Source organism: Anolis sagrei, chromosome 2, assembly GCF_037176765.1.
Source record: "Anolis sagrei isolate rAnoSag1 chromosome 2, rAnoSag1.mat, whole genome shotgun sequence".
NCBI classification, from domain to species: domain Eukaryota; kingdom Metazoa; phylum Chordata; class Lepidosauria; order Squamata; family Dactyloidae; genus Anolis; species Anolis sagrei.
The window spans coordinates 116,478,168-116,622,346 of record NC_090022.1 but is presented as its reverse complement, the minus strand read 5'-3'; the positions used below and the strand labels follow the sequence as shown (position 1 = coordinate 116,622,346).

General features: G+C 41.9%; 1 protein-coding gene across 1 annotated transcript; it reads left to right on the top strand.

Annotated features, from left to right (window-relative positions):
- The first annotated feature begins 23,571 nt into the window (after nucleotides 1-23,571).
- On the top strand, nucleotides 23,572-121,122 carry GRIN2C (glutamate ionotropic receptor NMDA type subunit 2C). The gene is made up of 13 exons (XM_060764727.2): nucleotides 23,572-23,673; nucleotides 54,959-55,382; nucleotides 64,600-65,195; nucleotides 73,039-73,153; nucleotides 82,580-82,791; nucleotides 88,038-88,206; nucleotides 92,061-92,214; nucleotides 106,259-106,384; nucleotides 108,567-108,796; nucleotides 109,563-109,723; nucleotides 111,719-111,906; nucleotides 116,960-117,192; nucleotides 118,890-121,122. The coding sequence occupies exons 2-13, from the start codon at nucleotides 54,966-54,968 to the stop codon at nucleotides 120,450-120,452; spliced, it is 4,164 nt and encodes a 1,387-aa protein (XP_060620710.2). The 5' UTR covers nucleotides 23,572-23,673; nucleotides 54,959-54,965; the 3' UTR covers nucleotides 120,453-121,122.
- Nucleotides 121,123-144,179: the final 23,057 nt, after the last annotated feature.

Genomic DNA, 144,179 nt, shown 5'->3' with positions numbered 1-144,179 from the left:
CTGGTCATTCCACAGATATATAAACCCCTTTTTCCTGGTTCCAACAGACCTCACTACCTCTGAGGATGCTTGCCATAGATGTAGGCAAAACGTCAGGAGAAATGCCTCTAGATCATGGCTATACAGCCCGAAAAAACCTACAACAACCCAGTGATTCCGGCCATGAAAGCCTTCGACAATACATTCTCTAAAGGGTTTCTCATTGTTTTGTTGTTGTTTGCCTTTAAGTCCCAGCCCTTTTATAGCTGTTTGGCAGGCCTTTGAAAATAAATAGCCCCAGGTTCCACCCTGACCATCAGGCAGGACCCTGCTTGCACTTTACCCACTCCCCTGGCCTTAGTCTACTTCCTTGTACTAGCCCAACCCTCTCATAGTTGTTGAGGCCCACTCTGAAATGCTGGCCATTGGTAGTTCAAATTTTCCCTGATGGAAATTAATTCTGGGACTGTTTTTTAAAAATTTTAAATATGTAAGACTGTTTTATAGTGTCATGTCAATAGTGTTATGTCTATGCTGTATAATGGTTATTCTGTATGTCGGTAATTGAATGCTTGACCAATTCTGCAAACTGCCCCAAGTCCCCTCAGGGAGATAGAGCGGTATGCAAATAAAACATGATGATGATGATTAGTTGTTTTTGACTTATGCCAATCTTAAAGTGATCCCATCTTAGGGTTTTCTTGGCAAGATTTATTCAGAGGGGTTTTACCTTTGCTTCCTCTTGAGGCTGAGAAATTGTCACTTTCCTAAAGTTATTTAGTGGTTTACCATGTCTGAGACCCAAACTCTGGTCTCCAGAGTCATAGCCCAATGCTCAAACCACTGCATTGCCCTGTCTCTCTTCCCTATAACTGGGAAATCAGATTTCCTCCTTGTGTATTCTCTCTGTCCCAGCTCCTCCTCACTATGCGTATTACCTGGAACGATGGTTCTCTCAATCTTTCACTAGTGATGAGCAGCACAGTAATATAACTGACAGTTTGGGAGCACCACCGTTTTCAAGCACTTACTGCCTGACTGATGATAGCAGGTATCTACGTGAGGGCCTTTTTTTTGGTGGCAGTTAATTGCGGCTGTCCTCTTTTGGCCCCTTGATTCAAGTACCATTGCAGGCTTAGAAGATTCACTTTGCAGAGAACTGACTGAAAAGTTACCTGCATCCAGAAGCTTGGAAAAGCTGTTCTTTGGACGCCAACTCTCACCATGACACCACCTAACCCACCAGCATGGAGTTGTAGTATAACATATGTGTTTGGGATCATGCCTCTGTGTTAGCCTCATACACATATTTGTTCTGTAGTACTATAAAAACTTAACAAATTTGTTGTGGTAGTATAGGTATTACTGGATTTTGTAATAAACCAACTAATGCACAATTGATCCAATAATAATAATAATAATAATAATAATAATAATAATAATAACCTAAAGTCCTTGGCCTGCACTTAAATAAAATCGGCGCTGACAAAAATTACCATCAGCCAGCTGCAAAAGGCCACCTTACTGGGGTCTGCACGCATTATTCACCAATGCACCACACAGTTCTAGACACTTGGGAAGTGTCCGATGTGTGATCCAATACAGCAGCCAGCAGAATGATCTTGTTTTCTGTGGACTCATCTTGTTGTGTTTCTAATAATAATAATAATAATAATAATAATAATAATAATAATAATAATTTATACTTTACATTAATTTTCAAGCCACTTTTGTACTTGGCACATGAGCATCACTAAAGAGTGGATTCAATTGCTAGTGCAGGTTGCTACCTTGTATTTCTTATAGATGTTGAGACAATAAATTGGAAAAAAAGAGAGTTTCTTTTATACCACAGGGCAGTAGGTTGTAGCATTCAGCTTTTTAAAGGGATCTAAACTGATTTCAAAAAGAAAAATGAAAGCAGTTAATTACTTTTAAGCCTTAGAGTATAATTGTAGCAAACTATGTTTAAAGTAAATTCATAGCTTCATAGAAAATCTCTTCCAGTTCTGTGATTCGAGCTTGGAGCCTGGAAAGGTGCTATTTCTTAAAAGCTCAAATGTAGCAAAAATCAAGTTTTGGGTTATTTCAGTATGACTATGACAGTATGATTCCACTTCAACCACCATGACAACGTCCTATGAGATCTTTAAGTTTCTACTTTAGGGATCAGCATAGGGATCAGCATTTAGTACTCACAGATAAGATTACTCTTCTGGTGATGAGAACATATCTTTGCCATTATTTAGTGGAGTTAATATGCAATAGTTTACAAGGAAGCTACAAGTTTCAGTGTTTGAGGCGGACAAAATTGGAACTAGACCCAGACATGTCAAGAATGCAAGTGAGAGAGCTTAGTTGGAGCCCTAGAAGCATCTTTAGGGAGCAGACACCAAATGGATGTTGTAGATCAGCCAGAGGCTGATGGTTTAACCCAGCATTTCTCAACCTGAGGGTTGGGACCCCTGGAGGGGTCGTGAGGGGGTGTCAGAGGGGTCACCAAAAGGCCATCAGAAAACACAATATTTTCTGCTGGTCGTGGGAGTTCTGTGTACAAAGTTTGGCTCAATTCCATCATTAGTGGAGTTCAGAATGCTCTTTGATTGTAGGTGAACTATAAATTCCAGCAACTACAACTCCCAAATGACAAAATCAATCCCCCCCAACCCCACCAGTATTTGAGCGTATCAGGTATTTGTGCCAAATTTGGTCCAATGAATGAAAATACATCCTGCATGTCAGATATTTACATTGCAATTTATATCAATAGCAAAATTACAGTTATGAAGTAGCAACAAAAATAATTTTATGGTTGGGGGTCACCACAACATGAGGTACTTTATTAAGGGGTCATGGCATTAGGAAGGTTGAGAAACACTGGTTTAACTGATGATTTAGAGAGGATTGTGGGCTTTCCTGTGGCAAATTGATGGGTCCCCAAGTCTGGGGTATTCCGGTCTGGGAAATGATGGTTCTTTCTGTGAGGAAACTGGCTTGGAAAGTGCAGGGCCTTAAGGCCAGTCAGAGGAGCTAGAAGTAGCAACAGCACATAATGAATGGAGTGAAGAGCTGAGTGAGAAGGAGGGTTCCCAGGAGGAACTACTTGTAGCTACGGAGATCAACAAAAGTATTTGTTTACAAATCACAACTGAAAACAAACCACATTGGTTTGAGAGACTACATGGTAAAGTTGTGGAGAAAATTCACAGGGGACGTAGTGCTTTCATGGGTGTCTATTGAACAACAAGTTGTTTGCCTTAAGATCAGTTCAGGCAACACTGCATTAGAGTGAGAAGCTAAACCTGAGTTCTCTTGTTCCTGGTTCAAGTCAAGCCTTTGTTTTGGATTTTAATATCCTGGAAGTTTTCTATGTTCCTGTTCATGTACTCCTTCTCAAGTTTTTACTAGTTATACCTTCTTGCTGGTGGACTTATGCTGTACCTGTGATTTCTGGCTTTTCTTGGACTTTGCCACCACTGGAACGTTATGAGACATTTGGTTTATTGTTTGGTTATAACTTGTTGCTAAACCTTTTTGAATTGCATATCTTCCTTTCTCATTTCTGCTTTTCATATGCTTTTATATGTTTTACAATAAACTGCTTGCTTATATTCTTTGACTCTTGTGTGTTGCAGTGGTCATAGGTGTTTCCGGGCCTGGAGTGCAACAATGGAGAAGGTGTATCTCTTGGAATGTGAATGCAGTGAATCTCTATCTATGTTCGGCTTATATGTGTGTAAATAAATAGCGTCTCACAGAAATGCTCATAAGCTTCCAACAACTCATTCCAAGGGTACCAAATTCTTGAGTAAACATTTGCTCCTCTACGGTATTCATTGCCTAGAGGACAAAGTATTTCTGTCTTTGCTTTCTGGGTTTCCTTGAAGTAGTCCTGCAAGAGCCCAGCAGCAAGCAAAGCAAATGCTCTGCATCCTAATAACCCCATCTGCACTCAAAAGGTCCGGAAGCAGGTGATGCAGAAGTCATTTTTCAGTATGAAAGTGTAAAAACTGTTGACCGTTGGGACAGATTAAAACCTCCTGAGCCAGAAAGACTGGTAACACTATTTAACATGTTTTTTGTTCCTGGGTTATAAATGTCATTTCCTTATTGTTTCTATCATAAAAACATGGAAAAGTTTATTAAACTGCAAAAACACACAAAGGTTAAAAATGGCATATTATCATTAAGGAAAATTACAAAGTGCATAGACGGAAGGAAATAATAGTACTATCCTCAGCCACAAAAAGGAAGTTTCTGGAGTATAACAACTATAACAACAAAGTAAGTACTGCACAATTAAACAGAAAATAACTTTCAAACCAGGAAGTTTTTTTTTCAATTTTTGTTCCATAGTGTAATTTGATTTGAATGGAAAGTGGTTTCTCTTGCAGAGGTTGGACAAATTCCTTTTCGCAGAGGCTTGGATAACTTCCAGCACCCCTAGCAAGCATGGTCCATAGTGCACAAATTATGTCTTGGAGTTAAAACACAAAGAAATGAATTTGCTGGGCTCTTCTTGGAGTTATCACCTTTTCAGTGGTCTGGCCTCAGTGACTGGTTTGTAGATTAACATGCAATCAACTAAAGTAGACCAATTCAAATAATTGTTGAATGGTAAGTCAACATATGGAGAGCCAATATGGTGTGGTGGCTTGACTATTGGACTATGACCCGGGAGATCACGATTCAGATCCCCTGTTCATCCAAGCAAGCCCATTGGATGGGCAAGTCACACTTTTTCTGCCTTAGAGAAAAGGCAAGGCAACTCCTCTTGAACAGATCTTGCTAAGAAAACCATAACATGTTTGTTTTAGGGTCATCATAAACTGGAAATGACTTGAAGGCACACAAGTTTAATTGATTCCATGGGACTATCTTAGCCAAAACTAGTAACAGAATTCAGATAATTGTTTCCTATTGGGATATTTTTTTCATTTTTTTGCATTATTGCTAAGCAGGTAATAAGGTGAGATATGAAGACAACTTCCTGAACTTCATTTTACCTCTCTGTGACTTTTGGTTGATGTGTTTGTCTCCATATGAGATGAACATCTACTACTGAGGATATCACAAATTAATTCTTCATGTTCTTTTTCAATTGCCTTGTACCATTCATATGTGTTTAGCTCCTATGATCACCCTGCGTTTATTTCAGCTGTGTATACATATGCATTTATATATAAAGTACACATGAGGTTGAGAAAGTGAGGAGACAGATTGAGATATGTGGTTGCTCAAAATAGCAGTATTTCTGTTTTGGATTTGTTTGCTCTTAACAGGTTGCTAGACATCATCATAGCAAGGTCTGACAAAGCAGTCTGGAAATCAGTGGAAAGAAACTGAAAAACTGCTGGTGTAATCCTGTACTTAATGAGAATTACTGAGAATTAAATCCCATTGAATTGAGTAGGATTACTCAGAGGCATGGTTACAGGGCATGGTAATTATCAGTGCAGGGGAAAACCTTCAGATGATACAAAATTAACTGATACTAATGCTAAATTTAGGATGGGTTTTTTGATTATAAATGAGAGGCTGATATGCAACTGTTATAAATCACCCACAGCACCCTGAAAATCACTTAAGCCTGCAATCCTAAACACACAAACATTAATTTCAGGTTCAGTTCAGTGGAACATACTTTGGAGGGAACATAGACAATGTTGTAAGACACAGATATCATATCAAGTAAGGTAAAGGTAAAAGGTTTCCCCTGACATTAAGTCCAGTCCTGACTGACACTGGGGGTTGGTGCTCATCTCCATTTCTATGCTGAAGAGCCAGTGTTGTCCATAGACACCACCGAGATCATGTGGCCAGCCTGACTGCATGGAGTGCCGTTACCTTCCTGCTGCTATTGATATACTCACATTTGCATGTTTTCAAACTGCTAGGTTGGCAGAAGTTGGGGCTAACAGTGGGAGTGCACTGGATTCGAACCTGTGACCTTTTGGTAGCAAGTTCAGCATCTCAGTGGTTTAACCCACTGTGCCACCGGGGTCTCCTATCATATCAAGTACCATCTATTATTTTCTTTATATGCTGATTTTAGTTTTGCAGCACTAATGATATGAATGGCCTAATGGTTCCAGCAGAAAACCTGGCCACTATCTGGGAACAGTTCTTTTGCTAGTTGGAGTGACTTGAAAACAGTCTCACAACCTTTTACTCAAAACAACAGTTTCCATTCTGCATGTAATCATCCAAGAGTGACCTGTGCGTATAAACCTGAGTTCCCCTTGACTGCTCTACAGCTTAACCTAAATCACCAACTGCAACATGGAGATAATGGTGTGGAGAACTAAGTGCTCTACCTCGCAAGGGCGTTTTGGTGATAAATGGGATGTTGATATGAAATGATTAATGAAGGTCAGCCAGATAAACAGCTCAGGCAGGTCCTTTAACAGCTAAGCCATTTTCCTGCTTCTGTGTTATCTCATCTCTGCTGCAATAGGGCATTGCATCGTAAATATTTGCCTTTCTGTGTATCAGGGTCGGAAATCATGTGAACCTCTGTATGCAGTTGCATTGGAATTCCCAGTAGCCTGCATCATTGTCTCTACTGGATAAGACTGCTGGGATTTAGAGTCTAACATCTTTAAAGCTGCAGATTCCCTCCCCCTGCTGTATTTGGATATTTGCCTCAATGACAGTGCCTGCTCAAAGTGCTTGGCATGTATACTTGGTGAAACAGCTGGGAAGCTATTCTCTTTTGGTTCTTTCTTTTATCATCATTTACCTGAGCATTTGTTTCTGCCTTCCCATAACAATAATAAGAAATGGTGGGGAAAGAAGATGAAAAAAAGGAAGAGGAAGGAAACATCACATTGAAAATTAAGAAATCGAGGCTGATCTTACCATTAAATTAAACAAGGTAGTGCTGGGAATGGCAATATAGTCTTTTGAATGGCCACTCATCATTTTAATTACCCACAATACCCTTGATATAAAATGGACTCATTCAAGGTGTTGTGGGTAATTAGTCCTTCTGAACACATTCGATTCCTTTGTTGTTCATTTCAGCTTGGAAAGTGGAGTAAACGTGCCATACAGCCTATCATGCAGCTGGTAAACTATCCTATGGTCCTCAGATTCTCCTGTTGAACTAAAGGCAAGCTCCCAGTCCAGACAACTTCTGGACCAGTGGTTCTCAACCTGTGGCTCCCCAGGTGTTTAGGCCTACAACTCTCAGAAATCCCAGCCAGTTTATCAGCTGTTAGGGTTTCTGGGAGTTGAAGGCTGAAACGTCTGGGGACCACTGTTCTTGACAGTGGAATGGAGCTAAGATTCCAGTGCATGGCATACAAGTGAGTTTCAACTGCCCGACCAGAACATAGAAGAGAGGAAGGGAGCACCATTTTATTTTTTACTTCTGATAACAAATCAGCTTGTGCTAATCCATAGTTTTTCATGCATTATGGAAATATAAACTAGGCAGGACCAAGGCCTGTTTTCAGGGGAAACCTTAGTGTTCTCTGGTGGTCCTTCATATCAATCCAATCCAACCATCACCACTAAGTTTATTGTCTGGTTGTTGTTGATGCTGTAACCACAAAGCATTGTCTGTCTTTAGAAATACTTGAAATGTCCCTATTGTAACACTGCTACTGGGCACTTTGAGAAATCAAAATGGCAGGGCCCAGTGTGATCACCCACAATGCCTCAGATCCATGTTATATCAAGGGTATTGTGGGTAATTAAAATGGTGGGACACTTGTAATCATGGTTGCCTTAAATGTTAGTGGCTGTCCCTGCCAGGCTTGTGGGGGCACTGTTGATGGTTGCACTCTGCTTAAAATAACAACATGAAAATAAGTTCATGTGCAAGGTGCATAGATGATCTCTGGAACAATGCTACAGTATTGCACAACATTTTTCTCAGGCTACACAATACTGGACTGAAAATATGTGGCTGACTTTAAAAAAAAGGTGGCAAATAGGATACTCCAGATATTGCAAAACTGCAGTGCCCATTGTTCATCTCCCGTGAATATGCTGGGCTAGTTCTGATGAAAACGTATCTGGAGGATGAGGTGCATAAGTAAAAGGTCCAAAAGCCACAGTAAGCTCTCCACTTAGTGTATGGCTCTCTGGTCCCTTCTAAAACAGCAGTTCCTGATGGATGTGTGGTACCCATCATTAGTTTTCTAGAGTTGGCAAAATTCAGTGGCCAAAATCCAAAGGAACTGCATTGCTGAGCTAATGGGCCAAGGATTATATGTGTACCAGTAAAATTGAGGCCAGCGCTTTGGCCTTTGCTTGTTCAGCCACCTGCATTTTCTTGCCTTTATGAATTAGCAGGAGCTGAGCTTTATTGTCATTACCCTCCTGTGCATTCATAGCACAGAAGGAAAGGTTGATGAGGAGAAGTGACATGATCATGCTTTTACCTTTCTCACTTCAAGGTCCTGTGCCTCAGGTTGTTGTTTTTTCCCAGAAAGAGCAACAGAAGCGAGCCTGTCTCTATTTTCTCTTTGTTTGCATTTGCCTCACTTGCAGAGCAAGGTGCCTGCTCTCCTTTTTCCCATCAGCAATGGCGAGGATGGCAAATTAAAAGCTCTCATGAAGCTGATTCCCTCTTAAAAGTTTATATGGCCATTCCAACTCAAAAAAGGGTGGGTGGATATCTGTAAAGTTCACCAAAAGAGGAAGCAGACTGGATGCAATTGGAAATTTAATTTGCAATGTAGTAGTGAGCAGGAGGACAAGGGCAGGTCAGTGTTGGTAGTGCCAGGAAAGAGCTACTCTATTAATTCGGCAAAGGTAAACTGACAAAGCTTTTCCTTTGGGAGTCTACAGAAAAGCTTCTCCTGAATGCAGCCAGGGAGAAACTGTATGTTTGAATGTTCTTGATCTAAACAGCTTCCTCCACACCTATGTCTGGGCTGTTGGACATTATTTTCTGGACCCTGGTGGACTGAGAGATGAAAAAGAAAGGCTATATATAAATTTTATCTCCCCATCTGAGGCAGTTCAGGCTCTGAGATCCTCAGAAGAGGTCCTTCTCTTGGTCCCACCATAATCGCAAGCATGATTGGGGGAGACACAAGAAGGGCCTTCTCAGTGGCTGCCCCTCAACACTGGAATTCTCTGCCCACGTAGGCCAGAATAAGACCCTCCTTATTATCCTTCCTGTTGCTAGCTCAAGTCTTTTTATTCAAATGGAGTAGGACACTGCATTCAAATTGTTTTTAACAGCTTTTAAATTAGGAGCCCCCCGGTGATGCAGCAGATTAAACCACTGAGCTGCTAAACTTGTTGACTAAAAGGTCACAGCTTTGAATCCAGGGAGCAGGGTGAGCTTCTGCTTTCAGCTCCAGCTTCTGCCAACCCCCTAGCAGTTCAAAAACAAGCAAATGTGAGTAGATCAATAGGTACCGCTCCAGTGGGAAGGTAACGATACTCCATGCAGTCATGACAGCCACATGACCTTGGAGGTGTCTATGGACAACACTGGCTCTTCAGCTTAGAAATGGAGATGAGCACCAACCCCCAGAGTTGGATACTACTGGATTTAATGTCAGGGGAAAAGCTTTACCTTTACTTACCTTTACCTTTTATTTTATACATTTGTTTTAATTTATTTTAAACAATGGAATTAGTTTGATTATGCTTTAATATTTACCTTTTATATGTTTAAACTATATTTCTTTTAAAATTGTTATTCAAGAGTTTCTCCGCACCTGAAGCACAAATCAGTCAAAACCACTTAGGTCAGGAGTTAAGAGCAATTGGTTTTTTTTTATTGGTTGCAACAAAAGGTATTTGTTGCAACTTATGTTTGAACTTATGGCAAGTGCACCAGATGTACAGATATATAATAGTTCATTTTTCAGAGTGAAAGGAGCAGTATCATTAAACTGGTAAACAGAAAACAATGGTTTAGTTATATAGACTTCAGCTGCAATGAAGGGTGGTTTCTATTCTGTCCCTGAGAGATAACAGTGTATAAGTAGATGGATGAGAACGGCTTTTAGGCTATTTTGCACACTAGCATAGACCTAAACCTATTTCTTATTCTTCGTACATAGACCTAAGCTAAAGTCTGTGTTGCCTGGCTAAAGCAAAATTAGTTAAGCACTGGCTGCTATCCGTGGTGCTGAAAACAGTAATAAAACTGTTTAAAGATAAAGCACTCAATTTTTTGCAAGCTTTCCGGAGCATCCTCTGCCCCAGAGCTTTCCAGACATTTCATGTTGGTAACACACTTTTTAGACATGATTCATTTTGTGACACAATAATTCAGTTTTATTAGCAAACTGGAGGTTAAACCAACCACTTATAAGAGGTATGAGCACATATACATTGTAATAACAAAATGTATGTGGACACAACATATCCCATGAAAACCTTTTATTTATATTTTAAATATATGATTTATTGTTTATTTCTTGTAGCTCAAAGGTTTTTTGTTATGTTTGTGTGACACACCTACACACTGCAGCTGCTTTTGCACTAAAGTGTTGCAACTAACGTGTTGGAAAGCTCTGCTCTACACCTTATCACAGGACAGGAGAGGGAATAACCCAAATGTGGCAACATATCAACATGATTTCAAGGGTTCTCCATGGACTATTTCTGTGTCATCTTCCAACCCCTGATCCTGCAAAAGAATTGCAGTGGAATCATCATTTACTTCCATTTTACATAGTTGCATGCAGTAGCCTAACAAGGCTGAAATGAAAGTTTTCTCAGTCTTCTTGAAATATTGTCGAAGGCTTTCATGGCCAGAATCACTGGGTTGTTGTAGGTTTTTTAGGGCTATATGGCATTGCCTCTAGAACATGGCCATATAACCCGAAAAAACCTACAACAACCCTTCTTGAAGTATTTTTGTCTTGCCAGAGAAAGTCAAATTTCAAGAAGCATAGAAGAGTTCATACAGGATTCCCTGTCATTAGTGTTTTTAAAAGACATTTAGTTTTGATGTAGATGGGGGCTGTCAAGAAACAGAATCTATCACAGTTCAGTACATGTTTGTAAAACCTTTGTATTCTTGTTCCTGTGTATCTTCACATTGTTTCTGATTTATGGCAACTGTACATTCCTGGCAAGATTTGTTCGGAGGTGGGGGTGGCTTTACCTTCCTCAGAGACTGAGAGTGTCACTTGCCTGAGGCCACCCAATGGGTTTCCATGGCCAAGCAAGGATTCAAACCATGGTTCTACAGCAGTGGTTCTCAACCTGTGGATCCCCAAGTGTTTTAGCCTACAACTCCCAGAAATCCCAGCCAGTTTACCAGCTGTTAGGATTTCTGGGAATTGAAGACCAAAACATCTGGGGACACATAGGTTGACAACCACGGTTCTATAGAGTCCTAGTCCAATGCTCAAATCACTATATCACCTGGTACCATTACAGCATTATATTAACATTGTATAAAATATTATTGTGTCATATTAGTTGATATTTTGTGCCTAAGTACATGGTGTGTAATACAACATACAACTCTGTGACTCTCTATTCCCAGGTAACTGACAAGCTAAAAGTGGTTGTCATTGCATCTGGCAAAAAATAAAGATGGTCACCAGTACCCAATTATAGCTGAGGGGAAGAGGAATGGAGTCATTTTTTCTGGTTCTTCTGTTGGGTGACTCCCCACAAGACCAATAATGTCTTCCCATATAGTTAGCAAACAGCTGCAAAAGTGGTCCACAAAGGTTTGACTGGATGTTGCACAAGAAGCCAGTGTGTAACTTCTTATGCAACATCCAAAAAGTAGGCATACACGTAAGGTTAAGGTTTTCCCTGACATTAAGTCTAGTCATGTCCAACTCTGGGGGTGGTACTCATCTTCTTTTCTACGCTGAAGAGTTGGCATTGTCCATAGACATCTCCAAGGTCATGTGGCCAGCATGACTGCATGGAGCGCTGTTACTTTCTCGCCCAAGAGGTACCTATTGATCTAATCACATTAACATTTTTTTAACTGCTAGGTTGGCAGAAGCTGGGTCTAACAGCAGGAGCTCACCCCACTCCCCGGATTCAAACCACCAACCTTTCAGTCAGCAAGTTCAGCAGCTCAGTGGTTTAACCCACTGTGCCATTGGGAGCACCATATCCATAAACAACCCTAAATTAAGTGTGTGTGTGTCAGCAGGGAATTCCAGCCAATATATCATTTACATGATAATTGACCTTATATTAAAATATAATCACAAGGGAGCATTTGCCATTAACAAAATGATTAATAGTAATAGCTAGAAAGTTTGCTTTTTCAAACTTTAAAAAATCAGCCTCATAAAATATAGTTCCATATCCCAACAATGTACCTGAACATTACCAGTACAATAGTTCTATTCTCAAATAAAAGGCATAAAGTTTTTTAAAAGAAAGAAAGAAAGAAAGAAAAGCTTTCATGTCATGACCATTTTAGACATGCTATCTTAATCAGGAATGAACAGGAAGAGTTTCCTACCTCAATAAAATGGATTTATCTGTCTGTCCCTTCATCCATGGTAGTGCGTGCTGGTTTCCATGTAACCTAGACTTTAAAGATGCTACACAAGTGCTGAACGCTATCCACAAAATAGGCACCTTGGACATTTCCTTTAAAGTTGGATTAAAACCCAGAGTGGATTCATCACCCCACTGACATGAAAACTATCAGCTACTGGCATCTGTCTCTGGGTCCATCTTTTTTGCATTATTTTTCTGTTACGTGGCTGTTTAAGAACATGTAGCTGCAAAAATGGATTAACATAACATGTTTTTAAAAGAAATCAAAGGCACTAATGGACATGTGCTGAGTTGTGTGATTAATGAAGCTTTCTCAATTAGTAACTAATTTGGTGTTGGCCTCGGCCAGCAAATTGACATGGGCCAGCTCTGGGTAATGATCACAAGTGAGTCTAAATGCTGTGGAGAGTCTGGCTCTTGGAATAATAAGTTTTTTCCATCTTTTTTCCCACTAGTCCAGTAAACTTTCCCCTTGCAGCTGTTTATAAATTCCGTCACTTAGCTGGGGAGAATATCCCTTGGTAGGCACTGAATGAATTTCCTCCAAGAGCAACCAGCCGCTTCCCTGTGCGGCTGCTGTTGCAGGCAGCCGTGATCAGCACCATCATAAGACTGATGGATACGTAGTTCTACTAAGCTCTCTGGGGATGCAGGTGGGTAACGTCCTGAGTTTAATAAAACATAGTGTTTTCAAGGGGGAAAATGACAAAGTCATTTGCTATGTCTAATGCATCAGAGTGAGCACCTGGCCTGGCAGCAGGGCTGAAATGGAACTTGGACGAAATGGATACAGTCAGGCAGCCTTCTGTGCCTGGATAAATGAAAGTGCTATCTGGGGTCAGAGTAGCCCTCCCTCCCTCCATCCCCCCTGTCTGTGTGTATATTATCACAAACTCCAGACTAGGAGGGTGGGAGCAGTTCTAGACTTTATGAGATGTACTAGAGGCACTGCAACAACACAATTTCCTCAAAAGGATACAGGAAGGAGAGTGCTGTCACCAACATGTTCTGCTTGTACATTTCCTACTAAGGCAGTGTTCTCCAAACTCTGGCCTTCCAGATATTTTGGACTTTGCCTCCCATATTCTTTGAACATTGGCCATTGCAGCTAAGACTTCTGGGAGTTGAAGTCCAAAACACCTGGAGGACTATAATTAGGAATCACTGCATTAAATTGTCTTTGGCTGGCTACTGAAGGAATACCTGGCTGAACGTATCTCCTGCTAGGAGCCACCTAGGACTTTAAGATCATCCGGGAGGCCCTGCTCTCAGTCCCCCCACCATCGCAATCACACTTGGTGAGGACGAGAGACTGGGCCTTCTCTGTGGTGGCCCCTCGGCTATGGAATTCCCTCCCAAATGCCCCATCTCTCCTGGCCTAAAAAAAAGTGAAATCCTAACTGTGGGATCAGGCCTTTGAGAACTAGACTGACTTGCTGGCAAAGTTACACTTTTAATGGACTATAATGGACTGCTTTTAGGATGATGACTTAAGTTGGCGATGTGCTTCAATATTTTTATATTGTTTTTATTATAGTATGTATATTTATGCTTTTTCTTGTTGTGCACACTGTGCTGTGCTGGTTATTAGCCGTCCTGAGTCTTTTTGCGGCGTTCGAGATTGGACAGGATATAAATGCCTTAAATAAATAAAATTAATAAATACAGTGTTGGGCTAGAGAGGCCCCTATTGTTATCTTATTTTCTATTATTATTATTATTATTATTATTTAGAGTCACAGTGGCACAATGGGTTAAACCTTTGTGCTGGCTGAACTGCTGACCTGAAGATTGGTGGTTTGAATCCACGAGATGGGATGAGCTCCTGTCTGTCAGCTCCAGCTTCCCATGCAGGGACATGAAAGAAGTCTCCCACAGGATGGTAAAACACCCAAGTGTCCCCTGGGCAATGTCCCTGCTGATGGCCAATTCTCTCACACCAGAAGCAACTTGCAGTTTCTCAAGTCACTTCTGACACGATAAAAAAAATATTATTTATACCCTGCTTTATCTCTCCCAAAGGAGATCAAAAGCATCTCCAATGAGCAGCCACAGCAATAACTTCAAAAACTTGGCTTTTTTATTTGGCAAAAATAAGAGAAAACATAGAGATGACATGATAGTAATCTTTAAATATCTAAAGGAATGTCATGTAGAAGATGGAGTGAGCTTGTTTTTTTTTGCTGCTCCAGAGATTAGAACATGAACTAATGGATTCAGATTACAAGAGATTAGAAAGATCTTTACTGTAAGAACTGTTGAAAGGTAGAATAGATTGCTCTGGAGGGTGGTAAACTCTCATTTAGGGGTCTTTAAACAGAGTTCAAATGGAGTGCTGTAGTTATGTATTCTTTCAGGAGTTCTTTAGAGCTGCATCCCTGCACGGTAGTGAGTTAGATCAGAACAGTGGTTCTCAATCTGTGAGTCCCCAGATGTTTTGGCCTTCAACTCTCAGCAATCCTAACAGCTGGTAAACTGGCTGGGATTTCTGGGAGATGTAAGTTTCCATGCTTCTCTCTAGACATCACAAGAACTTTAGAAAATGTGCTATTCTAATAGCACAATGCAGTTACAATCTATCAGTTTTGCCTTTGCTATGTTCTTATTGGGTTTTTTTGTCATCATGTGACTTATCATAGTGCTACAACAAAAAGATGGTCAGGTAATAAAAAAGGGATGTAGCAGCTGTCTTAAAACTATATGTCAGCATGAGCTTTTGGGGATTTTTAAATCTATGAAACCTCCTGTTGAAAAAAATTGCTTAGACTACAAGCAGGTGCTATATTCAATTTCCCAAAGTTTACTTCTTATACTCAAAGATATTAATATGTTTATGACTTGGAAAACTTGAAAAGGAAAAAAACCTCTCAGAATCAGATGTTTTAGACAAGGCTGAAATTCTTACTATAGGTGAAAAAGAACCTTCCTATATTACAATATTTTCTTTGCTGGTGGAGATCATTTATAGTAGCCCAGGCATTTGTATTTACCCCTACATTGTGCTTGCACAGCAAAATCTAAATGATGGGTTAAACCCTTGTGCTGGCAGGAATGAAGACTGAAAGGTCACAGGTTCGAATCCAGGAAGAGCGTGGATGAGCTCCCTCTGTCAGCTCCAGCTCCCCATGTGGGACATGAGAGAAGCCTCCCACAAGAATGGTAAAATATCAGAACATCCGGGTGTCCCCTGGGCAATGTCCTTGCAGATGGCCAATTCTCTCACACCAGAAGTGACTTGCAGTTTCTCAAGTCGCTCCTGACATGCGGGGGGGGGGGGGGGGGGAACCTTCTCCTGAACACAAATATCGTGGAAGTGAGTGTGTCTCTGCCAATGTTCCTGTGCAATGGAGAATGCATATTATGTAACTGCAGCAAACAAAGTGATCCATCAAAGGCACTAGCAAATAATTGCTACATCTTCCAACAAAGTGCAAAGGTGTGGTTGGAGTCACAATGAGAGCAAGGCCATTGAATCAGTTGTTGAATGGTGAATTCAATGTTTAGATAAAGTAAATTCATTTGATTAAATAGCTGAACTGTAGTCGGCATTTGAACCTTCGTGAAGCGCTGACACTTGTGGAGCTCTGCTTATGCAATATTGAAATATTGAAATCCATACATTTGTGCTACAGCAGCCCAAAAAATAGAGCCCTATGTGTAAGAGAACTTTCACATGTCCCAGTAGGCTTCAGGTGATTAGATTTTTTTTATTATATTAGCTGCTGTTTTTAAAAAAAAAAAAAGTATTGAGATTTTGTATAGGGCATAACAATTTGCAATAAACTTGAATGTCCCATTCCTACTGTTAAGGCATTTCAAACCCACCCATGTTGCTGATAGTTTCAATTAATGTTTTACTTATCTGCCTTCTTGGTTCTTGATCCTCTCTTGCTCTAAATACTTTGTCTCCCTGTAGAGAAACTCTTATTACTGTTAGAATAATCTTCTATGATTGTATAGAGTGCAATCAGTAAGAAAATGCATCCAACAATATGGTGATGACATTTACTTATATCCAAATATTGCAATGTAGGGACATGTTAACTACCATGGCTCAGTGCTATGAATCCTGGGAAAGTATAGTTCGTGAGATATTTACTCTCCTCTGTCAGACAGCAAGCAACATAGTCTTGGATTCCATAGAATGGGGCCATCCCAGTTAAAGTGGTGTGAAATGGTCATAAGTTTGCAGTGTGGATGATCTCTTGGAAGCAAACCAATGCATTTGTCCTCATGGCCAGATCAGTCTGTTATTGTTTGAAGCATGTGGCTGCATTGTTTCTGTGACCTTCTTGTGCTTCCACTCTTGAGTCTGTGGTTCTGGCTGTATTGCTTCTGTATTTGGGATCTGGGTGGTGATACCAGTTGTGTTTTCTTTTCACTGGAACACAGCAAAATACAATGATAGAAACTAATTACTATCAATTAAGTTAGACATTTTCTGACAAAAAGGACCCAAACTGGGTAAAAACTAAAGAGTATTGACCAATTTGTAAAAAAATTATAGTGTAACTATTTTAATGTATATGGATGCATTTATTATGTGTTTTATATTATGTTTGGCATTGCATTGTTGCCTGTTTGGAAGCCATTCTTGGAGATCAAGAAGGACGGGGTATAAATGTTTGAAATAAATAAAATAAATAAACATTTGGAAGACTGCAGTTTGTTCTTTTAGTCAAGATAGTGGGTTTGGAATTTAGATACAAGGATTGTGGATATGTTGTCTGACTTTAAAATGTCCCTTATGGTTACCTTCAAATGACCATTGAATACATGGATGGAGAATCAGTGAATACAGAGGGTGAACTATATATTTTTTACATAGTGGTTGATACTCTTTAGTTTTTACCCAGTTTGAGTCCTCAGATGTTATTAAATAGCAGCTCCCGTCACTTCTGATTATCCATCATGTGGACTGGAAATAAGGGGAATTGTAACCCAATAGCACTTGTTGCTTTGAGTTTGGGGAAAGGTTAAGAGACATTATCTTAAATACAGTGGGTCTCTGAGGATAGCAGGGGTTAAGTCAATATGTGAAAGGAGGAAAGGAGGAGGATGGACTTCCACCAAAGGACTGATTTGCGTGTATGTAAAGGGTTGCATTTCATATACCGATACTTCCTCATCTTAATAACTGGGCATTGGACTTTCTGGGGGAGTTTTCCCACAATACAATTATAGAATTATAGAACTATAATTCCCTCTAACTATCATGGCCACATCCTGTGAAATACTGAACTTTGTAGTTTGGTCAGAGTGATCTGAGAAGCTTCCTGGGTGGAAATATATAGTACCTCTCCCTAAATAGCAAATCCCAGGATTCTATAGCTGTTGCCATGATAGTTAAGGTAGAATTTTGTAGAATTACAGTGCTATAACTGCATAGTATGAATAAGGCCCAATTTCTTTGTGTGAATAGATATCCATTATCATTCATTCTTGATTTGCCCAGGGGGGAGTTAAGAAGACTATTTTCCTTGGGAGCAATGTATATGTTTTGGCTTCTTTTGATTTTGTCTCCAGATTTGTTTTTCTCGCTTTATACTCATATCATTTCCTGCATGGAAAATGATAGACTTCTCTAACAAAAAAAAAAAATACAACTGAAATATCAAAACCTGCAATTTAGAAGAGAGTATAACATTGTTAGAAATCCAGCCCCATTGTATCCACATGGGTTTGTTTTTGCTAACCACCAGAATGCAGAGCTTTAATAGTAAAGCACAAAAAATACTAGCATCATCTGCAATATCTTACTTTTTCAGAGTAATGACTGGTAACATTATCACTTGAAGAAAAATAATATAATCACTCTCAACAACGTCTTCTTTCTTCTGAAAATGTAATTTTTTAGAATAATTAATTTGGTAATATGGTAATACAGATACGCTATTTATTTTAATGGTTTTTTTAAAAACATAAATAAAAAGTATGTGTTAGCAATAATCACTAACAAGCCTTAAAACAAGTTACTTCTGAGCAAAGAGCATTTGCTTTTTTTTGCCTATGCTGCAACAAGTAATGGCAAAGAATTGCCTTTAAAATGTAATATTCCTAGCTCTGCTAGAATACTTTACACTTTAATTTATACACTGATGAATGGAAAAATTCTCATATTAGATAGTTTGCATAAGTGGTATGCTTTTGATCCTGAGGTATCCAGGGCCTGAGCTGAGAGATGTATTCAAATTTCCTGAATTCTACAGCAGCGTTTCCCCAGAGGACCGATCAATTCCTTTCCATCTGAGCAAAGGTCAGAAATATGTGAATCTGTATACCTTGTGACCTGCCAGAACCTCACTGCAGATCCAGATCAGTTGCTGAGTGATCCCACTTCCTGTTGGCAACAATAGGACCCCTGTCACCATGCCAAAGTCTGAAGTTGTGGCCCACAGTGCTAAAGATAGGCACCTTTAAACGCCTGAGTTATATATAGCTGTTTAGTTGTTCTGCAAAACTCCTGGCTGAAGCACAAAGTGGAGTTCATAACACCCATCCAGGCCCTGGCAAACTCAATTCTCTTACCCACATATCCATAAAATAAATGAATGCTGTCCTGGAGAAAACTGCCTCCTTTTAGGGCTTTACTTCTGTTGTCTGCTAGCCCATGCTGCTGGCAGTTTCCCTGGGCCCATTGTTTGGATGCTTGGAGGTTATGTTGGTATCCAGCGGTGTAGTGGGGCCAGGAATCACAGTATCAAAGCAAGGAACTGCTTAGCTAGGACAGTGATGCAATCTGACATCTTCCCAGGTTTACTGTTTTTTCTTCTTAGCTTAGCTCAGAAGGAAGAACCTCAGAGCAGTTGGGATTAATGAAAAGGGGATTCCCCCTCAACAGTGCATTGCTGTGATCTGTTATAATGCAAACCCTTTTGGGATTGTTTGATCTTGAGCAAGTGAGGGAAACCCTCTAGCTGTAGAAAAGAGTTGTTTCTAGGAGAAATCAAAAACTCTGTTGATACAGGGCAACACAGTGGCCAAACCCTCTTTACCCGCAACAATTGTGCAAACTATTCTACGTGCCACCCTCCTGGTCCTTTTCAGATCACAGTTATCAGATTCCAGTACGTTGGTTGCTTTGTGAAACAGTGCCTTTAGCTTTGGCACCATTCCCAACCTCTGAAAGACATATTAGGAGTTGACAGATGCTGCAGCTCCTCCTGAGGAGCAATGAGAAGGAGATGATTGTGGTTTGATCTGATGTGCATCTCTCTTTCCTGTTGCCCCAAAGGGCAGCAGATGATGGGTCATTTTCCTGTTAACTATTTTCTTTAGATTTTAAAAAAACTACAGCCTTTTTGTTGCAACAATGGTTCCAGACTGGAATACACGTATCCATAAGTCTATCTCGATCTAGTTTAAAATGAAATGTGTCATAGTTGTTTGAGTATGGACTAGGTTGCCGAGAGGCCAAGATACAAACCTCCTGCTCAGCTATGGAAACCCAGGTGGCTAATCACACTCTCTCAGGGGAAACCAATGGAGCCCCCAGTGGCGCAATGGGTTAAACCCTTGTGCCGGCAGGACTGAAGATCAACGGTCAGAGGTTTGAATTCAAGGTGAGCATGGATGAGTTCCCTCTGCCAGCTCCAGATCCCCATGCAGGAACGTGAGAGAAGCCTCTCACAAGGATGATAAAAAAAAATCAAAACATCCGGATGTCCCCTGGACAACATCCTTGCAGACGGCCAATTCTCTCACACCAGGAGTGACTGAATAAATTTTCCCATTAGAGGGTTGGCCTTAGGGCTGTCATAGAGCAAAATGACTTGAAGAAACGTAATAACAACAAGAACAAGAAGGCACAGGACAAAAGGATAGGACGTTGGGAGCGGAAAGCAAACGTAAGCACCAGTTTTCAGTTATAAAGTTCTTTTCATGAACAGAAGGAACAGAAGCAGTTGCTTGCTTAGAAGAGTCAATGGAGTATTATTGCTCCCATCATCCCCTCTGTGGCAGCCTAGCAAAATGCAGAGGAAGAGGCATCTGTTGGAACCAACTTCTCAGGCAGAGTCAATGTTAACCTTGTTTTAACTGCTTACAATCCAAATAGAAACTGGACATGGTTTGAAATGGCTAAATTTTTCAAATTAAAAATCACTTTCACATTCCTCCAACACTGTTCACAACTTTGCCCAAATTAAAAAAAATCTATCTCTCTGTGTGTGTTGATAAGTGAGTTCAAAACTGTGATGTATGATGATAACTGATGGTGGCACAGTGGGTTAAACAGCTGAGCTGCTGAACTTGCTGACCGAAAGGTTGGTGGTTTGAATCTCATGAGTTGGGTAGGCTCCCACTGTTGGCCCCAGCTTCTGCCAATCTAGCAGATTGAAAACATGCAAATGTGAGATTAATAGGTACTACTTCAGTGGGAAGGTAACAGCACTCCATGCAGTCATGCTGGCCACATGACCTTGGAGGCATTTGTGGACAATTCCGGCTCTTTGGCTTAGAAATGGAGATGAGCACTACCCCTCAGAGTTAGACACGACTAGACTTAATGTCAAGGGAAACCTTTTAACTTTTACACCTGTTCTTATGGGCGGTTCTCCATTTTTATGGAATGACCAGCAAACTCCACAGCAATCTAGGTTTGCTCATGGCTCCTAGGACTGTTCCTAGCCTCTAAAAACAAGAACCGCGGAAGCTGGCAGGTAAGTTCTTATAAGCCCTGATGGGAACTGTGTTCACCACAGTATTTATGTGAATATGAAAGTGATACAATTTGTATTGTTTGGCTTCTCTCTCAGGGCTGGAAACGATGAGGTGATGCTTTTGGAGATCTGCAATTCTTCATGGGCTTCTGAGATACGTCTGGTATGACAGGACTTCTGGATTTGTTCCTAGGTATCCAAAGGACATAGGAGTAGGACCTTTTGGAGGCAGCAATATGCTGATATCATTATGATCAATTCAAATAAAGACATTCATCTTTTTATTCTTTCCTCTGACATTATAAAATCTTGAAATTCTGCTTTCAAAAGCTGAACAAGTTTTATGTCCCATTCTGGGAAGCTTTACAGTCTTTTAAAGGAGAAGGCAGTAGGAAAAGAGAAAGGCGGCATTACTGATGGAGAGACTCAATAAAAGAAGCCAGTTTGCGAGACCTGATGAGAGGGCAGTCTGGTGGCCTCTCATCCACTGGGTTGCCATAAGTCAAATATTAAGTGGCCTAACTGAAATCTATGAAGGGGACAATTAATGTCTTCACTGGATTTTGCTTTAGAGCAAAGTTGCTTGGCATTTGCTTGTCCATATAAGCAAACGATGACACTGGAGATCAGACAAGTCACACCCTCTCAAAGGAGGGCAATGGCAAACGAATCCTGCCAAGGAAACCCAGCGATCGGTTTAGGGCCGCTACAGTTGGGAAGCTATGAAGGCACACACAACAGACAATGTCAGCCTTCACGAAGTTTTTTGCCAGAGGAGCATGGATCCACTTTAAATCCGAGTTTTGCATCCTACAGAATTCTGGGTTTGTAGTCTAGTGAGGCCCAGGACCTCTTTGGCTGAGCAGTTTAAAGACCCCTCCCTAAACTACAAGCCCCAGACTTCTGCAGGAGGCAGAAACTGGATTTAAAGTGGATCCAAGCTCAGTGTGATGGGGTTCCAGAACTGATGAGTAGCATCTCAAGTAGTGAAACTAACTGTGGGCTAAAGACATGGGGAACAGCTTTGGAAGTTTAGGGCTCTGGAGAGGAAACCAGTCAAGCCTGGCTGCCTTCCCGAGTGACTGGTTGTAAGTCTGAGTGCTTGCGGGCTCATGGTGTGGGGTCTTTGCAGACAGCGAGGGACCCTTGACCGCCCACTTTCCTTAAGGTTTCCTGGCCCTCTCTTCCCTCCCTCCAATTGCCCCCATGAAGCTCCGTCTGCTCACGTGACCTCCCCCTCCCTCCAAGCCGGGGCCCGGGCGACAGCTGGAAGGCGAGGGCTCCGCTCTGCTCCCCTCCCTCTTTTCTCGTCGCTGCCTCCCCCTCCCCTCCCTAAGCCCCGCCCACTTCTCCCTCCCTCCCTCCTTCCCTCCCCCGATAAGGGCCCGGGTCCGAGCCGCCTTAAAGGGACAGGCGGCGGGAGAGGGACCTTGGTGGGACGCCAAGCCCTTGGAAGGGACGAGAGGCGCGGGGAAGGATGGCAGCGGGAAGCGGGGCGGAGGCGTGCGAGGGGCGGCCCAAGGGCAGCGCGGTGCTCCTTCGGGCCGGGGCTTGGGCGGACACGGGCGGCTGGGGGGTGGGTGGCCGTCCTGCGGAGCTCCGGCGGGTGCCCTCCCAGCGCCACCACCCCACCCGCCGCTACTAGAGCCTCCTCAGGGGGATCAGCCTGGCCAGCCCAGTCTTCCAGGGCAGAGAAGATCAGGGCAGCTTCCTTCAAGGAGGTGGGGCGGCCGGGGAGGGGAAGGGAGGGGAGGGGCCGCCGTCCCAACAAGCCCCAGCTCCCTCTCCTGCCTCGCTCGCCCGCCCGCCCGCCTCCTCCACCTCCTGCTGCTGCTGCTGCTCCTCCATCCGGGAGCGTTGCCCGCGCAGACGGCTTTGCTGGGAGCCACCTGTCCCCCGCTCGCTGGGACTGGCCCGGAGCCGAGGCGCCAAGCGGCGGGCGGGTTCAGACCGGGTTAGAGGGGAGGAGGGCATGGCAGCAGGAGGAGCCCCAGCCAGCGGACAGAGGCGCGGAGGCAGCAGCAGGAGGACCTCGCCCGGCCCTTCGGCCAGAGGCAACAACAACAGCAACAGCAGCACAACTGTCCTGGGCATCAAGAGCAGCAGCCCTCTTACTGTCTAAGATCCCTTCCTCCCGCTCTTGGGCCTGGGGCGGGCCATGAAGGCTCGGCGGCGGGAGACGGAGAGACCCTGGCCGCCCTCCGCCCGCCCTCTCGCCTTCTCCTCCTCCTCCTTCTCCACCAGGACGGGGGGCTGCTCTGCGCTGCCCGGCTCCGACCCCTCGAGGCTCTCCCCGGGCCCCTCGGGCGCTGCCCTTCGGCGAGGCATGGGCTGCTGAGCCTCGCGCCCCGTCCCCGCGCGCCCCTGCTCCGCCCGCCGGCCTCCGCGGTGGTGGCGCCTCCGTCAGAAGGAAGCGGAGGGAGGGAGGGAAGGAGGGGAGGAGGCAGGCCCGGAGGACCGGGAGGAGGACGAGGGCTGGCCGTCTTCGCAGGACCCTCCAGAGCCCAGCCTGCCTCGCAGCGCAGGGGATGCAGCCCGACGCGCCTGGGAGCCCCCGCTAGGAAGTCCGGCAGTAAGTCCGCGCCCGCCCCCCTCCCCCTCCCTCCCTCCCTCCCTCCCTCTTTCCTTTGCTTCAGCTTCAGGTCGCGCCTGGGCCACCTTGGCAATGTCACCTGCCTTCGCTCCGCCCGCCTCGCCCCTTCCTTCCTTCCTTGCAACGCCCGCCTCCCCCCAAGTTCTGGACCCCTTGGAGGGCGAACTTTCCCACCCGCTTGGAGAGGGTCGAGCCTTTCAGAGAGCAACAACAACAAACATCGGCAGAAGCCGCCCTTTCCCCCTTCCTTCCCCCTCCCCCCTCCCGGGGGTTTTCTCTTTCCCGCCGGCGGGTGGCCTTTGCGCGTGTTTGGCGCGCCTTGTCGTGCCTGCGCGCCCTTCTCCCCGCCGGGCTTTTAATCGCCGGGTGTCTGCCTTCGCCGTCCCCACCTCGCACCTTGCGTAACATGGCAGAAGGGCAGGACACTTTGGCATGCCTTTTGGTTAATCCACAAGCGACCTTTCTAAGCTGCCTTCCCCTCCCCGTCCCCTTCTCTCTCTCGCTCTCGGTTTGTGCGTGGCGTGTCTGGAGCTGGAGCCCTGCGAGCGGGGGGAGGGCGCCGCCTCGTCCCGGTGATGGATGCCCTTCCCTTCCCACCGCCCTCCCCCTCCCTCCTTCCCCCTTCCCCGGGCCTCGACTTGGGGTGGAGAAGGGCCCCTTCGCCCCTCATTTCCCCTTCCAGCCCGTTTGGCGGGCCCAACTGTTGCGCGAGGAGAGCGCTCCGGAGTGGAAGGGAGGGAATTACGTAACGATAATGCAATTAAGGGACGTTCTTTACTACTGAGGAGATGGGCGCGAGGCGCTCCCGCAGAGCTGGGCTCAGGAGGAGGAGGAGGAGGAGGAGGAAGGGCAGTTGGCGGGAAAATGGAGTTTCGGGGCAGAACTGCTCCTCCTCCTCCTCCTTTCCCGTCCACCACAAACTGGGAGGAAAGAGAAAAAGAGACTGGGAGTCAATGGGAGAAGGAGACACCGTGGGGAGGGAGGAAAAAGCCATTCCCTCTCTCTGCGGGCACACTCATCCCTGCCTTTCCCTCTCTCCGAAATGTCCCTCAAGCGAATGAGAAGCAGATTCCCCTGGGCCCCGCTTCTCCTGCTCTACACCTTGTTCTGCCTTTGCTCCTGCGTTTTTTGTGTCAGGAGCGACTTGAGAAACTACAAGTCGCTTCTGGTATGAGAGAATTGGCCGTCTGCAAGGACGTTGCCCAAGGGACGCCCGGATGTTTGAATGTTTTACCACCCTTGTGGCAGGCTTCTCTCATGTCCCTGCATGGGGAGCTGGAGCTGACTGAGGGAGCTCATCTGCGCTCTCCCTGCCCTCACAAGGGTTTAACTCTTTGAGCCACGGGGTGTTCCTACTAACTACACTTGATGCTCCCTCTTCTTTAGTTTGGTTCCTGGCTCCTTTTCCTGCCTTGGGTCCAGGTTATGTTCACAATAACAATCCCCTGGATGGGTTGTTGTAGGTTTTTCGGGCTGCATGGCCATGTTCTAGAAGCATTCTCTCCTGATGTTTTGCCTGCATCTGTGGCAAGCATCTTCGGAGGTTGCAAGGTTTGCCTGCATCTGTGGCAAGCATCCTCAGAGATTGTGAACCTCGCAACCTCTGAGGATACTTGCCACAGATGCAGGTGAAATGTCAGGAGAGAATGCTTCTAGAACATGTCCATAGAGCCCGAAAAATCTACAACAACCCAGTGATTCCAGTCATGAAAGCCTTCGACAATACAAATCCCCAGGAGGAGAATGTAGCCTCCTTGGACTCCTTACCCTGCTCCCTTCTCCCTCGGTATTGCCAGAAAGATGTCAGTCCAAAATTCAAGGGATTTGATGTATTTCTATTGAGACTTGTGTTCCTTACCAGGGGAATGATATTGGTGGAAACAAGGGGAGACTGACAAAAAGTTGAACTTGAAATATGTCCTGAGAAAGAGTCTTCTTGGGTTCACTGAGCCAGATAATGCCAACCCTACCAGACAGTGTGACTCCAAGGGTTTCCATGCAGGCATTTCCTCACCCTAACCTAGAGAGCCAGGATAGTGTCCTACTTTGAGTGTTACACTATAATTCTAGGAGATCGGGCTCCGCTATAGAAAGAAACCCCACCAGGTGACCTTGGGCAAGTCACACACTTCCAGTCTCAGAAGTAGCAATGGCACCCTCCCTTGAATTACAGGACTGTCACCATAAGTCAGAACCGAATTGAAGGCACACAATAACATCCCCATCTGGGGGTGCTATGAATGGAATCTGGAACCTTCTGCATGCAAAATGAGTATTTTCCCACTAGGGTTCTTCAAATCAGTTTTTTTTTTCCGGGTCAGGAGCGACTTGAGAAACTGCAAGTCACTTCTGGTGTGAGAAAATTGGCTGTCTGCAAGGACATTGCTCATGGGACACCCAGATGTTTTACCATCCTGTGGGGGGGGGGGCTTCTCTCATGTCCACACATGGGATGCTGGCAGATAGGAGCTCACCCCACTCCCTGGATCTGAACTGCTGACCTTTTGGTCAGCAGTCCTGCCGGCACAAGGGTGTAACTCATTGCACTACCGAGGGCTCCTTCTGATCATTTGAGTAAATGCCAACTGAACATGACTTCCAGAGATGATGTATATGTTCCCAATTTCCTGAAAGAGCCTTTCCTCAGAATTGTTCTACAGCAATGTTTATTTTATTTTTTTGCCTCCCTCTTGGTCTCACACATCTTTCTTTTGGCACTCCTTGACAGTCGGGCACAGCAGCAAATGTAAACCGACAGCACCAACAAAATTGCAACTGCTTACAGCTGTCCCGCAACAATAACAATAGCAACCACAATATAAAAACCCCAATGCATTCCTAAAGCATCCTCTACAGACAGAGGTTGGCATCTGAATATTAGGAGTGCTGACAAGGTAGCGATGCAAATACATAAATACTGCAAAACATGGCAGGCTGGAGTTTTGAGCTCCCAATAGATCCTCAGCTCTTTTCAAAGGAGATTGGTCTTGGGGTTTTTGATGGCAAGGAACATAGGGCAGGCATGGGCAAATTTTGGTCCTGCAGGTGTTTTGGACTTCAACTCCACAATTCCTGGCCTCAGGCCCTTTCCATTTCCCCCTCAGCCGCTTAAGCTTAAGCCGCTTAAGCGGCTGAGGGGGAAAAGGAAGGGGCCTGAGACCAGGAATTGTGGAGTTGAAGTCCAAAACACCAGAAGGGTCAAAGTTTGCCATACCCGGCATAGTGTGTCCTTGTGCTTCACTAATATGTTCCTTCTTCCACTACCAAAAGCAAACTTTACTCTTAATGCCTGTTGAGTTGAGATTGGACTGCTCATTTGTTTCGAGCAGAAGGGAGACCTTTGTAAACATTTACCTAAAAATTCCTTAGGACTCAAAGCACGACTGTGTTGAAGACTGAGCTGTGGATCTGAAATTACCTTTGAGACTCATCACCCTCAGCACAGCAGCAGTGACTGTTCCATCCATTCTACCCGTAATCTCCCTTTTAAATAATTTCCCTAAATAAGTACTTATGTGATGCTTATTTGGTGAGCTTTAGGAAATATGGATTACAGAGGCTGTATTTCCTCCCTCTTTTTAATACACTTTTAAAAAGTACCATCAGAGGGGGGAAAAAACCCTGCAGCATGCAGAAAAACTGCACAAGCCGGCAGGGAAACGATACTGACTAAGCCCATGCTCTGTATTTCCTGGGGAAAGAGGCGATCTGGCAGGATGGACCCATTGCTGTGCAGCCACCTGCCATGGCTTGAAACTATCAGGAGAGGAAAATGGACAACAGAGTTCTGGTCCTCAGTGATGGCATCCTGGCCCTGCTGAGAGCTCTTTTTTCTCTTTAGGTTTGTCATATTTCTTTTGAATTTGGTAACATTTCTGTCATGGAGCATACCCCTAAAATATCATTCAGTTCAGAATGGTCAGTTTAGAATTTGAATCCTTTGTGAAGAGAGCACACAAAATTATTGCTCCCACAATAATAATAATAATAATAATAATAATAATAATAATAATAATTTTTATTTATACCCAGCCACTATAAATGGGCAGGGGCGGCTTACATGAGACCAAGCCCGGTAATACATTACAACAAAATCCTGTCCACAAAATGTTTTTTTCCTCCAGCCCCCAAATTCTTAGTATTGCAGTAACTTAGCATTTCAGCTGAGCTTTTAGAAATTAAAAGTAGGCATCCAAAGAAAGACACGGGTAAAATGGTGATGGGAACACACACACACACACATACAAAATGCAAGAGTTCTAGGTGTGAATTACTCTCTGAAATGGTAGAGATGTGAGAAGGGAATGAAAATTTCATTTGGATGGCAGGATTTCTATTTGAGGGCAATTCCCTCAGTTTACCCAACCCGCCCCTCTACATTTCTGGTCCCTTACCTCTCCTCTTTTACTCTTCTGCACTCTAGTTTGAAATCTCATGTATTTGAGGTCCTATCATTATCTGGACAAAACTGGAATGGCTTGTTTTCATGAACAGTTTAAATGTTCATCAACTCCAGATATTGTACTGTGTCCATTTTCTGCTGTGGTTCACCTTCAAGCATTTTTGCCTGGTTTTCCCCCTTGGGCTACATTGGGATTTCCTTCCATTTGCAGTTCTTTGCCGTGGATTCTCTATATGTGCTCAGTTCCAGTATTGTATATACTTGAGTATATGTAAACTTTTTCTGCACCTTTTTAGGCTGAAAAAGACCTCCTCAGCTTATATTCGGGCGAGGGTCCTGGCAGGAAGGCTTGGGGCTGAAAGAAGGGCTTCTTTCAGCCCCATGCCTTCCTGCCAGGACCCTCACCTCTCTGCACAGCAACCTAGCTCTTCTTTCTCTCCTTCTCTCTCGTGCAGTGCGTACCTTCCTCTCATCTCTCGGTGCAGTCCGTGCCTTAGAATAATAGAATCACTGAGTTGGAAGAGACCTTGTGGGCCATCCAGTCCAACCCCTTGCTAAGAAGCAGGAAAATTGCATTGAAAGCACCCCTGACAGATGGCCATCCAGCCTCTGTTTAAAAGCCTCCAAAGAATCATAGAATCATAGAGTTGGAAGAGACCTTGTGTGCCATCCAGTCCAACCCCTTGCCAAGAAGTAGGAAAATCACATTCAAAGCACCCCCGACAGATCTAGCTTCTGCTTAAAAGCCACCACACTCTGGGGCAGAGAGTTCCACTGCTGAACTGCTCTCACAGTCAGGAGGTTCTTCCTAATATTCAGATGGAATCTCCTTTCTTGTAGTTTGAAACCATTGTTCCGTGTCCTAGTCTCCAGGGCAGCAGAAATCAAGTTTGCTCCCTCCTCCCTATGACTTCCTCTCACGTATTTATACATGGCTATCATGTCTCCTCTCAGCCTTCTCTTCTTCAGGCTAAACATGCCGAGCTCTTTAAGTCGCTCCTCAAAGGGCTTGTTCTCCAGACCCTTGATCATTTTAGTCGCCCTCCTTTGGACACATTCCAGCTTGTTGATTGTGGTGCCTAGAATTGGACACAGTATTCCAGAAGGAGCCTCTACCACGCTCTGGGGCCTTCCTCTCCTTCTCTCTCATCGTCAGTCTTTCCCACTTTTCCCACACAGCATTTTCCCCAAAACATATAGTTAAAATGAACTATGGTGATTATTGGAAGGATACATAAGCACATATGCATTGAAGAAGGTTGGAAGAATTATTTAATCAGAGTTGGACAGTCTTATCTTAAATTACAGTTTTATCTAAATATTCAAAAACATTTAACCTACTGATGCCTCAATTAATGTAATTTTATTGCTATCTATTTTTATTTTGAAATTTACCAGTATCTACTGCATTTCCCACCCTTGTCTTATACGCAAGTCAATACGTTTTCTCAGTTTTTTGTGGTAAAATTAGGTGCCTCGGCCTATATTCGGGTCAGCTTATACTTGAGTACATACAGTAAATTGGCCACACTCTTTCCACAGTGTTGGGACTTGGAATTCAGCAAAGTTCTTCAGACTCAACCCTTTTTAGCGAATTAAACCAAAATGGTGCTATTTACACTCATTGAATATCTCCTCTCTTGGTGCAGTGCGTGCCTTAGGATAACAGAATCATAGTGATTTCAATGATTACAGGGTATATCCAGAATTTGGTCTACTTCTTGGTATTCTTTGCAAAGGAAAGCCCTGGTTGGTCTTGGTCTCGCAGAATTAGCGAGCAGCAAATGTTTCAGAGAAGTCAATTGCTCATCTTTTGAAATCCTCATAGTCTAGTCAATGTCCGAGGAACATATTGCAAATTCAGAAGACAGACAAGTGGATAAAGAAGATGTAGAATGATGAAAAGCAAAATAGCAATATCTCAAAAGAAATCTATCTATTTATTCACAGCAGTGGAAACAGTTGTTCTGGTTCTGTTCTCTCTTGATGCCACACTGGTGCAATACCTAGAATTGACTTGTATGAGTATTTTTGTGTGAGTGATAAAGAAAAATATTATCTTTATTCTGTTACTCTCTTTTGTGTTCACCCAAATGAGCCCTGCATCTCTTTTGTTATTGCTCTTTCCCTCTCTCCTTCTCTCTCCTTCTCTTTTTGTGGCTTTACCCATTGTAAGAAGGCCAGCATAATCATTATAAATGAATAGAAATAGATGCTGGGTCTGTGTTTTTAGAAAAGATAAGGCATATGGTGAGTTTTTCTTTTCATAAAGTAATAGTCTATCTTTGCATAGTTTTCAGCTGTGAGCCTCAGATCTGCATCCAATGGAAGCTGGTGGCCATGATGCCAGAGAAGGGGCAGGGGTCACTCCACTCTGGTGTTAATCTGAACATCAAATGCAGTCTCCATGATTATGAATCTATTTTCAATAGCAACTGCAAAGTTTGGACAAAAGCCCAGAATAGATTCACCATCCCACTGGCCTGGGTTACATCTAGATAAAGGTTTCCCCTTGACATTAAGTCTAGTTGTGTCTGACTCGGGGGGGGGGGGGGGGGAGTGGGGTGCTCATCTCAATTTCTAAGCCAAAGAGCCAGCATTGTCCGTAGACACCTCCAAGGTCATGTGGCCAGCTTACTGTACCGTTAAAGATTCTCCGTAGTGATACTGCAAGAATGGCTGCTGCAGTCTTTCTATGGCTGGCATGACTTCATGGCATTCTATTACCTTCCCACCATAGCGGTACCTATTGATCTACTCACATTTGCATGTTTTCAAACTTCTAGGTTGGCAGAAGCTGGGGCTAACAGCAAGAGCTCATCCTGCTCCCCGGATTCAAACTGCTGACCTTTCAGTCAGCAAGTTCAGCAGCTCAGTGGTTTAACCCACAGTGCCCCGGGGGGCTCCTGGGGTACATCTATACTGTAGGAGAAATGTAGGTCATCACCACTTTAACTGCCATGACTCAATTCTGTGGGATCGCAGAGTTATAGTTTGGTGAGGCACCAGCACTTTTTGACAGAGAAGGTTAAAGACCTAGTTAAAACTACAACAGGTACGTAATTTGAACATGCCCTACATGCAAAAGCTAGCATCTGCCTTTGATGAATAGGTTGTTGTTATGTGACAGGGATGGTCCTCTCGTTGAACTGCAGTTTCTATCAGCCCTAGCTTGTGTAGCCAAAGGTGAAGGATGACAGGAAGAGAAGTCCCACAGCATTCTGAGATACCATCTCATCCTTAGTATCAGCTGTCTCAAATGGCTATCCCATATAGCTAAGAAAGGAATAACAAGGAGTTATCACTGTGAATGCGACACTGTTCCTCTGTAGTAATTGTTGCATTTAGCATTCTTTTTATGCTTGTAATCACACATTGTCATTCTGGGTTAGAGATCCTGCTCCCCTGCACTCCTGTATGCTGAGAGAAGACCGTGGTGCTTTGTGAAAGGAGGACATATGTTGCAGAGCAGTAACTCCTTTTTCAGCATGAAACTGAGGACAGAATTCAGCAGCTGCAACTGTCCTTGAGATTGATTTGGACAGGCCCAGTTTCTACTGAACCTCTGGAAAAGCTGCATTTGTAGGACTAGCATTGTTGATTACATACATCCAAAATACATGTTATGATAATAACCTTCCATAGAATTTTGAACCTTTTTGCTTGACTTAATAAAGGTAGCAGCACAATACAGGTTTTAAAACAACGTAGGAATGAAACTATCTCATTTTGCATTGGATATTTTCCCCCCTCCAAACATAGAACCCAAATTTATTACAAGTAATTTGTTGTTAACAGCTAGATCCAAACTCTGATGTCTGGGAACTGCACTTTGGAGCCGTTGGTTAAGTTATATTAGTGGAAACTGGGTAAATGTCTCCTTCAGATGCGAACATTTTTTTCCAAGCAAAGAGGGCTCCATGTATTTAGTGAATGCACTCCATATTTTGCTAGTTCTTTTACTATTTGATCAATGCTGGATGTGTGTGTGGGTTCCTATGTTTCATTGAACTGGAAATAATTGAAAAAGGTGATCCATTCATACCTATGACTATTACTTAAAATGATGGTATAATTGTTGTTTCCCCATATTATTTGATATACCTGCTTTTTTGTATCTGAGTGGCCCCATTAGAGCTACATAACTAGTAATACTTGACATTCAAGTCTGCTATTATAAGAAGTGATTAAAGCAAACGATGGTTCTGCTGCATAGCATCTTTGTTTTCAGATGTTCAAAAATGAACCCTTGATTGTCCAACAGAGAACTGCTCCATTGACATGCAGAAACTCCCTTATCTGAATAGCAGTAATCCCAATTTCCCTTGTTGTTGTTGCATGACTTCAAGTCATTTCCGATTTACGGTGACGCGAAGACAAACTCATATTACGGTTTTCTGAGTCTAAGCATGTGTGACCTGCCCAAGGTTAACCAGTGGATTTTCATGGCCAAGCAGGGCTTTGAATCCTGTTCTCTGAAGTCATAGTCCAACACTCAAACAACTACAGCATGCTGGCTCTGTAAATCTCCCATACTTACATTCCACATGCTCTTTTTTTCTTTTTTCGTGCACTTTATTATTTCAACCCACCACATGTCCTTATTTTACTTTCCATGTTCACACATTCTTGATACTGTGTTGTCGAAGACTTTCATGGGCAGAATCACTGGGTTGCTGTGAGTTTTTCAGACTGCACGGCTATGTTCCAATAGCATTAACTCCTGACATTTTGCCTTCCAGCCACAGATACAGGCAAAACATCAGGAGAGAATGCCGTTGGAACATGGCCAAACAGCCCAAAGAAAACCTCACAGCAGCACATTTTGGATGTTCTTCAGACTGAATGTCTGGATGTTCATTTTAGTGAGCTTTGCAAAACAGCTTGGAAATTAAAATAAATACATGCATGTAATCTATATCTTTCTCTCCACCCCCCCCCCCCCCCGCTGCCCAAACCAAATAGTGGTATTTGGAGGTTGCAGCAAATTCTTCATAATGACTGATGACTGGTATTTTTCATTTAAACTGGGTGTGAACCCAACTTAGTTTTTAGAATCAAAATTTGAAGGGAAGTATTTCTGAAACTGAAAAGGTGAAGTAAAATCAGCATTTGCAAAGTTTGCTAAACAACACCTGTTTTTCCTTTTTTTACAAAGCGCTGCTGAAGCATTTGCTGCATGTAATTGCTAACAGATTCATGTAAATGTGTACAACAGCACTACTAGGTGGCAAGCTAAACAATTTTTTCGCAATCCCCAAATTTCGTTAGGGAAGCCAACATGAGGTTTTGACTCACAGATTTAAAAGCTATGGTTTAAATAATGCACTGAGCATATAATCCACTGGTGGTGGTGGGAGTCCTACTTTCAGATTCTCTAAGGCTGATTGTGCTCTTATATGGGAAGCTGAGAGTGAATGCCAAAAGCCTTGTTGATCTTTTATGCACTTTTTGAGTGGCATTGGGTACTAAGTGCTCTTGACACTGAAAAGCTACCCAACAAGCCAAGGACTTCTAGCTAGACTCTAGCTAGCTGCTAGAGAAAGCACGGGCAACCTTCGGCCCTCCAGGTGTTTTGGACTTCAACTCCCACAATTCCTAACACCCAGATTGAGGGAGTTGAAGTTCAAAACATCTGGAGGTCCAAATTTACCCGTGCCCGTGAGCATCTTAATAGGCAGCTGTCCAGCCTCTTTTTGAATACACGAGGAGAAGGTAATTGCCCTCTAGGTAATTGGTTACATTGCTGAACTGTTCTCACTGTCAAGGAGTTACTTCTAATATTCAATCTAATATGTTCTCTTATAAACACTTCAACACCTCCCTTTTGGTAACATTAAATTACGGCTTTCATACTTAGCTGTATCATGAGATGACATGATTCAGTGGAAAAGATTATAATGATCAATAATGTTGCAGGATGTAGAAATAAAGAAAGGCCACATCACACATTGGTAAGATTCAATCAATCGGCACAGTGTGATTTCCAATAAATATCAGGTTGGTTGAAGTATTCCGTAGTAGTATTCATGTAAGCTTGGGAAAATAGTAGGTGAAATTCCATGGTCAGAAACATTAAAAGGGAAAAGGAATTCATAACATGTGGGAGGGGTTTTTTTAAGGTGAGATATTGAAGGCACAATTTCAATGAGGAGGAAAATTGGGAGATGTCTAAGGGAATCAGGGTAGATGTACAAAGAACATTCAGATGAACTGGGATTTAAAAGAGATATGAGTAAAATTGTGAAATGCTAACAGGGGACAGAGAGTAGACTGAAATGTTTAATATCTTCTCTGTATTAGTCTTCTCCCAAAAGGAAAACATTGTCATAACTGTTGAAAATGGAACAAAACATACAGTTAGGTGACTTTAGCCCAAAACAGGCAAAGGGATAATAAAGGAATAACTTGATAGAAATGAATTACGAGTCTCCAGGTTCAGAGCTACATCCAAGTGTCCTACAAGAACATGTAGATGTAATTTCAGAGCCTTTGTAAATAATCTTATAGAATTCTTGGAGAACAGAAGTCTCACCCAATTGGAGAAGCACATGTTTTGTCCCCGCCAGTGTCCAGTTGTAGGCACTGTAATTCAAGAAGATACTGACATAGTGGAAAATGTCCATAGAAGGACAATCAAGATGACCAAAGATCTGGAAATCAGTTCTTCTGCAATGCCCTTTATATTGGGCTACCTCTGTACCAAGTTCAGTTCGTTCAAAACGCAGTAGTTAGACTAGTTACAGGAACATTCAGGAGTGAGCATATTACACGTATACTGAAGTCACTCCACTGGTTGCCAATTAGTTTCCAGGCAAAGTATAAAATGTTGGTTTTTAATATTGTTTGTGTTTAATTCTGTTTTAATGTTTGCATATTCGTATAGTTTAAATTGGATACCAATGTTTTATGTCAAGCTACTTTGAGTCCCCTTTGAGAGATAAAGCAGGGTATAAATAAATATAATAATAAATAAATATAATAATATTTTTTTGACCTTTGAAGCCCTACTTGGTCTGGGTCCGGGTTACCTGTAGGATTGCCTTCTTCTACACAATCTGTCCCTCTTTAGGACATTGAGGTCCTCTGGTGGATACTTACTCTAGCCTGCCAGAACCGGATTGGTGATGATCACCCAGAGGGCCTTTTCATTAGCTGAACCACAACTGTGAAACGACCTACTGGAAGTGATCCAACAGCAATATCAGCTGTCAGAATTTAAGAGACAACTGAAGACCTATCCCTTCCAGCAGGTCTAGCCAGTCAATTTTTAACTATGAATTTTCTACTAATGTTTTGTATTTACAGTAATTTAATCTTTGTTCTGTTCATTTTATTTATTTATTTCATTTATATACCTCTTTTCTCATCCCTGGAGAGCACGGCCTCCAGAAGATCTTAGTGTTCTAGCTGGCTCATAGGGGGAGATGTGTTTGGACAGGTAAACTGAACCGGAACCATTTAGGGATTTATAGGCTAAAGCCAGCACTTGAATTCTGCTCAGTGACTGGCAGTAGTAGTAATAGAAATACATTTAATATATGTCATTTACTCAATGTTTTATTAAGTGTTTTTAATTTTTTCGTACCCCACCTTAAGCCTTGAGGAGAGGCAGGTAAGAAATAACAACAACAACAACAACAACAACGGTATTCCTGCATGACAGGAGTTTTCATTAGATGGTCCTAGTGAACCCTTTTTATTTGTCAACTTATGCCAACACCATGATGCCATACTTGGCTTGCTGTTTCCTTCCTTTGAAATATAACCTACAGTATCTGGTATTCACATCCAAGTGCTATCCAGACCTTATTCTTCTTAGCTTCCAAAAGGATCTGGTGCCTTCAAAGTATTTAGATTGTTGAGGACAAATAACAACAAAAGTTATTGCAAAGTTAGGCTGATTTAATAGTAAACCTGCGCCTTTTTGGGAGGAGAGAGAGTTGTGGTTTTTTAGGTGAGTGTTTGGGATCTTAAGTATAAATTCAACACACTATAATTCCAGTTTTTCTTTGAGAGGGCGGTGTTGTGGTTTAAAGGCAATTACCATGAATGTATATTCCCTAAGACTCCACCTCCAGCATCAAGTATTACTTCCTGGGGAAAGGTTTGTGAGGCTATGGCCAAAATCAGGGTTCTATATGTTGAAATAAGTTAAGGCAAGAGGTGCCACCGAGGTCCTCTACACTGCCATATAATGCAGTTTCAGAATGCAGATTAGCTGCATTGGACTGGATTATATGGCAGTGTAGACTCATTCCAGTTTAATCTGTACTATTATATGAATCTACACTAACCATTATAATACAGTTCAAATTGCATTATATGGCAGTGCAGATGGGGCCTCTGATTCAGAGGGAGCTGTGGCCTTGGGCTGTATGGGAAAGGAATTCCATTGGAAGTTAGTTGTGGATCTGGTCAGTGCTCCATAATCAGGAATGCTTTTCCCCGGAGCTTTGCTCTGATAGCTACTTGTTGTCAGGAAAGGTCATATGACACTCTACAGTGTGAGAAGAGTTGAAGGGTCCTGGCTGGATTTCAGCGGGAGTCACAACATTGTGTCAGTTTCACTTTTAATTCTGTATTTAAAAACAAGGGTGGCATTCTCATTCTCTTTTCTCTTTGTGTGTGTGTGTATGTTGCTACTTGGCAGTAAAAGAGATAATGCCTCCCAATTCCAATATGGTTATATTGTAGAGCAAGGTGAATGGATTCTGCTTAAGTAGATTCCTTGCAATCAAGTATGGAAACTGCTTTGAGATGTGGGGGGTGGGGGTGGGGGGTAAGGAGCAGTAAGCAAAGAGGTGAGCAATCTGGCCCCAGCCCAGCAAAGCACTCAAGTATGATTATTAACGTGATGCCTGTGAATAATCCCATTGAAGTCTATGCTTGGTATAAGCACATACGTAAGTGCTTTCCTGGATTGGAACCAGGGTGTACCAAACCGAAGATAAAGATTAAAAGAGTTAGAGTAAATCTGTCCAAGATGAGCTTTTGGGGGTCTTGTTCAAATTGGGAATACAAGGGCAACCGAAAGTGATTTCCGGTCGGAGTCCATTGGTCTGCCTATTTCTGTATTGCTTGTGCTGAATGGCTGTAGCTACTACGGCTTCAGCTCTCCTTGCAATGCTACTGAGATTGGAGATGCTGTTGACGACTGAACCTGGAACATTTTGCACACCAGCTATGGCTTTGTCCCAGCAGCACGTCTGCACATGAGCACTGAAATTGCAGTCATGTCTCATAATGGATACTTTGAAATATTTCTCTATCTGCATTACAAATCTGTATCAATTTCACTCCAGTTAACTGCTTTGGCTTCCCCCAAAGAATTCTGAAAATGATGAGATTTTCTAGCTCCTTTAAAATAAAACTATAGTTCTCAGAGTTCCTTGGGGAAAAGGAAGAATCTATTTTGATTGTCTTGTGAGTATCCCTGCTTTCCCCAAACTCAGCAATTCATTCCATATTTGATATGCTCAGGAACTCATGGCATTAACACATTGCATTCTGTTCTGATTTTGGAATATTCTGTATTCTCCTATATCTTTCATGCACATTAGCTTAAATGGTCAACTAAATACTGTGTGTTCTCCCATTCACATTTCTTCCTTGTTACATTGATGTGAGGTATCTAGGGCTCCTTCCACACTGCCCTATATCCTAGGATCTGATCCCAGATTATTTGCTTTAAACTCAATTATGAGTCCCCACTGCCAGACAGCAGGCAAATATCTACCTTTGATGTGCAATGTGTGGTTTATATACAGTAGACTTTCGGTAATGGTGTGTTTATGGCTCATAGGAATTGAATTTTCATACTTTAAAAAAAACTAGAAAGTTAAATTATGCATTTTATGTTATTTGGCTTATGGGTGTTGGGGATGTAGACTATTTTAATATGACAAATTGTAAAGTTCACATATGTCAGGCTTCATGGCTGTATTTTATGTTATATAATTTGTCTTTGTTATGTTGTACGCCGCTTTGAGTCCTACTCTGGGGGAAAAGTGGAATAGAAACAAACAAACAAACAAACAAATAACCTGGGATAAGCAGATAATCTGGGAACAGATCCTGGGAAATAGGGGCAGTGTGGAAGTGGCCTAAGTGTCTGAAATGGAGAATCTGGGAAGCATCTGCGGTGCTTGTGTGTATGTGCCAGACCTTCTCTCGTTTGCCCCTTTGTCCCCTTTCTTCAGGTGAACTTCAAAACTGGATGACCTTGGCTGAAAAACGGAAATAGTTTCATGGTGCTAATAATCCTGACACCCCTTTCTCTTGCTTGTTAGGACTAATTGCATCACATTCCCTTCTCCCCCTTCCTCAAATTTTAATCTGCTGTTTGTTGTTTGAACAGCTGTGTCAATATTTTCATAAAGGTAACATCTACTTTGGTTTTAAAACTGGTATGGAACCACATTGAAACTAATTTGAATCATTTCAGGTATATTCCATGCAAATGAATGTCATTATTCAAACAGTTAAACTTACAATATGCCTTCTTATATAGAAGGAACACCACATTGAATTGTGCAAAGGAAACTGCTTATTTCAAAACATATTGTCTGAGATTGAAAGAACTACACAGGGAGATTCTGGAACTGTATTTATCCTCCTGAATAACTTCTCTTCAGTCAACTCCCGATATAGGGTTGGCTGAAAGTATGCCTTGAATGTAATGGAATGTGTGTTACCTACTCAAATGTATTTGGATATATTGTAATCAGGGGACACCTTAGAGGTCATCTAGTCAAAGGTCATGACCAAAACATGATTTATAATGTAAGCTGTATCTACAGTATCCCTGCCATATATCCATCTAGCGAATGAATGCAGGAGTCATAGAGTAACAGAGTTGGAAAAGACCACATGGGCCATCTAGTCCAACCCCCTGGTATCCGGAAAAAGCTTAGTACCCCTAACAGAGGGCCATCCAGTTAAAAAGCCCCCAAAGAAGGAGCCACACTGAGGCAGAGAGTTCCACTCTGACAGTCAGGCAGTTCTTCTTAATGTTCAGGTGGAACCTCCTTTCCTGTAATTTGAACCCATTGCTCCAAGTCTAAGGCCCCTTCCAGACAAGCCCTATATCCCAGGATCTGATCCCATGTTTTCTGTTTATCCCAGATTATTTGGCAGTGGGGACTCATGTAATCCAGTATAATGCAGAAAACCTGGTGTCAAACTGCATTAATACTGCAGTGCAACGGCACCCATAGACTCATTGAGTTGGAAGGGTCCTCATGGGCCATTGAGTCCAACCCCTTGCTCAATGCAGCCTTGGTACTGACTGCCAGAACAGTGTGTGCAGCCTTAACTATTGTTTTTTGGTGGCCTGATTCTTTGTTGTGCCATACAAGTTGTAAGAAAACTATATACAATGTACTTTTTAACATAAAAATCATCCCCAAACAATTTTAAAACACACAAGATTGATTGTATTGTTGTGCCATTTGAATAATATAAATAAATCTAAGAGCAGCTCTGGAAGCAGGAGTGGGAATAATTTGGCCACAGTGATGTTGTTGGATTGCAATACCTAGTAGTGGAGGAATGCTGAGTATTACAATCCAAAAACACCTGAAGGGCTATACATTTCCAGCTGCTGCTTACAGGGTTCCTTTTGGACATATTTATGACTAAACTGTTAAAAAAAACACCACACACACACACACACACAAATAGGGCTATGTGTTTTAAGATGTGTTTGGGTTACCTCTTCACCTATAGTGAAATTTATGTCAGTATAAATTCTATTCATTGACTTTGGCAAAAGTACCCTTCAGCTTGAAGGAACTTGCATCTATCAGTGTGCATAGAGGGCACTGCAAAAAAGGTTTTGAAGAAGCTAGGATTGTTGTTATACAGGAATATTTGAGAATATTGGAGAATTATTAATTAAGGTAGAAGAAATACATATAATAAGTTGTTCAAAGCTGATTTTATTGGTTGGTAAGTTTGCAATAAAATCTTTAAAGATCAAACACCACCATATACTAAACACCACCACACTTGTACCCCTTCCCATTCCTCATATATTTGAAATAAAAATATATGGAAAAATTGTGAGGCCATGTATAGAACCGATGAGTTGGGTGGAAATATATATGATTGCTAGTAGCACTGCAAGTTTAATTGCCTAATATGACTTCCTTCTCCTACAACCAGATGTGTTGGACTATAACCTCCTTTATATCCGGTCTTACTGTAGGAGGGAGAGCGCCAGGTTTTCTGAAACTAATCTGGGACTTTATGTATCGGCTATTACGGATAGACTGACTTAAGATGAGAAAACTCTAAAGTCAGGTTGCAACACATTTATCATCTCTAGCAGAGTAATTTTTTTTCTAAAAACTATTTCTGGAGCGCCGTCCAAAATATGAAAAAAGTTATTACGAAGAGAGTTTGTCCATATTTTTAATTGTCACAAGCCATTCCTCATGGAAAGTACAATCACAATGTGAAAAATTAAATTTAGCATGAATAATGGGAGATGCCAGAGCATAGGAAAGGAAAGTCTGCTTGGCATGAAGAATGTTTATCTCTGGGCTGTCCGACTTCAAGGACGGAGAAGGGACCTCTGATGGCCTGAGACAACAAAGAATGGCTGTCAAGGAGAGTAGAAAATATGAGATATTACCCAACAGTATAGGGTAGCTAGCTTCCAAAGAGAAATCTTAACCTTACATGTTTCATGCTTGGGTTGAGGCAATAGTGATGCCATCTGCCAATTTATTGCTGCATTACTGATTGGTGTTTCAACTCCACACTTACACACATTACCATAGCATGGCAACAACCCCATAGTACTGCAATCACCACAAGCCTGCAATCTCAGCTCTGTGTTTTCTTTTGGCTCTTTTCAATGGAGATTGGGCTCTATGCAGATCCAACTCAGAGGTGCTTTCACACTACACAGTTACAGCACTATGACTCTGTGTCAGCTGCCATGGTTACATGGTTTGCAGTTTTGTCAGAGGCATTACAGCAGTGGTTCTCAACCTGTGTGTTCCCAGGTGTGTTGGCCTACAACTCCCAGAAATTCCAGTCAGTTTACCAGCTGTTAGGATTTCTGGAAGTTGAAGGCCAAAACATCTGGGAACCCACAAGTTGAGAACCACTGCTTGAGGATCCCAAAAGCCCTTTCATCAGTTCAGAATCTCTGGATTCCACTGGATACAGACATGGCAGATAACGTGGAATTATAGTACATCAGAGTACTATTACCAGATAATGTGAAAGGTCTCAGCTTGTATTTAACCCGAATGTTTGAATGCATAGAAATGCTTATGTGGCTAGATTGGGTTTGTGTATGCCGGCCTTAGCTACAATAGCTACACTAGCACAGTGAAGCAGTTCTGGATTTCAATCTAAACTATAAAGGATCTGTATAAAGTGATGGACCCAATGCTCCAAGTAGAGCCAGAATTCTGGATAGACCCTTTAAAGTTCAGACTGAAATCCAGAGCAGTTTCACTGTCCCGCTAATATGGCCTTTTGCTGCAACTTTCTCGTCTTATTGTCAAGGATGAGGAATCTTGAGATGTTTTACACTCCCTTACCATGCTGCTTAGAGCCATAAACAAAATGGCTGGGCCATCTAAACTATTCTAGGCTCAATCATTTCAATGCTATAATGGATTTGGTGGAGGCCCAAACTCACTTGATAGAAGATGGAGTGTTTCCAACCTTGTTCAGGGTCCCCTCTCAGATGCCTTATGAAGAGGCACTGACACCATCAGGTGGAGAGATAACTAGAACATGGGGAAGACCGGGTTGTTAAGGGAAGATACAAGGGAGAAGGAGAGAAAAAAGGCAGCATTTCTGCCTGTTGCCCTTGAACCGACTCCTTGCATCTGTTTGGATGAATCCCAGCAAGCAAGGGTCAATTCAGCAAGAGATGCCTCTTCTGCCACAGAGCAACAGCATATTTGCCACAGATCACCACCAGTTTTTAATTACAGCTGTTTTTTCCAAGTGTCATTTTGGCAGCTAACATTTTGAAATAAAAAAAGGGGGGGAAGGGGGAAGAGAGGTAACCAATGTTTGTGATTGCAACAGATTGGAAACCCAATGTTGTAGGGCAAAACTGCCCCCCATCTGGTCCAACCTCATCATCATATTTGCCATCATGAACAGAATTTTGCTTGCTAATATGTGCATTTTCTTTGCCACATGTTAGCATTCACGCTTGGATGCTGACATTTGTATTAAAACTGGAGAGGGAGCTCATTCAACAAAGCTTTTGGAGAACTGGGCTTGCCAACTTATTTTTATTTGTCTCCTCTGGTGCATTTTAAGAGCAGCCTGGTATGGAGAAGAACTTTTCCTGGCATGAAGATGAACAGATTGGGAAAATTTGGCTTGCTACTTTTCCTCATGCAAGACTGCTATTAACAAATGGGAAGAAACAGGGCCAGTGTTAGGAAAGGCTGAGGGGACATATCCAGTATTTATCTTGCAGAGTTCCTAGGTCTTGGACCAAGTAGGTCTACTATCCAACCTCTTTCCTCCTCCTCCTCCTGCTTGTCCCTAAGGGCTTTGTCCAGACCTGTGTGGTTGTTTGTCTCATCCTTATACAGGCATTGTGATAAAGTGTATTGACCTAAGATATGCACGTACACATACACACTCATATGTCAATCAGACTTCCAAGAATGCATCATCAGATGCATTTAAAAGATGCATGCCCATGCATATTTTACTTTCATGCACTATATATTGGAAATTTCCTAGCAGCAGTCACAAGTAAGAGCACCTTGCAATGAAATCTTGTATTGCCAAAGGCTTTCATGGCTTTAATCACTGGCTTGCTGTAAGTTTTTCAGGCTGTGTGGGCATGTTCCAGAAGCATTCTCTCCTGATGTTTTGCCTGCATCTATGGCAGGCATCCTCAGAGGTTGCGAGGTCTCCTAACCTCTGAAGATGCCTGCCATAGATGTAGGCAAAACATCAGGAGAGAATGCCTCTGGAGCATGGCCATACACCCCCAAAAAATTACAGCAACCTAGGAAATCTACTTGCCTCTTCTTTGGTTAGCATGAATGCCCCTTCCCAAACTTGCCTTGGCTCTGACTTCTCAAGACTGACAGCTTGAATGGCTGCCTTTCTCTCTCCAGAATAGTTAGAGCTAATTTCTTTCCCTTGAAGTGTCCTAAATTTTTTATTATTACCGCTGGTGCTTAATCTTTGAGTTGATGGAACTGAAGGTGCCTATCAGGCTGTGAAATATTTATTTTTTTATTTGAAATGGAAGGCAGGCTGTGCTGTGGCAGCTGACAGCACAGGGACAGCAGGAGTTGCAAAGGGAAGAAGCAATATTGCTCCGCAGCATCATTTAAGAATATAAAATTGTTCAAGGACAGCTGGTATGGAACAAAGGGCAGGAGGGATGTCAGGAGAGGGTTTTAACTAAACATACACAAAAGTAAAGGCGAAAGGTAGGAGATTAAAGAGTAAATAAGTATTTCTTTCCTTCAAAGCTGGATAAGAGCATTGTGTGTGTGTGTGTGTGTGTATGTGGTTTGGGGGAAGGGGGAGATTTATATATGCCATTTTTAAAAACAAAAACCTAAGGTTCTAGTTCAGTGGTTCTCAACCTTTGCTTTGAATTCCCAGAAGCTCCAATCCACTTGAGTAATGGTTAGGCATTCCGAGAGATGAATTCCAAAACATCTACCACCAGAGATGGGAAACCACCCCCCTAAACCTTATGATTGAGACACGTTTTTTTTTTTCATTTGCCTCATTTGCCTGTTTTGTGACATGGCTGTTGCTACATGTGGTAGAGAATATAGCAGAACATGTGCTGTTTTTGCCATTCCAAAACAAATTGGTTTTTTAAAAAACTACTTTAATTAACTTTTGCAGGTAAGAACAGCAAGGATTAATTTCATGGGAACCAAATGTACATTTATCATGCATTTTTTCTGTGAAATGTTAATATCATCACTCTTTGACACTTCTTTCTGTTGTGCACACATTATGCTGTGGCGTATTGTGCCTATAGTTCCAGCTGTCTGTCCTATGAAGACTCCACTGCACTTACCTTCACATGCCTTGTTCAGCTCACTCCCTTGGTATGTAAAATGCTCCTTCCAAAACCCTCATCACCCTTTCCTTCCACTGCTCTGTCAATGACACCCTCAGTCCCCAATTTTGGCATTTTATGGAAATGATTTGTTGTTGTTGTTGTTTAAACAATAACACAGCAACTATTATGCAGATTGCACCTGTTCTATTGTAAATATCATGGCATGTAGAGGTGTCTGAGTGGTTTTTTTTTAAAATTAAGAACTCCAGATTGATTACAAATATCATAGACTGTAGAGTCTGTTTAGATTTTTTTTTTCAAGTGCAGATCGCAGCACCACCTTTTCTGCCCTGCCTGAACAATTCTTTTCCTGCCATGTATCAGTTCAGCTGTCATTCCAAATTTCTTCATGACTTTTTGTCCCACTTTAATTCAGCTCATCTTGGGACTCCTTGGTGTTCTCACCCTATGTGACTTTGCTCTTTGCATCCCCTTATTTTTGGCACACAAGGAAGGCCTTTTTGTTCCCTGGGTGGACTCCCAACCTCCTCCCTCCCTCATCTGTCCTTTCCTGTGATTGGTGCGACAGTTAAGAGGAGCCTTCATCTCATTTCTTCCATTTTGTTCCTCGTCTCCCTTTATTAGCCCCAACATCCATCTCAACACTTTTCATTTCAGCAGCAGTCCGGCACTGTAATTTTCTCGACATTCACCTGGCAAGCCCCGTGTTCTATGCAATGGCACTGGATTACGCATTGTATTGGCTCAAGAGGAAAGAGAGAGAGCAAGATTTGAGATCAGGAGAGATGGAGTTCATTCCTGGTTCTTCCAATGACCTTGATTGGATTGCAGAAGAGCAGGGAGAAAGAAGGCCAGCTGGTCCAGCTTGTTTTACTGAGGTGGTGTCATCTGCAGTTGCCTATAGCACAGGTGGGCAGAAGGTGGTGCTGGATATACTGCTAGAGCTGTGGATAAATTAGGAGTATAGCTGTAGAAAGAATGAGGACATTGATGCCCTGTAAGAATTCTACCCATCTTGAATTTTTTTCTTCAGTTTTCAAATTTCCAGCATTGCAAGAGTGACACTCTGAAAATTGTTCACTTCTATAACTCTATGCTGTGCTGATAATCACTTGGGAACCTTGCCTCCCCCTTTTCTTTGGATGCCCAAACAATGGCTGGCTGTCTGTTCGACAGTTATTAGATTATCAACTGGACTTGCAAAATTCTAACAGCTAGGGATTTCTGTTTGTGATCCTGCATGACCAAATGTCACCCACAAAACTATTCTTTGCAGTATGACAGCATCTCAACCAAAGCATTTCCAAGGCACTGGACATTGAAATACTGGGAGATGATGTTTGTAATATGGTTCCATTAGTGATTGCGAGAGCCCTGTAGACATCTCCAGCACCTTGGCAATGCTGGGGGTTGGGGAGCTGCCAGGCTGCAAATGTGGCAATGGTGATGGCATCGTATTGTCGAAGATTTTCATGGCCGGAATCACTGGGTTGTTGTGTGCTTTCCGGGTTGTATGACCATGTTCCAGAAGCATTCTTTCCTGACGTTTCACCTGGATCTATGGCAGGTATCCTCAGATCCATAGATGCAGTCAAAATGTCAGGAGAGAATGATTCTGGAACATGGCCATACAATCTGGAAAACACACAACAAACCAGTGATTATATTATCAGAAGTATCTATAATGTCAGAGCTCTGATATCATAGTTACTTTGTTATTTTCAATATTCAACTGAATTTTCAATTTCAGTGCTAAAAAGTTCACGTCAATACCAGGCAAAATTCTGGAAAAGATTGTTAAGGAAGTGGTCTGCAAACACTTAGAAAAAAATGCGGTCATTGCTAATAGTCAACATGGATTTATCAAAAACAAGTCATGCCAGACTAATCTGATCTCTTTTTTCGATAGAGCTACAAGCTGGGTAGATGTGGGGAATGCCGTGGATGTAGCGTACCTGGATTTCAGTAAGGCCTTCAACAAGGTCCCCCATGACCTTCTGGCAAGGAAACTAGTCCAATGTGGGCTAGGCAAAATTACGGTGAGGTGGATCTGTAATTGGTTAAATGGACGAACCCAGAGGGTGCTGACCATTGCTTCCTCTTCATCCTGGAAAGAAGTGATGAGCGGAGTGCCGCAGGGTTCCGTCCTGGGCCCGGTCCTGTTCAACATCTTTATTAACGACTTAGATGAAGGGCTAGAAGGCAGGATCATCACGTTTGCAGACGACACCAAATTGGGAGGGATAGCCAATACTCCAGAGGGCAGGAGCAGGATTCAAAACGATCTTGACAGATTAGAGAGATGGGCCGAAACTAACAAAATGAAGTTCAACAGTGACAAATGCAAGATACTCCACTTTGGCAGGAAAAACGAAATGCAAAGATACAGAATGGGGGATGCCTGGCTCGAGAGCAGTACGTGTGAAAAAGATCTTGGAGTCCTCGTGGACAACAAGTTAAACATGAGCCAACAATGTGATGTGGCGGCAAAAAAAGCCAATGGGATTTTGGCCTGCACCAATAGGAGCATAGTGTCTAGATCTAGGGAAGTAATGCTACCCCTCTATTCTGTTTTGGTTAGACCACATCTGGAATATTGTGTCCAGTTCTGGGCACCACAATTCAAGAGAGATATTGACAAGCTGGAATGTGTCCAGAGGAGAGCGACTAAAATGTTAAAAGGTCTGGAGAACAAGCCCTATGAGGAGTGGCTTAAGGAGCTGGGCATGTTTAGCCTGAAGAAGAGAAGGCTGAGAGGGGATATGATAGCCATGTATAAATATGTGAGAGGAAGCCACAGGGAGGAGGGAGCAAGCTTGTTTTCTGCTTCCCTGGAGACTAGGACGCGGAACAATGACTTCAAACTACAAGAGAGGAGATTCCATCTGAACACGAGGAAGAACTTCCTGACTGTGAGAGCCGTTCAGCAGTGGAACTCTCTGCCCCGGAGTGTGGTGGAGGCTCCTTCTTTGGAAGCTTTTAAACAGAGGCTGGATGGCCATCTGTCGGGTGATTTGAATGCAATATTCCTGCTTCTTGGCAGGGGGTTGGACTGGATGGCCCATGAGGTCTCTTCCAACTCTTTGATTCTATGATTCTATGTAAGGAAAATTTCATTTGAAGGATATGGAATTCCTAGTAGGAGGAAAAAAATCTTATTTGGCCCCCTCCCTAAGCTAACCACTGGGCAGATTTGCAGTAGATCAGCAAGACTTTCGGACTCCAAATATAGCAGTATCAACAACAGCAGCAGGCGGAGAGAGTGTGACTTGCCCAAAGCCATCCAATGAGTTCCATGGCTGAGAGGGAGTTTGAACTCTGGTCTCCAGAATCATAATCCAACACTCAAACCATTCTTGCTTGAAATTCCTTTACTACTTGGGAAATCAATGAATCAACTGTGTTATCATGTTCAAGAGAAATGGCATGAGGGGACTTTCTCATATGCATTTGATCATCAAATTGCCTGGTGCATGTGTGTGAAGATTTGGCTTCACAGTTATTTTCTTAGCTTAGAGTTTGAAAATAGCTCTTGAAAGCATTCCTTTTGGGGCAGTTGCTTGCAAAAATTTGGAATTAGAAGGAAACAGTTCCTTTCCCAATAGCAAAAGGGTAACTGTACAATCGTCTTTATGATTATGTGTGATGAGGAAGATGTATCATCAGGTTGAATTGCCAGCTCATGCTGAGCTTCATGTTGCTGCTGCCACCTTATTCTTTGTTGTAGTTGCTGAAGTGACAATTAAGTGGTTGGGAGGAGAATATGTTTCGTATACGTGGCTTGTGACATTCAGAGATATATTTTAAAAGTAACTAAATTGCCACTTTTAAGAAGCAGGGAAGGAAAAATATACTTTAAAATATTGCATTTCATTGCAGGGGATCTTAGAACCCTAAATACAACTAATCTTTATATATAAAATCTCAGCCTGTGTATGTTTGTGCTCACAAAACTCAGAAAGTAGTCAGTCGATTGACTTGACATTTCAACACATTGTTGCATTCCAATAGACATGTGTTTTTATAGTAAAATGAAATTTCAACACAATGTTTCATTCGAATACACATGTATATTTAGCGTAAAACTAGCAGTCCAGGAATAAACAAAGTAGAATCTGTGATACCCAAAGCAACCACTCACAGCCTACCTTCCATTTTACCTCAGCAGTATAAGAAATGAAAAGTGAGCTCTAACAACCAATTGCTGCACAGCTTTCCTTTTACCACAGCAGTAAATGAAACAGCCTATCCCTGAACAGCTTTAATTTTACTTCAGCAGTTGAATAAATAACAACCAATCGCAGTGCAGCTTTCCTTTTACCTCAGCAGTATAGGAAAAAACAACCAACCACAGAGCAACTGCCAATTCACCACAGTATTAAAAGAAATGAAAGCTGAGCTGTGATTGGTTGCTATTGGCATAACACTCATTCCAACCGTCATGGTGTTTGAGTACTAACGACTTCAATTTCCAGTATGTCTTATGTTTGCTATGACTGTAAAGTGCAGGGGAAATCTTTGCAAGTGCACAGTTTGAAATTAAGAAAACAATTGCTGCTCTCATGGGAACTTACACGTTGCATGCTCCAGTTGGTAAACTGTCAGATCTTTATGTTTATGCAGAAAACAGACAAATAAGAAATGTAGTCAATTCACTAGCTTTACAATTAAAAATGATTTCTGTTAAAAACCTCTTATTCTTTCCTTTCCTTTCATTCCACATAGACACAGCACTGCAAGGCAGGGTATTGAATTGAATTATATGTTTTCTTGGTGAATCTATGTTCACAGCAATACTTTTATTTACTTTCACATTCATTTGATATCAGACTGAGCTATAGCAAAGTGTGGCTTGATTTAGCTAGTTGCTAATAAAAAAGTAAGTTTCTAAGCTCTGACTTTTACTCTCCAAAGAGCCTATTTGTGATTGTCCTTAATAATGCAATACATGCGCTGTATATTTAATAACTTGCAGTACAATACAATGTACTCATTTTGTTTCCAGGGACGTTTTAGAGAAGGGATGCTAGCATTTTTCTGGGCGTTTGTTTCCGATTGATTTTTCCTACTTATATTTGAGCCATTTTGCCTTTGTACTCTCAATCATTGCCTTAAATGTTGTGCTTCATTTGTCTCATCAGCAGCACAGACAGCTGTTGTATGGTGCCTTGGCCATACTGCCACGATTAAGGGTGTGGGAGTCCTGCAGAGAGGAAATTTCTGTTTTGTAAGGAGAAGACTCCTGGTGAAAAATGCTGATAGCACTCCTGGTTATACCACCATAGATGCTTTGGGAGTCCCTGTGTATGGAGTCACCTAATACTTCCTTTCGAAGTACCATTCTCCCTCAAATGTAGGAGCAGTACCATCCCTCTAGGGCTGTGGGATAGACCTAGAAGCATTTTGGCTGTCCTTAAGCAACTGGGAAAAGAATATCTTAATGCAGTACCAGAGGCTGCCATTTCTTTCTTGGGTACACCAGAGTAACTGGAAGGCACTCAGACACCTGTCACAGCCAGTCAAGAGCTGGTTTGTGAGTGTGAGTGTGTGTGCTGCCCTAGGTATTCTTCTTGTGGCTGTTGTGCTTCCTTCCATGGGTGACTCTGGTAGAAATGAACTCTGTACCAGTCTGCTAATTTATCCAAAACCAGAATAAAACTTTCAAATATACTTCCATTGCTTGATTGAAGTTCTACAGGTTGCCTTTGCATTATAATTTGAATCAGTGATTGGTGGGATGGCAGCTAATTTCATAAAGACTAAAGGGTTTTGTAGCTACATGGGGATTGAAACAGGACTGGAAGAGGGAGAAAGAAATGCTTCAGAAAGGGAATGGCCTCTTTTTTTCCACCATTGAGAGATAACCTCATTTTCTAAAGGTTTGAAATATAAGCATTTGTTAATGTCCAGTCTTCTTTAGCACAAGTGTGTACATGTTTGAGAGAGAGAGAGATTTCCACAGTTATAGGACTCAAATGCTGAGATGCATTTCCCTGCAGGAAGGAGATTTCAAGTTTATGCAAATTGTATGCAAACCAACCTCATTTGCAATAAATAACTAAGGTTACTTTTTTTTTCTTGAGATGGCTATGTGGGATCAAAGGAAAATGACAGGAAAATGAGACAAAATGACTGGTATAATGACCAGCAGGGCTTTGCTAGTTAAGATTGCTATTGGTAGCCAAGAAAGTGAGAAGTGAGCAGGTACAGAAATGTGGTCTTCTATTCTTTGCATCCTGGTGTCCCCAGATTGCTGTTACCATTGTGGCCTCCTAGCCAGGCATCTGCTTGAACACCATAGGCAAGAGTTTGCTGGGATAAACAGACTCTTGTTCTGATCCATCTGGTCTCTTCATATGTGCCTGTATTCTCACAAGGACTAAGCATGAGATTTTTTTTTTCAAAATTGAAATCTGGCATAACACAGAAGTCAGTCATGCATCGGAATCCAAATTCTTCACTGCACAATGTTAAGGTATGGAAAACTGTCCATATGCCAATACATAGTTCAGCACCCTGGACACCTCCATTACAACATAGAGCAATGTTTCCCAGACTCTCATCTTCCCACAATCCCTGATCGTGGGTGAAGGCTGCTGAGGTTTCTGGGAGCTGAAGTCCAAAATACGCGACAACTAGAGTATGGGAATTACTAACCTAGACTAATACTAGGGAGAGATTCATTGCATATCTGACATAGAATCCACAGGCTGTACAATTTCCTGGCTTTATCCTCACCCGGCTTTCAATGCTGAATTTAGACCTACTTTGTTTCTTTGGCTTGGCTGGCCTGTTGATTTTTATTCTCTTAGCTTTTTAAAGTTGGTTTCTAACAATCTCTTGCTTTTTCATGTATGCAGCTTTAATATTATGTGGTTGTTTTTAAAAATGATGCTGTTAGCTGTTGATCCTCTTAGAAGCAGAAATATGGAATATCACACACACACTAAATAAATAGTAAAACTGCAATGTTCTGACTATATTTTGTGATTAAAAAGAGAGAGAAGAATCCACATGGTAAGTTGTGACACAGTAAAGAGCTACTACCACCCCTCTGCTGGAAGGTGCAGGTGTCTACACAAGATGACTAATGTGTAGTCCATTGCATTAAGTAGATCTTGCTGAGAGGCCCCTTGAACCAGCTGTCCAGACCCACTTAAAGAAGTAGAAGGTCCTGCATTTGTGTGGAGAGGTTCCTCAGTTGCGATCAAATGCACAGATATTCCACTTCATGTAGTAAAAGTGTGAGGTGGGCAGTAAAAGCTTCAGGACTTTGTGTGATGGACTGGTAGCAAGACATCTTGCCAGCAATTATGTCAGGAAGTAATACACAGTTGAGATGATTTATGAAGCAGCTGAATGTTAGGATGAGAGTCTTTCCTCTTAAATATTTGATTGTCAGCTGCACAAAGCACCAGGCAATTTATCCTGACGGGAGTGGGGTAAGGCTTTAGAAGAATCCTTCCAAATAAAATCATAAAGAAAAATGAAAACAAAGAAGTGGCAGGTAACCTGGCTGTATTGAAATATCCAGGGCTAAAGAGAAGATAAAATTAATTCTAGGAAAAGGAAACTGGCCACAGGATGGCAGCAGAGGGAAATTGCAATGAGAGAAGTGAACAAGTTTTAACGCAGGACAGGAGAAGTGGGGAAAGATCTTGTCTATATACTGCAGAAATAGGGAAGTTCTGTGTTAAAGGCCCCCAATACGTCTTGGCGTGCTTTACCCAAACTTTGACTTTCTTGACTTTTATCATTCTGATTGCTGTGTCCTTTTTGCATTCTGGTTTCTGTGGCATTATTGTTTCCCCCCTTTGGTCATTTAGTTTGAAATTCTTCTAGAAGGAGTACATGGCCAAAAGGAGTACAGAAAACCTTCTCCAAACAATCATCCCCTCTATTTGTTTGTCACGCACTAGAGTTTTCACCTGTTAGTTCTGGCTAACACATAACTCTATTTCAGTATTCTAGTAGTCCTGCTTGGCTAATCTCTGAAAAAGCTGACAGTTCTCCTCCTTGATCCACCCAGCAACAAGTGGGGAGTTGACCAGTTAAGGAAACAAAAATGGCCCAAAGTCCTATTGGGTGGAAAAGGAGGTTCATCCAGAAAACAGATTCACTTGATTAGAAAAAAGAGAGAGGCGGGGAGTCAGGGGCAAAAAAAGAAGGTTTATGAAAAGAAGAAAGTGGAGAGGAAAGCAAAGCACACTCTTATTCACAATTGACTCTTTTAGATACATCCAATCTCTGACAAATTATAAGAGGGAACATGGAGCACAACGGAAAAACACATTCTCCACTTTTGATGCATGGAACTGTATGAAGAAAGGGTTAGAATTGAGAGGAAAGTTAATGGGATGGGGAAAAGTGGAGACATAATAGGGATTAGGGGATAGAGAATGGACAAGGAGAAATGGAGGAAGTTGGTCAAACTGGATTAGACATGTACCACCCTAAGTATTTCTTCAGACAGTATGCAAAGAGGTATCTAGTGCCTTGTGCAAAACCTTTTCCTAGGCTGAGAAAGAGCAGTGAGATGGTATCTGGGCACAGCTTACCCCTCTAACTGAAACAGCTAGTGGAAATGTTCTCTGACTTGAAGCCATTGGTGGAGCCTTGCATTCCATCAGCATCAAACAGGTCTTGGCTTAGATGTGTTGATGTGATATGAGGTTAAACTACCAGATGAACATGTCTAAAAGTAAGGGGAGAACCACACATAGAACTGTATTCATGTCTTTATAAGGACCATTTTGCACATTATACATTTTAGGTTTTGATCTAAAATACAATAAAATATACTTATGAATGGAGGAAATGGCTATTTAGAAATAGTATTATATACAGTTGTTCCACTAAGCTGGAACTGACATTCTGGTTTGAAACAAGCTGTGGTTAGACCACTCCTGAAAAAGGCCTCCCTTGACTCTACGGTCTTGAACAACTACAGATCAATCTCCAACCTCCCTTTTTTGGGCAAGGTGCTGGAGCGGATGGTCGCCTCTCAGCTCCAGGGATTCCTAGATGACATCGACTACCTGAACCAGTCACAGTCTGGCTTTAGGCCTGGTAATGGTACTGAGATGGCTTTGGTCGCCTTGGTGGATGACCTCCGCAGGGAGCTGGACAGGGGGAGTGTGACCCTGCTGGTTCTCTTGGACATCTCAGCAGCTTTCGATACCATCAACCATGGTATCCTTCTGGGATGGCTCTCTGGGATGGATCTCGGGGGCATGGCCCTGTCGTGGTTCCGGTCCTTCCTGGAGGGTCACTCCCAGATGGTGAAGCTGGGGGACACCTGCTCGGACCCCTGGCCTTTGACCTGTGGGGTCCTGCAAGGTTCCATTCTGTCCCCCATGCTTTTTAACATCTACATGAAACCGCTGGGAGAGATCATCCAGAGTTTTGGAGTTGGATGCCATCTCTATGCAGATGATACCCAACGCTGCTATTCTTTTCCACCTAATTCCAAAGAAGCTCTTCAGGTATTGGACAAGTGCCTGGCCACTGTGGCTGTCTGGATGAGGATGAATAAGTTGAGGATCAATCCCGACAAGACAGAGGTCCTCCTGGTCGATCTTAAGCTGGATCGAGGTATAGGGTGGCAATCTGTGCTTGATGGGGTTGCACTCCCCCTGAAGTCACAGGTCTGCAGCTTGGGTGTCCTCCTAGACTCATCGCTAATGCTTGAAGCCCAGGCATCGGCGGTGGCTGGGAGGGCCTTCGCACAATTAAAACTTGTGCGCCAGCTGCGACCGTACCTCACGAAGTCGGATCTGGCCATGGTGGTCCACACCTTACTCACCTCCAGATTGGATTACTGTAATGCACTCTACGTGGGGCCGCCCTTGAAGACGGCTCGGAAATTTCAGTTGGTACAACGGGTGGCAGCCAGGTTCCTAACTGGAGCGACTTATAGGGAGCAGTCAACTCCCCTGTTTAAGGAGTTACATTGGCTGCTGTTCATTTTCCGGTCCCAATTCAAGGTGCAGGTTCTTACCTACAAAGCCCTGAACGGTTTGGGACCCACCTACCTGCGTGACCTCATTTCTGTTTATGAACCCAAAGAGATGATCTCTTTGATCATCTGGAGAGGCCCTGCTCTCGCTCCCGCCCCCTTTACAGGTGTGATTGGTGAGGATGAGGAAGAGGGCCTTCTCTGTGGTGGCCCCCTGACTTTGGAACTCGCTCCCCAAGGATATCAGACAAGCCCCCACATTGGCAGTCTTTAGGAGGAGCCTGAAAATGTAGCTGTTCCAGTGTGCCTTCCCTGAATAAGGAAACAATGCCCTGCTCAGATTAATTCTCTGCAATTGTCCTTAGAAGCACTTTACTATCCGTTGGGTTGGTCTCCCTACATTATTTTTTAAAACCCTCCTGCTTAGATGCATCCTACCTCTGTTCACGCCCAGTGTTTATTTAAAAGAAATTAATTTATTACATCTGGCCTGACCATAAGGTTTTAAATTCTCTGTGTTATTGTTTGTATGTGGGTTATATTAATTGTACTGTTTTATTTGCTTTCTGTTTTGTTTTTACTGATGTGTTGTTGGGCCTGGCCTCATGTAAGCCGCCCTGAGTCCCCTTGGGGAGATGTTGGCAGGATATAAATAAAGATGATGATGATGATGATGATGATTATTATTATTATTGGCAAACTCAGACCTCCTGGTGCACAATGTGTAAAAAGGCCCTCTGATGTCTTACTGGTGAAGAGTAATGTTTGTATCTTTCTCCCATTCCCCGCATTTCAGGTTCTTTTCCTTTTGCTTTTTCCAACTGTGGTTTATTTTTGTTCTGGGCTGCAGGGACTCCATGTTGGACATGGGCAGAGCTTTGAGAAACACCCTGGTGCTGTCCATGGTGCTGGGCTGTTCGGCTGTCCTGATGGATACTTTCCTGCCAAGCTCCAGGGAGCCAGTGGTGAACGTGGCTGTGGTGTTTGGAGGCACCATATACCCTCTCCACCTCCGCAACCGTCTGTCGCACCAAAGCTTCCTGGACATGCCTCTGGAGATCCATCCAGTCACAGTGATAGTGAACGACACCAACCCCAGTACTCTCTTGACCCAAATCTGTGGTATACTATCCAGCACAAAGATCCATGGAATTGTCTTTGAGGACAACATCGGCACAGAAGCTGTGGCACAGATTCTTGACTTCATCTCATCCCAGACCCATGTACCTATCATTAGTATCAGTGGAGGATCTGCTGTAGTCCTGACACCTAAGGTGAAATCTCTTTGTTATTCTGGTTGACTAGGTTGGAAATGGGCATTCATAGACATCAATCTCTCCTTCTCTCCTTCCTTGTCTTGTATCTCAGTTACCTTGCCTGCTTCCTTAGTTTTTACCCTTACTTGCCCATCCTTTCCTTCCCCCATTTTACCTCTTCTTAAATATCTTATAGTTACATATATCTCAAGTATAGTCAGCTCTCTACATTTGTAGGTATGATTTTTACTGATTTGATTATTCCCAGATTTGACTAAAATGTTCTGTCTATGAGTCTTTAGATCCTCCAGTGTGACTCTATGGTCAATCTCTATGAGACGTTCACCACAGAGTCATGCTGGAGGATCTAGAAATACCCAGAGGTCTTCTCCCAAGTTAAAAAAATAGCATTCTTTTTTTTTTTTACATCATGGTTCTTTCATTTTTTCTCCTGTGCTCCTAAACCTAGTGAATGTGTAGGGCTCACTGCTATAGAGTCAGAGACAAAAATGATTTGCTTGTCCTAAACTTCTATCTTTTATTCATCAATAGTTGTATTAGCCTGGTGTCTGGTGTTGGTAGATCTGTTGGAAAGTTGGAGATACTTTATCCTTTTTTTTTAAAGCTTGATTTTTAACAATTCCATGTAATTTCCCAATAAGTATTTTAAAATGAAAACCAGTAAAAATGCATCCAGATAATAAAGCAATTAAAAACATTTCTAAACCCCTTTAGCAGCAGGCCAAAACACTCATTCATCAAATGCCTTAGTGTAGTGTCTCAGTGCAGAACACTAGAGAAATGAGTATCCTGAAGTTACCTGAGAATAGGCAGGGGCTGCCACCTGGCAACTCATCCCTCTTGTGACCAGGAGGCAGCCCTTTGGTGGTGATCTTAAGGAGTAGACTCCCATGGCAGAGAGTAGAGATTTATGATTACACTCTTCTGAAGAGGATGTCCAGGGCGTTGGCTTATTCTTGGGCAAGATTATTACAATAACATAAACATTATTGAGAACAGCAGAAAAAAGGCCCTTCCACACAGCCACATAACTGAAAATATCAAGGCAAATAATCCACAATATCTGCTTTGAACTGGGTTATCTGAGTCCACACTGCAATATAATCCAGTTCAATGTGAATTTTATACGGTTGTGTGGAAGGGCTGAAGTTAATTTGTCCTTTTTTTTGGCTAAGCAGTTCCTAGGTTGCAGGAGCCTCTGCTCTAGTTCTCTTTCTTTGCTCCCACTCTTCTTTTGTCATCTAAATAATTTGGATTCATTATTGAGGGAGAGTGCTGGTGATGGAGGATATAAATTTTGTTACGGTCTGTCATCTGATAGGAAGAGTCTAGAACTATAAGATTTGTGGACCTTATGACCTATATAAAGCTTATGCCTCAAACAAGTTTGTGGCGTTGTTTTAAGGATAAAGTGGGTAGATGGTGAACCAGCTGTACTGCCTTGAGCTCATTGGAAGACAGGCAGATATAGATGGAACTATTAAATAATAAGATTTTTTTCCCAATTTAAATGCTGCAGAAAGTCATATAAACCAAGGTAGATTTGTCATGCTATGCTATACTTGTTATAGTTCTCTCTGTCCAGCACATTCCTGTGTTGGGTATTGTCTAAAAATGCTCAGCATGTACACTTTGCTTGTACACATCTATAGGTTTGTCTTTTGTAGACTTGAATATTAATAGTTTAAAATGTAATCTCTAGGGGTCCTTCCAGACAGGCCCTATATCCCAGGAACAGATCCCAGGTTTTCTGCTTTAAACTGGATTATATGAGTCCACACTGCCAGATAATCTAGGATAAACAGAAAACCTGGGATCAGATCCTGGGATATAGGGCCTGTCTGGAAGGGCCCTAAGCCTCCAGTGTGAGTCTATGGTCTACTTCCAGCAGAACTTGACCGTAAGGTCATACTGAAGGATCTAGAGATTCCTAGAGAGGTGTTCTCCCAGGTTTGAAAAACTAGTGTTTGTTATTACTGGATTTTCTACTTTCATGGTGATCCTGTGCCCCTAACTCCAGTAAATGTGGAAAGCTGACTGTACATCAGCATCACTTCCCTCAGGTTGTGGATGTTTCTTGCAGTGTGTTTGAACTCTGTATTTTCATTCTGCAGTTTAGCCAACCATTTATCATTTATTGGCTGCTGAAAACTGCCTTGGCAAGGAAATTAAAATGGGATGAATCTCCTTTGATTATGTGAAGTCTAATGAGAGTCTTTTATATTCCTGAAAAGGGGAGGAAATGGGTTACGTTGTTTCATGTGCAGGAAGAGAAAGTCTGTGGTCAATTGCTTTGTCAATACATTGTGTTTATTTATTGATTTCTGAACTAGATATTCTGAATTAGTACCAACAAATGATTGTGTATTTTCTCTAATAGTGAATTATAAGGTTCAGAGCAATGTTATGAGAAAGAAAGACACAACCCATGATCCTTCAGAGCTATTGGGAGCCCCATATTTCATCCCAGCCATGGAGCAGTTGTGTCTTAAATCACCTGCAAGTGGCACATGGAAGTACGCTGCAGTGACTGCCGCAGGGTACTTTGATTCCTTACAGGTGGAGGGTGCATTGGGTAATTATTTTTAGCTTGCTTGCCTGCACAGCGTGTCAGTGGTAGTTACTGTCACCTGCTCACAGGAAAATGTGTAAACTTTAACAGTGCCTTGTTCATAATCAGCACAATTTGTTTTTATTTGCATAAAGACTAGACTGAGAATCTCATGGGTGCTACTTCTGGGAGGAAAACCTCTTCAAGGCACAATTACAAATCATACAGACCTCCTTGGGTCAGTCTCTTTGTCCTTGCCTGACCCCATAAGTGCTTATTCCCATGTCATCATGTGCTGCATAAAACGGACTGGCAACATCTGCCCTCCCTCCAGAGGTTGTTAGCTTTTATCATCCCTCTTGATTGACTCTGTTTGCTATGCAACTGTTGGGGGGAAACAGTCAATACGTGAAGGGCCACACGTGCCACAAAACAATATATGGAGATGACCATACATTGCTACCCCTCATGGTTGGAATCCTGTTACCACATGCATATACTTCACACATGCATATGTCCTTTTTATAATCATTGTGCAAGGAGTAGTTTTTGTAATGCTTTCTATACACCCTGAAAGATTTCTGTAAAGGGAAGGCATGCCCTCTCTTAGCCATTTGGTGGCTCAGTGAGGGTTCTGTGTCTATTTATTGTCCAGTGAAAGATATAAGATGCCAGGCAGAGTCCAGAAGAAAAGAACAGACATTTTCCTCTTGGATCTCCAGCAAACCTGCTGAGGGGGAGGCAGCTGCTGTTTGCTCATGACTGCAAAACAACAATCAGCTGGTTTATTGGTGTCCTCACACCTTCCAGCCTCTAAATGAGAAAGGGCCCACGTGGCTGCTTTCTCGTGCAGACTTGTATCTCTAGGAACCTGATGGCTGTATGGAATTGAATGTATGCAGCATGTTTTCATGTTCACTGAGGACAATAGTCCATGTTTTCAGAAAGAACTAATGAGCAGTGTACTCAAGCAGCACATCATGGTGATTACTTCCATGCACAGCAAGCAAATCATTCAGTTGCAAGCTGGGTTTGTGTCAGTGTTCATAACAGCATGCTGACAAGAATCTTCTAGATGAATAACTTGCTACATGAGAACAGACACTGCAGGAAGATACAAGTCCTTGGTTAGATGTGTATCAACCAAGAGCAATTTGGTTAGAAACAGCAACACAAGTATATGTTGGATTCTTCCTCTTCCAATTCCCCATAAAGTTCAGACATGACTTATTGCCTGATGGTGGATGGTAGGGAGTGAGTAAGAAAATCCACCGTGGGAGGGGGAATGTCATGCTGTATGTTTCCATGACTGTCCACTGGGGGAGAAAGGAATGGAAGAAGAGGTTGCCATTCTCTCAAGTAGCTTCATCTACTTGTTGTCACAGTCATTTGTCAAGTCATCTTCAATCTATGGCAACCCTATGAATGAGAGAGGTCCAAAGGCTCCAATGGCCTCACTGGAACTCACTGCCTGGTGAAATTAGGCAAGCTCTCACCCTAGCAGCCTTTAAGATGAATCTAAAAACTTGGCTCTTCCGGTGTGCTTTTGGAAAGTGACCACACATTTCTTTCCCGTTGTCTTCTCCCTCAAGTTGTCTTCATATTGCCCTTCCACTCACCTTTTTAAAGGCCTGACTCCACTGTTCCATCCTCTATGAGCTCATTCCTAACAAATTCATCTTTTTCATTGTTATCTCATCCAGGGTGTTATCATTTTATGTGTACATTTGATCCGCCCATTGTGTGTGTTTGTTACTGTATTTTGCACTGTCCTGTTTTGTCCTTATGCTCACTTATTTTATTGCCTTATTTTATTGTGTTGTTATTTTTGTTGCTTTGTATTCATTCTATTGTAATTGTTTTATCAGGATTGGCCTCGTGTAAGCCGCCCCGAATCCCCTTTGGGGAGATGGTGGCAAGTATAAATAAAGATTATTATTATTATTATTATTATTATTATTATTATTATTATTACTGTGTGAACTCAGGATTGGCTGTAATTCTGCTCTGCCTACACACAGAGTAGTAGATAAACATGACACAAGGAGCCATCATTCACATGCCCATTGCACTGATGTGTACAGCCGTTGGGCAGTCTTGGATCAGCGGGGAAATAACACACAAGGGAGAAGTCATGAACCTTTCCTGCTTCTGGTGAAATATTTGACTGCCATTAGCTGTTCCAGCCACATTTTCTTTTTCCTGGTTTTGGCACCAGAGCTAACTAAATCAGAAATGGATTAAAATGACGGTAGTAAGGTAAAGTACAGTGAAGGTAAAAAGGTTGTTAATTTCATCCTGCAGAAATCTGGTACATATAAAGGTTCCTTCACTTCCTCACCTGTATTATAGGCAGGCACATGCAGGGAAACATGTCTGGACTCTTCAATAGAAGGCAACTGAGAAAGCTTCCTAAGTTTAATCTTGATGGCACTCTCCATGGTGGTGTTACAGTGCACTCTTAGCAGGGCCTTTGGGAAACACCCTTTCCAGAAGGTACAGATGGGTAAGAATTTCGTTTGTCTGCTTTCAGTAAAAATCAGCAAACGTGGGAGCAAATCTTGCCAAGATCTTGTGATAGATTCACCTTAAGAGTTATCATAAGTTGGAAAGCACTTGATGGCACATAACAATTCATATTGAGGATGGATTCAAAATTTTAAAAATCCAGACAGGAGAGAAACCAAAAAAGATAAATCCCATTCATCCAGGTCCAAAGTTTACCTCTTAAAGTAATCTTAAAGGTCTGGTGTATTCAGCCTTTTTGGTGCTGAATTACATCTCCTACCTTTCTTTGCCTTGATAAATTTCTCACCTGTGACATCCAAATGACACACAGGTATGACATAGACCTCTTCATGCTGGGTATACTTCTGTCTGCTGACTCATTTCAGTGATGCAGGATATAGTCCCAGTTTCAGGGAAAAGATATGGAATTGACAGTGATGTCAATGACAATTATTGCCACCTATATTTTGAAATCTCTTCACATTCAGAATAAAAATAAATTTAATAAAATTCAAATGCAAGAGAAAACTAAAACAACAACAGTTCCTCGAGGCATACTGAGTAATTCTGCTTTGGGAGGCCTTGTTCCACCCCTGCAAGAGATCATGGGGTGGGAGCTGTCCTGAGCAGTGTAGCACAGCTAGGTCAACTCATGGGAGCTGAGATGAGGGAAACTTAAGGTGTGTGTATGTGTGTGGAACAAAGTGCACCACTATCTATCTTCACAAATTCATGTATTTTTCCCAGACAGGTAATCCAAATGGGACTTACTACTAGTGTGAGAAGACCTCAGGCTTATGATCTATTTTAAGATAGACTGTACCCCCCCCCCCACTCCCACAAGTTTGTTGGGGTTCACTGACTGACCCCAGTGTATCCATATAAGCTCAAAAACTAAAAATTAAATGAAGGCTACCTCTGAGCACATGTTCAGCCCTGGAATTTGTTTTCAGTGCTAGAACTGCGCTTGTAAAGAAACCAACTGTTTTGTATAAACTCCACTTCCAGATTCTTCCAAAACTGTCTTTAATTTGAGGAACCCGAGAGAATGCTAGCTGTATTATCAAAAAGTTAAAAATTACAACCCTTGACAATCTACTGCAAGTTATCCGAAAACTGACAAGTGGATCAAAATCTATATTTTGCTTATCACTGCCTTAATCTGATAGTTACAGCAATTTGGTACTACTTTATCTTTTGTGGCTCCAAACTATAATTTTGGGATTTGTAGGTTGGTGGGGGATTTAGGATTTCCTGCAAGAGAACTCTTTTGCTGAACTATTGAATTCTAAGTCCCTCACTAAACTACAAATGCCAGGATTCCATAGAGAACTGCTATGGCAGTGAAAGATATAATTGTACAGTGTGGACACAATCTGGCATTCACATGCATAAAAGAGAAGTCTATGCAATTGTAAGGGAAAGAGAGGCACCAGGAGAAGGAAAACTTCAAATTATTGCTGAATGAACAGAAGGTTGTTGTTATTCAGTTCTTGTGGGTTTTTTCGGGCTATATGGCCATGTTCTATATAGCCCGAAAAAACCCACAAGAACTGAGTGATTCCGGCCATGAAAGCCTTCGACAATACGTTGTTGTTATTGTCTAAAATCTTCACCACATAGAGCCTCCCTCAGTGGGCGAAGGCAATACCAGTGGAAGTTCACCCAAAGCATGCCTTTCAGAAACATGCAGAGATGGCCATATTGTGCTCCCTCCCTCTTTCCTCCCCGCTCCTTCCTCAGCACGACGTGCGTCAGCAGCAGGTCACAAATGCTGCATGGATTACACAGAGGGGCCTTTCTGAGTGTCCGGTGTTTACTGTTTCAAGGGGACAATTGGAAATACTTCTCTGCAGTCAGATACATACTCAGCTCCCCATCTAGAAACACTTCATCCAAAATGACACATTGGCACAATCAAGCTATGAAAAGAGCAGTCCAAACAATTTTAATCATTGATATCCTTTTAGGAAAAAGACAAGGCTTTATAGTTTCTGGTAATACAGTTTTCTGTTTGTTTGTTTTTTTTTAATGTTTTGCAAGTAGCTGAATATGATCAAAAGTTAGAATTTTGTTTGTATACAACCAAATTATTTTTATTTATGTATTTACCTATATCATTGTAAACGGAGTTCATGAGCTCGTTTTTAATTTTAATATACAGTTTAAGTTTAATAAGGTGCAATTGCAATAGTATAAAGCTATATTTTATGACATAACGGATGGATTTCCCTTGGAGATATTCTAAGTACTCTATTTTTAAGTTAATCCTGATGGGAGAATTCCAGCTGGAATCAGCTCAGCATTTGTAAAGTTTCTCAGAAAATGTCTGGCTTGTTTTTTTTTTTCAAATTTACTTTCAATTTTGTTACAAAAAAATACACCTTTCCTTTCAATTGTATATAATGCTAAATTATACATTACTTTAGTAAATACACTAAAGCAGTGATTCCCAACCTGTGTTCCGTGGACCACCAGTGGTCCCCAAGAACGAAAATATGGTTCGCAGCCTCACCATTACTACACTGTTGCCTCGAAACCACGCAGCAATGAGAGTGATTGGTCTTGTGAAACCCTTTTATAGTGCCAAGGCAACGGGGATGTTGGGAGGGGACTACCCATGAAAGATTCCTACTACTACATCAGCTCTAGATTATTGAAAATGGTTTTCTGTGGGTGAGCAGATGGCGACTACTGGATGGCACATGTTCTGTATCAGAAACTAGAGTGGTCTATCCAATGCAATTTTCTGAATCAGTACCCCAAATAACCAAACTGAATCTAAAGTTGACCAAAAACTGATTCATAACCCTTTTGGTGCTCATGTTGGAGAGTGATCCCTGGTCAAAGTGGTCACTGTTCAAGTGGTCCCTGATCAAAGTGATCCCTGGTCAAAAGAAGACTGGGAACCACTGCTCTAAAAGTACCAGATCCCATTTCATCTTAAGAGCTAAGCCAGGTCAGTCATGGTTAATCATTGGATGAGAGACTTCCAGTGAATACCAGGTGCAAAAGGCTATATTTCAGAGAAGCGAACTGGCAATCTCACCTCTGAGTATTCCTTGCCTAAGACATGCTTATTAAATTCCTGGGGTTGCCATAAGTCCACAGAGACATGGAGCCCCCAGTGGCACAATGGGTTAAACTCTTGTGCCACAGGACTGAAGACCGTCAAGTCAGAGATTCAAATCTGGGGAGAGCGCAGATGAGCTCCCTCTGTCAGTTCCAGCTCCCCATGCGGGGACATGAGAGGAGCCTTCCAGAAGGATGGTCAAACATCAAAGCATCCGGGCATCCCCTGGGCAACGTTCTTGCAGATGGCAAATTTTCTCACACCAGAAGTTACTAGCAGCTTCTCAAGTTGCTCCTGACATGAAACAAACAAACAAAAAACCAGACACATTATGCAAACAGATCAGCCTCACACATCCTTCTTTTCCCCAGGAGGCCATGAAGAGATCAGACACTTGTGCACCCATTTTATTTTTTTCCACTAAAAACAGATTAGCATTTCATCTTGAACCCTAAACTATGATTAATTGTAAATATGGTTTGTGTTAACTAAAGCCATGCACTTAAATCTGGCATGGACTCCTTTTTTCTCAATTGGGACATTATACTAACTACAATAAAAGAAATGATAACTCAAACATTTATACTTTTTCTAAGTCTCTTTCCAGTTCAGCTGCAATTGGTGTTGGTTTTCCCTTGGTGTCCACTGAGGTTTGATTCCAGGATCCTCTGTGGGTACCAAAATCTGTGAATGCTCAGGTCCTACTATATATGGTACAATGATGTCCTGCATATAAAATAGCAAAATCATTTGCTGATGGGATATTCTGAGGGGAATAGTTTTGTACCATGTGTGAATTCATGGCTGCAGATTGTGTACCCATGCACACACCATAGAACAAAGATTTGTGTAAAAGGCGAGGAAAATTAAAGAACGGTCATTAGAATCGGGACAGCTTTCCAGCAGCAGCACCCGAAAGAGATGGATCAGAGTTGGTAGAAAAAATCAGAAAGACAATCTTCAGTTGGTGGCATTTATAATTTTCTCCCTGAAGTCATTCTCATCTAGGAAGTTACAAAGTCAAGGTTTGTAGACTGTTCATTATCTAGGCAGTTTTCATTCAATCTCTCCCCCTTTTACAGGAGCCTGGCTCTGCCTTTCTGCAACTGGGGGTCTCAATTGAACAGCAGATACAGGTGATCTTCAAAGTCTTGGAGGAATATGACTGGAGTTCCTTTGCAGTCATCACCAGCCTATATCCAGGATACACAGTATTTTTGGACGTTATACGGTCCTTCACAGATGCCAGTTATTTTGGCTGGGAGATCCAGGATGTTTTGACTTTTGAGATGACCCAAGATGAAACAGACTCCAAAATCCAAAGGTTGCTGCGTCAGATCGATGCTCAGGTGATGATTGTGTATTGCTCACGAGAAGAAGCTGAATATCTCTTTCAAATGGCAGAGGAGGCTGGTTTGATTGGGCCTGGCTACATTTGGATTGTGCCTAGTCTGGCAGTAGGCAACATGGATGTCCCGCCTACCTCTTTCCCTATTGGCCTCATCAGTGTGGTCACGGAGAGCTGGAAAATGAGCCTGAGGCAAAAGGTCCGGGATGGTGTGGCTATTATAGCTCTCGGAGCAGAGAGCTATTTCAAGACCTATGGCAACCTCCCTATGGTGGGCAGTGATTGCTACAAGAGCCCTCCTAGTGTACCTGCAAACAACAGTTTCTACAGGTAAGCATGGGTAATAATAATAATAATAATAATAATAATAATAATAATATAGATCTTTATTTATATCCTGCCCTATCTCCCCGAGGGCACAGAAGCCTACAGTCTTTTTGGTACTGTCAGTAATTAGAAAGAGATAAGCAGCAATTGTTTGTAAAGAATCCTACAAAATATCTGTTGTTGAAGGGCCAGTTTAACAGATAGATGTGAAACTTGTAGACTTGAACATTCTCCATCTAGGAATTACCACATATCTGCAATCAGGGGTGAATCAACTCTGAAGAATTACTGTAGTTTCATAGCAATTTAACTGTTATGGCCCAATGTTATAGGATCAAGAGAGCTGTAGTTTTTACCAAACTACAAATCCCAGGATTCCATAATATGAACCAAGGCAGTTAAAGGGGCATCAAACTGCATTAATTCTACAGATTTTTTTTTTATAATGAACAGATTCCACAATAAATATATGGTGTTGATCAAAATGTCTAAAAACTAGTAGAGACAAACATTTTTAAAATAATTTTTATTGAATATTTCAGATAGCATCATAAAATATAATCACAGATAATACAAAAATAGAAAAATTAAAAATAATGATAATAATAAAAATAAATAAAATAATAAAAAAGAAAAGTCATTCATACTAATGGATAGTAAGATAATAACAGAAAGAGGTAAAGAAAAAAAAAGAAGAAAAATGAAAAAGAAAAAGAGAGAGAGGAAAGAAGGGAAAAAAGGAGTTTATATAGCACTTCCAAGCTCCTCCAAATTGGGTTCCACTATAATCTTCCAAAGTCTTTAATTTTGTCTTTCCCTCTTCAGCTTTGTAGCTTATCAGCATAGACTTCTGATTGTAAAACTGGCTATATAATTAACACTCTCTTTTCTCTTTTTCCATGTAAACTCTAAATAAATGCAAGTCTGTCTTTTTTGTTGGTTTTTCATGATGTCTATTTAAGAGTTGGGTCAATTCATCCACATTCATTACTTCCATAACTTTCATTATCCATTGCTCCTCTGTGGGAGTTTCCTTCTGTCTCCACAACTTAGCATAGGTTGTTCTTGCTGCCGTCGTTAAGGAATTAAGGAGGGCTTCTCTATTGGATTCCATCTTCTCATCTATAAATCCTAGTACGAAGTATTCAGGCTTCATTTGTAATTTAATATCTAAAATCATCTGTATTTCTTTGTGAATAATTTTCCAATTTTTATTTGCTTTGTTACAAGACCACCAAATATGGTAAAAGCTTCCTTCTTGGTTTTCACATTTCCAGCAATTATTATTGAAGTTTTTGTAATATTTACTTAATTTAGATGGGGTGATATACCAATGATACATCATTTTAAGCCAATTTTCTTTTAAATAATATGGATATATTTGTTTCAATGTATTATTCCAATTGTTTTCCCACACCTCCAGCCTAATTGATCTTCCAATATTAGTGGTTCATTTTATTATGCACTCTTTAATCTGCTCTCTCTCTCTGTTGACCATTCTAATAATTTCTTATAAATCTTAGTAATTATCTTCTTATCTGACTTCATTATTTTCTGCCAAAACGTTTCTCTTCCCAAAAAACCAATTAATTTAGCCTTATTATAGTATTCCTTTAACTGCCTGTATTGAAACCAGGAGTTGTTTCCAAATCTTTTTTTGATTTCTTCTTGTGATTTTAATTCAGAGGAGTTGGTCTTCTTCGTCAAAATATCTCGGTAAGTTGGCCATTCTTTCCATCCCAATAGTCTTCTTTGACCTTCTTCTAATGGTGATATCCAAGGGGGTGTTTTAGTATATAATCTCTTTTTATATTTATTCCAAATGTTTACTAATGCTGCTCTTAAAAATTATTTCCAAAATTCTTCTCTGTCTTAATTTGCTCATACCAAATATATCCATACCACACCACTCTTAAATCATGTCATTCGAGAGTCAGCAATTTTTCCTGATTTAGTGTCATCCAATCTTTTGTCCGCAAGAGGCCCGAAGCCTTATGATATAATTTCAGATCTGGGAGGCCAAATCCTCCTCTTTTCTTATCATCTGTTTAATTTAGGAATTTTATTCTTGCCTTTTCCCCCTGCGAGATGAATTTAGCCAAATCTTTGTTCCGATCTTTAAAAATTCTTTGGGTCCTAATTATCGGTATATTTTGAAATAAATATAACTTTTTGGTAATACATTCATTTTAATAATGGATATCCTCCCCAAGAGCGATAATTGTAGATTTTTCCAGTAGAGACAAATATTGAGAGTTAAATAGTTTTGGTGTAAAGGCAGCTGGGAATTCTTCAAATGTGACATATCTACGTAAGTTTATTTACAAGGAGCAGGCAGGGATAGAGGACAATAACATATGAGTGGAGCCACTGCTGAAAAATAATTTATGTAGCACATGATGGTATATGGTGGGAAAGACTATTTACAAAGTTTATATACACTCTAACCATGGAAAGGTCCATAATAACTCCTATAAGGCTCCTTTCACACTACACAATTGTCCTGTACTGTGCTTCCACTGACATAGTTGTATCCCATGGGATACTGGGATTGCCTGTGGAGGGAAGGGCATTTTTTGGCCTCATTTGAAGAACTCAAGTTCCTCTGACCAAATTACAGAACCTAAGAAGATTTTATAGCATGCTGCCATGGCAGTCAAAGTAGAATTACATTGATACAATAGGATAGTGTGAAAGGGTCCTTATAAGACATGGGAGGAGGAAGAGAATTGATACTTGTTGGACCAGACCACCTGATTTAATAACAAATGACTATGTTTGGCTTGTGTAGAGCCACCTTGAGTCCTATATCAGGAGAAAGATGGAACAAAAATAAAGTACAGTAGAGTCTCGCTTATCCAACTTTCACTCATCCAACGTTCTGTATTATCCAATGTACTCTGCCCCCCCCCCTCAGATCCACAGCTGTTTCAATACATTTTGATATTTTGGTACTAAATTTGTAAATACAGTAGTTACTACATAACTTTACCGTGTATTGAACTGCTTTTTCTGTTGATTTGTTGTAAAACATGATGTTTTGGTGCTTAATTTGTAAAATCATAATGTAATTTGATGATTGCTAGGGTTTTCCTTAATCCCACCTGATTATCCAACATTTTCACTTATCTAATGTTCGGCCAGCCCGTTTATGTTGGATAAGCAAGACTACTACATAAATAATAATATTTTGCCATTCTCTTGCCTCCTTGAAAGCATTCTTTTCATACCAAAACTATTTAGCTCTGAATATTTGTCTCTACTACTCGTTTTTATACATTTTAAGCAATACCATACATTTATTCTGGCATCTGCTCACTATAAAAAGGTTTTGTGGTGAGACAGAATTGGTCATAACATTAAGACGCACATTTTCTGATAAATAAGTAACAAAATAAAACCATGTACTCATGTCAACAAAGGTGCATCACACATGTGTTTTTCCAGAGCACAGGAAATGGTTGTGGAATTCTGGGAGTTCTAATCCAAAAAAGTAGGTTTTCTAAACTCTGCTTATATCTTCTATTTATTTCATGTGAAGGTTACCTCAGGTAAAAACCTGGAGCTGGAAGACACAATCCAGTTCTCCTGCTCACCTTCTCAGTTGTAACTCACCCCTTGTAATCCAGTCATTCAATTTCTGCCATATCCACCCATCTCTTTGTTTTATCTCTTTCTCTCATTCATACACATTGCAGATTGGCCCTTATGGGCACTGGTGTATCTGTAGAGCTGGCAAGTTTATTTTGGGATGGAGTTCCTATATCTTTAAATGTTACCATAAATTTAGCCAGGCAGAACTATGTTCTGTCTCCTTCTTCTCCCAACATGGCCATCTTTGCCCCGCCCCCGCCCCCTGGGCAACATAACAATTTCCAGGCTGTTGTAGGTTTTTCCGGGCTATATGGCCATGTTCTGGAGGCAATTTTTCTCCTGACGTTTCACCTGCATCTATGGCAAGCATCCTCAGAGGTAGTGAGGTGAGGTGAGGATGCTTGCCATAGATGCAGGCGAAACGCCAGGAGAAAAATTGCCTCCAGAACATGGCCATATAGCCCGGAAAAACCTACAACAACCCAGTGATTCCGGCCATGAAAGCCTTCGACAATTTCCAGGCTGATGGAAAGAATATTCTCTGTTCTCATAGCTGGATATACAACATTGAAGGTCATTATTGCTGTGTTTCCCATTATAAGAGCATAGCGATATAAACTCTCTTCACCTCTTCTCAGCTTTTCACCAGCCAGCAAATGGCTAATGGTTGTAGCACCTTAAAGGTGGATTTTAAGGATATAGGAGAAGATTTGTCATAATTCCGCCTGATGGGTTTATATATCATCTTTCCTTGATCCAGGCTCTTTAATTGTTAAAGCTACAGGAGCCCTGCCTTCATCCAGGCAACCCTATGTGGCAATAGGAAGGAAAAAAGGGGAGAAGCAAAGGAAGACACAGGAATTGTAGCTCAGAGGGGTGGCAAAGCTTAAAGGATGAAGAAGTCAACTGAGTGAAACATTTTTTAATTTCCACATTTTAATTAACACTTCTGGAGTGTGACACTCCATAATTGAGTAGCATTTTAACATGGGGATTATTTAAATCCAAGGGTGTAATTCTGATGGGTACTTCCCCAATCATAAAAGCATTCTGTGACAATTAATCTTATAAAAATAAATTGGACTGCCAGTAGGGGACCAATGTGAAAGTCAATTCCTCCATGCTAGAGGCCTTGGTATCATTGGCATGGCTGAGAAAGTGGACTGGATGGTGGCTAGTGGGACAGGATTAGGAGACTTGATAAAATTAAGATGAACCATGCAAGCTCAATTCACTTTATAGTCTGGGATGTAGGGTGTTAGTCATTCATTTATCCATGTGCTGCTTTGCCTTGCTTGTCCTGCATGGCAGGGGGTTGGATTAGATGACCCATGTGGTCTCTTCCAACTCTGTGATTCTATACCTTGTGTTCTGAATTCAGAGACCATTTGGAATGAGATGTATTCTTGAAGAATATTGCTTCCTGTGGACTAGCAATATATAATTTTGGTGAGGTCCATTCAACAGCAGGCACAGTGAAAAAAGGGAAAGCCATATCATCTCATAGCATTTGGAGGCATAGGACTTCAGCCTAAAATGAAACTGATCGATTTCACATCTCTTTCCTTGTCTTTACATGCACCCTTTCTTTAGACCAGAGTAGTCACTGTGTGTTTGTTTTCAGTCCTAACCAAGGGCAAGGAGTGATGGAACCTGCAGTCCAACAACTCCTGGAAAGCCACATATTTCCTGTCCCTGCTTTATGACGTCACAGTGTTAAATTTCTGGAGGAGCTTTGTCACATTTTTATTGTCTTGGGGCTTACAACAATTGTAAATATTAAACTATTATATGCTGGGTATTTCTGTTTTCATCCCCAGTATTTAACTGGGTACCTCCAAACACTGATATGTACACTGTTCTCATTCCTACTAACATTAATATGGGGATTGGTTCCTGATCTTTTCCAAGAGTGGGTGGAAGAAATTTATCAGTAATACATTAGAAAGTTAAATAATGCAATGGATCTAACTGCAGGAAATATTTGCATTTTCTCCAATGCAAATGCACACAAAGTATTTTATGCAATATAACTCAACATATATCAAAATGAAGCAAAGGAACATTAAGAAGCACATTTTCTTAGAAGCACTGTGAAGTATGGCCACCTCCTATTTAGAAATGGGAGGAGCCTTGATAGCATAATGGGTTAAACTCTTAAGCCAGCAGGACTGGCGACTGAAAGGCCGGCCGTTCAAATCCAGAGAGCGGTATGAGCTCCTGTCTGTCAGCTCCAGCTTCTCATGCAGGGATATGCAAGAAACCACCCACAGAATGGTAAAACATCTGGGCATCCCCTGGGCAATGCCTTTGCAGACAATCAATTCTCTCACACCAGAAGCGACTTGCAGTTTCTCAAGTCACTCCTGACATGAAAAAAAACTTAGAAATGGGAAAGGAATGTGTTAGTTTCACATTTTATATGCACCTACCATATTTGTACTTTCTAAACTAATTCATGACCCATGAGATAATTATTTAGTTTCTGCACGTTTTGGAGTTTTGGAGTGCAGCTCTATTTAAAAAGGCATACAAAATTACTTGTATTATAGGAAACAAAATTGAATACAATCATTTCCCCCATGAATCTAGAGAAATGTGTACAAAATAGCATCTCTTAGGAGATGTGTGTAAAAACATTTATTGAGTTTAGGTGAACTTTTTAATAATGTGTGTGTGTGTGTTAATATGTGTATATGTCTCCATATAGAAATGGGCTATAAGGACCAAAAAGTTTCAGTATCCAGCCCTGATCTGATGTAAAGAAATCACAGCCTACCCTCTCAGATTATTGGCCCTAGGGAGCCTCATACCACACAAAAATGATGGGACAGTGACAGCACAGCAGCCAAATGGTTGTATCACAACAGCTTTCTGTTAGCTGCTGAACTTACAGATACCTATGCTGAACACTAAAAATAGCCTCAGATAACATACACCATGTGTGGTTTGAATCTTTTCATAGAATCATATAGTTGGAAGAGGATCACTAAGGGCATTCAGTCCAACCCCCTGCCATGCAGGAAAAGCATAATCCAAACACCCCTCACAATCAGGGGTACTTTTTGTGCATGGCAGGAGGTTGTACTGGATGCCTTTTTTGGTCTCCTCCAACTCTATGATTCCATGATTTCTTAAGCCCTGTTTCCTTACATGTCCAGCACTTTTTAAAAACTGTCTGCTGTACTGTCTGAATACATAAGAAACCAGGTCTTGCTGAGGTACGTTTGCTATTTAAGGTAGAGAATGGTGGCAACAAAAGCCTGAAATGGGCAGAATTTGCAAAATCTGGTAAATGTCTTTTGAACAAGGAGATTAAAATGTGCTGCTGTAGTGGAGCATCCACAGTCCACATGAGGTCAGCGTCGATCTCTCTGCAGTTTTTGGACAGTACCAATGAACTAGCAGCTAGAATAGCAAGATAGTTCTTTAAATACTGTACCTTTTCCTATCACTTTAGGAAAAAAACCAGTGGTTTTAATTCATAGCAAGGTATACATGTGGAGCACATAGAACTTCTCTCTGAGGAATTGGATGAAGTGGTAGAAGTATAGAATCTGGCTTTTAATTTTTTTTAACAAGGTCTGTAGGGAACATACACACTGTTCAAAAGGGGAATTGCACTCCTAAATGCCTCATGGAAGTACCACCCTCCAGAGCTATCTATTCCACAGTTGAATGACTCTTCCAGAAAAAAAATCTTCCTTAATATTTAGAGTAAATCTTTTTTCCATACAACTTGAATCCAGTGATTCATATTCTAGTCTCTGGAGCAGCAAAGACTCGAACACAATCTAATTGGAAATGTTTACTTCTTGCACTCAGTTTTGGCAGTGCACAATGACAAGAAAGGGGGGAATTGGGCCCCAACATGTCAAAGTTGACAATTCCTGGGGGGTTATTTTCCGTGTCAGGAGCGACTTGAGAAACTGCAAGTTGTTTCTTGTGTGAGAGAATTGGCCATGTGCAAGTATGTTTCCCAGGGGATGCCTGGATGTTTTGATGGGTTTTTTTACCATCCTTGTGGGAGATTTCTCTCATGTCCCTGCATGGAGTACTTTAAATAAGTCACATATTAACAACACTACTTTGAAAGTGATGAAGCCTAGATGGTTGTTGAAAGGTCAAGAGGGAAAGATCACTTTTCTACCAAAGGCAGGATAAATGATTATATTATATGGAGAAAATATGGAACGTAACAATCTCCAATTTTCCTTTGGCAATTTGAAGCACTTTCACTTGTTCTCAACAGGCACTTGCTCAATGTGACCTGGGAGGATAGAGATTTCTCCTTCAATGAAGGTGGCTACTTGGTGCGGCCCACTATGGTGGTGATTACATTGAATCGACATCGGCTCTGGGAGATGGTGAGAGTTTCTCTTTTTCTCTCTTTCTATGAGTTCAAGCAAGGCTGCTATGAATATATCTGCCTCATTTTCCAGATGTGCCTTCCACAGTTCATACCCAAGCTCCCCTGTTAAGATTTCTTGGTGTTCTGAATGGATAGCTATCATGGAGACATAAGGGCAGAATTTGGATTTTATATGTGCAGTGTCCAATTCCATTTTGTCATGCAGGAACATACAATCAAAGCACTCCCAAACGATGACCATCCAGCATTTGTTAACAATCTCCAAAGAAGGAGACTCCACCATACTGAGAGGCAGCATATTCTCCTGTTGAGCAGCTCTTATCATGAGGAAGTAGTTTAGATGGAATATCTTCTCCTGTTGTTTGAATCCATTGCTGTATCTTTCAGTGTCTAGAGCAGCAGAACATGAGCTTGCTGCATCTTCAATGTGATATCATTTGAAATGATTAAACATAACTAGTATGTCACCATTTAAACTTCACTTCTTCAGACTTAACATACCCACCTCCCTTGGCCTCTCCTTTCGGGTCATGGTTTCCAGGCCATTTATCATTGTGGTTTTTTTCTTCCGGACACATTCCAGCTTATCAGGGACCTTGAACTGTGGTAGTCAGAACTGGGCACAGTATTCAAGGTGAGGTCTGACCAGCGGAGAATACACTGGGGGCTTTGGTATCCACTGGGATTTCGTTCTAGGATCTCCTTTGGGTACCAAAATCTATGGGTTCTTTAGTGCTAACTTTTTACCTATTCTGCACTGCATTTCCCCTGCTTCATCATATGTTCCATTTTCCCAGGATGAATTCTGTTTTCTTTTGGGGAGAACATTGTGGCAAATAAGGTGTCGAGTGTATATGCCTGTCCCCTATTAGCATTTTGTCATCTTCTTCAAGCAGTGGCAGTCCTTTTTCCTTGTTCTTTCTTTTGCTGCGGACTTGACCAAAAAAGCCCTTTTTACTGTTTTTGACCTTTCTAATAAGACTGAGTTTATTATACGCTTCAACTTTTCTGTCTCCCTACATGTAGTTGTGGTATTCACTTGAATTCCTTTTTGGCAATTTCCTGCTTCTTCCATTCCTTGTACATGGCCCTTTTAATATCTCAATTGAAAGTTTTTTAGGCTTTCTTTCTGGATTTTAAACACCTCCCATTTTTCCTCCTCATTGGAACTGTTTGAAATTATCCCTTCAATATCTCACTGTTATGAGCCTCCCATTTATCATGAACAAGTAGACTATAACATAACCACTTTTCCTCATGAGGAAGTTTAGAAGATAACATAAGCAATTTTACAGTACATATATTTTAACAGTTTAACAAAAAAAAGATTGAAAATTTCATATGTAATCGCCCGTGTCTGCTACTTGTATTCATCCCTTTTTCACTGTTTTCGTCCTCTCTCTCCCGTTCACCCCAGTCCTTCCAGGAACAGTCATAGACTTTCTTTGTCATTCATTCTATTTGTTGGATCGTAAGGATAGTCTGGTTCAATCCCTTATATTTTCAGTTCCCCTTTGCCTTGGCTATCAATTTTCCCCATTCATTGAAATCTCAGGCATAAGACTGCCACATTATTCAGCAGTTTTCTGGTTTTCCGATGTGCCTTTCCAGAATAGGAACTCCAGCAATATGTCCCAGAAGCACTTTATCAGAGTTTTAAGATTGTCTGCACACTGTACTTACCCTAAATTCCGACATACCATCTGTCACACCCAGCACTTTTTAATATGTACCCTTCACATTTGGCCCAGCCCTAGTTTTATTGTGCCACGGTGTATTGTTTTTATTGTTTATTGCTATTGTTTTATTGTTTGATTTGCTTTAAGTTATGTGTTTTGTTATGCTGTTGTTTTTATTGAGGCCTTGGCTGGTGTAAGTCCTTTGGGAGATGTCCTTCGGGAGATGCTAGCGGGGTACAAATAAAGATATAATAATAATAATAATAATAATAATAATAATAATAATAATAATAATAATAATTTTCTATGTCAAAGAGCATTAGTATTTTCCTGGCTCAAGGGTCAAAATAACTCAATGAACTCTGGGCATTACTCATCTTGACCTTAGACCATCCACTTCTTACCCAGGTGTAGCAGAAATGGATGAGTGCATAGAGGGAGTAAACCCTCTCCACTGCCTCCCATCCTGGGATCCTTTCACACTACATATTACCACCCTAATATGATTCTGTCTTAGCTGCCATAACATCATCCTATGGAATCCTTGAATTTCTATTGAGGGAGGGACATTTAGATTCCCCAGCCAATGAGCTCCACTGGTGCTTCTGATCCAACCTCCAATTCCAGGATTCCATAGGTTGAAACCATGGCAGTTCAACTGGAATCATAATTCTAAAATTGTGTAGTGTGAAAGGGCTTCAGCTTTAAAATCCAGAGGAATGTAATAGAGTTCCTGGTATTTAGCTATCCTATGTGGCAGTTTGAAAAAGAAGGTCTCTCCATTGAAAACAAATTTTCTTCCACCCTAGTTTGTGAATACTGGGAGAAGAATAAATGGTTGAATGAACCTCCCTTCTGATTAAACTTCCCTTCTGATATTGGTTGCAATCTGGGCTAGGGCTTTGAGCCAATTACATGTCAAGAAATAAAAGATAGAGAAGCAGCTTCATGTTGTGTAGTTTAACACATGAATATGACATTATGCGGAGGTAGAAGGGGTACCATTTGCTGTTCAGTGTGAAGTGACAAAATATCTCCGGCAGGCCTCCCACACTTGGCATTGTCCTTTGAAGAAAAATTGCATTCATTCCTTCTTTCATGGTTTTTATCTGTCAGGAATTTTCTGTCATTGATGTGTCCAATTGTGACAGAATGTCATTGTGACAGTATGTCATTCACCTGATCATATTCTAATATTTTGCCTCCCGTTGACAATGATAGAGTCAATTAATTCTACAAAACATTATGAGTTATAGGAAGAGATCACTAGCATTCCTCTGTGCCCCCCAATTACTTCATTTTTGCACCGTGATTATATTCTGCTTTTACAAGTCAACGATAATAACAAGTATTTGCTTGTGATAGATAAACACTGCTGTTGCTGGTATATGTGGGAGTATAATTATCCTATCTAATATATTGTGTTTCTAAATAGTTCTGGTTGGTTTTGCACTCTGTTTGGAAGCTTGCCATCACTACTCTGAAGGAGATAAATGCTGTCAGTGGAATAATACGGGTGTTAATTAAGTAAGCCCTGTTGTTTATGTAAATGCTTCTCACCGACACTTTCTTTTCATGATATGATTGTCCCTGGGCTGTGAAAATGCTCTCCTGTGTATCTTAACAATGATTACTTTGATGTTGTCAATATTTCTATTGGAATGAAAAAGAGAATGTTATATGCAGAAAAAATATGCCTGTATTTGCAATGTTAGAATATACATTTTTGGTGATTTCCCTTAGTTGTCAATGGATTTAGAGATTGGAAAGGAAGCAAATTGACTTTAAAACTAAGAATTCACATTTTCTTCCTCAATCATTCTTCGATGGGCTTATTCTAGGTCTCATTAAGGAGAAAAGCAAAAGTAATTTATTTTATTTATTTATTATTTATTATTTGGACTTGTATGCCGCCACTCACCTGGGGCTCGGAGCGGCTTACAAGAATGGCTAAAATCTAACAAAATTTAAAAGCAATTTAAAACAATTTAAAAACGGCAATATCAAACATTAAATCCTGTCGAAACAGGTATGTCTTACATGCCCTGCGGAAAGCTGGTAAGTCCCGCAAGGCACGGACTTCAGGTGGCAGAATATTCCAGGGTGATGGTGCCACTGCTGTGAAGGCTCTGCGTCTGGTTGCTGTTAGACGCAAGGTCTTGACACTGGGAATTTCCAATAGATCTTGGTCCTCAGAACGGAGGGATCTCTGGGGTTGGTAGGGGGTGAGGCGGTCCCTCAGATACATCACCCCCAGACCATGCAAGGCCTTAAAGGTGAGTACTATCACTTTGAAAGTGATCCGGTGCTCAATTGGTAACCAATGCAGCTGTAGTAAGATTGGGGTTATGTGGCATCTCATCGGAATTCCCGCAAGAAGCAGAGCAGCTGCGTTTTGTACCAACTTGAGCTTCTGGATCACCGACAGAGGAAGGCCAATGTAGAGGGCGTTACAGTAGTCCAGTCTTGATATGACCGTGGCTTGGATCACTGTAGCTAGGTCGTCCCTGGACAGATAGGGGGCCAGCTGTCTGGTCTGCCGCAGATGAAAAAAGGCGGTTCTGCTAACGGCGGATACCTGGGCCTCCATCGTCAGCAGACGGTCCAAAAGGACTCCCAGACTCAATGATGATGGGCGTAGCGCCTCACCATCCAGGGTAGGCAGCTGGATATCCCCACTGCCCGGTCGACCCAGCCATAGGATCACTGTCTTTGCTGGATTCACCCTCAACCTGCTGGCACGCAGCCATCCAGTAACGGCTTCGAGGCACTGATGGAAACAATCGGGTACAGAGTCTGGTCGGCCTTCCATCTTCAGCACCAGCTGAGTGTCATCGGCGTACTGATAACACTCAAGCCCAAAACCTCGAACCAGCTGAGCAAGTGGTTGCATATAGATGTTAAACAACAGAGGGGAGAGAATGGCCCCCTGAGAAACCCCACAAGACAGAGGGGACCTCTCAGAGACCAGGCCTCCCCTCTCCACTCGTTGTCCACGGTTGTGAAGAAAGGGGGACAGCCAGTTTAAAGCTGTCCCCCTGACTCCAGCAACTGCAAGGCAGTGGGTCAAAAGATTGTGGTCGACTGTGTCAAATGCCGCTGTGAGATCCAATAACACAAGCAGCACTGACCCGCCCTGGTCCAGCTGGCATCGAAGGTGATCTGTGATGGAAACCAGCACAGTCTCTGTCCTGTGCCCCGCACGGAAGCCGGACTGGAAGGGATCTAGTCCGGCTGTGTCGTCTAGGAATTGCTGCAACTGCTCCGCTGCTGCCCTCTCAATCACCTTGCCCAGAAACGAGAGATTCGAAACTGGGCAGTAACTGGAGGGAACCGAACAATCTAAGTCTGGTTTCTTCAGCAGGGGAGAGACCACCACCTCTTTTAAACCCTCTGGAAAAACTCCTTGCTCAAGGGAGCTGTTTATAATCTTCAACAGAGGGTCGCATAATCCCTCCAAGGAGAATTTCACCAACCAAGAGGGACACGAATCGAGGGAGCAGGTGGTCGGTCTAGCTGCAGCTATGAGCCTATCGACAGCCCCTGCGTCCAGCGGGCTGAACCGGTCGAGGATGGGCCCAGCAAGTGGCCACGGAGTCTCAAGTTCTCTCACTGTATCAATTGTGGCGGGGAGGTCCCGGCGAAGTAGCGAGATCTTGTCTGCAAAATAGCTCTGAAAAACCTTGGCTGAAGGGGCCTGATCACCACTTTTTGGGACGGTAGGAACCGTCGTTAGAGATCGAATTATTTTGAACAATTTTGCCAGGCGTGAGATAGCAGATGCTATCAAAGAAGCATAATATACTCGCTTTGCCTCGGTGATAGCATGCTCATAGGACTCCCTAAATGCCTCATTTCAGAGCTAAAATTTGAAACCACCAGTTAATTGCCTCAAAATAAGCTTTGAAGACTGCACAATTATAATATTCTCAAAATTGAAAAGCCACAAGAAGACCTGATTCGAAATAGTAAATATCATGTTTCACTGGTGCAAAAGGTCTGGCAGCCAAACTTAATTTTCAAACTGGGTAAAAATGTCATGAGATTCCCAAAATTTGATAACTTAAAAAAAAAACTTCTGGCAAGATAGCAGGGTGATCATTGTGGGTCTAGATTCTCCATGGGGCAGTTTGTTTAGAGCCTGTTATCGGAGAGCTGTTTGGCACTCCAGATTAACCCAGGTTGAGGAATAATGGATCCTGAAGGAGATCCCAATGAGTGCAATCCCTCATCACCCCATCAGAGAGGTTTCTTTACCAAGCTGCAATTGGTAGCGGTGGAAAAGGAATGTCAAGGGGGAGGGAGAAAAGTCACCAGTCCCAGCCAAAAAACCTTTTAGGATATCTACACTACAATCAGAAGTGAAAGGAGAAGGAAAAAGCAAACTCCAAACTTCAACTGCAAACAGCAAGTATAAGCATAAGATGATTTAATGAGGACTTTAAAAGGACTTAACTATTAAGAAGTTCATAGAATCGTAGAATAATAGAGTTAGAAGAGACCACATGGGCCATCTAGTCCAACCTCCTGCCATGTAGGAAAAGCACAATCAAGTACCCCTGACAGATGGCCAATAAAGAGAATAAAACTGAAGAGAGACTTTCTCCCCCCACCCACCACCAAAAAAGGGGAAAAATACTAACAATAAATAAGTTTATATGAAATACCTAAGAAGAGGGAGAAGGCCTTGAGATTGTTTAAATTCCAAAGAGATAGATAGACTATGGAAGCCAACCAGCAAGCAGCCACGTGGAGACTCTGGAGACCAACGGAACTGGAGCTTATGTCAAACATCTGTAGATGTCTTACAGACTATTAGATCTCATTCTTAAATGAATTTCAAAAGAACAAGAGAAAAATTTTCAATATATGGTGTCAGTGGTCAGGATATTATTTGCAAAGCATACAATGCAAACAGTGGAATAATGGAAAACGAAGCTCATGGAACTCCGAAATGGACAAGCTGTCCAGACGGCTACAGAATCAGGATGCAAATCCTTACAAAAAATATTGGGAACCATTAATGGTCTACTTGAAAAATCTAAAAATAACGATTGACTTCTTAAATTGAATAAAGTACATTGAACCAACAAGGGATTCAACAGCATCAATTGAATAACAATTGATGAAAATAGTTTTCCAACATTATTGAGAACACAAGGTGGAGTTGCCTCTACAAGTTGCCTATCTTCTTTTCCATTCCTAATTTTTTAAAAACAAAACAATATACTGAACATAAAAATGTTTTTTTATAAAAGACTTGGAAGACAAGCCATCCTAAGAAGAATTTGAATGAATTGTGGCCATTATGACTATAGAGTGTATGGCCTTTATTGACATCAACTCTAACACTATTTAGAAGCTCCTCACTCTAAAGCAGGGGTCCTCAAACTTTTTAAACAGAGGGCCAGGCCACAGTCCCTCAAACTGTTGGAGGGCCAGATTATAATTGGAAAAAAACATGAATGAATTCCTATGCACACTGCACATATCTTATTTGTAGTGCAAAAACCACTTAAGAACAATACAATAATTAAAATGAAGAACAATTTTAACAAATATCAATGTATTAGTATTTCATTGAGAAGTGTGGGCCTGCTTTAGGCTGATGAGATAGGATTGTTGTTTTGTGCTTTCAAGTCATTTCAGACTTAGGTTGACCCTGAGCGAGGGCCGAGTAAATGACCTTGGAGGGCCGCATCCGTCCCCCGGGACGTAGTTTGAGGACCCCTGCTTTAAAGGATGCACAAAGTAAAACAAAAAACCTTTGAGATAATTCCCGTAACCAACTCTGGTGCAGATATCAATTTTCTTCACCATGATTTATGAAAACCTATGCGTCCAATTTTATGTCTTTGATTGTTCCATTGCCTTCACAATCAACTCTGCTTGTGAGTTAGAAATAGACTTTGCTGTTCCAAAAAAAGAAATAAGAAATCAGTAGAACTTAAAAATGATTTAACACTGGTGAGATCATGTTTTTATTTGTTACATTTTCTAAATATCTGATAGTACAACCTCTCCACATTTGCAGTTTTGATTTTTGCAGATTGGATGATTCACAGATCTTATTAAAAGGTTTATCTCTAGGAATTTCTACCAAAAAAATCAATCATGCGCTTGATTGTCTACATGATTTTACCTGCATGCTCAATTCATCTTTAACAGCTTTACTTTGAGGCTCTGCACTGCCACAGGTCAAGGTGTCTCGTGACAGTAGAAAGGGCTTTTTGAGTGATAAGGCTCTGGAACTAGCACTGGACAAGTATCCTCCAGATTACCAGTATAAGCATGTAGATGGGGCTTTGCATTCTGCCAACATCAAATAAAACCTTGGCTATCTTGTCTAATTGAGTTGCATACTTTTCCTCTTGCTAGGATTGAAAGTCAAGGTGCGTGATTGTGGGCAGTGGGTGTAAAATGTAATGGTCATCTTAGATTTTAGGCCAACATTGTGAGACTCCACATGATATTTTGAACAGGAAAACTCATGTTTTGGCAACTTCTCTCATATTAAGTGTTCTTGTTCTACAAGCGCACCAGTTTGATCAGTTTATCGCATAGTTTCTGTTGCCATAGTACATTAAAATTATACCAAATAGAAAGAAAACAAGAAAATATTTTAAAGGTATTTTTAAAAATTGGAGCAACGTAGAATAATTCTGTGCATTCTGAAGAATAAAACACCAACGATACTGATTTTATTTTGTTGATCTGGTAAAACAACAGTGTTGACTCATTAGGCATGTGCAATTGGAGTAGTGAAGACATTCTAAAATTTCTATTCAATGCATAATTGTATGGAATGTTCATTTTAATCCATATAATGGTAATGTTTTTCCTCCTGCATATGATAAGGAGTAGGGTTTGGCTTCTCCAGGGAAGCATTTCAAATACTCACCCTCAAGCTTTCTGGTGAGAACATTACTCAGCTGTTGGCTGCAATGCCGAAGTAACAGGGTTACAAATTAGATGGCAGATGGGGAGCAGGAGACCTGGGGTGAGCAGTAAGCCAGGCTGTATTCCACCTAGTTTCTGGAGCTGGGCATACGCTATTAAGCAAAAGGAAACCGCTCCACGCTTTCTCTATTTTAAATCCAAATGCCTTCTGCCTGCAGGTTATGATCCAGTTTATGTGCAGTCTCTATAAATAATTATCCCATTCTGCCAGTTTCCACTAGGACTTTTTAAAGTCCAGCACATTTAAAGTGAATATCACCAAATCTATTTCTAAAATAATAAATGTTCTCTCATATAGTTCCTTGCAGCAGGAGTGGGTGACCAAAAATGCCTCCATATAATTGGAGTGGGGAAGAAATAAAACATCTGTCTTCTCCATCCAGACAGAACAAGCTGAATGTTAACTGCCCTCCTTTGCCTGTTGGCCTGTCATTATCATCAAATAGTCTGATGAATTGTTTTAGATTATAACTATCTGGAGGCTGTAGATGGTTTTGTCTACAAAGGGTAAAGGTTGGCTTTAGCTTTCAGTTCTGATGCTCCGCAATTTTGACTGCTTTTTTTGTTTTCTGGAGTCATAACATGGTACTGTTCTGTCTTTGAACTATAAAGCAATGAATACATTTGACTCTCTTGTCTCCCTTCCTTATCTCATTTGCTAAATATGTCCTGATTGATTGTGTACAATTCAAAATGGCTTTGCACAGCCTGGATGAGATAGGCAGGGGACTTGTTGAATTAGGGCACTCCTCTCATGTGATCTTCTTAACTTTCTTGCACAGGTGGGGAAATGGGAGAAGGGGGTCATCCAGATGAAATACCCTGTGTGGCCACGCTATGGATCCTTCCTGCAGCCCATGGCAGACAATCGTCACCTCACAGTTGCCACTCTGGAGGAAAGACCTTTTGTGATTGTGGAGAACACAGATCCTTCCACAGGAGTCTGCGTCCGTAATACCGTTCCTTGCCGGAAGCAGCCCAACCACACGGAGAGGTAAAGGAGGGGAAAGAAGGAAATGGAAAGAATTGAAAGATGGGGTAATTGTAGGGATTTCTGGAGTAAACTTAGAGGAGGGATAAAATTGTCTTCAGTTTTAGAGTTGGATTACTTGAACAGTAAAGAAATACAATTTTCCCCTAACTTGACTTTCCGGAAAACTTTTGTGTTATTATTGTTGTGTGCCTTCAAGTCATTTCTGACAATGACAACTGTAAGGCAACCCTGCGGTTTTCTTGGCAAAGTTTCTTGGGGTGGGATTCCTTTGCCTTTGTCTGAGGCTCAAAGAGTTTCACTTGCCTCATGTCACACAGTAGATTTCTATGGCCAAGAAGGGATTTGAACTCTGGTCTCCGGAGTCATAATTCAACTTTCAAACCACTACTCCATGCTGGCTTGCTTTCCAAGATAGCCCATATTCTCTTTTTTCTAACCAATATTGTATGCTTTTAAGGCCATTTTAGCTAGTATTTCTATATGCCTTCTTTTTCCTCACAGAAAGGCCAAACAATGCAGATAGGCACAATCTAGGCATGACTCTAACAAGATGAGAGGTTCCATTCATGCCTCATAATTATAGTGCTATTATTATTATTATTATTATTATTATTATTATTATTATTAGATTAGCACCATCTCTAATGGTATTCCGCAAAAAAGTGAAGACCTGGCTGTTTGAGCAGGTGTTCGAATAATGAGTGCAATGATTGGTTAATGAACACTGGAATGGATCAATGGATGACGAATCTGGATCATGTTTTGATGATGAGACGATAGTGAATGGCTACTGTAGTAATTGTTTATTGTTTATTAATTGTGCAATGTGTTAAGTTGTTAACTGTTTTTATACTGTAACATTGAATCCTGCTGTCTCTTATTGTTGTGAACTGCTGTGAGTCGCCTTCGGGCTGAGAACAGCGGTATATAAATAAGGTAAATAAATAAATAAATAAATAATTATTATTATTATTTAATTATAGTGCTATTATTTCACTGTGACACCATCCTATAGAACTGTGGACTTTGAACTTTGTTCAGAGGTGCTAGAGGAGCTGTCTGCCTAACAGTTTTAAGCTCCTGACCCATACTGCAAATCTCAGGATTACGTGGATCAAAGCATCTAAGTTAAAGTGAGATAATAATGCTATAATCATGTAGTCTGAATAGATACATCTAGTTGCAAGCCAGCTGGATCAAATAATGCCAGGATTGTATGATGAACAAGCCTACAAATAGGGCTTAAGCAAATAAAAGTTTCTGCTGTACTGTATTAGTCCTCTAGATACTGTTGAACTGCAAATTTGAGTAACCTAACAGTGGTAGTGAAAATGCCTCCTAAGAACAGATACAATCTTTTGATTTTGTGAGAATATCTGAAATGGAGAAATGTACCCTTTCTGTCAGAGCCTGTGCAAATTAAGCAGAACATACTTGTCATGCCACCTCCTGTCTGACGTATGTTGAATGGGAGGGAGTGGGGAGAAAGAGCAGCGATGTTCATTTTGCGGATGTGGAGTGTTTTGCTAATATCCTAAGTCAAAGGATGGGTGTGGAAATCCAGAATTGGCAACCTAATGGCATACTCTGGACATGTTGGACTATAATTCCCTTCACCCCATCTGATATGGCCAGTGCTAACTGGAAATGATGGACAGTGTAGTTCAACACAACTGGAGGAGACCAGTTTGAGGGATGCTGCTGTAGTGAGTAATCTTTCCATTTCATTCAATATGTGATTCAGCATACTTCCTTGAATCTGTTTCGAGTCAGGGAAAGAATATGAACCTCTCACAGGTTCCAGCACAGGCAACCAAGATTCCTTCTAAAAGAACATCAGAAGTTGGAAGGGGAAGAAAGAACCTAAATTAAGATATTTTAAATATTCACATAATATTAATACAAGCAATGCTGAATCATGGCTGCAAAAATCTTTGCTGTTAGTCTGAAATACAATTTGCTCTCTTCTCAGATACCAGATGTGGGAATTACCTTGACTGGTGGAAAAGTTACCAGTCAATTAAGATTTCAGAAGGAAAAAGACAAATGTAGTTAGCTTTAGCAAACCAATGACGCTTTGCTAACTAAAACTTGGTGATCATATCATCAGTATTCCCCCATCCTTCTTTCTCCCAAGGGTCCTTCTTCACAGACTGAATTTCTGTAAGACAGGAGGAAATTCAGTTAAGTGCAGTTTTTCCCATCACTACATCTGCATGCAGGGGAATGGCTCATTCACTGAGGGCCTTTCCAGACAGCCTCATAATTTGGAATGAAGAAGTGGGCAAAAAATCACGGTACCTGAAAGCCAAACTTGGAGAGGTCAGTCCCAGCAAATAGTCCCCTGGCATCCTAAAAGGTTTGTTTGTAGCGGATTTGAGATATCTGCAAAATGGATATTGCATATCCACCTGAAGTTTTCTTTTAATTTTTTTATTGACTCTCTAAGATGAGCTGGACTTTATAAGCACTGATGCAGATATATGAATGTGCACATAAGGAGATTTCTTGTCATTATCTCTCCTTACCCTCCTGCCTTTACGTTTGTTCTCTTGAACCCCATTTCCTTTTGGGGTCACTTGCCTGCCATGCTGGTACCGACTGTGTAAATTCAAGCTCTGTTTAATTTCATAAATCTGAGGACAAAGGAATGGTTGCAGAGAGTTCTCATGGGAATTGCTTTCCATTTGTGCTTCCATTTAGCAACCTGTGTGTCCATGGTTCCATCTGTTTACAACCCTCATCAGCTGTTTTGGGATTTAAAAATGTGCACATGCACTGGAGCAGCCCACAGAGCATACCATAATGAAGTCCTATGTTTTTCTTGAGTGTAGGTATATACAGTGGTGTGTATATGTGCATTTTTTGGCTGAACTTAGATTTTAAGCACACCTTTCAAACCTGTGTTTTTCAGCTGATTATGTGATTCAGCTCGCATTTGTGGCAAGTGTCATCTAGCTGCCTCCCTCCCCTTTTTATCCCAGTTTCTCTCAGATTTTAGGGCCTGTGTAGAAGTCCTGATTATCTCTTTTTCTTGAACCTATTTGCCAAAGGTAGAGCAGCCCCACCTAAAGAAAATGGTGGCAGCCCCTAAGGAAGAAAAGGCATTTTCCCTTGGATAGGGATCAGAGGACTATTCCAACACTGATAAGTGTGGGTGATTCTAGCTAGAGCTGGGCTTTGTTTAAGGGCTGAAGCTCTCAGTGCAATGTCTCTGGCTTTCAGGCCTAGTTGAAACTCCTGACACTAGGAGTAGTCCCTGGAGCAGTGTCATCCCATCTAGTTCTATGCCTTAGAACTGGAGTATTTCCCAGCAGGCTGGCTGGTGAGCGTGATCATCATTTATACTTCCAGGACAGCCTATGTGTGGCAACCCAGCCTGCAAATTTCAAGACTATGACTTCTCCTCCGAACCAGCTAGCTGGGAAGGTGGGGATGGCAATTAGGCTGGCCGGCACAAACCCTGTTGGGACTCAACCTGAAAAGTTTGCCTACTGCTATTAATCAACTGTCTGTTGCAGTTCTGCAGTTCTCTGGTCAAGGTTGTATCAAGCTGGGTGAAGATACAGTTACTTTCTTCCTCTAAAATCAGTTCAGGTTGAAAACTGGCAGAAGGCATCCATTTGTTACAGGAACAGAAATTCTGAAATGCCTTTCTCAGTGTTATGCACAATGCCTGACTGGAGCAGGCTACCAAGGGAGGACCGGCAGGAAAACGTCTTATAGCCGGATGCACAGCACTGAAGGGAGGTGGCAGGAATGTATGTCCAGCTGTAGGGACATAGGGGAATGATTCTCTGCCATCACTGTCCTACTCTTCAGCAGCCAGTAAATGACTTTGCTGATGGGGATATTCAGCAGCTGAAAGGTAGATTGCAGAGGGTGAGGTAAAAAAGAAGATACCATTTAATTTTACCTGGCATAACCTTACACTTTATCTTTTTAAAAATGTGTTATTAGAAATACTAGGGCTACATGTAGCCAGGCAACCTTAGTCACCTGCTTCCTGAAGCCATCATCCAATTCTGTCAAACTGCAGAATTAGGCAAATTCTCATCTCCATCCTCCACAAGGCTTTTGAACAGAGGGGAGATAGGAACATAAGCATAGAAGGGCATGAATCAGGGAATGTCAATGCTCCCTAACTTGTAAAATCTCTCAGAAAAGTTGAGACTTCAGATGGAATGGCAAAACCATGCAAAAAATTTAGCAAGTCATATTGTAAGTTGGAACCTGGGGGTTCTCCTACAGGACTACACACAGTGCTTTTCCTGTACCAGAAGGGATTGCTAATGTTTCCACTGTTCCTTGGAGGGATGATCGCCTCTGCCTGCTGACTTGTTGAAAGAAATTCTATCCCGCAGCCTGCTTTTCTGAAGAAAGTTATTAGCATCTCTCCTGGTGGTAAGCTGAGAATGCTTCCTCTCTAGAGGTTTAGCAATGATTCCTAAGTACTGTTAATGCAAGAAAAGGCATTCTCTTTATGGTGGAGGTTACACTCTCTCTTTGATCAGTTCCTTGTGATTTAGGAGACATTACCTCAGTTCTTCCATCTGCATCAGTTCTGCCAGCAACTAGAAGCTTGTGGAGTTTGTTTTCCATCACTTCTTCTCATCCTCCTCCCTTTCCATTCCCTTATCCCCACTCCACACAAACAGCCTACTCCAGAACTTCACAATGGCTTAGGGTGAAATCAGGGGGAAAAGACATGTTGACAGCTGGAGAGAGCATAAACATTTATGTGTATTTAACTGTCTTCTGTAATGGCCATCAGATACAAAGAGGTACTCGTGAGGTAACAAAGGTGAGAACATCAGCCTTTATTGCCACTAACTCAGTTATACAGCTCGTTTTACAAGAAAATACCGTATCCTCTTATTGGGACATGCTCCATTATTCAGTGTCATGCTAATCTCTTTCTGATTCTCTGTTAATGTGTTTTTATGAAGGCAGCAGTTCTTCAGACTGTGGTGGGCACCTGAGGCTGCCAAGTCCATCTGGCTTTTGAGTTACAGCTCCTCTGAAGCAGAACAGTGGAGTCAATAGCTAAAATGTTGCTTTGAGTAGATAAGCAAAGACCCAAAGAGTTTGGTTCAGAATGTTGAGTGTGAGATTTGTTTATTTATTCATAACTGTTATTATCCCTGCCTTGAATACAAAGTTTCAGATTTGGTATAACCATAACAAAGAGAGAAAAGGACTAAATCTGCATGATCTATAAGCTTCTTTTCACATTCTTCTTTCAGTGGAGATGGACCCATGGACTCCTATACCAAGCTCTGCTGCAAAGGCTTTTGCATTGATATCTTAAAGAAGCTGGCCAAGACTGTCAAATTTTCATATGATCTCTACCTGGTGACAAATGGGAAACATGGGAAAATCGTAGATGGTTTTTGGAATGGCATGATCGGAGAGGTAAGGGAATAAAGACCCTAAAAATCAAAGTCTCTTAGAAATATTCCCTGTAATTCCCATAGGTTGAGGAATAGATACATCAGTGGTTCTCAACCTGTGCATCCTCAGGTGTTTTGGCTTTCAACTTCCAGAAATCCCAGCCAGTTTACCAGCTGTTAGGATTTTTGGGAGTTGATGGCCAATACACCTGGGGACTCACTGAGATAAATTAACCAATGTGCAAAAGATTCCAGATGTGGGACTTGGACTGGATAGTTATTGGTTCAACTAAAGCATTTGGTTCTGGCCTCTCTGGATAGTTGCTCTAGTGCTGAAATAGAAAAGGAGAGGCTTTTTTTTACATTCACTTTATGAGTCTCCTAAAGCTTCTATTATCACTCCTGGTTTGCAGGATGCTTAGGCTATGGGTGATAAAATGCAATAGGATCAGGCTGTTTTTCTCATGCTGAACTTGACAAGCTGCAAATAGGTTCACACTTGAAGACTTTTGTGCTACTATCTATTATATTTTCTTTTTTAAAAAACTTTTAGGGCACCAGTCATAGAATTGCTTATACACGTTAACAAAAGGGCCCATACTTTTGGAATTACACCACATCTCTGAATATTTTAGAGAAGGGACAGCCTCTAGAATTTAAAACTGAGGCCTTTTTGCACCATGCAATTATATTATGGTGCAAAATTCCACTTTGCACCATGATATAATACAAAGGCCTGGGAATTGTGGTCATATGATTTACTAACTGGGACGAATTACAGGGAATGATCAACCCCCCTGTTTAAGGAGCTCCACTGGCTGCCGTTCATCTTCAGGCCCCAATTCAAGGTGCAGGTTATTATCTATAAAGGTTTGGGACCTGCCTACCTTCGTGACCGCATCTCCTACCACCAACCTGCATGGTCCCTCCTATCCTCGGGGGAGGCCCTCCTTTCGCCCCTTCCTCCATCACAAGCTTGACTTGTGGGAACAAGGGAGAGAGCATTCTCCTCTGTGGTCCCCTGACTTTGGAAGTCATTACCTGGCGAGATTAGGCAAGCCCCCACCTTAGCAGCCTTCAAGAAGGATCTCAAAACCTGGCTTTTCTGGTGTGCCTTTAGAGAGTGACCATTTACCCCTTCTGTTGCTCCTCTCATAATGTTGTCCTCATATTGCACTTCCCCCACCTGTCCGAAAGCCTGTCTCTACTATTCCATCCCTTACGAACTTCTCCCTTACAAATACCTATTTTTCATTTTTATCTCATCCAGAGTTTTATCATTTTATGCTGTACATTTGGCCCGCCCATTGTGATTGATTTCTCATTGTTTTTTCCCCATTGTTTTATTGTACTCCTATGTTTTATTTATTTTACTGTGATGTTTGTTCTGTTGTTTTGCTTTTTTTGTTTTTGTTTTTGTTTTTTTGTTTTTTGCTGTAATGAAAGCTGCCCCGAGTCCCCTTTGGGGAGATGGTAGTGGCGTATAAATAAAGATGATGATGATGATGATGATGATGACGATTATTATTATTATGACAGCTCCTTCCTTCCTTCCTTCCTCCCTTCCTCCCTTCCTTGGATGCTATAAGATGTTGTCATGGCAGTTAAAATGGAATTGTAGTGCTATAACTGTGCAAGCCCCATTGTACTGATTAGAGTTTGTGCCTTTCACTAGATGCAAACAGGTATGGCTGAAGGAAACAGTTTTATCTGAACAGTTAGAAATGGAATAGAAATATTGAGACATTATTCCAAATTCAGCTTTATTGTGCCTCAGCCACTTTGCCACAGCCCCAGAAGAAGTCATAAATCCATCTGAAGTAGTGGTCTCTGATGCAGTTCAACTCACTGTGAGTCAGCAGAGCAGCACTAAGCGTCCTGATTGTGTTGTGCGTTGACAAATATAGCTAAACATCTCTAAGAGGGGAAAAATTGATAGAGCCTTGCAGAAATCAAGCAAGGAGTATTATTAGACATGCAGCCCTGTGTTTAATGGGATGCATTACCCCCCACTAGCACAAATAAGAATTAGTTTTGCTCCAGGATTTCAGCTATTAAATACTTCCACAAGAGAGAAAGTGGTAAAGATTCTGAAAAGTCAGGAAAGATCTGTGATCTACACCAGCCTCAGAAACATTTTTCCCTTAGCAGTGGTGGTCAAATTCTTAAAGCAATTTCTGTTCACTTTGGAAATGTAAAGTAGTCCTTTGATACAACCAAGCCTCTCCCTATTCTTCAAAATATTACAGTAATAGGATTTCTTTGACTGAGAGATATCATTTGAAATAGAAGCCTACAGGAAGTTAAAAGATGATTCCTAGTAGAGGATGCTGCATACTCTGGATGATGAACCAAAGTATGTAGCAGAGGGAGGAGAGGTTGTTGTGCAGTGTGGTTATGGGGAGCGTGGACCTGACGTGCATAGATGAAACAACTTGCTCTAAGGAGCTCCAGTGGGAGAGAGTGGATTGGGGCAGCAGGATAATGATGATGATGATGATGATGACTTATTACCCACTTGTCCTTGTGGCTCGAGGGAGAGTACAACATAGTTAAAACAGAGAGGTAAAACAAAGTACATATAACAAATACATACAGGTAAAATGCAACTTAAAATAGATTGAGGTGGGTGCTGGTATCTGAATGCTGCAACAAGACTTTGGCCCTATACAGGGTGCAGTGGTTTTAGTGTTGTGCTACAACTCTAAAGACCAGGGTTCAATTCCTGCTCAATCATGGAAAACCACTGAATGACCTTGGGGCAATCAAACACTCTCATGTCTTGAATGGTCACAACAACAAGCCATGGAGGGACATCATTTAGACTTCAGTTCAAAAGGCAGGATTGTCTTTTCTCACTGGAAGAGATGAAAGAGATACTGCTTGAGACAAGATAAGCCAAGAAAAGAGTTTACACTCTAGCTGAGACTGAGTTCTCTTGTACATTTTATGGTTATAGCTATTTGAGTGTTTATTTTACTACTACTGCCACTACTACACTAAAACAATATAATATACATAATTAAATGTTAGAAAGCATTTTTTAAGAAACCAGCACAGTTAATATAGTTTTGCACAATTTCAAAAGTTCTTCCTTTAAAACCTTTAGTTCTCAAATACCAGTTGGGATTAAAAGACTTTGCTTGCCAATGAAAGGACAGTGAGAAAGAGACATCCTTGACTACCTAGAAAGGAAGTTCCCTAACCTAGGAGCAATCAGTTTAGCTACCATATCTCCATCCTATAGAATCCTGGAGTTTATAGTTTGGTGATGCTTTAGAGTTTTGTGGCAGAGAATTTTAAATACTTTACAAAATTATATATCCAATAACCTATAAAGTAGCAAATAAAGTACCATAATTGTGTAGTGTGAAAGAGATCTAAGAACAACAACATACTAACTGTTGTTTTCAGGCGAATAGGCTCCTTTGAAATGTTGATGCATGCTTATGCAGAAGGAAGTCGAGTTAATTCAAAACAATTGGTTACTCATAGAATCATAGAATCATCAGGTAAATGTAAATAGCTCTGTAGCCAATGACTGGATTCCTACTGGAGTGTTGTGCCAGTGTAGTTAATGAAAAGCAGGAGGCAAAAGGCCAGAGGTTCAGCAACCACGCAGGAAGGCAAGCACTGGAGAAATAGGAGGCTCAAAGCTGGCAGATGTTGTCTGCCTTCCCTCACTGCTTCTGCTGTGCAACCATGGATAAAGTGCAGCTGCTAGCATTGCACACCTGGTTTAATTTTTTTTCATAAAAAAATATAAGGAAAGGAACCCACACGTATGAAATACTTTGCTTTATCGTGTAGAGCTTGTTCTCTCTGTGTGTAAGGAGATGTTATGCCATTTTCATTTTCTGTTTCTCAATTTTCAAGGTGTACTACAAGCGAGCAGACATGGCCATTGGATCCCTTACCATCAATGAGGAGCGCTCCCAAATTGTAGACTTCTCTGTACCCTTTGTGGAGACAGGGATCAGCGTCATGGTAGCCAGGAGCAATGGGACAGTCTCACCATCTGCTTTTCTAGGTATGAGCAAATTCCAACATTCATAAAAATGTTGAATATGGAGGCGGGGGGCTTCTATTCACTGTTCCAGCCATCCATCCATACCTTTCTCCTCAATATATTCCTGTTCCATTCTCTCCCCCAACTATTTCTCTACAACACCTCAATACAGCTTCTGAACCTTCTTAGTTCTTCACCTCATCACATGGCTCAAAATAAGCATCCTGTGACGCTTAGAACAATCTTCATGGAAAGAAACCCCACGGCAGCCATCAGACGATGTTGTAGTAGGCTTCCCGAGCAGGCGCCTCTTTCCCCATGTGAGCAGGAGTGGAGAGCTATATTTCCTTACAAAAAGATAGTAAATTGTTATATCCGTTGGCCAATAGTATATTTGGGATCTCCCCCCACAATAAAGTTGTGTACTTCTGCAAAATGCAAGGTTTCTCCATCCTGCTCATTTGTGCGTTGTGGGCACAGATGCTGCTACTTTTACATGTAAGCAACAGTATTCGTACTTAATGATAATGGAGGATTTGTTATGTTCCAGATATCTAGGCGCTAGTCATAATATATGATTATGACTGGACATATAATAATCTCCAGTTTCAGTTTTTAAATTAAAAACAGTGATCGGGGAAGGACAGGAGCATTTCTCAAAGACATTATATGTGAGTGTTCAGTGTGGTGATCTTGTTTGGTGGTTTTATTGTTGACTACTGTTGTGTCTACACCATTTTTACTGGCTGCTTCCTGTAATTGTCATGCAAATGATGATCTCAGCTAATAGAGGTCCAGATAGTAACTACATTGGCATCAAATGTGTTTAAAATGCATTTTAATTGAATTTATTATGTTTTAACTGTATCTTTAACCACACACTGTAATATTTAATTGTTTTTAATTATTGTATTCACTTTGTTTAGTGTAGGAGGGATAATGCTTTACATAAGAAATGGACAGTTAGTGTTGATAGTTGCAAATATAGAAGAACTCGCTGATTGATCAGAGACTGCAGGTAAAGCACAGTCAGGTGAATTGGATATGGAGCCCCTGGTGGCGCAGTGGATTAAACTTTTGTGCTGGCAGGACTGCTGACCAACAGGTCAGTGGTTCGAATCTGGGGAGAGTGTGTTGAGTTCCCTCTGTCAGCTCCAGCGGGGACATGAGAGAAGCCTCCCACAAGGATGGTAAAACATCAAAACATCCGGGCATCCCCTGGACAAATTCCTTGGAGACAGTCAATTCTCTCACATCAGAAGCAGCCTGCAGTTTCTCAAGTTGCTCCTGACAGGAAAAAAAGGTGAACTGGATGGAGAAACTGACAAAGAGTGATAGCTTGAGAGGTTAAGAAAAACGAAAGAGCAAAGTAAGCAGCAGCAAAAGAACAATGAACAAAGAGTGCATTTTATCTTGTTTTTGGATATGGCAGGAAAAGTCATGTGAATGGAAACACTAAATGGAAAGGGTATCACAGCAAGCTGACAGCAAGGTGATATTATCAGAAATAGAGCTGCAAACTATTCCTCTTTCCACAGCAAAAGAAAGATAGCAGAGCTTGGAAGAGTCAAAGCTGTCAAGATATATGATGCTCACATCATGCGATTCATTACAATCCTGTTATCTACCACATAAGATTATTCCATCAGTGAAGGAAACTCATTTAGGCTGGTATGATTTGTACTTAATAAACTCATGTTGGCCCCTAGTAATAGCTGTGCAGTTACTTCGAACTGTATTGTTTCATTATCTATTATAATTTACTTTTCAGAAAGATAAATTAAATTTAAGAGCTTATCATTTCTGTGGTATCAGTTTCCAATCTTTGGAAAAAGAAATCTTTGCCCTTTTCCAATGGAGAATTAGTTCATAGATGAAGCTCTGCAGAGAGAGAGGTTGGGGGGGGGGGGGGGGAGTTCTCTGGCTCTGGCATTTCTATCCTTAGGAATTTTAAATCAGGTTCCAAATGGAGATGTTCCCCTGAGATTTCGTGTAAGTCTTCTGATGTCTTTCATTGCTTAAAGTTAAACTAAATTAACTTTCAAATTCTGCAGTTCTGAGCCTAGATTTGTTTACATTGGGGTGGACAAAGGGTGGCCTAGCTTTATGTGGACCCTGATGCTTGCATATAATTAGTAAGTTTAGATGTCATGTCTGTCTGACAACAGCACAGCTATTTGGGGGGATGGAGTTGTCGTGTAGATCATAATTTTGACCAAAAGCCATTCACAAAACCCACCTTAGAAAATATGTGACACACCTCCCCACCCCAAACAGCAGTTTCTAGCTTCAATGTAACAATTGAGGTGTGTCCTGCAATATGTATTTAGTTGAAAGTGCCACAAGGACCTCATCTGCAGCGTTATACCAGAGCCCCCAGAAGTACCCATAAGTGCCCTGTCGCAGCATGTCCAGTTACAGGAAAATAGATGGACATGTTGTTGTTGAACTCCTTGTCCACCAACCATCTGGAAATGGGTGTGTTGCGGGTGGGGTGATGCAGCAGCATGGCTTGCAAGGTGAAATGGCCAGTTAAAAGAAAGGTCTGTCTTGAGACTAATAATAACAACAATAACTTTATTTTTGTATTCCTGCCTCCATCTTCCCAAAGGGACTCAGGGCAGCTTACATGGGGACAAGCCCAGTCAAACACAGATTAAAATATAACACAGTAAAGTTCATCAAAACAACATCATAAAACGATATGAAACAAACAACATCATAACACAGTATAAAATCAATCATCAAGCAAACAACCAATGACTTGATATAGTAAACAGTTTCTGGGCATGGGCGGGCAGTCTGGTGCAAATCAGTTATAAGGACAGGGCTGATGGATAAAGTGCAAAAGCCAAATGACAAAGATTAGGAATAGAGGGCAATATGAAGTAGAGCACTATATCTATGGGTAGGGACCAGTGCTAAAGTGCAAGGACTAGATCTTGGGTCATAGCTGGGGGCTAAAGTTGTCTGGGGAGCTGTCTAATCAAAAGCACAGAGGAACATCCACATTTTTAGATCTTTACGAAAGATGGACAGGGTGGGTGCCATCCTAATCTCCTTGGGGAGAGAGTTCCAGAGCCAGGGGGCCACCAATGAGAAGGCCCTTGAAATGCCCCCACTGTAGGGTTGTGGAAGGCTTTTTTACATGTTTTTTTTAAATGGGGAAAGATTTTGAAAAGTGGAGGCCATCCAGCCTCCTCCTATGCATCCTTACTGTAGTGCGAAATTTCAGCAACTCAGCGGTCCATTTAAGAAGGAATGTAGCTTGTGTGCTTAATGAAGCTCCATTATTATAGTAAAACATACATGTTAATGAGGATGAACATGAATCCGAGAATCAATGAAGTATTATAAGCTGAAGCTATAACTATTGACTTTCATGGGTTGTTTAGGGTTTAGGAACGGAAAGATTTTACCAACAAGCAGGCCTGTAGCCAGGATTTCGTTTCAGGAGGAGTGTGTGTGATTTTTTTTTTTTGGGGGGGGGGGGCTGAGTCTGAGTGAAAGAGGGTCTAGCCTAGCAAACCTTTTGTATCATTACCCCAATACCCCCATGCATATGGGATATATTGAGCATGGTGATCAGATCATGATATGAATAAACATAACAGTTCAAATAATGCACCAGTAAGGCCTTTTCGCGAACCACCATGAGAATTTCAGGGGGGGAGGGGCTGAAGCCCCTCAAGCCCCCCCCCCCCCCCCCCCCGGCTACATGCCTGCCAACAAGATTACTGGCAACTTCATTGGCTTGTGATGAAAATGAAATGTAACTAGCAAATTAACTCTTAACATTGCTGATTCAACATTGGGATCAAAGAAAGGGAATTTATATGATTTACTTAATTTAACCTGAAAATCAGTGGCAGAGTCAGAAAGATCATGCATGCTCACCAAACTTTTCATTTAGCAGATGGAGGAAGATAATTGAGATCAGGTGCAAGGAGGAAGTTTGTTAAGACTTTATCATCATTGCCTTCATTAAAGTTTAGGGGTCAAACAGTTACCACAGCATCAATGGTGGTCCTCTAAATTCTTTGGAGTCGGGTTCTTTGCAGTCTTTACATCATTCCAACACCATACAATCACCCGTCAAAAAGTCTAATATAACTCAGTTGTATTGCTATGATTGTGATGTTGTTTGTGTAGCTGACTCTTTTATTGACTAATTTGCCTGCAAACGCAGTTTACGGGAATGTAATATATTTTTATAGCTGATTGTATTGCTATGGCTTTGGGCCAGGAATTCTTTTGCCAGAGCGATTGCTGATAAATAGCCCAGGATTGTTACTTGATGTCTCTTTATGGACACTAATGGTTAGGCAGTGTCTTCAAACAGAGATCTTTCTGGAAAGGTTTTTATAGTAGAATTGTCAGAAATGGAAAGTGATACACGTATCTCTGTGCATTTGGGATGGAGAGGGACTTTACAGTGCATGTTTGTAAGTGAAGGGGCAGAGAATTAGGGGATACATAGTCATCAGGGATAGACCAAGGGTGCCTTCAGACTGCCAGTTCCACTATAAGTTCCAAGTGGAATTGCAATTGACTTTCTGCCAAATCAATCAGCAGGGGCTTAGTACTTAGAATACGTGTATTTCCCTTGGTTCCACCCACACTAGCAGATGGAACATAGTCATGCAGGCAGAGAAAGGACAAGTCTCCTTAAACATGCCATTTTGGAACCTTCTTTCCTGCTTGTATGTTTGCAAAGAAACAGCCATTATAAAATGTGCTGCAAAGCATCCTGTTGAGGACATATGGAATCTTAAGTCCAACATGGATTTGACAGGAGGAAGTATTCACTGCCACCTTCATACAATGACCAGCCAACACAGAAATCTCACCTTACTCCTATGACAGTCATTTTTTGCCCAAGGGAGGACGAGGGGGAAACCAGTGAAACTATAGCTACATTCTTACAATTGGACACACAATAACAATATCATCTTCTGGGATCTCTGAAAATGCCTGAGGAGATCCTGGAAGATGACTTTGTTGTTGTGCATTCAGTTGTAGGAACATAGCTGGATGCTTATGGATGCCTGTCTTTCTTCCTTGGCCACTAGGTGGCCAAGTCATAGGATTGCTGAAGGAAGGTGAAGAAGAAAGGGTGTAGTTCCATCTAGTCAATCTTTGCATTCATCCAGATATTGCAAGATCTCAGATCAAGTATGTTCAGGCTGTGATTGCTCCCTCTCTTCTGTACAAGGGCAATCAGAGGATCCAAGGAGCAGCTCCACATGTATCCAGTTATTGTCTGAGAGCTATCCATTTGCCCCAGTACTTACATTGGCACAAATGGGTTCCAAACTACTTATAGGAGTCAGTCTGTCTGTAGTTTCCATTGAGAACAAAACTGGACACTGCTCAGAGAATGAGCAATGCATGAAAATAAGTAGATAGGTCCTGGCTTCTGGCATTTTGTAATGCCCTACAGACACAACCTTAGGCCATTTCTGCCCACCAGATTATGTATCTGGAGGCCTTGTGCTTGATATCCTGTGGGATTTCCAAACTGCATGGAGAAGGGCTGATGCCAATGCATTTGCACACAAGCATATACACAGATTGTAGTGGTGGAGGCGGCTGCCTTAGTGTTGCCTCCTTGTGCATATGGATTTTATGTATAAAAATCCATGGATTTAATGTATGAAGTGTTTTGGAGGGGAGTTCTGAACTATGGGCAAACCCAGGAGCTTTGGTTTTGGTGTTCTGTATTACAAGATTGTCATACCCTTCAAAGAAAGGGTTACACCAAAGATGTGCTTACTTCCACTCTGCCCCGCTTCCTCGGTGATAATTTGTTTAATGCCAGGTAAGGACATTGACTTCTCATTGACTTCTCATTGGCTTTTATAACAGTCCCTCGAAGGCATTCAGGCAAGGCTTCCTTCCATGTGACCCTTCTCCTTCCTGTTGTGAAACCAAAGCTGTCACTCCCTTTCTTGCCTTTCTTCAGCACCCACCATCATCTATGCCAAAAGCTTGAGGTCATAAAAATATTTGCTTTGGAAATGGGTTTATAGTGGAAAGAGAATTATCACTGCAATTAATGCAGGGTTGAATAAAGGTTTGGTGGGTTACTAACTCTAAATTCTGGGGGGGGGGGGGGGATGGGTTTCTTTTTTAGAATATTACATACTTCAATATCCAGCGAGAAAATAGGTTAATGCAGCTACACATATATCAGAATCTTAAATGATAAATTAATGTTGGCACGTGGTTATTTAAGTGAGCACTGGCGGATGTTTCTGTGTAAGAAGAAACATATCCGGCTTTCTATCATTCAGTAGTTTAAAAATAGGTCCATATGTTACATTATGCAAGCTAATACCACACAGTGTGGTACTCAGCAAGTGAATTCCATCTTCTCCAAGGGATATAACATTATGCTTGCATATTCCAGGAAAATTTGAAGTGATATCCCAAAATTGCACCTTGTGCATATTATATGCAATGTGGCTCATCTAAAAGATGGTAGCATTTGATAAAGTGGGAGTCAGTGCAGAAAGGGGAAGACCACGCTTTAGATGGATTAACTAGAGCAAAGAAGCCATGGCCCTGAGTTTGCCTAAACTGAGCAGAGTAGTTGACCCAGGCCCATTCCACATAGCTGAATAAAATCCCAGATTTTCTGCATTGAACTGGAATATATGGCAGTGTGGACTCAGATAATCCAGTTCAAAGCAGATATTGTGGGATTTTCTGCCTTGATATTCTGCATTATATGACTGCATGGAAGGGCCCCCAGTCTCTTAAAGATCTCTCATTCAAGGTTGGCAAGAATCGGAGTTGACTTGATGGCAAATAACAACAAACAACTGCTTTGTATCTCTAGCCAATATATATATATATATATATATATATATATATATATATATATATATAAGGATAAATAAATTTCTAACAGTTTTCTGTCTTTATGTATGGAATCCTGTTGGTGACATATACTGGCATATCTCCAGTGTATGCCCTTTTTTGAATGTTGCAGAAGGAAGTATTCAGTACTTCATTTGTTTAATAGCTGCCAATGAAAAACTGCTTCCATTTAGAGGGAGAGCAGATGATACCTGGGTAGTTTCCAACTGTAGATTTGAAAAAATGAGCAGCCATCCTCTGAACTTCCACAACATGCATTGGAAGTTTAGTGTGAATTACCAAGATAGTACCTCTTGGGATCTGGGCTAATTCCATAAGAGGCATGGAGAACTGCTTAATTCATTTCAGTAACAAGTATACATTCATTGAATATCAACATCTGGTATGTCTAGTTGAAACAGGGGGAAATAGTGATATACCAGTGGGATATGTCTAATGTGAATAATCCCATATGGAAGATTTACTAGCAACATGTTCAGTAGGAAACAATTTTTCCTACTGATTGATAGGCAGGGATACTTGAGGAATTCTTTACAGATTTTGATATGAACTGCCCTTATCTGTAACTACCAGTCCGCTGGGACGTATTTGTCCAATTTCTGTGACACAATTCTTGGTTTTGATGAAGTGTACAAAATTTGTTTATAAATTATATTTAGAAAAGTACTCTGTGAAGGCAAATATATTTCAAAAAGCATACATTGTAAGGAAAATATATTCAAATTGCATTCCAAACAGGGGCGGCTCAACCCATTATGCAAAGTAAGCATTTGCAGTATAGTTGATTTTGCCCAGGAGCACTCTTGAGGCGCTCTTGGGGGAAAATAGACCTTGACATATACGAGTTGTAGTTACTGGGATGTATAGTTCACCTAAAATCAAAGAGCATTCTGAACTCCCCCAATGATGGAATTGAACCAAATATGGCACACAGAACTCCCATGATGAACAGAAAATATATATCAGTGATTGGTTGGTGGGGGGGGGGGGGGGGGCACCAAAATACTGTTTGCTTACCATTGAAAATTACCTAGGGCTGCCTCTGATTTCAAATTGTTATTTTTCTTATTGCTTTAAGAATTGCACATTAATCTGCATGGAATTGACTTATTCCCGTTTATAGGGTTGTTCATTGCTATGTATAGGTAGAGATAAATACCCAACATACAGCCTCAAAGCTATACCAGTAGGAATCCAGAAAGTTAACAGTTTAGTTCTAGCTGTTACACTTATACAGTGAACAAGCACCCCCCTTTGTGTTTGCATTTCCGCCTGAATGATGGAATGGAGAAATATGGTAGTTTCAGTTTCTCTCTGGTTTCTAATTTTGGTGTCTTAGGTTTGTCTCTGCATCAGTTTGCAAATATTTAAAGGCAATTCATCAGAATTCAGGTGTGCTTTCATACACATTTCTCCTATATTGTATAGAAATTCATTTAATATATACAATGGCAAGCAATTTCCCCCTTTTCTCCCCAATTCACTTAAATACATCTTTCCAAAAACTTCATCAGATGAAGGTCCAGAAGCCAGGGAACAGTGGGGGGAAATGTGGGCCAGCTCCCAGCTTCGTCCCCTTACCATGGTTTGTCATAAGCTAACATCCCACGACATTTCTTGGCTGTCCCTGGCTTCCTCCTATGTTGTCCCTGGCTTATTCAATGAGGATATGAGTGACAACTTATGACTCAGGGCTCCTTCTTGGTGTGCTACTGGCGCACTGCCAACATGTTGCCAGGACGGGGCCTCACCTAGACTGTGCACTAGGACGAGGGAAACCCCCCATCTGATGTGATCATAAATATATTTCCCCCCACATGTTTACAAGTGTTTTGGTTGGAGTCGCAACAAAGGGATTACTGTGGATATCTATGTTTTGACTGATGTAGTGATTTGGGAGAAGAGCAAGGTAGAACTACTTGAAGCCACACAATTCCAATGCCAACTCAATTGTTTGAGAAGTACAAACTCAAACCGAATGTGGTATGTGGAGACAGAGGGAATTATCCTACCCAACCATTTACTCCAGTTTTTAATTTGTATCCTTAAGTAAATGTTGAAAGATAGTTGATAATGAAAGAAACAGTATGGGGGTGTGGGAGGGTGGGGTGAGGAGGGCACTAGAGAACCTGAAGAGAGGAAGAGAGCAGCCTGTTTCGCTCTGGTTGTCTAAATCATCCATGCTTCCACCTAATCTTCTCCAGCTGGACCATAGTGGCCAAGGAGGATGAGAGTTGCCATTCAGTGTGTCTGTGGTGTACCAGATTGGGCCAGATGGATGCATAATGAGCAAAACTAAGCCTTGCGGAAACTGAAGAAGGGGTGGGGGTCCTTTTGCAATTGGCTCTCCCTCTCGCCTCCTCTCGGCATTCCCTCCCTGTCTTATCTGCCTCAAGATACTGATGAAATGCATCTGATGCCATCAGAAAAAGTTTCTGTCCTCCCTGACAGGGAAGGACAAGCTGATAAATGGGCCTCAGCTGCTGTATTTTGAGGGCCTGAATTAATCCCATCCTTCAGCCTGCCCTGTAATGCTGAAGCTCTCTCTCTCTTGTCCTCCTGCTCAGTCTGTGGTTGTCATTTGATGAAGGCTCTCTTTCTCTCCCTGTCTATCTGTCTGTCTGTCTCTCCCTCCCCTGCTCTTTTTGATTCTCATCTTTTAAAAAACACATTGCCTTTTTGTAATTGTGCAACTTCTCTCCAACTACCTCCCCATATTGAACATGGCCACATGGCTCAACAGGGAGATGGGAGAAAGAGATGTGGAGTCTCAGTCCGCAGTACTCCTCCCAGTTCATTGACATAAGAAAGCTGCAGACCAAGGGGACACACTCCCCTCTCTCCCATCACAAGGCAGTGGCAAGAGCTGCTTCCCACTTCCCTGACCCATGAAATCTCCAGGTGAAATGGGAGATTTACATACTGATAAATGTTTTGTAAAGCATCTGACTCAAGTTCAAATGGCAAAAGTTATTAATGATAAAGGCTTGGAGAGACTGCTGCAGTGGTCCAACAGGGAAGCACAGCATTCACCCCCTCCCCTCCTCTTCTCCCATCCCACTGTGTTTGTACACTACTTTTGTATTTTGAACTCCATTTGTAGTAACCAGGGAAACTTGAGAAGAAACTGGAACATTTTTGGAGTAATTGTAAAATCGGGGTAAGAAGGGATTCACTAGTACTGTCCCTGCCTAAATCAGGACAGTTGGAGAGTATAGGTTAACCATAATGGTTTCTCCTGCTTGTGGATTTATTTATTTACTTTGAAGTCCTGAGATGGGAACACTTTGTGGAAGGATTTCCACAATATTATAATGTTGACACCGGAAACAACACTTGGAACCAAATATGAACCGAGTATAAACTAAAATCTTGAAAAACCTTGTTGTACTTGCCTTGAAAGGTACCGTGATTAGTTTTGTTCTTTTGTTCATGAAAGATCAGCTGTTGGCTAAGGAATATATTCAAACACTTAAACAGTTGCTAACACCTTGATTTGCCTTGATAAACACAGTTGAATCACATTCCTTGGTGCCTATAAGCAGTTGGAGTGAGCCCTAAGCTGAAACTATCACATATTTGTTCAGTGGGGAAGTTGTCTTTTGTTTTCCTCTGAGTCTCAAAGAGGGTGACTTGCTCAAGGTCACTCGCTGGGTTGCCATGGCTAAGTAAGGACTCCACCTTGACCTTCAGGATTATAATCCAACATTCAAATCACTTCTGAAAAGTGACTGAAACTGGTTTCTCCCTGCCTCCCCAATTGTTAAACTCATGCTAAGGACACGCAAGTAGCTTTGGGGTGTGTTTGGTGAAAAATATTGAAATGACTTAGGAGTCTGTTCACATTGTACTGCTTTTAATCTGCTCTGGGTTTCCTAAATGTTCTGAAAACATTTCAACCTTGGGTCCTGGGTTGGTAAATTTTACTGACAGTCCTATATGATGGTCCCCACACCCCCTAGCCATGGCATACACAAGGTAACATTTCAGTGAGCAAATATTTGTATTCCTACCTTTTTGTGTGACTTATATACTCTTTATTCTTTCATCAATTTATGTTTTCATTCTATAAATAGCTGGAGTGTATCTGAGGTCTTCTCATCTTGGGGAGGAGCAATATTTAAAAATCACTTGCTATGTGAGTTTTCCTTTCTCACAAGTTGTCCCAGTTAGAGCTAGTGCTGGTGAGATTTCATATCACCCCAATTCTACAACAGCTGCACTGGCTTCCGATTGAGTACCGGATTACTTTCAAGGTGCTGGTACTAACCTTTAAGGCCTTATATGGTCTGGGGCTGACGTATCTGAGGGCCCGCTTATCCCCCTATCAACCCCAGAGATTACTTCGGTCCGAAGACCAAAATTTGCTTGAAGTCCCCAACATCCGGACTTATCATCTGTCCTCTACTAGGCAGAGAGCCTTCTCGATTGTGGCCCCTTATTTATGGAATGCCTTGCCAGTTGAAACCCGAACCATCCGAGAGCTACTTGCTTTTCGGAAAGCCTGTAAAACCTTTCTTTTCCGACAAGCTTTCGATGGGTGAATAACTCGGGACTATGTCAGTTCTTGTTTTTATTGTAATTTAAAGTTGGTTGTATTGTTTTAATCTACTGCTGTAAACCGCTCCGAGCCAAATTGGGAATGGTGCTATAGAAGTCAAATAAATAAACAAACAAACAAACAAACAAATATCTCTTTATTCTAGTTTCTGAATCTATAATTCCTGCCCCACCTGCCCCCCCCCCCCCCCCCGCCCTGCCTTTAGCTCTTTAGAATTTAGAGTTTGGAATATAACTCCCATAAGCCTCCTAACATGGGAGTTGTGAGCCGAAGCCCATGTTAGCCTAGCATTTTCCATTTTCAGTTTTTGAAAGATATAAAACTGAAGGGGAATGTGTATGTGTGTACATGCATGCATGCATGTATTAGGACTTTATGGCCATACATTAAATTATTAACTAAATGGGCCAGAAAGGAATGAAAATCTTGGCCAGAGGGAAATGGAACTGAGTTATTGGTGAGTAAAATGTGGGCTAGACAATAGTATTGCTAGGTGGATTTGTAATTGGTTAAGCAACCAAATGCAAAGGGTGGTCTCACCAGTGGTTCCTCTTCATCCTGAAAAGAAGTGGCTAGTGGGGTGCCATAAAGAGGGTTCTGTCCTGGCCAAGTGCTGATCAACATCTATATTAATTATTTGGATGAAATTTCAGAGGGCATACTTATCAAGTTTGCAGATGACACCAAATTGGAAGGGATAGTTAATCCTCAGGAAGACAGGATCAGAATTCAAAATGACCTTAACAGATTACAGCTGGGCCAAAACTAACAAAATGAATTTCAACAAAGAAAAATGTAGGATACTTCACATAGGCAGAAATAATGCAATGCATAGATATAGGATGGCCGATGCCTGGCTCGACAACAGTCCAAGTAAAAAAGATCTTGGAGTTTTTGTGGACAACAAGTTGAACATGAGCCAACAGTGTGATGCAGCATCTTAAAAAGCCAATGGGATTTTGGGCTGCAACAAGAGAACTATATTGTCTAGATCTAGAGAGGTAATGGTGCCCCTCTCTTTTGCTTTGGTCAGACCTCACCTAGGTATTGACAAACTGGAACGTGTCCAGAAGAGGGCAACTAAAATGATCAAAGGTCTGAAGACTATTCCCTATGAGGAGCACTTAAAGAGCTGGATATGTTTAGCCTGCAGAAGAGAAAGTTGAGACGAGGCATGATTGCCATGCTTAAACCTTTAAAAGGATGTCATAAGGAAGAGGGAGAAGGCTTGTTTTCTGCTGCCCTGGAAACTAGAACTCAGAGCAGTGTGTTCAAATAACAGGAAAGGAGATTCGGCCTGAACATTAGGAAGAACTTACTGACCGTAAGAGCTGTAGTGGAACTCTGCCTCAGAGTATGGTAGAAGCTTTTAAACAGAGGCTTGATGGCCATCTGTCTTTGATTGTGCTTTTCCTGCATGGCAGGGGGTTGGACTAGATTGCCCATGTGGTCCTTCCAACCCTATTATTCTATGATTCTATACTATGAAGGAGAAAACCAGCTCAAAAATGAAATGATGCCATTAAACAAAATCTGACTGGAAAAAGACCCCTCTAGATTTCAACATTTTTGTTGCTTATCTCTCATTTTTAACATGTGAAGAAGTGTCACAAATGAAGTGGATGCAGTGACTAATGTTTTTGATCAGAGATCATCAAAGGAAAATCTCTGGATCATCCTTTTTTCCAGATCCATTTCAGTCTGGATTCAGTGACAGCTTTGGTTGCTTTGGTAGATGACCTCTGCAGAGAACTGAACAGGGAGTATGTGTCCCTGTTGGTTCTCCTGAGCCTCTCAGCAGCTTTTGATACCATAGACCATAGTATCTGGAAGCCCGATCTGGTTGGAGCAACTGCCATGACATGCATTCTCACAGTGGTACATACCTTAGTTACCTCCCATCTGGATTACTTTAATGCACTCTATGTGGGGCTGCCTTTGAAGAATGCTCAGAAACTGGTCCAAAAAGATGCACTAGGTTGCTCCACTGGCTGCCAGTCATGTTTCCGGGCCCAATTCAAAATGCTAGTTATGACCTTTAAAGCCCTAGACCAGGTACTCTCAAACTGCGGCCCTCCAGCTGTTTGGGTCTTCAACTCCCAGAATTCCCGACAAGTGAACAAGATCATTAGGGCTTTTGGGAGTTGAAGGCCCAAACAACTGGAGGGCCGCAGTTTGAGGATGCCTGTCCTAGACGGCTCAGCCCCAGGCTGTTTGGCTGACTTCATCCCCTTGTTGAAACCTGTCTGGGCCCGGAGATCTTCAGCAGCCCTTCTTTTGGTCCCACCTCCATCTCAAGCTTGGTTGGTGGGAACAAGAAAGCAGGCCTTCCTTCTCCATGGCTGCTCCATGACTCTGGAACTTTCTTCTTCCCAGGGAATGTAATGTTTGTACATTTTGGGTTTGTTTGTTTTTTTGAAATTGTATCAGTTTTACTGTAAGTCACTTTGAGTCTCTTTTTTGGAGAGAAAAAAGCAGGGTAATAATAATAATAATAATAATAATAATAATAATAATATATTGGTGAGAGACATTTTGAGCTTGCATTGGGAGGGCATCAGTGGGCAGTCCTTAACCTCTTACACTCCTTGACCTAACTGGCTTCCTCTTGTCTTCTAGAACCTTACAGTCCAGCCGTGTGGGTGATGATGTTTGTGATGTGTCTCACTGTCGTTGCTATCACAGTCTTCATGTTTGAATATTTCAGTCCCGTTGGCTACAATCAGAATTTAACCAGTGGCAAAAGTAAGTAAGTTTCCAAATGATCCAGTGAGTGGGCTTTGCATAGGTATCTCCAGACCCTTTTATTACAAAAAGAGCAGGCTGTTACAGTCAGAAAGCTTTTGCCTGTTGAACATCTGTCAACTGTCATGAAGTTACGAAAACATGCCAAGTTTGGGAGGTGGAGTGCTTCCTCCCACTGTGATACATCCAGGCATGCTAGTGGGGTCTTAGGAACAGCTATGACTGTCAGGGGGAAGCAGATTTCAGTAACCCATAGAAAGGTTTGTCTTTATCAAAGGCATCCACAAGTCATCTGTTCCCCACAAGAATCACACTTTATCCCCCTTTTCAGCATCTAGTTTATCCCGTGGCACATTTACAATTAGGTAAATGAGGCAACTCAAATGTCCATAGCACCCTGTGGCAATCCAGCAATTAATGTGAGCCTGTTGCTACTTGGTGGTGCTGTGCCACTGGGCATCTATCCATGTGCATAGAGACCACAAATAAGATCATGGAAGTAGCTACACATCGAAGCACAGGTGACAGGCAGTTTGACAAATGGTGTTGATGACTCTGCCAAAGTAAATGTTGCAAGTGCTTGTTAATATTTTGCAGCCTAGACATGAATATATTTTTTTGAATTTCATGACAGGAGAGTTGTTGAACAAGCAAGTCCTCCAAATATCCAACTTTGCTCCCTGCAGTCTTGTACTAATGGGTGATGAGGCGGGGAAGCAGCTGTCTTTTAAGGGAATGTATACAAGTTTGTCTGCCTATGTCAAGATTGACCAGCTAGCTGGAGATGAAAACGAGTTTCCTCTCCATTTATAAAGCTATATAAGGAGAGAAACATTAGAGTGCAGATTTCCTCACACCTGCACGGTGAACAAAGTGGAATTACAACTATTGTGTAATCCTTAAAGATGCAGGAATCCTGCCTATCTTTGCATTTAGTAACTGACCGACAGGCAAAGCACAAAGAAGATGGCCATAGCCTGGAAATGTCACAGCCATGGTTCTGTTCTGAACCAATTCATAGAAGAGGACTCCTGATTGCAGAGTGGCTGGTTCTTTGGTGATCTGTCCATAGTGATTACAGCATAGATCACCCTGGGTTCTTACAAGCACTGTGCCAAAGTAGCTTCGCTTTCTACAGATACGACCCAGTTCTCTATCAGCATCTCTGTCTCTGAATTGTCAACTGCTGCCCAGATCATTCCGGCGGATTTGTAGGTTTGCAAGTAAACCATTGAGCACCCCCTCCTGCCAACAGCTTTCATGTCTTTGTGAGCTGGGGAGAAGATTGCTCACGGCTGCTTTGAGAAGCTGTCAGCCCCAGGCCAATTGCACCAGCCCTGTCCGTGATACAGGCTTATTAAAACTTACACATCCTGACATGTGTGTAATGAAAAGTCTGCTGTAGTGGTAAAAGTAAATCCATATGTCCATCCCTCCCTCCCACCCCAGTCTCACCGTTCCAGCCGTTTTGTCTTTCAGAATGCAATTTGGATGTCTCACCACTGGCTTTAGCAAATTTACTGGTGGCGGGACTAAAATGGAGTAAGAATTCTGGCAATTATGGAGAAACTAGTAACTACAAGGAAAAATACAAGCAAGAGCCTTAAGTGGAAATACACAGAGACACACATTTTAAAGCTGCCTTTACCCATAAAGCCTGTAAAGACTCCAGCGGAGTGTGATGCCCCATCTACACTGCCATACAGTGCAGTTTCTCAATGCAGTTTCACTACATAGAACTGGCAGTGTAGACTCTCATACAATTCAATGCTGTTAAACTGCTTTATGAAACTGCATTATATAGTGGTGTAGATGGGGCCTGAGTTTCTGAGACTTTGATGCTGTCTCCTTCCTATTGTAGTCTGATTCTTGCAAATTATTTTTCACTTTCTTTGTTTCAGAGTTTATAACTTTTTGATTGTCTTAGTTACAGCAATTTTAATTAGGAAATAACAGCAGAAACTCCTAGTTGTTAACATAAGATACGTGGACACATTCCAAACTCCAAACTCTTCTAACTTTCTAACATTCCAAAATTCAACTCTTCCTTTCCTTTAGCATGCCTAGAAATGCTGGGATCTATTTCATTAAAGTCCTATCTTCATGTTTTGGTTTTTGAGGCTTTTTCATGTAGTGGAAAAATGTGTGACCAGCACATTATTTTTTCTCTCCATCTTTCTAGAGTCTGGGGGACCTTCCTTCACAATTGGCAAGTCTGTTTGGCTGCTGTGGGCTCTGGTTTTTAACAATTCAGTCCCCATTGAAAACCCCAAGGGAACCACCAGTAAAATCATGGTGCTCATCTGGGCCTTCTTTGCTGTCATCTTTCTGGCCAGCTACACTGCTAATCTGGCAGCATTTATGATCCAGGAGCAATATATTGATACTGTCTCTGGTCTGAGCGATAAGAAGGTGAGGAGTGGTGAGGGGACAGGGATGGCAGTCATGTCATAAATGTAAAGTGCTACGGATGGGGGAGTGTACAACTGATGACACTGGATAGCTGGGAATAGCTAATTGGTGAGGTGATTTAATCATGAATAGCAGAACTTTTGGACTATATTTGTTGGCTTCGGTATTATTGAAGACTTTAAAAATAAATAGATGTTGGTTACCACCCAAAGTTGGTTTCACGCAAAGGCCAGGATCAGGTTAGTGCACTATGCTGACATAACTACACTTATGTGGAGAGTGTTGTATGGAGGGAAAGACCTGATGGAAGTAAAGGTTTGGAGAACCAAGCAGCACACAATGCCTTGACTCCACTATTTTAGGACCCTAGAAAAGTGCAACCACTAGCATAGTGCATCATCTTAAGATTCTGCCTGTCATGTTGCATTCAGAAACTAACTTTTGAAAAGTACGTTTATGGCATCGAATGCAACAATAGCATTCTACAATAATTGGCATTATGAGGTTGGAAGTGACTGAACAGTTCTCTATTCTTCTGTATTATTGTCTCCCAATAAACGGTGGTGATGTGGACTATAAAATTTAAAAAATTTCATACAAGGATTGATGTTTCTCGAAGGATCAAATCCACACATAGCCCTTTCTATGGCTATGTGTAGATATTAAGCCCATCAACAGGGCTTAATTAGGGGGTGGTGTTCCTTACCTGGAATACACAACAGGCTTGTGTGACTGTGTGTGTGTGCATGTGTGGTTTCCATCTCAGTTCCAGAAGCCCCAGGATCAGTATCCCCCATTTCGATTTGGAACAGTTCCCAACGGCAGCACAGAGAGGAATATTCGGAGCAACTACCATGACATGCATTCTCACATGGTGAAATACAACCAACGCTCAGTGGAGGATGCCCTTGTCAGCCTCAAAATGGGGTAAGTTTTCCCATTTCCTTATTCAAGGTGTCTTTAAAATTATCTCTCTGAAAACAAGTTCATAATAAGTTATGGTGACAGAAAAACTCCTAACATTTCTTGAGTAAGTACTGCATTGAATCTTTGCCAAAAGATTGAGAGATAAGTTTTGAATAAGCACTGTGATGTTGATTTCTGAATTCAGCCCCGTTCAGTTTTCGAGCATAGTTTCTACTTTTGAAAGATTGGTTCTCATAAGTATTCTAATTAGCATTGCTGACTGCCCCACCATAACTTCCTCACATATTGGAATTTCAGAATCTGAAATATTTGGGGCATTCATGACACTAACCAATAAAACAACAATGTATGTGCGTGACTCACAAACTCTGTCTCAGACTAAGTTACTCAATGCTGTATAACTAAGTTGAGAAGACTTCAAAATTCATAGTAGCAACAGTACAATTCTCATATTATAATTCAGCTAAGGATATACTATTCACAAAATAAGTAACAGATATAAAAAAAGCATATAGAAACAACCAGTCCTAATAAGTTGAATTATAATATGAGAATTGTAAAATAGTTCTCTCCTAGGTCTGACAATTTGGTCAGAGATTGCAGGGGAGTTCTCAGGATGAGGATCTCAAATACCCATATACAAAGTGTAAATCCCATGATCCCATGGGGTATTGCCTTGCCAGTTAAAATGAACTTCTAGTACTATAATGTATAATGTGACAGGCCCCTAGGACAAGGAGCATCTCGGAGCAGCTGCAGGAGGAGGAACTCCTTACACCAGAGTGAAAATACTGCTCCCACAGTGGCCACCCCTGTGACTGTGGCTGCCCAGTGGAGTGTGGCTGGTTAGGTTGTGGAACACCCTCCCTGTTGACATCAGACAGGCGCCCTCCCTTATGTCCTTCCAGAAGAGCCTGAAGACATGCTACAGTAACTGGAAATGACAACTGGAACGGAATATAGACTACGAGATTGGTTATGATTCTATGATAAGACGAAGCGGATTATTTTAGTGTAATTAGATGATAGTGTATTAGTGATATGTTGTTTTTTGTCGTTGTAGTTATTGTAAAATGTGTTTTTTATATGTTGTACACCGCCGCGAGTCGCCCTAGGGCTGAGAGCGGCGGTTAACAAATGCAGCAAATAAAATAATAAATAAATAGGTGATTCACACCTCTCATCTGTGTCTCTATTGGGAACTGATTTTGAAGTATTTGAAAAATTCACTTAATTTAAATATGTGCGCATATGCAGTTATACACACTCAGGCACAGTTTAGTGTTGGAGCGCCCTGAGTTGTTCCCCCTTCCAAATGTGCAAGTAAGAGGGTGGTCTATTTGTCAGTCTGCCTCTGCATATGTCTATCCACCCCATCCACCCCAAATTACTGTACATGCCAGCCTATACTACTGTTAGTATAGCACTGTTGATTTTTTTTATTTTATCTTGTTCACAAAAGTTTAGATTTTCTTGGGGTTAACCGTGGCCATCTTGATTATTTGGGACATCATTAGCACAGTTTGCTGGAATTTCAGGGCTACCCAGTTGACACCTTATGCTAGGAACAGCCGTCCTGAGGTCCTCTAGATGTTTTGGACTACGATTGCCATCAGCCTCTGCCAATGTAGATAATAGTCATGGGCACAGTCATCCATAGCATCTGGAAGCTGCCAGGATTGCTTCAGGGTTGGGCAACCTCCAGAGGCTAGCATAGTGCAAACAGGATCTACTGCTGCAGCGGACTAAAAAATGTCCCTGATCCTATCCTGAAAAGGAAAAATCAAAAAGAAATGTGATTGGACATCCCCTTCCACATTCCTACAACATCAGCAAGGGTGAGGTGTTGGCTGTGTCTTGTTTTAATATAAATGGACACATTTTGAGTATTTTTTTCAGGGGGAACATCAGAAGCTCTGGGAAGGGCCTGGAGATTGCAGAATGATGTATATGTGTTGCGTGCCGATATTTGACTATCTCTCTGATTGATTCTAGAAAGCTGGATGCTTTTATATATGATGCGGCGGTGCTTAACTACATGGCAGGCAAGGATGAAGGCTGCAAACTGGTGACCATTGGCAGTGGAAAAGTCTTTGCTACTACCGGCTATGGCATTGCCCTCCAGAAAGACTCCAGGTGGAAAAGGGCCATTGATTTAGCCCTTCTGCAGTTCCTGGGAGATGGTGGGTGTTTTTTTCTCCTTTCCCAAGATAGTGTTTGCTTCTGATTCTTAAGTATAGTTTATTGCAGTTTTCTGGGTTTTTTTCTCCAGGGATCACAGAACTGTCAAGCTTCTGTCTTCTCTGAGCCGAGGAAACAATATTGTTACAACAATCTGACAAATACAGAGCAACATCCATTGCATTTTGTGGCCTCCCCTCCATTTTTTCTTAGTAGCGCTTCTGTGTTTATTAACAGTTTTACCTTTATAATTTTGAGCTGTGTTTTGTTGTTGTTAACAGTTCAGAAATATTCAGGCAACCTGGCAGTGAATTGTGTCATTTCACCCTCCCTTTACTGTTGGGTGCTGAAGGACAGAACATGTTTCACATAAAAATATCACTGAATTATGAATGGCAAAATTATTGCAACACCCCAAAAATGCATCCTTAAAAAATAAGTTACCAAACCATTTGTACAATATGCTTGGGAGCCTGCTATGTAACCAAGCGATCAGCCTATGACCTGAGCTTCTTTGTCATTAGAGAGAATTTTGAGGAGGTTTCAGAGAGCTGATCTGTTCTGCCACAGTATTTGTGATTCACTTTAAATCAAACACAACATCATTTGTCAGATGTCTGAATAATTCCCCTTCCCTGAAATTTCCCATTCTTATCTTCTCTTCAGTAGGAAATAAAATTCTCTTATCATTTTTCAACCCTTAAGAAGTTATTACATGTTTTTTAAAAGTAGAGGATTGGCAATTTCAGAGAGTTCAGGAGAAATATTTGAATGAATGCCAGACTACATTGGATAGCAGGGAATTAGAACAAGCTGGGAGAAAACAAGAGACACATGGGATTGCATTCATAATGATGAAGAAAAAGCAGTTCCATTGTTGTATTCAATTATGTACAAGTTCTTTTTTAAAGGACCACTAATAAATTTTGGCCAAGAACTACTTGGATTCCCAGCATAGCTATGCTAGAGGTCCAAAGTATTTATGATATCCTTATTGAAAAGATGAAATAAGCAGATGGTCATTTCTGTTTTGAAAAAAAAAAGCCCATGTGGGACTGCGTAAAGTGTGGGAAAACTGAAAATGGAAAAAAATGGCATTTCTTCTCTGTGGTCTCTGTGAAAACATGGAAAGGGTTTAACTGCACCTGCACAGGTTTCAACAGAAAGCTTCTCCAAACTCCTCACTTTTAAGAGCAGTAACCCTGTCCACTCCTCCCCAGGGCATAAAAGGTGTGCATGGCTTTGGTCATCAGGACTCCCCTCAGCCTCTCAACAAGTAATAGAAGACCTCCCATTCAAAGCCTTGAGACTCTTCAATGTGGGCACGGATGACACACTGAAAACTAACCAGGACTTTAAACTTCTAGATGCCCTCAACCACCACTCACTGTCAAAACCCCCACTAGCAGCCTCATCAATACAGGAGACATCATTGCCAATTATCATCGGAACTTCTTGTTTCTCTGCTTCCTCACCATTCCTTTCCATTCCTTCTTTTGAATTTCCCACCTTTTGTTTAAATGGCTTTTCTTCTTTCAACGCAGTCGAAACTGGCTTTTTCTAATCATCAAAGGCATCCGCTTTCCTTTCATGCTCCCTCTGGATTTTCTTTTTCATCCTCATCTCTTCCTCCTTCTTTCTCAGTTTTGGTTCAAGTTGTTTTATCTCTATCTGTGATTTTAAAATCCTCTCAGTGATTGTCTGGCCTGACTTGATCTTTTCTCCCCCCCTACTAGGATACTGAATTGGCTTTCTGCTTCCACAAGGATGCTGACTCCGGCCATTTTTGTGAAGAGCTCACTTTTACCTCATTTTTTCCCCTCAGCACATTTTTTACCAGCCTTGCCCTATATACTGGATCAGTGTAGTTACATGTATCCCACCAACCTTGTCCAAGACATTGAATCAGTGTTGTTACATGTATCCTGTCGCTGCCACCAATTGTAAAAGAAAAACGACTATATCAACACAATCACATGTCTCCTCAAGCCTCAACTCCTCAGCCCCAGTGCAAGAACCAACAGGGTCAACGCCAATGCAGCCCCACCTAGGCCTGCATTGATGTGACCTGGGATGATGCAAGCTCCCATGCAACTGGAAGAAGGTTTTTCATTCCAGGATCGTGTCTCTTGCTTTGCCCAAACCTGGTCACTCATCCCCTCCAATGCATGGGTCCTGGACATTGTCAAAAGAGGCTACACCTTAGAGTTCAAAGAACTCCCATCAACAAGCCTTGTTCGCTGCAAAATACCATCACCAGCCATTTTGGATGAGATACAGTACCTCCTAGCCACACATCCCTATTCCTCCCCTCCAACAGTGATTCATGGACAATTTCAATCCCCTGCTACATCACATCTCAAAATACCCCACCATTCTGAAGCCAATCCTTTGATCCATCTCCTGTTGGAAGGTCAAGAATCATGTCTGCACTGGGGTGTCATTCCACAACCATCCCCAACATGATCCCTGACAACGGACTTGCCCACCTTTGGATGGGGAGACCACTGTGACCACCTCACCACCCAAGCACTGTGGTCACCAACAGAAGCAAAGAGCCACATAAATCTCCTCAAACTTCTAGTTATATTCAAGGCCCTCCAAGCATTTGCTCCAGTGCTCTGCGGCAGCCATATACTGATTCTCACGAACAAAACCATGGCAATGTATTGCATAAACAAGCAGGGTGTCACCAGGTCCAGAAGACTACTGATGCTGACCCTAGAGTTGTGGGATTGGTGTATTAATAACAGCGTACACTCGCTAGCTGCACACCTCCCGGGCAAACAAAACGACCTTGCAGACCGCCCCAGTCACTGAGTGAAAACTAGATCGTCAACATATTCATCCACTGACTGCTGGGTCTGGCTTTCTTGCACCTGACTGCCTGGAGGATCCACTCCTAGCCGATCTCCCTGAAGGATTTCTCATCATCCTTTGGGCAGCGCACAAACCGGCCACTTCAAAATCCTGTATCTACAAACTGACCTGCTTCATCTCCTTACTTGCCTCTCGAGGAACTTCACTCAATGCAGCCTCAATCCCTTATGCCCTCGACTTCCTCCTCACACTGTCAAACATAGGTCTGGCTATCTCTTCGATAAAGACTTACTTCTCCTGCCCTTCCAACATAGAGGATACCCATTCCTCTTCTCACACTACCTCATAAAGACTTTTCTGCGGGGCTACACCAACCTTGACCCCCCAACCAGGCTACCCACGCTGGAATGGAGCCTCAAATTTGTTCTGTCCTGTCTAAGATTTCAGGCCTGCCATTCGAAGCCCTGGCTATATCTGACCTCAGACATCTGTCCTGGAAGGTCACCTTCCTTGTTGCCACCACTCCTCAGAGCTTGCAGCACTAAGGGTAAATGAGCCTCACTTCCTCTGCCAAATGTAGTGTCCCTGTTTCACAACAACCAGGACATTGTCCTGCCTGCTTTCTTCCAGGCCAACTCCCTTGAGAAGAAACTTCACCTGCTTGACGTCAGGAGGGCTCTTCTTTTTTACAAAGATCGAACTCGAGTGCTACGAATAATGCAACACTTGTTTTTCTCTTATGCCCCAGATAAAAAGGGCCTCCAGATCTCTTCTCAGAGACTTTCCCATTGGATTCACCTCCCTGTAAACTGCCTATAAGCCTCCCCCACCCACCATCCATGCCTGATCCTCTTGAGCTTTGGCAGCATCAATGGCCTTCCTAAGGGGATCCCCTTGGACTCAATATGCAGGACAGCTATCTGGTCTACCCCACTAACCTTTGTGGCCCACTACAGACTGGATTCTAGGGCATCCCGGGATACTGCTTTTGGCTGCTCTATCCTGTCCTCTTATGTTTCATAACCCCTCTCTGAACACCTATGCTGCCTGCATGTGTTAAAATAATGACTCTACAACATAGTTCTTTTCATTATGATTATTTATTCAATTTATTTGTTATGTTCCTCTTGAAAGATATGTTTGCACTTATCTCTCACACTGTCTTCATCACTTCGGGAGTATTGTTAGACTTATTTCACGCCACAAAATGCTCCTTTTGGATCTGTGTGAAAAAAAAGGTTTTTGTCAACCAGAAAGACAGAATTGAAATGCTCTATCTTGTGTCATTGACGTTGTCAGTTAGGTTGCATTTTACTTACAAACTGCTAGTCTCACTTGACTTCGTTAACATGTATGCACTAACATCTTGGTTGTTTTTGGTACTGCTGATACCCGTAACCAGCCTACCTGCTGGCTTTCGAACCCATTCATCATTGTCAATATGGCTACCTCGCTATTCTGTTATATGTTTTCTTCTTCATAAGGGCTACTTCATTTCTGCACTTTTAATAGCCAAAAGTTACTCTACTTGTCACATTGTGTTCTGCTCAATAAACTTGATTTCTGTTTTGACCTTAGTGTCATTTCGACATGTGTTCTCCCTTCCTGCACCTAAGCTTGCTAGTGTGTATTGACAGAGACCATGAAGAAGAAAGACAGGCTGCTTACCTGTAACTGTGTTTCTTTGAGTGGTCTTCTGGGAATTCACACAAACCCGCCAGTTCCTCCCCCTTTCTAGCTGATTGCAGCTTAGGGACTGGAAAGCCGCTGGTCAGAGTGCCTTTTCTGCCCTGGGGAGGAGAGGCACCGCCAAAACTTAAAAGTTGGAGCTTGGAAAAGCTTCCATTGGAAGTTGTACAGGTGCAGTTAAACCCATTTGTTTGAATTCACAGAGGACCACTCAAACCAACACAGTTACAGGTAAGCAACCTGTCCTGCTTTCTATGTTGTTTACTATACAATATATCAATTTACTTGCTCTTGGTAGAGGAGAAATACCTCAATTGCAATGCCGAAGACTTCATTCAAAGCTAAACAAAATATTTAAATCAACCACAAAGAAACCTTTTCTTTTCCTGATACAATTAATGTGGTGAAGGGGATCTCTGTGGAAGAGTGGAAGCACCAGTAGAAAAGAGGTGGGCAATGAATCATCTAATGTTAAACGGAGGAATTCCGTGGGTAAGATTTCACCCTCTTGCTCTCTTTGCCTGTTTTGTGTTGTTTATTTCACAGGTGAAACCCAGAAACTGGAGACTGTGTGGCTGTCAGGGATCTGCCAAAATGAAAAGAATGAAGTGATGAGCAGCAAGTTAGACATTGACAACATGGCGGGAGTCTTCTACATGCTGCTGGTGGCCATGGGGCTGAGTCTGCTGGTTTTTGCCTGGGAACACCTGGTGTACTGGAAACTGCGGCATTCTGTACCCAAGTCTCACAAGCTCGATTTCCTTCTAGCTATAAGTAGGGTAAGAGCCTCTTACCAAAGCCTTAAGCAAGCATATTAATCACAGTCAAGAAGGTAGCATGTTAGCAGGGCAGTTTCAGAAAGGAACTTCCTTACACATAAACAAAACCAGGGTTCCCAACATGTGTACTGTGCATTATTTACAGTCAAGCAATCATGAGAGGAGGAGGAGGGAGTTGGCAGGATTATAGTGGCTAGGATGTGGGACTAACATTTGGGAGACGTGGATGCAAATCCCCCACTCGCCCATATAATTCACTGGGTGACCTCGGGCAAGTCATTCTCTCCCACAGCCAAACCTACCCCAGAGAGTTTTGGTGATTCCCATGTGCCACGTTGAACTGTTTGGGAAGGAAATGGGACACCAAAATTAAGAAAAGTAACAGATAAACAATAGCAGTAATTATTAAAATACCATTAAACAAACCAAAGCTTCATGTACCGATTTCTAAGAACATTTTGTACTCATATGCATCACTGATGTTTAATTTCTGTGAAATGTATTTGAAATTAAACTAATAAAACCCCAATCTCTTCCTAATTAGAAGAGTGTCAGCAGATTGAACAAGAAAATGATTTGTCTGTCCTTACCTTTCCTACCTTTATAGTTCCAGACTGTGCGTTGCCTGTTTCATAATAAACACCTCAGCTGTTTCTTGACACTGCTTCACCTAATCAAAGTAAAATGCTTTAAAAATGACTTAATTTTGATTTTATGTGTGCATATGAAGCAAAAGAGAGAGGGTTTGTTCACACCTAATTTATATTTCTGAATCCATATGAATTCTTGAAGAACCACTCTCATTGCATCCTATTAATCATTATTTATAACCCTCAAGTTAAGTGGCATTTTAAAAAATGAATGCAGCAGCTTCATAATTTTAGAAAAAAAGATAAAAAGAGAATGAGGACATAATGAAAGTTAACAACTGAAAATACAAGGTCTGAAATTGATAAATATATCTATTTTATTAGAAAGGATGACAGTTAAAATTCCATAAACAAATAAGAAAGAAGCTGGTTCTCCCAAAGGAAGCTCAAAGTTGGCTCTTGAGCACGGGGCAAGGAGGGCCACCCTTTAGACCAGGGCTGGGAATCATGGGGTCCTCCAGATGTCAGAATTCCTTACCCCTGGCTATGCTAGCTTGAGCTGCTGGGACTTGCAGTTCTCTAGTACCCAGAAAGCTCTTTGATTTCCACCTGTGCACTAAGCAATCAGAGATGTAGCGGAGCAGGTCATGAGGACTCCTCAGTTCTTGTTGCATGATTCCCTCAGATCTTGAATCAAGACTTGATTCCAGTTGAGGCCAAAGCTTGGGAAGAGGTGGGGGGGGGGGGGGAGGGAACCTTGCCCTTAAAAAAAACTGTAGCAGAAGAACAGATATCCTCCTGGGCTTACAGTGTCATTGGCTCAAGCAGCTAATTTATAACAGGGCAGCCTGCATGGTGTAGCTGCAAGTCAGTGTACGGAGCACTCTCACCTCTACAAGTCCCTCATCCCCTAGACAGATAAATGAGGTCATTCAGAATTTGTAATGTCTGTCCTGTATGAACTTGGAAGTTGATCATAAGCCAATATTCTGCCCCCCCCCCCCATCTTTCCAAGACATGCTATTTGTCATTTGTTCTCTCCCCTCTCTACATTTGCTTCAACACTGATTTGGTGACACTGTTTTATCTTCTTTTTTCTTTCCTCAGGGCATCTATAGTTGTTTTAATGGAGTCCAGAATCCAGAGAGTCCTGCTCGTGTTCACAAACCTGATGTCACAGCTAATTCTGCTCAAGCCAATGTGCTAAAGATGCTGCAAGCTGCCAAGAATATGGTGTCAACAGCAACTGTTGGGAATTCATTAGAGAATGCTACACGTACCATTGAGAACTGGTCAAACCGGAGCGAAAACCTCCAGACAACCTTCTCCTTAAGGACTCCTCAGCTTGTTGTGCAAAACACCAGTGGCCCTAGCAGATCAGTTCATTCCTCCAGTTCAGCTGCAGAAGTAAGTGAGAAACTTGGGAGACCAAATCAACCATCGCCTCCTGCAGCCCAACAAACGTTGGTGTCAGCCAGTGAAAACTGGAGTGGGACAGTTGAACAGCCACAGATACTTCATCCACTGAAGTATCGAGGCAGCTATTCTGAAGATAAGATCCTTCCAGGTTCTACTGTGAACAGTTCTCCACATTACTTAGTAAGATCCACACCTCAGGCACCTTTCAAAAACCATGTGCCCCTTGGAAACCATCTTAGTGCTGTTTCCCACTCCCCCGTGAGGTCTCCCAGGGAGGTTCCTCCACCTGAGCAGAAGTATAGGCTTCCTGTGGCCAGAAGCCATGGGAAAGAAAGATTCCACCGCAATGTTCACTTGGTGTATGGAGAAGATGGGCATGACAGCTCTTCAACTCAAGTAACAAGACCAGCTTCTACTTCTGAGAAAAGAAAAGAGTTGGAAAGTCACATCTTGTCTCATGCCTGTGTGCACAATTCATTTCCAAGGGCTGACAGGACTTCCCGACCTTTTGTGTACAAAGACTCTGACACAGAAGACCTCAGGAGAGAGAAGCAGTACCAGAGGGCTAACCTCCCAAGATCATCCTGGGAACAGCATGAAAGACCCAAATCTCTAAACCTCTGGAAGCATCGTGGAAAATCTTATGTCTGTGAGGATGTGCCAGACCTCTTCCCTCAAGCTAGCCTGGCTCCAAAACCAGCAACTGTGCCTGGAATCCACCGTGGATTCCATCACTATCCTCCCGATGCCCTTAGACCAAGCTACACATGCAACAGGAAGTATATGGAGTCCAATGGCCTATCATGGAAGGACCAACAACTGCTGCACTCACAGTCTACAAAGCTCCCCTCATACCGGGAGGCCTGCCAACAAAACACCCCGGGCATGCACAGGGCTTCTTCTACAGTGGTGCACAAGCAGTATGCCTATATGAACTCTTACACAAATCTGCCTATTTACTGGGGGCGCCTTTACCAGGGCTCTCCTCCGTTGTGTGAACAGTCCAGTGCAAGCCGGCACTGCTTCACTCGAGCCCCATGGTCCCGTTGCAACAGGGATTTCTTGGTCCATGAAAATGGCCAGAGGACCATGTACTTTGGTAGCACGTACAAAGACTGCAGGGACCGGAGCAGGGTAGACCCAACCTTTCTTCAAATGGAGAGGAGGGACCTCCTAACTACCCAGAGGATGCCAAGCCCTTATCCATCGAGATCCTGGAGGCGTGTATCCAGCCTAGAGTCTGAAGTCTGATAGTGGAAAGGGTGCTGGTGACAGTGGAGAAAGTTGCAGGTCTATTGATTTGCAACTCGCCTTCTCATTGGTTGGAAACCATTCATCTGAGACCAATCCTAAGGAATGGCCTCAGCATGAGCAAGTGGTGGAGGATCCTGCTTGTCAGTTTGCTTCTCCCTGTAATAATGGTATGTATCAACAGAAAGCTGTTTTTTCTCTTCTGTACTGACCTGCATCATTGCAAGAGCAAGTGACCTTTCGCCTTTATCTACTGATGGACCAAGAGCAAAGCAGCAGCCGCTAAAGGCACTTTAACATGAACTCTGTTCCCAAGTCTTCCATTGCTGAGCACTGGGACACTAATCACACATGCAAGAAAACTCCCATGGTGGTGTTTCACAGTTCCGCTGCCTCTGTGGATAGCTTAAGAAATAGCAGTTTCAATGTCAACCATTCACATTTCAGTGCCAGTATATCTTTCAGAGCATGCAGGAAATACCAACAACCTCCTAATGAGAATTAGGATTGTTTTGCTTTCTCATATGCACTGATAAGCAATGGGGATGCTATAAAGGACTTAACAGGCTCATAGTATGGCATTTTTAGTGTTTTACATTACCTTCTGGATCCTCGTAAAGAGCCCAAGATGCCAAACAGAGGTTATTAAAGACACACTTCTAAACATGTATTCATTTGCTTGCCTTTCTTTCATTTTGCTTTTGGTAGGGGTGCTTCCTACATTCTTTCTAGAAACAAGCATGCAACAGGGAAGAGGCAACACAGACCTTGGCAGTGTTCTTAACATACATCTAAAGCAACAACAGCCAGGATTGCCCCACAAACTCTTGGGCAGATGCCAAGGGGTTTTCTTGTGCCCTGAACACCAGTGGATATTCTGCATAAGTCCCAACTTCTCAGAAATCCATTACTGTTTCTTACAATTAATTAGGGCTCAAGACACAACACAACATAGCTAAAGCTTTTAAAGATTCAAACATAAGAAGAACATATTTATTTTTAAGCAGAGGCTTTAGATGAGGGTGACCTAGGATGCTTCAATGGAAGATGATTTACTGTAGCAATGTAGTGAAGGCTTCACTTATGTGAATTGCGATGGAATATCATGTCAAGTCTCCCTGATCATATGAACTGCTCCCCACTGGGTTTGTTGTCTGTCTCAAGTGTAATCAGCAATTTAGATGAAAAGAGAGACCTGCCTCAAGTAAGGTTTCCACATATTTATAGGATTCCATCATTATGGAGAAGAAAAAGTCATCATTTTTGTTATGGTCCTTTGAACTTACAGGGTTTACATAAGTTTGACAATCCTTGAGCCAAGAAAGGTAGAAAATCATAGAATATCGCATCCTATTTTTGTCTAAAGATCGAACTTGCCTGTTGGAAATAATCTCGGAGTGAGAAGAGATTGCCATGGCACAGTGCTGGTTAATCATAGTTATAAAATGGGGGGCATTAAATGCAGGGACGTCCCATTTAGCAGCTCTGAACAGAATTGCAACCTTGTAACTTTGGAAATTCATGTTTACAATTATTAATGACTAAATATGATCCACAAAACACATGATCCACACACACAATACCAAGGATGGGCACCCATTTGTGTCCACTGGCTATGATGGTTTATTTTTGTCTTGGACCACCATTTTGATTAGTACTAGTCTAAGGGAGCCAGATGTTAGGCATACTGAATGAACTGTTGGGATATTAAAAAGAAAAGAGAAGGAAGCAGAAGAGTAAATGGATCTGCTCGGATCCAGATGATGACAAGTATACTGGTTACATAAGGGTAGGGTTGGAAGATTCATGCTGTCAGGTTGAACAAGCAAACCCTCCAGCCTCTATGCAAGGATATTTGAGGTGAAAGGGAAGGAAAGGGGGCACATTTCTCTTTCCCACCCTCACGTGGTAATAACATGTTCAGCATTAGGACATGCAGCACACTTGAGCCCCCTAGCATTATTTGCTACAACAAGAGAAGGACTTGGTGGGGCAGAAAAGGACACCTGGGCTGGCATTTTGTTAGTAAGTTATGCACACATACAATCCCTGCCTTCTGGAGAAAGGAACAGCAGCACGCACACAGAGACGCACACAAAGTGATTGCCTCTTTGCATTTGGCTATGGGAATAGCCGAATGCAGCTGTAACACTCTACCCGCCATCGGACGCAGACTGTTTTCAGAGGGGCCATGAAGTGGTTGATGGCTCAGCATAGCAATACCTCTGTACATGGAACTATATGCTTCACTGAGCCATGGAGCACTGAGACCTAAATGGTCTCCTACCTTTTTTACCCTTCTCATCTTTCTTCAGTGTCTAAAAGAAATATCCCATATGTTTCTTCAAGGCTGCCTAAAATTCTCAACAGAAGTGCAAGGCTTCTGAGAATGCCATTGTCATCACATTGGGGTGGGGATAAACCTCATTTAAAAGATTAATACAGCTTCTGAGAAGTCACCAAACATGCTATTGTTTTGAGAGAGAAAAGCACACAAACTACACATATTCTGTTTTCGGGGGGGGGGGGGTTGAAACCACTCCAGCATCCAAAAGCCAGTTACTTTTGAGAAAGAAAGTTACCCATGTTATATGAGAGAAACAATAGAAACTGAAAGGAGTTGTGCCATTGCCTACATTATGACCTATCCACAGATTTTGCATCCATAAATTTGACCATCTGTTGGGGATGCTTTGAATGTGGTTTCCCTGCTTCTTGGCAGGGGGTTGGACTGGATGGCCCATGAGGTCTCTTTCAACTCTATGATTCTATGATCCTATATGGGCTCGAAAATATTCCCTCCCCACCCCCCAAAACAATTCCAAAAGAGAAATTCTTGGTAATGCCATTTTATATTTTACTATACCATTGTATAGAAGGAGAGTTTAGCATCCATGTATTTTGGTATTTGGGAGCAGGGTGGCTGGAACCACACCCTAATGGATACCAAGGGCCCACTGCATGTGCGCACGCATGCGCGCACGCACACACACACAAAATGTACATACAGACATATACACATAATAGAGAATAAGAAAATTGAAGAAAAACAAAGATAAGGGGTTGATCATGAATAAAACGTGTTTCACTCTGGAAAACATCTGTGAACTGTTAAAGTGTTTGAGAGAGCGGATGGAAAGGATTTCGATTTTGAAATCCTGAAAAGACGGCTTGAAACCAGCCCATCCTACTTCCACGGAAACAGTTTTTGGAGTACAACTTGACTCTTGAGCTAAGAAAGCTTTAAGAATTAAAAATATAAGGGAACTCCAATCCCTCCTTGAACGTTTTCAACAAAACAAAACATTTAAAAACATTTCTGTTTCTTGGGAGAAAACGTTACTAACAAGGCTTTGTGCAGGGTCCAGCTTTGGTTCTGGTCACTTAAAGGTAACCCTTTTGCCACAGGAAGAACCAGAAATTATCAGTCATTTTGATTCAGCAAGGCTTTTGGGTGAATTGGAGTTACAGATTGCCACCCCCTTGTGGGGTTTTAAAAACGATTTCTTCCAAATCAGTATGAGTATCTAATAACCAGCTTAAAAACAAGATTCCTTCCGAACCTTTGCAAATTTATTGAGCAACAATTTGCTGGGATTATTGGCTATGAGATAATACAGAAAAATGTGTGAGGGTCGGTTTGGGACTTGTTAGCCGAGATTATATGTTCTGCATCCACAAGTGCGTTCTCAATCCTTTACTATAGTATCTCCAAATATCCATGAAATGATGGCTTGACCGTTTTGGGTAGCCTTTTATGCATGTCCTAAACGCTCAGGATGAAAAAAAAAACCTTGCTCTGTTAGTCTGATATATCAGTGGGTGCATCTCTATGCATCTGAGAAAATAGGCAAAGTTTGCATCTACATGGAGAATTAATGCAGTTTGACACCATTTCAAATGCCTTGGCTCAGTGCTATGGAATCATAGTCCAATGAAGTAATTTTTTCAAGTGCTGCCAGCAAATGAGTGGCAGTGATGGACTAAACAGATGGCATTATAAAAGAAACTCAAATGTGGCTTGGTTTCCTCCACATCCTTGCACATTATAGGCTGAGAGACTATGCAACTCTGATGCTGTTCCTCCGTGAGATCTTTAATATGAGTTAAGTGTCTACCCTCAAAACCTTCAGCACGATGAATAACCCTTGTAACAGACAAAAATTAGGAGCAGATACATCATCTCACCAACTTAGAAACTACCAATTGCACTTTTTTTAGACAACAAAAGATGTTAAGAGAAAATGTTCCCTTAAAAAAGATGTCAGTTTGGTTCTTTTAAAACTCTTTGCCCGATATCTGGAAAACATCACATCAACTTTGTCCTTGACTCAGTGTACTCAAAGCAAACTTGACAGCATGGAAGTTGAGTTATTGAACAGAAATCAGAAGGAATACATTTTAATTTAGCTCCAGACTCTTTGTGAAGATGGGGCGGGGGAAGAGACCTTTGATATTCTGGCTCTTCATTTCCATGAGATTTGCTTTGTGTTTTGTACACTTTGTCTCATTATAGTCACAGCGGGATCAAAGTCCTCCGCAGGACTCATCACCTAACTGCTAATTTTTCATTTAATGTCACTAGATAGCAAGGGCTTGGTGTGACTAATCCACATCTTTGACTTCCCTGTTTGAACTGCCACCTCTGAATCGTAGTGGTGCACATTTGCAGCCCAGGAGGCTGATGAAGTGCCTGGGAGAAAGCCAATGGTGGCACAGTGCCAAGCGCTTCTGCTCAAAATGGCATATAACTAAGTTCAATGAGGCTTGATAGCAGGGGAGTTATGTATTTGGGATTGTGGCCTTAGAGGCAGAGCAATGCTCTCTGCATTGGTGGAGAGAGGATTTATTTCATCCTGATTTATTTGAAAAAAATATTTCCTCAAATGTATCTCTTTATAGTAGGAGGATGAGGTGAGTCTTCAACCTCAGCAAGTTGGAGTGGATGAGGGATTGGAGGACATCCAACCCCAAATTGGGAAAGAAGTCATCCAGGAATACCTGGCCGCTCTTAATGAGTTCAAGTCCCCAGGGCCAGATCAACTACACCCCAGAGTATTGAAGGAACTAGCGGAAGTCATTGCGGAACCATTGGCAACCATCTTTGAGAGTTCTTGGAGAACGGGAGAAGTTCCAGCAGATTGGAGGAGGGCCAATGTGGTCCCAATCTTCAAGAAGGGAAAAAAGGATGACCCAAACAACTACCGTCCGGTCAGCCTCACGTCGATACCGGGCAAGATTCTGGAAATGATTGTTAAGGAAGTGGTCTGCAAACACTTAGAAACAAATGCAGTCATCGCTAATAGTCAACATGGATTTATCAAAATCAAGTCATGCCAGACTAATCTGATCTCTTTCTTCGATAGAGTTACAAGCTGGGTAGATGCGGGGAATGCCGTGGATGTAGCGTACCTGGATTTCAGTAAGGCCTTCGACAAGGTCCCCCATGACCTTCTGGCAAGGAAACTAGTCCAATGTGGGCTAGGCAAAACTACGGTGAGGTGGATCTGTAATTGGTTAAGTGGACGAACACAGAGAGTGCTCACTAATGCTTCCTCTTCATCTTGGAAAGAAGTGACAAGTGGAGTGCCGCAGGGTTCCGTCTTGGGCCCGGTCCTGTTCAACATCTTTATTAACGACTTAGATGAAGGGCTAGAAGGCATGATCATCAAGTTTGCAGACGACACCAAATTGGGAGGGATAGCCAATACTCCAGAGGACAGGAGCAGAATTCAAAACAATCTTGACAGATTAGAGAGATGGGCCAAAACTAACAAAATGAAGTTCAACAGTGACAAATGCAAGATACTCCACTTTGGCAGAAAAAATGAAATGCAAAGATACAGAATGGGTGACGCCTGGCTCGAGAGCAGTACGTGTGAAAAAGATCTTGGAGTCCTCGTGGACAACAAGTTAAACATGAGCCAACAATGTGATGTGGTGGCAAAAAAAGCCAATGGGATTTTGGCCTGCATCAATAGGAGCATAGTGTCTAGATCTAAGGAAGTAATGCTACCCCTCTATTCTGCTTTGGTTAGACCACATCTGGAATATTGTGTCCAATTCTGGGCACCACAATTCAAGAGAGATATTGACAAGCTGGAATGTGTCCAGAGGAGGGCGACTAAAATGATCAAGGGTCTGGAGAACAAGCCCTATGAGGAGCGGCTTAGGGAACTGGGCATGTTTAGCCTGAAGAAGAGAAGGCTGAGAGGAGATATGATAGCCATGTATAAATATGTGAGAGGAAGCCACAGGGAGGAGGGAGCAAGCTTGTTTTCTGCTTCCTTGGAGACTAGGATGCGGAACAATGGCTTCAAACTACAAGAGAGGAGATTCCATCTGAACATTAGGAAGAACTTCCTGACTGTGAGAGCCGTTCAGCAGTGGAACTCTCTGCCCCGGAGTGTGGTGGAGGCTCCTTCTTTGGAAGCTTTTAAGCAGAGGCTGGATGGCCATTTGTCAGGGGTGATTTGAATGCAATATTCCTGCTTCTTGGCAGGGGGTTGGACTGGATGGCCCATGAGGTCTCTTCCAACTCTTTGATTCTATGATTCTATGAGGAGACAAACTTGGACTGCAAATCATTGCCATATGCTTATTGAAATAGTGCTCTTCATTTCAGAACTTAACAGAGTTTGTTCATTGTAGAACTCAAGATATGGAACTCCACAATGTGCGCATGAGTGTTGGATTCAGAGACTAGCTCAAACCTACTAGGTAAGGCACACTTCCTCTGCACCCTCAGAGGAAGGCAAAAGCAATGATGATAAGTTTACCTTGGGATGGCCATAAGTCAGAAATTGCTTGAAGGCATACAGGAAGAGGAGGAAGATGACAGAGACACCACCAAAGAGACCCTATCCTTTAAGATAAATTCAGCATACGAAGGAGCTTTCTCCCCTAATATTTAAAACCCAAATCACTTAGGGTAGAGCAAGGCAAAGGTAAGTCCTCTCTGAACAAATCTTGCCAAGGAAATTGTGTGATAGGTTCACTTTCAGGTTGCCATAAAATCAGAAACATCTTGAAGAGACAAACAACAAGGTGTTGCGGTTTATGAACACTGGAGGGTTAGCTTATTCCCATCATCCATTGAGGGTGTTAATTTTTTTTAAGAGTTCTTTAATTCTGGCCATGAACCAATCTCTTCCTTCTACGTAGGTGTAATAAGCTCCCTACAACTTTTATTTGGCAACAAGATGGTTGCAAACATTGCATTTAGAATGGTCAGCCATTTCTAAACATCCTTAAGAAGCAGTCAAATGGAATGAATATTATAATATTCCAAGCAGCTGTCCTGGGTGAATTAGCAAGTATTGTGGTTTCTCTGGCAGAATAGTTAGGCTGCTGCTGCCCTCCTCCTTGCATCTGCTCCCTGAGGCAGCCACTTTGTCTTTCTTGACCATATGGTTATTCCAAAGTGTGTCTTCTTGAAAACAATCAGACTATGGTTTGAACGTTTGGGATGAAATACATCAGACAAGGGAGCTAGAGATGCAGGTGGGCAGGCCATCCTCACTACCTCTGAGGTAGTGCCATAGATGCAGGCAAAACATCAGGAGAGAATGCCTCTAGAACATGGCCATATAACCCGAAAAAACCTACAACAACCCAGTGATTCTGGCCATGAAAGCCTTCGACAATCCATCCTGAATGCTTGTGGCTCCAATCCATACCATTCTGGATAAAGTTAGATGGTTGACAAAGTCACCTGCTGAGTCATACGTAAAGCTTGCTTCAGGATGAATGAACTTCCTCTGATGAATTTATCTGAGTGAAAAGGCAATCCGAAATCTCCAAGACTTCTGCACACAGCAGAAATGGTCTCTACTGCATTTGAAACAACTGAGTCAGGACTTAAAAAAAAGATTTGTAGTGGTGGTGAAGATTGATGGAATCCCTTTTCTCCTTCCGTTATGATTTCCCCCCTTGGTGTTGTTGTCACCGGACAAATGCACAGCTGACAATAATTCAGTGCAACCATAAATCATAAATCCAAAGTTGGGGTTTGATAGCACACTAGTGAAGGACTTTACTAAAGTGCAGAATTAGTCAGAAGCAGAGACGGGACTAAAACAAAGGCGTCAGTGAAACTCCTCAAACATCTTTCTTGCTTTGTGTCTTATTCCATTTGGGGCTAGAAACTTTCACAGAGATGTATATATTTATTTAGAGAGTGCAAGTAAAAACAGGCAAACTGAGAGTACAGATCTGACTCTTTCTTTGAGGTTGATTCCCCCCTCACTCCCAAAACCCCAACTGCTGAAGTATAGCAAAGGTTTCTGGGGGGCAAGTGTAGAAGGGAAAGCACTGTGCTCATGTTCTACTTGTAACGCCTGGCCAACCACTGTAGGAATAGAAAGGCCTTTGGTCTTGATCAGCTTGACTCTTCTCCCATTTTAGCCATCCAATGCCCTTCCAAGAAGTGTGCTTTACAATACCAACCAATGCTGCAGCCAAAGGAAAGGAAGTGCATGAAACATGTTTGGGGGATTAACCTTGCAAGCTAGACACTGAAATGCTGTATATGGAAAGCCAGACCTCAAAGGCTGATGGGATGTTCCCTTTAAAATCAGAAACCTCCTTAATGAAAATGCCACATTCTGAAAAAATAAATAGCATCCTTCTGTTCCATCTGGAGCGAGTTAGGATCCATTCCAGCCTCACCTAATAATGAGTCCTACCTGTCCTGGGATCTCTTCTTCCAACAGACAGCAACATGTGTGAGCCTGAAAGCAATGTAAACAACACTTAATTGAACTACCTTCAGGGATAATTGCTGAAAACCTATCCAGCTGCACCCATCATATGCCAGAGGAAAAGGGAAAGCTTGTCGAACGCCAAGTTGCCTCAGCTGTTCTCCAAGCCCAGTGTTCAGTAACTGCCACCCAACCAGTTAGCCAGCCTCTCCTGCCGTCTTACACCAGAATGCAGCATGACCCATGTTTTCCAAGTCCGTCACAACTTGATCATCAGTTCATCTGAACATCATAGCCAGTGGCATTCCCAGCCGTTACAAGGATCACCCCCCTCCCAGAACATCATTAGGAGAGCCAGCATCTTTTCTTTCTTGAGAATAGCTCTATTTGTTTTATTTATGTTAAATGTTTCTACCTCCAGCCCCTATTTTGGTCAAGAAGCATGTTGATCTCAGTAGTTGTAAGAGCATTGCCGGCTGACTCCAGAAATTAAACCTTACTAAATCTACTGTGGCATTAAAAAATCCTTATAGCAGAATGAGAGACAGGAAGGGATTGTTTCTCTGGTGACATGTAGACTTCATGTCGAATAAACTTCTATAGCGTTTCTTCCTACTCCTCAGCCTCCTCTCTTTTTTCTTGATGCTTTTTGATTTTTGATCATGTGAGGAGCAACTTGAGAAACTGCAAATAGCTTCTGGTGTGAGAGAATTAGCCATCTGCAAGGATGTTGCCCAGAGGACGCCTGGATGTTTTAATATTTTACCATCCTTGTGGAAAGCTTCTCTCATGTCCCTGCATGGGGAGCTGGAGCTGACAGAGGAATGTCATCTGCGTTCTCCCTGGATTCGAACCTCCGACCTGTAGGTCTTCAGTCCTGCCGGCATAGGGGTTTAACCCACTGCGCCATGAGTGGCTCATTTGAAAAAGAGGTTGAGAGAGAAAAGGAAATAGCATCAAGCAAAGTGGGCCAGAGATTGCTAAGCGGGGCAGGAAAATGGACATAAAGTATTATGCAGTAACAACAGCAGCAACACCAGTTGGTAGTCATTCTCTGCAAATCAGCCCCATTCAACACAATAGAATTTCTCCCTTAAGCAAAGCCACATGAGATTGTGCCATGAGGGTTGGGAGACACCATTCTGGCATATACTAAAATGCTTGGCCTGTACCACTTTACACCCAAGCAACAGCACCCATGAGGGAATGTAGTTGTGCCTCCTATCTTCCCCATACAACTAAACTATTAAAGTTGGCCCTCCATATCATAGTAATTGGCTTTTCCTATCCACAGATATGAAAACATCCTTTCCCCCATGTAACCTCCCCCTCCCCCTTCCCACAAATCTTGAGTTGTGAGAGTCTGGCAGCCTCTCAGCTCAAGATTCCCTCAGGAGATTGAAGTCTCTGTTGACAGGATTTGGGCTTTCTGGCCAGCATTGTGTCTCCTTGATGAACTTTCTTCTTGGTAGGTGGGCAGCTGGCAAAGCCCCCTGGGCACACACACAAGCAGGGTATTTTCTATAAGTTTTTACTACATGGGCTTGACTGCATCTATACAAATATGCTTCCCCGCTCCAGCACATCTCAGTTATTTTAATACAAAACACATATTTATAGGTCTCAAAAATGTTCTAACCATGTGTATATTATAAATGATATTTTAAGAGACACCAGAGATGTATAGGTTTGAAGCATGGAATGAAACACTTTTTGTTAGGGGGACGGGGTTAGGCTTGTGTTCTGAGTTTTGTGGGGACTCACTGCCTCTTAATTCCCCCCTCCCCCAGAGATTAGTATGGTAAACGGTTAACTAGTTCCCTTCAGAATGTGTAGATTCCAACTGGACTGCTGGAAATAATGTCTATTGAAGACCATCAGGAAAGTGATGCTTCAAAATTGCAGAACTTTATATAATACAATATATATACATAACAAAATTCATATTTTGGGTTTGAAACTTGTATTGAGTCCATCTTTTTTGGGAGGTGAGTTGATATGTTGACAACAATAACAAGGATCTATCTGTCTATCTATCTATCTATCTATCTATCTATCTATCTATCTATCTATATACACACTTTCACACATATGCACTTTCCAACTTATGGTGACGGTATTAAGAGGGGGGGGGGGGGTTGCAACATTTGTCTAAGGGCCCTTCCACACAGCCATATAACTCAGAATATCAAGGCAGATAATCTACAATATCTGCTTTGGATTATCTGAGTCCACACTGTCATAAAATCCAGTTCAATGTGGATTTTATACAGCTGGGTGGAAGGGGCCCAAGAGAGCCTAGCCTTTACCTTCCTTAGAGGCTGTGACAATGTGGTTTGCCCAAAGTCACACAGTGGTTTTCCATTGTTGAATGGGGATTCAAACCCTGGTTTGCAGGATCATAGGCTGGTTCTAGACTGACAAATAATGCAGTTTGAACTGCATTATGTCGTCATTGTAGACCCATATAACACAGTCCAATTCAGTTCAGATTAGAATTGTAGAATCAGAGTTGGAAGACACCTTATGGGCCATACACTCATTCATAATGTTTTAAATGTTATCTAGGTTTTTAAAAGAAATGGCCTAAGAGTATGCTCAGAACTACTGTACTTCCTTACCAGCCTTGGTACACAAGAATAATGCACAGAAATGTTTGGTTATTTTCTTTGAAAAACAAAACAAAAGCAAAGTAACACCAAATATCCCAATTCCACATAAAATATTGATTTTATAGCCTTGCTTCAGAACAACCTGTTGCTCAGGGATGGGATTTTTGAAGTCTCGGGCATTTTTATCAATGCAAATCGCTGCACAGGAAAGGCATATTGCTGAAGTACTTCCAAAGGACTCTCTGTGGATGTTAGATGAAAATCAGAAAATAGGACGAAAGACCATTTTATACTCAGAAGTAAAAAAGACTGGATGTTCTACTCAGAAGTAAGAGGACTGTGTAATTCAAGAATAGGCATGGGCAGCAAGTCCAAAGATATTATCATAGGTGCCCTTGAACTTTTCATGTAGTAGCAGTTGCAGGAGTAGTGATGATGGGGGTGATGATGATGATGATGATGATGCTTGCCCACACAACACAACACATATAGAAACAAGGTTCTATAACCGTGGTTCTCAACCTGGGGTCCCCAGATGTTTTTGGCCTACAACTCCCAGAAATCCCAGCCAGTTTAGCAGCTGTTAGGATTTCTGGGAGTTGAAGGCCAAAAACATCTGGGGACCCCAGGTTGAGAACCACTGTTCTATATGTTCATCCCTGGCAATGTTTGAAATGCACCTCTGCTGGCAGAACCAGGAGACCCCAAGTTACAAACACGATCTGTACTGTAAGTTTGTTCTTAAATTTAATTTGTTAATAAGTCAAAATGGGTACGTTTTAAAAGTGTAATTCCAGGCAAAACTATATATTTTAAAGTTTTTGGATAGCAAAGAGAAGGGTTAACACTCCTGTGATATTTCCTTTGCTGTCTGTGCCCCTGTTCAGAAGATTTCACCTCACTTTCTGTCCCTGTGAGAATTGGATTTTGGAAAATTGGGCTTGTTCTGGAAATAAAGATTGGTGAGAAAGCTTCCGTGGAGGCATCTTTTCCCCATGGTAACTCTTTCAGGAGTGAATTTCCCTTCCTCACTTCCATTCTTAACTATGAGGCATCTGTAAGTTGGATGTTTGTAACTTGGGGAGTTCCTGTAATCTGTCCCCATGTGATTCTGTCCTGCAGGTGCATCCATCCCTAAATCTCTACCATGATTCTCCAAAAGAACTTAAGGGGGGGGGGGGGGGGAAACATTTTTGGAGCTGAAGATTGTCATGATCTCTAGCTCATGCCATACGGCTGACACAAACCACATGGCCATGGCTCATTGGACCAAAAGGGAATGCAGGACAAATGGACCAGCCATAAAACTCAATTGCCCAAAGGTGAGGGGAGAACCAGGCTCTGTTATGGGAAAGGCGCCAATAGTCGAGGCTCTTGTCTTCCGAACAATAAACGCGTTGATATCTACTCCACTTGTGATTCTCTGCGTGATCCTTCATAGGAGATTGCTCCAGAGCTACAGAGCTTGTAACTGAGATACCTGGGAAAGATGCAATCGGTACGTGGCAGTTCTCTGAGACCCGAAAAATATTTTAAATGGGAAAAAGTTATGAACTTCTGGTCTAAAGTTATCTACAGAAGCAATTAAAAATTACACATACCATGCAAAATTAGTGAAATTCTCTCTTGTCCAGTTACCACTGCTAATTATATTTTTGCAGTTGGAAAAAATGTGCTAAGTTACTAGTTATTTGTAAGTAGTTGTTTTTAGGCTCTGGATGCTTAGGAGCAGAGAGTGGGAGCAAGGCAGTAGGAGACCAAGACTATGTGTCAGCCATGCTATGTGTATGTCATCCTTCCTTACAATGATAGCTGTAGCATAGGTCTTAACAGAGCCACTGGAAAACATCAAGTCAGCAACCTCCAGTCCCAAGGCAGCTCTGGCCATAGCAATCCCAGGGAAGGAGGGGGCGATGGGGGGAGAAGTGAGATAACGGGATCAAGGCTGCCCACGCTGCTGCTTGTGGTGGTGTCGTTGTCATATTCTGAACAAGCAGCTTTGGGAGAGCAAGAGGCGCTCTGCTGGTCTGGACAGCCGGCTCAGAAGGCATTACAATAATCAAGCCTAGTGGTCACAAGGGCAGGCCTTACTGTCACAGTGTCGTCATGGGAGAAATGAGGACACAGCTGGAGCAGATTGCATTGCCCTGGCAAGGAAAGCTCCCTGCCACGTGTGACACGTCGGGAGCTTTGCCTGGAAAAGGGCACTGTGCGTGGCATGTGATGTTGAGAGGAAGTGACGCTCCCAGCAGTCAAAATACCACCGGCACCAGTCAGGCAGACTGCCAGGGACAAGGAGCGGGGGGCAGGAGGAGGATGTCTAGGCCCTTCTCAGTGTGGCTTGGGGTCTCTTCCCCTCTGAGGGGAATTTGGGACCACCCCTCTTCCACAGACAGCAGTACCATCCCATGCCTTGCACCACATGCAGGCACACGCAACTGCTTAGCTAGCAAGAGATGGACTTTTCTTTCTGAGCATGCAAGGGTAGGTATGACGCACCAGAATTACACTCCAATCCTTTACCCATATGGTTTTCTGGGTAATTTTGGCTGTGATCCTACACATATTGACTTGGAATAAGCCCTTCAGAAATGTCCTAGAAAGAATTGTTGTTGCGATCTGAGCGTAAACACTCCTCTGCTTCTCCCCAAACCCCCTCTTCCTCCTCTTTTCCTCTTCTCAGATGATGTGATGTGGCCTCACACTTTGTCAGATCTCATACAAGCAAGGGAGCTTCACAAAAACTCATGGCCCCAGGAATAAAACATGTAAGGATCCTTGAATGATAAATCAGAGGAGAAGGTTATGGCAGTTTTGTTCTCCGTTGACTCCATATCTGGCGTTTTCTTTGTTCACTGATGCTATGAGAATGCTTCCTTGGTTTAGGTGACAAGAGGAAAGGGAATAATAAAAATGACAAGAACAGGAATGCAGGAAGAGGAGATTTGCAAAGCCAAGTATGAATACATTCATATAGTAACACCATGCTCCAGGTTAACAGAGTGGCTTATGCAAGATCTGTAACAAACATGACAAACCCTCATGCTTGCAAAAGGACAACCCTTCATGCGTACAATCTGAATGACACGACACAAAAGGCACAGGGGAAGAGGAGGAAAGAGGAAAAGGAAACTTAAGCACCAGGTCTTAAAATTATAATGAGCTCCTGAAATGGAAAACGCTGAAGCTGAAGATGAACCAAATGGCGAGTTGACTAAATAGCCCCATATTATATTTCTGTTATCATAGAATCAAGGATAATGTAAAGCCTTTGGCAAGTATTTGGGTTGATTTCCAGGCCTCAAAACATTCTCAAAAAATATAGTGGACTTGCTCCAAAAGTGGGGGGGGGGGGGGGACCCATGAAGTCTATAAAAAAATCACTATTTCTTTTACTGAGATAATAGCCCTCTGGAAATCTCTAGGTGCCCTTCTACACATGTTGTTAAAAGGGAGTGGTGCTAAATGATATTTAGCCAAAGTGCAGGAGGGACTGGGTTAAGAGGCAAAAATCATGTGTTAAAAGGGTGTGCTTGAAACCCGATTCAGGCTGATTTTTTTCCCCTGAAGTCATGTAAAACATATGCTTTCCTTCCCTCCTCCCTGTGTAGACTGCTCCAGCACACTTGTGCTTTTAAAAAGCCCGAAACAGCTGATTGGGCTGTCAAACAGACACAAAGGTGGTTCAAGGGAAGCACAAATGGAGAGCAATCAGAACTCTTTGAAACTGAAACTGCAACCCTGCAAACGTGGAGGGCCAACTGTATAGTGATGCACATGAGTTTGTAGTAACTAGTATACCATATCAAGCTGTAAAAAGTACACATATTTTTAGCATAATAAGATGCCAGAGATAAAGATACCAGGCCCATAGTTTTGCAGAAAGAGATCCCCCCCCCTCTCTCCCTTCCTCCCTCTGGAATAAAAATAGTGGATTGCACATCCAACTTTCAAAACTGATGTAAGCAGTAAGCAGAGCAAATCAACAGGCTCAGCTGTAAATTAAACCTCTAGCAAGTGTCATCTCCTTGGGAAATAGTGTAATCCCCTGTGGCATTCAAAGGCTCTACATGGGGATAATATTGATAGCAAGGGTGTCTTCAGGGAATCAGAGGGGAGGATGGCAGAATAGGAAACATTTGATCTCTTTGTAAAGGAGAAGAGATGCTTTCTGGGAGCTGTCTTCTGACAGAAGTTCAAACATGGGAACCACTTGCTCTGTAGAGACACTTCTGGGCTTGTGCAAGTCAAACATCTATCACAAGTTTGCAGTGACTGATTCCCATAATATTCAATACAGTAATTATCTCAGATGCTTATCCTGAAGGGGATCAAGGCATTTCCTGAACTGATATAGATGCATTTGATCCACTCTGGTATCAATCAGCTCCATCTGCTTTTGACAGAAACACCTCATCAAAACTAGAATCAGAATAATATATATTCCCACTGTCCATTAACTGAGCACCTTGTCTATCCAAAGGCCAGCTCAGAAGGAAAGAAATATACAGATCATGCAGTGTGTGGGGGGGGGGGGAGTGAGAGGGGGGATCATAAATTGCAAGTTTTGATTTTCCATGTTATCAAAGAGGAAGGACAGCAATATGGTCTGAAATAACCAACTCAAATCTTATACTATACACAAAAGAACTATTGTGGGTTGTTGTGGGTTTTCTGGGCTGTAGGGGCATGTTTCAGAAGCATTTTCTCCAGATGCTTCGCCTACATCTTCCCAGAGATTGGGAAGTCTGTTGGAAACTAGGAAAATGGGGTTTATGTATCTATGGAATGTCCAGGGTGGGAGAAAGAACTCTTGTCTGTTTGATGTAGGTGTGAAGGTTTCAATTTGCCATGTTGATTAGCATTTAATGGCATTTAATTGAAACATTTACACCTAGCTCCAACAGACAAGAGTTCTTTCTCCCACCCTGGACATTCTACAGATATATAAACCCCATCTTCCTAGTTTCCAACAGACTTCCCAATCTCTGGGGATGCCTGACAACAATGTAGGCGAAGCATCTGGAGAGAATGCTTCTGGAATATGGCCATACAGCCCAGAAAACATACAACAACCCAGTGATTCCAGCCATGAAAGCCTTTGACAATACAAGCACTATTTTTATTTTATTTATTTATATCCTACAGCAGGCATGTAGCCAGGGGGAGGGGGCTTGAGGGGCTTCAGCCCCCCCCCCTGAAATTCTCGTGGTAGTCCACGAGAAGGCCTTTCTGGTACATTATTTAAACTGTTATGTTTATTCATATCATGATCTGATCAGGAGCCCCCGGTGGCGCAGTGGGTTAAACCCCTGTGCCGGCAGGATTCAAGACCGACAGGTTGCAGGTTCGAATCCGGGAAGAGGCGGATGAGCTCCCTCTCCAGCTTTTCATGCGGGGACATGAGAGAAGCCTCCCACAAGGATGATAAAAACATCAAATCATCCAGGCGTCTCCAGGGCAACGTCCTTGCAGACAGCCAATTCTCTCACACCAGAAGTGACTTGCTCCTGACACGACAAAAAAAAAAATGATCTGATCACCATGCTCAATATATCCCATATGCATGGGGGTATTGGGATAATGATACAAAAGGTTTGCTAGGGTAGACCCTCTTTCACTCAGACTCAGCCCCATCTCTAATTTCTCTAAAAGTATCTTCAATACAGAAGAGAAACCATTCTGTTTGAGTTTTTTCCTCTCTGCAGTTCAGATTTTTATTTCTGAGACTTGAACAAGCCTTATATTTTAAGGGTTAGTTTTATTGCTTTTCTCCTCTCCATCATCTTCCTTTTGGATTTATTAATAATAATCTATGTGGCCAGGGCTCCGCAGGTCAGACACTGGGAGAAGTTTTACTCACTTTCAGATTTTTTTCTTGCAGAACAATGTTTCATTTACATTAATAATGCAGTCACACATATATCTGCTCAGAAATAAATCTCTCTGAGTTAAGGTAAATTTGAATGGGTTTGCATCCTAAGACATTCTAAATGGCCACTGGAGTGCAAGTATTTCTTCATGACAATCATATTATCTCCAACTATATTCCTCTTAAATAATTGCTTCCAGTTATGACAACACCCCTCATCCACAGACTCAACATCCACGGTTTCATTTACCCATGCTCAAAAAATATTCCACCTGGAAATGTTTATGGGCCTCTCTAGATCCTCCAGAGCTGTTCTGTACTATGTTTCTGGCTCATGGATAGTCAAAACATTCAGACCAAAGACAATGTAAGCAATTTATTAAACCAATGATCCACTAACCAATATTATAAACCTAAGAAAGTAGTTTCAACTGAGGTTGAAAACTGGTGTCTGGATGCTCAAGTTCCAGTATAGAAATAGCATAGTAAAATTGTATCACTTCTATCAGTTCAAATTCCGAATGCAGAAATCTAGGAATTGGAGACAAAGGTCTAGTATAGCTTCTCTCCATTTAAAGAGTACTTTAAGTGAAAGGACTGGGGGTTGGGTTTGGTGGACTCATTGAGGCTAAGCCCCAAGATACATTTATCAAGTGTGAATAATGTCGCCAAGATGAAACAGAAAACCTGTCCATTGACTGTTGTTAACAACTTGTTTTTAAAAAAGCCAAATTTTACAAGCTTTCTAAAAGCCAATGGGAATGGGTTCAAACAAGAGTCAGGATCACATTAGGAAATGTTCCATTTTGCTGCCAAATGGTTCCCAGGGAACTCTGAACCAAACATTGGCAATCCCCCCATTGTAAATGGAAAGCAGGCACCTGATCACAGCAACTTGCATAGCAAAATAAATAATGTTATGTTGTTGAGGAATAATGTTTTTCCAGTTTCATGACACTACAACATTGCTGTTCTTACAATTTTGATGTGTGTTCTACAATAGTACCATGCTGGAAAATTGAAAATAAATTATAATCTGCCAGAGAAAGCACATTGAAATCGCCACTCTGTTTGTTTCTTTGTGTTTCAATCCATCATCCTGTCACAGAAAAAGAAACCATTATCATGGCTCTTGGCATTACCCATGCTCTGTAGTCCACACCAAATTAAAAAAAAGAGTGCCCAACTCTCCTGACAGCTAAACAGAAAGCACACAAGATCTCAAGCCCTGGAATGAAGGGGTCAGAGAAGTTCTGGAAAGGCTGTAGGATCTGGAACGCAACATGCAGCTTTGGGCAGGATAAGGTCCTAAGTGGCAATGAGTCATGGCCTGCTGCTCTGATAATTGTTGGGGAGATTTCCATGAATGCCAGGGGAGATCCAATAATGGGAAAGATCTCTCTGGACAAGCTCCAGTCTTTCAGTACTGCAAAAGTAGTATATTGGGAGCTTGTCTGCATAGCAATTTTCACCATGCTTGGTTTCATAGCTAAGGCCCCCTCTTCTCTCTGATCAAAAGGAAGGCGCAGGTCTGCCTAAAATTTACACCTGTCAATTCATATTCAGAGAGGCAGAAATGCTTGCTATGTTTAAGTAGATGAAGTGAGCGAGCTCACAGTAGCTCCTGAGGTTTAGTTCCAGGATCTGCCATGGATACCAAATTCATGGACACCCAAGCTCCATTATATAAAAAGCATAGTAAAATTGTATCACTTCTATAAAATGGCAAAATCAAGGTTTGCTTTTTTTAATAGGGTAGGTTTTAAAAACTATTTTCCAGACATGGATGATTGTATCCATGGATGTAGAATCCTTGGATATGGAGGGCAGACTATTCTCAGCACATCTCACTACGGTGAAGAAGATTTTTGGCAAGTGTGATTCATATAACTTCCCATTCTACCATCCAGGCAAATGTTTATTAACAGATTTAAAGCTCCAATCATTTCTTTAAAGTTCTCCCGACCACCACCTTTAACTAATGCCTTCAATAGAAAACTGCCTTCTGAAACCTGTTCCAATAGAGGAGGACTATCCTCTGTCCAAATATAAAACAAGAGCAGGGAGCATTTTGTTCAGTTTTGAAGCCAAATTCATTTCAGGGGCTTCATTCCAGCACTAGGCAAGACCAAAGGGGTGGAAAACAACTACTATATTTTAGTTTAAAGATTTTAATCTCCAATAACTAAGTCTTTCAAGACACTGGCATTTCAAGTTTCCAGAATGGGGAATAGAAAATCTGGGAAGCACAAAAATAAGTGGCATCTTGAAGGAGGTGTGTAGAAGCTCCAAAAACATGGATTGGGATCTTAGGACAGCCAGACTTGCATATGACCTGAATTTCCCTTTGTTCACCCATCCTTGGGGACTTTAACTTAAAACTAGTCTTGAACTGAACTAGCTTTTAAATATAGAATGGCTTCAACCACAGGACCATTGCCTGACAGTCCTTGGACAGAAGGCCACCATGAATATATTTGAGCTGGAAGGAGTTTCTCGTTCCTGAAGAAAAGAGGCACAAGGCCACATGGGATTTTGCTGGGACAGCAGCAATTTGCACAAAATTAGTTGTGGCCCCTCTTTAATATATTGAGCTGTAGCTTGAGGCAGGAAACAACATCATTAGCACAAGAGATAAAACATACAAGATACACAAATTAAAATCCACTAATAAAATGCAGGTTAAAATTCACAATTTAAAATTGACTGGGTAGACCTGCCAGAAGGGATTGGTCTTCAGTTCTATCTTAAATGTTGAATCTCTTCCGACAGTTCATTCCACCGTCTTGGGGCAGCTGATGAAAAGGTCCTCAGGTGGTAGTTGCCCATCAGGTTCTGGTTGGTTAGAGTAGCCACCCCCAGAGGACCTAAGTGTTCAGGGCAGATTGTATGAGAGAAGGTGATTCTGTATTTGGTAGTACATCTTAGTACTTGGATGGGACACTGCCAATAAACAGCAGATGCTGTGGGCTATATTTCCAAGAAGGGAACTGACAAAACGACCTCTTGCCTCAGAAAATCCTACAAAATTCATGGAGCTGTCATAAGTTCACAGACACCTTGAAGGTACATTTACAGGTGTGATGCTGAGTCAAATATTCAAAACATGTATAAGTGCATAATATACACAATAGAAGTAGCATCTGTTGAGTTTCACAAAGAAGGGGAATATTGGGAGCAGAAAAGAGCTCTGCAGCCTCCCTCCCCTGTAACATTTCTCCAGAATGACAAGAAATCATTGGTGAGCACTTCTTAAAATTTATGTAACAGTTTTTATCAGCTTGTAAACAAGAATATTACAAGTGACTTTGTTGAAAGTCTTTTTACAATCACAACACACGTCATTTAGAGCACTGTTTGTCATGCTATCTGATCTGGGAGACTAGAAATGGTTTTTTCCAAAGTGCAAGAGACAAGCAACATCATGCCATTGGCTACAACTGTTGTTTTCTTTCCTTAAAACTCACTAGGGATTGGCAGCCCATGGCTAAGGCATTGTTATCAGTCGAGGGACCACGGCTTTGAGTAGCACCGATCTATTCCAATCTACCAGGCTTGTAACTCTCAACAAGAAAAAAAGGGGAAACCTGATAAGACTAAACTAGCATAATTTTGGAGAGACTTATGCTGACTCTTCGTAATCACAGCATTTCCCCCCGAAATTCTCAAGGACCCACAATCTCTACTAGAAACTTTTACATTTTAAGTGTTAAGCTGACTGGAATGATAATTTCCCCGGCACTCTTTTCTTCCCCTTTTCCAAGTGGGCTCACAATTTGCCTACCTCCAGTCTATATTATCTGCTCCTGTGCTCCAAGCAAGACACAAAATATTACAGACAAAGACTCCAAAATGACAAATGCAAGTTCCTAATAATAATAATAATAATAATAATAACAACAACAACAACAACCATTTTTTTTACCCCACCTCCATCTCGGACACCTATTTAGGAATTTCTACATCCTTCAGCATAACTCTATGGTCAACTTCCAGCAGAATTAACCATAAAGTAACCTTGGAGGACCTAGAGATTCCTAGAGAAACTTTTAAATCAAATCCATACATAATCAAATCTGCCAAAGTCAAACCCAGAAATGTAGAAATCTGACTGTAGTTCATTTGGCCTTGGAGACTTAAAGCATCATTGTGGTGATCCAGTGTAAACCTATTCAAAGTCTTGGGCCCTGTACATGACAGCCTGCTATGTTTGAGAATCTCAGCCTTGGAAAACATGAGCAGCCTTGTTCTTTCACTCACAACTCAAGCCAGGACTTTGTCTCCCTCCTTGTCTCCACTTGAGAATCTCAAAGGGCACTTCCACCATCACAGTGACATTTTGCTTCACAGACTGATGGCTTAATTGTTATTTATTTATCAGCACCATTTTGTTTTAATTGCTCATACGCCACCTTCCAGTGCTTCTGTGAAGAGGGAGGAGCAGATGAGGCTTTATAAATAAATGAGGCAAATGATAAATAATGCCATCTTCCTGGTTTTAAGAGGCACAGAGGGCCATTGCTTTCCAAGGCAGCTGAAACCATTGACATGGCAAGTGACGAGGCAGTCCTCATGGCAGGGATGTGAGAAGACATCATAGGACGCAAGTGTGGTGTCCTTGATCCAGTATTAGCTCTCAAATGCATGCTGCAGGCATGAGACTCCCCCTGCTCTGATGCTGCAAAGCACTTAAACTGATGCTTAAATCCTCTAGATGACAAGAGTCCCAATCATGTGCTTATAGTTAAGTACTTGCTTGGCTGAAGTGCTTCCTAATGCATCTTCCATCACAGATTCTGTCCTGACCTAGCAGGGGGTGGATTGGCTGAGCTGATAATTCAGGATCTCCTTCTAAGTTTCCCACACTACGAGCCCAGATACATCCTTTCCCACCTGCCACTTGCCTGGCAGCCTTTTGCACTGCTGATAACCTGCCACAAAGAAGTCAAAATCAGAGAAGTATGTGAAAAATACACACATTCAACAACCTTCGAGCAAGTATCCTGACTTTTACAAACTTCTCACCCACCCAACCACATCAATTGATAAGATAACCACATGTCAAGGAGCCCCCAGTGGTGCAGTGGGTTAAACCCCTGTGCCGGCAGAACTGAAGACCAACAGGTCGCAGGTTCGAATCCGGGGAGAGGCGGATGAGCTCCCTCTATCAGCTCCAGCTCCTCATGCGGAGACATGAGAGAAGCCTCCCACAAGGATGATAAAACATCAAATAATCTGGGCATCCCCTGGGCAATGTCCTTGCAGACGGCCAATTCTCCCACACCAGAAGCGACTTGCAATTTCTCAGGTCGCTCCTGACACGACAAAAAAAAAAAAGGGGCACAAAAAGGATTAAGTAGTAGGCTAATTCATAGTCAATGTCAGGTGTCTCATAATGTAGTGAGTTAAAGAACTGTGCCGGCAGGACTGAAGACCGACAGGTCGCAGGTTCGAATCTGGGGAGAGGCGGATGAGCTCCCTCTATTAGCTCCAGCTCCTCATGCAGGGACATGAGAGAAGCCTCCCACAAGGATGATAAAACATCAAAAAAATTATCCAGGCGTCCCCTGGGCAACATCCTTGCAGACGGCCAATTCTCTCACAACAGGAGCGGTTGCTCCTGACATGACAAAAAAAATAAAATCAAATATCAAGTTCACTTTGATAATCACTTGCATAATGTTATTTATCTCAGTCAACAAAGTAGTACTTGGGAAGGCTATGTTTTTTGTTTCCAAAACACATTTGCTTTTGGACTTTTGGTCTACAAGTCTTGGCAAAAAAGAAGCTGAGAAAGAGACAAAACATATCCTTGACAGTGACAATCCAAAGGACAAAGTAAAATAAAATACAAAGTAATTTTCCTTGAAGCAAGAAAAAACATTCAATTATTCTTTGAACACTTCCTACTAGTTTTTAATAGTTCTGATGATTTTTAAAAATTTGAAATAATATTTTTGTTTAAATATTCTGCTTTGAGCTCAAATGCTGTGGGCCCAACATTCCTCTTGACTCAGAAGGAGTCATCATCTTCAGTAATTATTGTGGTACTGCTTCCAATTAGCAGTGAAACTGTAAAAGAGATCTCATTCTTAGACACCCCTTAGAGTAGCTGATGGATGTCCTGGACGCGTTCGATAGCAATATGCTGCTTCCACAACCTGCAGCCCCCTGGTGGCACCTTATGGCAGGAAAAATGGCCTGCTTCGTGGCAAAGCCCTCTTCCCCAAATGAGCTGCAGTGCTATTGATGATTCTGTCTTGACTTACCCACTACCCCATGGATACTGAGGAAAAAAAGCTGGCCTACCCTGGCAGCCAAAGAGAAGAAACAAAACACTGGTTCTGAGCTCATTTGCATATCTTGTTTATATGCTAATTAAAGCAAGAATAGAAACTCATTTCCCATTCCTCCTTCCCTTGCCTCTATGTGATCATGATTGTATTCAGCTATTAGGCACAGGGGAGCAATTAAAAATTCTTGTCCCTTTGAGCTCACTTCGGTTCCTTCCTGGCACCTTATGGCCAAGTCAAATCCATTT

Excerpts from the sequence above, each read along its gene's own strand:
- GRIN2C (XM_060764727.2), top strand. The coding sequence starts at position 54,966 with ATGTTGGACATGGGCAGAGCTTTGAGAAACACCCTGGTGCTGTCCATG. Across the intron at positions 55,383-64,599 it reads CTGTAGTCCTGACACCTAAG|GAGCCTGGCTCTGCCTTTCT; the intron begins GTGAAATCTCTT and ends CCCCTTTTACAG. Across the intron at positions 73,154-82,579 it reads GACATCGGCTCTGGGAGATG|GTGGGGAAATGGGAGAAGGG; the intron begins GTGAGAGTTTCT and ends TTTCTTGCACAG.